The following is a 144,179-nucleotide window of genomic DNA, read 5'->3' on the forward strand; positions in this document are numbered from 1 at the left end:
CGAAAATTTTCAGATATGAAAGGGATAATAGGAGACCTAGGTGTCATGAAGATCACCCTAAAACCAAACATGAAACCTGTGAAGCAAATACCTTACCGCCTCAATCCGAAGTACAAAGAAAGGGTCCTCTTAGAGTTAGATAAGATGCTCGCGGCAGGTATTATTGAACCGGTGGAAGAATCTGATTGGGTGAGCCCAATAGTAGTTCAGGAAAATAAGCAGAAGGAAGAAATAAGGATATGTGTAGATCTCAGGAAGTTGAATGATGCCTGCGTGCATGATCCCTTCCCAACTCCATTCACTAATGAGGTCTTGGATAATGTTGGCAGCCAAGAAGCATATTCGTTCATTGATGGGTTCTATAGGTACCATCAGATAAAGATCAAGATAGAAGTATGATTACCTCCATGACTGAATGGGAATGCTTCCAGTATACGGTGATGCCTTTTGGGTCGAAGAACGCGCCGACGATCTTTTCGCGCATAGTCATCGTGTCATTCAAGGATTTCATTCACAAATTTTTGGAGGTATACTTTGACGAATGGATAGTGTTTGGATTGGTAAAGCGCCATGTGGCAAGTCTGCACTTGATCCTAGATACATGCCAGAGGTACCAGATCACACTCAATATGAAGAAATGTTTGTTCTGTGTCCCTTTTGGGATCTTGCTGGGTCATGTGGTATGTAGACAAGGCTTGACGGTAGACCCTGCGAAGATCACAGTCATAATAAATTTGGAGGCACCAAGGAGTGTGAAACAGATGTGTGCAACGTTGGGGCATATGGGATACTATAGGAAATCCATCAAGAGCTATGCCTAGATCACCACGCCGATGGAAAAACTGTTAAAGAAGGATGTTACGTTCTGTTGGAATGAATAATTCCAGAAGATATTGGATGTGCTAAAGGATAAAATGGTCACAACGCTGATCCTAGTCTTCCCGGATTGCAAGAAGGAATTTCATGTGCATGTGGATGTGTCATGTATTGTGCTGGGAGCAATACTAACACAGGCTAGTGAAGGGGACTTGGATCACCCTATAGCATTCGCAAGTAGGAAGCTGTCCAAAGCTGCGGAAAATTATTCCATGACAGAGCGTGAAGGATTAGCTATGGTGTACGCACTCTAGAAGTTTAGGAATTATCTGTTGGGCAAACATTTTAAGATGTATACAGACCATTCTACATTGAAATACCTGGTCAACAAGCATGTGTTGGGGGGGAAGATAAGCATGTGGTTGTTGTTGTTCCAGGAATATGATTTTGAAGTCATCGTGAAACCAGGATGATTGAATGCAGGACCAGATCATCTATCACGCATTGAAACTGGAGAAGATCATACTAATTTGGAGGAAGGACTGCTTGACACACATCTCTTTGAAGTGCACATCGCGGACAACCACTTTGAAGATATTATACACTTCCTGACAACACGAATGACTCCAGAAGGATATACAAGTCAACAGAAGAAGGAACTGGTGGTGCGTGTGGCAGACTGTTCTATCATTGCAGGGCACTTGTAAAAAATGGGATCAAATGAAATATGGCGACGTTATGTGCCAGATTTTGAACAAAACAGCATCCTCGATGAGACTCATGGCGGAGCTGCGAGAGGTCATTATGCAGGAAAAGCAATAGCGCCAAAGATTCTACGTGCTGGGTTGTGGTGGCTGACCTTGCATAAGGATTAAAAAGCGTATTGTAGGGCATGTGACGCATGCCAAAGGACTGGCAAACACTCAGGGATGACCTGCTGCTGTATCTGCAGATATTGTTACAACCCTTTGAGAAGGGGGTGATTGACTTTGTGGGACAAATCCAGCCTCCAGGAAAGAAGACGGGTGCACGGTACATCATCACCGCGACTGAGTACTTAACCAGATGGGCAGAGGCACAACCTGTGATAGAATATACAAGTGCAAAAACAACAAAATTCATCTTTGAGTACGTGCTGACAAGGTTTGGCTGTCCAAAAATTTTAATGAGCGATCGCGGTACACACTTTCTTAATGAGACGATCAACGCGATGATGTAGGAATTTCATGTTTACCATCAGAAGAGCATGCCATATCATCCACAGGCTAATGGGATGGTGGAAGCATTTAATAAAATATTGGATAGTGCACTAAAAAAGGTTTTCAATTCTCAAAGAAATGGCTGGGATGTGCACGTGCCTGCGGTGCTATGGGCTTATAGAATGACTTGCAAGAAGTTGACTGGACAAATGCCGTTCAGACTGGTTTATGGCATAGAAGCTGTGATGCCGATGGAGTACATTGTACCTAGTCTGTGCATAGCAACATTCACAGGAATGGTGGATTGTAGAGCCTTGGAGGAGAGGCTCGTGCAACTAACAAAGCTTGAAGAAGATATATTTCTAGCTGGATTCCATCAACAAGTTCAAAAGGAGCGCGAAAAGGCATGGCACGATCGACACATCAAACTGCGCACCTTCAAGGTAAATGATTTAGTTCTATTATATGACAACAAGTTTGATAAATTTCCAGGAAAATTTCGGATGCATTGGTTGGGGCCCTACGTCATCAAGGAGATTAAGGATGGTGGAGCAGTTCAGTTGGTAAAGTTGAATGGAGAGCCATTCGCAGGGAAGGTGAATGGTAGCCGATTGAAGCCATACATTGATGATCCAGCAAGATGACTACATGATGGAAGTAGAGTCTTAGCGCTCTAGGTAGCTGAAAGGAGGCGCGAGACTATAAACTACACTGCCCGGGTTGGAGAGCTGCACGATTGGGGAATTGTGTGGAATGTCACAGTGTTAGCAGAAACATGTAGGGAGCTGTGCTATCGAAGAACGGATTGTGCAGGGCAGCCGGAAAGTGACCGTTATGGTCACTGTTCATGACTTGACAATGGGAAAACGGCTAAATGGAGTGGGGGCCGACATTTAAGTCGGAATTTGAGGGCAAGATCTTTGAAAATCTGCTACCAATCTAACATTTATGAATGAGTTTTGGGGGGAACGGTCGGATTTGAATTCGAAAATGCCTATAAATTACAGGTGGCTGCCTAGCGAAAAACACTTGGCATTTTGAGAATTGAGGTGTTGAGCTCTCAGGCGCATATGAACCGTGAGTACTTTGAAGCTTTGATAGTGAGTTCAACGTTTGAGAAGTTGCTGAAGTAAACGCAGGATTTTTTGTCTAGTATCATGTCGGCGCCCGCATAAACTATGAGTGCTGGAGAGGTAATGGTAGCTGAGGGAGCTGCCTTAGAGGTAGCAATGGCAGCTGAGGAAGCTGCCCTAGAGATAGCAAGTGTTGAAGTAACTATTGAGGTACCCAAATCACCGAGGTCACCCAGGCCGAGGCCTATGCTGACCAAAGAGGGTTCGAAAATGAAGAAATATAAGTAGAAAGCAACACCGACGGTGCGAGCATCACCCAGAAAACACTCACAGAAGGAAAAGCCCACTGCATAGGAGAAGGGAAAGGTAGTTGACCTGGAACCTGAAGAAGACAATGAAGAAATCAATATGGGTGGGGACAACATTGACATGGGGGCTGAGGATGTTGATGTTGAAGGGTTTGACCCTATCTCTAAACTACCTGAATACATTCCTCTGCGCCAAGGAAAGGCAAAGGTCCCCAAGGACATTGATGAGAGAAAAGTCACCCTGCATACACCATTTCTGCCGGACAAGATCGCATTTCACGAACCGCGCCTGGTGCGTGTCCCCCTTTTAAAGCTAGAATATTGGGATTTGGATGATACAAAGCGCTTTCCCCACTTAGCGACTGATCAGTTCATGTGCCGTGTCTTCTATAAGGACACTAGTGTGACCGCATTGGAGCCAAGGAAATGGATAAAAGGGGTCGACAAGGCAGGCCTGCTAAACATGCTATGGGTGCCGCATTACAACCGCATGTCCATAACCATGATAGTGATGAAACAACTGCTATGCTTGGTGCACGATGGGTGCCTATGGTTATAAGAACCAATACCGATCACTAACATGTTGATCCATAGGATCACTCAGATGATGCATTCAGGTCTAAATTCGGACATGGAATTTGGCGGAAAGACAGGTGAGCGCGACCTTACCGAGAAAATGAAGGACAAATTTAATATCGTCAAGAAGCCACGTGGCTACTCCATTTCTAGTATAACTGACCCTACGGTCAGAGTAGCCACCCAGATCTTGGCGGGGAAAATTACGAGAAAGTGTCGCGCAGATGAAATGCTGACACTAGTCATATCATTAGCGGCCCAGTGCGCAAAGGGTGTACAATTAAAATGGGCACGCTACCTCTATAGCGAGTTCCTCGTGAACTGCAGAGTGGCGTAGGATCAAAGAAATTTTTTTCACTATGCATGGCTACTGCTATCCATAGTACTGGTTGCATGGGAGTTACCAGAGGATAGTCAGTTTCCTCCAGTCACGCAGGATTTACCGAAGGTAGCGAAGTTCGCTTCGCTCTAGGCCACCAAGGATCCCCAAAGGGTCAAGGATAACAAGATCTTTTGGATCTTGATGGAGATGAGTATCAACATGGCCATCAACCACAAACCGTGATTGTCACCAGCTGTCTTCGACCAGTTGGTAGAGTATGTGGAGTTCAAGGTGGAATTCCACTATGTTTCCATGCGAGCACGGAAGGACCCTGAGAAAAAGTGGTATGACCTTCCATACCTCACCACAGATGATGCGATCCCTGAAGTCCTCGACTACTGGCCAGCAGAGTGGCACACGCCTCAGACTTGACAGCTAGGTCTAACAAGTCTGCAGCGAAGTGTAGGAAAGAAGAGGCTAGACTAAACATGGAGCTGTTGGCTGAGAAGAGGAAGAAAGAGGTCGAGGACAAAGCCAAAGCAGAGCACACTGCCAAAAAGGAGACAAAAGGGTAGGAAGAAGAGAGGAACGTGCTTCTGACAAGAGTCAGAAATCTCCTTTCCCTAAGACATAAGAGGAAGAGCATCTATCTGATCAGGGAGGAGCAGACTCAGAGACTACTCTGTTTCGGGTTAAGTGTAACAGGGATTATGAGAAAGTAGGGCCGTGGAAGAAGTCCAAGGCCAACAAAACGTCCCTCGACCCAATCACCTTGACAGAGGGTGATTTGAATGACATTGGAAATGCAGTGAGGGATGTGACTGTGGAACTTCTGCAATAGTTTGAGAAGTAGCAGCAATAGGCCTTGGGTGCCATTCAAACGGGTCTACACGAGCTGCAGATCTAGGCGTCACAGGTACAGACCATTGTGGGGTGAAGCAATGCGGCGTCAACTAGTTTGGCGCCTGGAACATTGGAGGTAGAAGAAATGGTGCGCATGCTGGATCCCCAGGCCATAATGCTGCCAGATGGAGTGCTGAATGTAGAAGCAGAAGATGACAGGGCTATTGTTAGCACCCTCAAGAGGGTTGGGCTAAATTTGGCCACGCTTCCAAGTGAAGCCCTTCACACCTTGTAAGATGGTGTGATCACGGAACTTCGGGCTGAGAAATAGTGCACCCTGAATGTTATCAGTGAGCAGAAGGTGAACAACGTTTAGTTGGCTGCATAAAAGAATTCTACCATTGATCTTCTTAAGGTGACCACGGAAAAGAATGAGCACATGACCAAGGTGGTGGCTGAGGCATGCAAAACTGTTCTGGAGTTGGATATTCCTGAAGATGTTCCAATGGATGTGAGAATTCAGAAGCTCACTGCCGGAGTGCGCAAAGTCAGAATAGAGCTGGCTAAGGTTCAGTTCAACCTTAAAATTACAGAGCTCGAATTGAGGGCCCAACCTTCGACTCCACTAAAGGTTAAGGAACAACGTGCAGTTGCTGTGAAATATGCAGTAGCAGCTATAGATGTCGCCGTAAAGGAGTGCACTGCACTCTTTGAGCAGTCACTAGCCTACATAAGGATCCCAATGTGTAGAGTCTAGAAACAGAGGCACGAGAGTTGCAACAGATATATGATGAGGTTAAAGTGATGGCGTGCACCGTCGCCATTACACAAAGGTTAGCGAAGTTGCAGGAAGCAAAGGCGCTGAAAGAACAAATGGATGCAGCTCAGTGCAAGGAGATGGTACTGAAATTGGCTAGTCATCTGTTCTTTCAGTGCCTAGGCGACACAACATAAAATAAAGGAAGACAACACAGAGCCAACAACGGAGTAGCTGGTCGAGCAGGTGAAGCAGGTAGCAACACAGTGCACCGCTGAAGTCGTAGTGGTATAGGTGGAGCTAGGAGGTCTTCGCGACAAGATCTCTACGCTAGCAGAGTGACTCGGGGATGAGTCACCAGATTTATGTTGGGGGCCTATTGGGAACGGGTCCCCTGGGGTCAATTTTGGGGTTAAAAGCCCAAGTTTTGGGGCTAAAGGCCCAAGTTTTGTGTAAAGAATGTAAAGTCTCCACATTTTATGGCCGTGGAGCGTGAAGATGTAAGCAATCAAAAAGGGTTTCCTCCCTTAGTTTAGATAGTTTGTGTCGGGTTGATGAGATCTGCCCTTGGTTCGTAGACCATGGGATTGTATAAAAAGGGAGTCTTAGAAGAGTCTAAGGTAGTTCATAAGTTTTTGGTAGAGTTCTGAGTAAGTTTATGGGTCTGTGAGAGCTAAGAGCGAAGAGTCTTAGCGTAGGAAGAGGCTTTGTAGCTGAGTGCGTAAAGGCCTAAGGTAGAAGTTTGCAGCTGAGTGCATGGACGCTTGCAGCTGTGTGTGTAGGGTAGTTAGAGTCTGTACTGGAAATCTGGGCTATCAACAAAGGGAAGTATTCTGGAATTACCTGTGTATTTTACTTCTATTAATTGCATGCGATTATGTTACGTTGAACACTCAATTTTTGTTTTAATGCTATTCTGATGCGCGAATCTATATGTTTCTCTTTGTTATATGAATGCAAGTAAGAATATCTGTTTTACGCATGATAATTATAATTACCTGTTAAGACTGTACGAAACTAAGAGAGTCTGAGTAAATACAGAAGTGAGAGTAATTACAGAGGCGCGTAAGTGCCAAATATATCTATTTAGGGTACACGAAGGACTATCGAAGACTTTTGCAGAGGCTTCAAGGACGAATAAGAGAAATACTTTGATAAGAACTAAAGGGATTACTGGTCTGCGCGAAGGAAGGGTTAGGGCATATAATCGACATCACAACCATCTTAGCGTGCAAAAACTTGGTCCCTGCATCCCCCCATATTTCTTCGGGTGAGACTTCAGTCCGAACTCTGCGGATTGATGCCGAAAGGGCCAGTAGTGTAGGGATTTGCTTGGCTACTTAACGCTAAACCTGGGTCAGGGCCCATCAAGCTAACAAACGGTTCCGTTGCCGGGATCGGTGTTGGCTTATGGGGGCCTGACCCAGGTTCAGAGTTATTTAGCCAAACAAATCCCTACACTACTGGCCCTTTCAGCATTAGCCCGCAGAGCACGGACTGAAGTCTCACCTAAAGTAGTATGGGGGGATGCTGGAACCAAGTTTTCACACCCTTGAGATGTCTGAGATGTCGACTTAGTCCAACTAGGTTTTCCTTGCACAAGTCATTTCACACACTATTCTAACCTTCAATACCTTCACGATCTGTTATAATCGTCTTTCGAGCAACCTTAACCAGGGGCTGAGATGCTTTCACACTGCTATGGTAGAGACCTACACTATTTTCTCAAACTACACCATGTATCTTACTTATCTTCTTAACAAAACTTACTTATCTTCGCGCAAACAATTATTCTATCTTGCGTTCACTTAATCAAAGTTATACACATTGCGTATCATATAAGTATTAAAAGTGCAATTTATATCCAATGTAACATATGCATAAAACAAGAAATAAATACACATAAATGATATGAAACATCTCTTTATTAATACTTCCAATTGTTACAAACTCAACTCACCCTGCGCACTCAGCTGCAGGGGTCCGCGCACTCAGCTGTGGACTACTAGGCCTCTGTGTACTTAGCTGCAGAGCCTTCTCCTACTCTACGACCCAAAACTAGGCTTTACTCCATAGATATGACTCAACTCTTCATCCTTATCGTCATCAGATTGATGTCTTAACTACTTAGGGCCTCACTCTATTTATACAATCCCATGGTCCGTAGACCATGGGTTGATCTCTACAGCTGACATTACAATAACAAAATTAAGGGTGGAAAACCCTATGACTCTTTTACAAACTATGCGCCCACAAAATGCGGAGTCTTTACATCCGAATTACAATCTTTGACCTCCCAACTCTGACTGGATCGTTGCAAGTTCAGCAACGCACTGAGTGGCTGCCTACTGTACTTCCTTGACGCACTGTTCAGTGATCGTTGTGGTTGAAATGATGCCCTGGATACTTTCCTGCATTTCTTGCAGCTGCATGAGCTTTACTTCAATGGAGGCTATAATGGTGTATGCCTCATCAATCCACGACTGTAGGCGTGCCTTCAAAACAACTTCCTTATGTCGAGCAACATCCACTTGCTCCTTGAGCGCTTTAGCCTGCTGCATCCTTGTGAGCCTTTGTGTAAGGGAAACCATTTGCGCGGTCCCTTTTACTTCATCGTATCTCTGCTACAGCTCGCGCGCCTCTGTCTCTAGGTGCTGTATGTTCGGGTCCTCCTGCAGGATGGTGAGGACCTCGAACGACTGCTCGAACAACTTTGTGCAGTTAGTCACTGCACTGTTGACAGCCACTATTACTGTTGTGATCATGGTGGTGCATTGTTTCTTAACCTATGGTAGAGTTGAAGGCTTCCTCGGTAGTCATTACTCCGGTATCCATGGCTTCTTTAGGTGTTGCGATAGTGCGATTCCACAATTTTCTCAACATCTCGGGTAATTGCTCAAGCAACGAATTCGCCTTTAGAAGATTGAACAAGTCTGGGTTCATGAATGTCTGAGCACACAACAACTTAGTTCTAAAATTTCCAAGTGTTGTTTGCTGGATAGCCCTTTGTAATTTATAGTGCCTTTTGAATTTGAATTCGACTGTTCCCCCCACATTCGGTCCATTAATGCTCGATTGGCGGCAGATTTTCAAGAATCTAACCCATAAAGTTCACCTTAAATTCCTGCTGCTCGCTCCATTTGGTCTCAAACCAAGAATCACATCGTGAATAGTGACTATAACGGTCACTTTCTAGCTGACCTGCGTGGCAGCACAACTACCTTCGTGCTGTCGCTGACCCTGTGACACTTTGCTACTGCGCGCAGTCCCCGGGCAGAGTAGTTTATAGTTCCGCACCTCCTTTTAGCTGCCTGGAGTGCTAAGACTATCCTTTTATCGGCTAGTTAGATGGCTGAGCCCCCTATGTATGGCTTCAAATGACTTCCATTGACTTTTCCTGGGAAGAGTTCTCCATTTAACTTTACCAACTGCACCGCACCACCATCTGTGATCTCCTTAATAACATATGGCCCCAGCCAATGAATTCTGAGCTTCCCAGGGAATTTATCAAACTTACTATCATACAACAATACCAAATCATTCACCTTGAAGGTGCACAACTTAATATGTAAATCGTGCCAAGCCTTTTCGTGCTGCTTTTGGACCTGCTGGTGAAATCCAGCCAAAAATCATTCTTCCTCAAGCTCCTCCAACTGCGCGAGCCTCTCCTCCAGGGCTCTGCGATCTGTCATACCTATGAGCGCTGCTATCCACAGATTAGGCACAATGTATTCCATAGGAATTATGACTTGCACTCCATAGACAAGCCTTAAAGGTGTCTGTCCCATCAGTTTCTTTCATGTCGTCCTATAAGCCCATAATACTACAGGTATGTGTAGGTCCCAATCACTTAGCTGCACATTGCATACCTTGTTTAGCACGTTGCACACCTTGTTGAGCGCCTCTGCGTGTAGAATATTTTGTGTGATTACTCTTCCAGCATAATGTATTCCTAACATTAAGAGCCATCTGTAAGGTCGCCCCCCCAACACATGCTTATTGACCATGTATTTCAACGCGGAGTACATGTGCATTTGTGCAGGTTGGGGCTCTTTTCCATAGGCCTACATCCTCCTAGCCAGATGCACACACATACCATCCTGTCCATTGTACTTGTCTATCAGTCGCACTCTAGGCTTCCCAAATCATGTGCATATCATTCTCCTACATTTGCACCAGTTGTCAAGCTCCCTTTATGCGTACCCCACCATCTCGCGGGTGTAGCACGCAGTACCTAGTCCAAGGCCAGGAAGCGTTGCTTTTCTGGAACTTCTCTTTCAAATTTATCCAAGAAGGTATATACCTCACTTAAAACCATACTAAGTAGGTAGGTCTCTTACTTCTGTTGATACGCAGCGCAGTGACCTTGTCATCATATTACAATTCAGTGTAGTTACTTCGTGTAACCGATTTTGCCATCATTCTATCTCCTCATCAGAATCCAAAGTACAAGAGCTCTCACACTCCCATGAAATCTACCCATCCGCTGTGGGATTTACCCAGTCTTGCTCTGATGCTGTTATCTTGTAGATGTAGTCCAAATCATCATCACTTTAATAGTTGTGCACCGGCTTCGTATAGCGCGATCCTTCAGTAGGGTCCAAGGGTAAAATTATGCGCAGTGACTTCTTTTCAAAAATCATTTTGCGCTTCTTCAGATTAATTACCCCATTCATGTCAGTGGCCTAGTCAATTCCTAAGAGCGCAGGGTAGGGATTGCTATCATAAACAATCTATATGACTTCAAAATCCACCAACGCGTTCGTTCCCTCAATATCCACAGTTATTCCCTGCAATCGCCCCATGGGTATTATTTTCTACTAGTTCTCCATCCTCAGCTGAATTGGAGACCACTACAGCAAAGGTCGCCCCATTCGCTCCCATGTTTGCTTCGGTAGAACATTTGCATCTGATCCCAAATCCAGAATTACTTGGTCCATCTCATATTCTCTGATCTACGCGATTAGTCTCATCTCTCTTCCCATTCTTGTCTTATGCTTTCCGATCTTCTGGACTACGTGTAGTTCTCCTAGCATGGTCCTAGCGCATCTATTCATGAGTTGTTGTAACCCTTTCACCGCCTTACTATTGTACAATAACTTCATACATGTTTCCAAGAATGTTGTGAGCATAGATGGGTCCATCTCTGGCTCTGGTTTATCTTTGCTTCCTGAAGTGGAGGCATTGACGAAGCTCTTCTTAGCTTCCATGAAGGTTTCCCAAGCACGCTCCAAATCAAACTCCACTTATTTTGCCGGAGCCTTGCAAACCCAAGTATTATCTTCTGGCTGTTTTCCTTTGTCATCTCTCGTCGTGATTCCACTTCGGAGCACAATGTTCACATTCGGATCTTCCTTGCGTGGCTTAGACCTCATCATCTGCAGGTTCTGAGTTGGGGGAGGTGGTAGCGCTCCTTTGTCGCGTATCCTAGTTATCAGCGTAGGACAATCTTTTGTCTCATGATCAAACAAGGTGCAATACAAACATGATGGGCACGTTGGATTCATGCAATCGTGGGCATAATGTCCTGGCCCTCTGCAATTGTAGCATATCAACTGTCCGCAACCTCTTCCAGGTCCTCCTCCACCTCAGCCTCGTCCGCACCCCTGAAATCCTATTTGCGCCATTCCTGCATTTTGGTCAAGGGGCCGCGTTTCATCCTGAACTCTTTAGGTGGGAGTTCTATCCATCATCAACTCATAGCTTCTGAAAGTGTGCTCATCATGTCCCACTGACCTACAAAAGTTGTAGAACAACTGTTGTAGAACAACTGTTGCGAATTTTTCTTATACTTCTATAACAAGTGACAATTGTCCATGGCATGTTTTCCTACTATTTGACAAATCATGCACCACAAAGCAGGCGTCGCGTTAGGTCCTTCTTTCACTTTCGGCCTTAAGGGAATCACTCATCCTCCTACGAGGTAATTTTTGAAAACTAGGCAGTGGTCCTTGTCATGACCCTGACCCTTGCATTTTACGCACCATACCTCTTCACACACTTTTAGTTGAGTTGTCCTGTCCTGTTCCAGAATTTGCATCTCAAGGCATAAATTATTTAGCTATGCGTGGATCTGCTAAACTCCTAGGTTAGGATCCTGCATCGAGGTCTCATGTAGCCTCATAGCAATATCTAAGGCCTCTGCCCGAGTCGTTATCTTCTGCTGCAATAACACACTCGTTAAATGTGGTAGTAGCGAAGCTACAAACCACTCACGATGTTGTCCATCCATTAGATTCATATTAGCTTCACGAATCGTACATTTCAGCCTCTGATCCAGCTCCCAAGGAGTCTCACCTAGTAGCATCATGATCTCTTTGAATCTAATGATCAACTGTGCTTCAGACTTCGGCCTGCTAAATTCTCTATTTAGCGCTGCTTGGATATCTGTGATTCCTGCATTTGGATTATCATTGGAGTGCTTAATATACCAGGTCAGCGCGTGGTCCTGCAGGGCACTAACCAGTGTCACTTTCTTTATATTGTCATCTGTAACTCCTTGCGCTTCCCATACAGCCCTTACCATGAACCAAAATTTGTCTGAATCCTCATTTCCCAAACCTTTGAACACAAGCAACTTCACTGTGCTTTCCATATTGAGTCATGGTGGTGGTGGAGTGGGTACGGGTGAGGATGGAGGTGATGGTGGTGAAGCTGGTGGTGGTGTGGGTGGAGGTGGTATTCGCGGAATTCTTTGTCTTATCAGGTGGATCACACTTCGCGGTGAGACCTTCACAAGCTCTTCCTTGTCCCCTCGCGGAGGTGAAATCAAGGGGCTAGTTTCTAGTCCCTTATTTCCTTCATTCCTGTAAGCTTTTCCACTTTGTGTAGCCCTGAACATCAAGGTAACTACATAACCCTCTTTTCGCACAATAGCATTTTAATCCAAGTATTCAAAGACTTTACGTACTTACCTCGTGGTCCTTTGAGAAAGCGTCACTTTGCTTCGCTGTAGCTAACTGAGGTGTCAACCACGAACTTAGTAACGAATCCTCCTATAATACGATTGAGCCAATGATCAACGACGTGTGCGATCTTATCTTCCGATGCTTCCAACCTTCACACTAACTCTGGGGTCCATACAATAGGACTGTCAAGCTTCCACCTTCCTTGGCTATTTGCTAGCTTCGCGATCCACTCGTATAGCTCAGTAGGGAAGGACGTGAAAAAGATTTCATGGATCTTCGTATACAGGTAGTTGTCTAACCACTCTTCTTTTGACAGTCGCGGGTTTCTGTTCTCCTGCGCCGCGAACTCGTGAATTATTCTATTCAACTAGCCTTTAATTTCTTTCTTAGTTGGATTCCAATGATACGACGTCAGACATCTCTATGCAGATTCTAGTCCTGACAATGAAACCATTTGTTGGCTTATGGGGGCTTGACCCAGGTTCGGAGTTATTTAGCCAAACAGATCCCTACACTACTTGCTGTTTCGGCATTAGCCCACGGAGTGCGGACTGAAGTCTCATCTGAAGCAGTATGGAGGGATGCTGGAACCAAGTTTCTACACCCTTGAGATGTCTGAGATGTCGACTTAGTCTAACTATGTCTACCTTGCGCTGGTCGTTTTGCGCACTATTCTAACCTTCAATACCTTCACGATCTGTTATAATCATCTTTCGCACAGCTCTAACCAGGGGCTGAGATGCTTTCATACTGCTATGGCAGCAACCTGCGCTAGTTTCCCAAACTACATCACGTATCTTACTTATCTTCTTAACAAACCTTACTTATCTTCGCATAAAAAATTATTCTATATTGCGTTCACTTAATCAAGAAAGTTATACACATTGCGCATCATATAAGTATTAAAAGTGCAATTTATATCCAATGTAACAGATGCATAAAATAGGAAATAAATATGAAGAAATGATATGAAACTTCTCTTTATTAATACTTCCAACTGTTACAGACTCAACTCACCCTGCGCACTCAGCTGTAGGGATACGCGCACTCAGCTGTGGACTACTAGGCCTCTGCTCACTCAGCTGCAGAGCCTTCTCCTACTCTACGACCCAAAACTAGGCTTTACTCCACAAATATGACTCAAATCTTCATCCTTATCATCATTAGATTGATGTCTTAACTAGTTAGAGCCTCGCTCTATTTATACAATCCCATGGTCCACGAACCATGGGTATATCTGTACAACTGAAATTACAATAAAAAAATTAAGGGTGGAAAACCCTATGACTCTTTTACAAACTACGTGCTCCATGCCCACAAAATGTGAAGTATTTATATTGGAATTAAAATATTTGACCAAAATCTGGGCTCTAAGCCCCAAAATTCCCTTGGGGGATCCACGCCCAACAATCGGGATCTGCATAATGGGATGTGTGATGTTGCATCATTGGAATCCAACTATGAAAGAGGAGGCCTATGTACTCACTGCCTCCATTGAAGGGAAATTGGCTAGTCTGCAGGTGACACAACAGAAAATATAGGCAGGCAGCGCAGAGCCAGCGACAGAGTAGCTGGTCGAGTAAGTGAAGTAGGCGGTAACACATTGCACTGCTGAAGTCACAGTGGTACAGGTGGAGCTGGGAGGTCTTCGTGACAAGATCTACGTGCTAGCAGAGTGACTCGGGGGTGAGTCACCATATTTGTGTTGGGGGCCTGTTGGGAACACGTCCCTTGGGGTGAATTTGGTGTTAAAGGCCAAAGTTTTGAGTAAATAATGTAAAGTCTCCGCATTTTGTGGCCACGGAGCGCGAAGATGTAAGCAGTCAAAAGGGGTTTCCACCCTTAGTTTAGATAGTTTGTGTCGGCTTGATGAGATTCGCCCTTGGCCTGCAGACCATGGGATTGTATAAAAAGGGAGTCTTCGAAGAGTCTAAGGCAGTTGATAAGTTTTTGGTAGGGTTCTGAGTAAGTTTATGGTTCTAAGAGCTAAGAGTGAAGAGTCTTAGCGTAGGAAGAGGCTCTACAGCTAAGTGCACAGAGGCCTAGGGTAGAAGTCCACAGTTGAGTGCACAGACCCTTGCAGCTGTGTGCATAGGGTAGTCAGAGTCTGTACTAGAAATATGGGTTATCTATAAAGAGAAGTATTATGGAATTACCTATGTATTCTACTTCTGTTAATTGCATGTGATTATGTTACATTGAACACTGGGTTTATGTTTTAATGCTATTTTGATGTGCGAATCTATTTGTTTCTCTTTGTTATATGAACACAAGTAAGAATATCTATTTACGCACGATAATTATAATTACCTGTCAAGATTGTATGAAACTAAGATATAGATAACATGAATAGATGCTTTTATTAATGTGATCTTTGCAATAAATCAAGTACAATATATATATATATATATATATATATATATATATATATATATATCTCTAGAGCACCAACTTTGTCTTGTCAAGGCACCAACCTTGAATTTAGGAGGACCAACTCTCAGGACACCAATCCTTTCATTTCTGAGGCACCAACCTTAAGGGCTCCAACCCTCTACTATAAACTGTATGAATCTGTTTGGTTGTAATTCTCTGCTCCCAACCCTGCTGGACCTATGACTTACTTCTGTGCTCCTATTCATTCCACTTTTGCCAGAACTTCGACTTCCTTTTTTTCCTTACAGTTCACCAGCAACATTAAACTTTCCTTGTTCTCTATTTTATATTCCTGATACACCTGACCTTTGGCTTCCTCCTTGCTCGCTTGAGCTTAAGCTTCCTCAATGCTCGCTTGATCTTTCAGCTTCCTTTGCGCTCACTCTTCGGCTTCCTCTGTCTCTTCGAATTCATCATACTCATAGGGCCCGTTAATTAGGAAGAGAGGCCATCTTTATTATTATTTAAACAATAGACTTATTCTTTACAACAATCAAAACATTCATGAACACTCGGAGTTATTCCTTTAAACCCACAATCGCAATCGCAACATTCTAGAGGTCTTTATAAGTCATGCCCATAGTACAGCCAATGGCCGATAGCCGATTCCCCTGCTAGATGTGATATGATTATAAACTGTTTTTAATGAATCCATCAGGTCCACAGTAATATCGCAATCACAGTTTATAGTGTGTCATCCCTTTATAACTTGCGATACATATCTTCCGATGCGGCAGATGTGATATTACAATAGGGCGTATTACAATGGAGCAGCGGGTCCGCGGTATTATCGCAATCAGAGTTTTAACGTGACAAGGCCTTAAACACTGCGATACATAACTCCTGATACGGCGGACGCGATATACCATTAGGGCGCGATATAATAGGAGTCCTCGTTTCGCACCGTCGATTTCTTCTGTATTAGATCCGACGATCAACACTCGGTCCGATCAACACAATCCATCGGAAGCTTGCTACGCCGTAGATCTCTTATCTCCAAATCTAACGGTCCCGAATTATCCCGATCAACCCAAAACCGTCCGTTAATCCTTCGCCGTCGATCAACCCGTGATAGATCTAATGGCCTACATGCATTTTGGGTGGACTACTTGCACGAGAGTTACCCGCCCGAAATGAGCGCTTTTTCTCTCTCCTCTAGTTGCTACGTGTCAACCATTGAATGGAATCAAGCACTTTCCTATAAATACCACTTACCATTTTGTATCCGCTCGACAACCACTGCCACTATTACAAACCTGCCTTTTGGAATATAACCATGTGCATTAATCAATCACTTAAATAAAGTGCTTTTAACCACGAGATTAACTGTTAACTCCTCCGTTATGGCTCTTACTCTTAGCATATACAATACTTCCAATAGTTTTTCCTTTGGCTTTCGATAGCTCTACTCGTATGGATTCATTTTCCACTAGAACAAAAACTCATCTCTGCCGTTCATATTTTATATAATGCTCATGGTCTGAAAACTTCCAATATTCTCTATTCTGATATGTTCCTCTTTTCTTCTTTTGATGAATTCTTCCTCTCGGTTCTTCTTGGGCATACAGTACACGCGATACTACCGATATGGCTCCTCCGATGCGGCTCCTCCTCAATCTTATGCTCTTACACTTACTTGGATTTCCTTATTTTCTTTGATAGCTCTGCTCTGATAGCTCCTCAGCTTCATATTGCCATTATTGACAATCTAGATCAATGACAATCTAGATCAACAAGTGTTAGGGCATATAATTGACATCACAACCATCTCAGGGTGCGGAAACTTGGTTCCTGCATCCCCCCATACTGCTTTGGGTGAGACTTCAGTCCGCGCTTCGTGGATTGATACTGAAAGGGCCAATAGTGTAGGGATTTGCTTGGCTACTTAACGCTGATCCTAGGTCAGGGCCCATCAAGCCAACATGTCCACTCCTAACTTTAAACGATAAATGGTTCAAGCAGTAAAGGATACAATGATGGGAATCAGATAAGAAACACAAGAGGCCATACAAAGAGAGAAATGCAACCTGAAGCAGAGGCAATCATAGGGATGGGTGGTGGGCTCCAGTATTGTAGCAATAATGCTACAACTCCTGGAGCTTCCTTCTCTAATTTTATCAACCCGGTAGTTCGTAACAAACTTGGAAGCGACGGTGCTGTATGCACAAGTACTAGCTCTTGTCGCAGCTGTCACTTGGTCAGCTGGAACAAGTCCGCTAGGGCTCAAGCCAACTTCTATATGCTCTCAGAAGAAGCTTTATAAGTGATGAACGAAAGCTATCTCAAAGGAAATTAACCTACTTTGCAAGAATGTACGGAAAGCCAATCAAAACATGGAAACCCTAGTAAACCCTAATTTGACTAGCGTGACCCTTACGATGCAATGGTGGGAATGCAACTTCTAAAAATGATGCCATTACTTCTAATGAGTTGAGATGCATGAGTCTAAGCTACTTTCATCTGAAGAGAACTTGTTTTTGTATTTTTGCTCAAGTGGTTGGAGTTATTATGACAGTGCTGCTTACTAGGTCTTGACTGTGCAGGGGTAGTGAAAGAGGAGGAAGGCTTGGAAAAGGTCAGGAGGACTCTGAGAGGTTCCAGGGTGTTATCACAAAATCGTGTACTAAGGGCTGCTACCTAGCAAGATCTCATGTAACTATTTCAACCAGGCTTTAGACTAAGGCTTAGCCTCCTTAGTCAGAGAGGGCTCTCTCACTGATTTTTGATAGGAAATATTAACAAGAATAGATGGCTAACTCTTCAAATAGTTTATGAAAACAAGCTGGTTGGAACAACAAAATAACACTTCTTCCATTGGGCTCATGGAGTCAAACACTTCTGCAGTAAACTATTAACCACTCAATAATAGAAGCCAAGGCATATAATGTTTAACACTCAAAACATCTCTCAAAAGGGACCTCAACTCATAAATATACACAGGAAGTCTGAGCACTAGGTGAATTCAGAGTGATTGCATATTTAGTGAGCTGTAAAATACATAAAGGATAATAACAAAACCATACATATTCTGAGCATTGAACACATGATGAATCTTGGGAAGAAAAAGTACTGCTTGTATTACTGTCAAAGTCTTTTTTACAAAAGCCAATATGAAAGCTCTGTTTTTTTTATAAATCTCCCAACCTTGTTTACATCAGAGTTTCTCCTATATATAGGAAAACATACTTAACTACTTTGAGTCTCCTCCTCAAGCATGAGGGGAGCTCGATGAACTATCATTAACTATCCTTATCTACTTTAAACAAACTCATTAAGTACATAAAGTATTGAGCTGTAATTACAAAGAGTCCTAATCACACTAAAACTCTAACTTCATCTCCTCGTATGCCTGATTCCTTTCTTGATCTTTGACAGCTGTCTTTTGTTGGTTAGGCTCAAGATGACTGAGCTACAGGTGCAAGGAATGCTGACTTTGGATACCTGAAGGCGCTGATGGATCATTTATCATTAAGATCAAAATTCCTATTTTTATGGTGCCTGTCTCCTACCATCTTCAGAAAATCAAGCAACATGTCCCAGCTCCTTTAATATCCCAAAACTTACGAGCCTCACCATACTTCAAATGCGTTGGAAGCCTCATGGATAGCCAGGTGTATGAACCAAAAAGATATCCCTCGTATGCCATTCTGCTAAACCCTAATTTGTCATAAAGTAGCTTTTTCAAAAATTTAACTTGAGACAAAAACTTCACCTTTACCAAAAGGTCCACCTGTCATTCTCTAAATGGCTATGATAGCCTTGAGTGATATATCCTTCATTACTTTGGCGTTTCCTTCAAAAATCTGATGACCTCACCATTAAACTGCTCATTTTCCTTATAAATCAGCGCCTACAGCAGTTTCGCAGTTTCGTAGCGCAAGTTTAAACATAAATTCCGCCCACCTCAGAACGAATTTGAAGAAACTGAAAGAGGTTTTTGTAGTTTGGTATGTTAGGAATAAAAGCCTCTTTCAGTTTTCAAAATTAAGTTTTCAGCTGCTCAGAATCCCTTCTGGAAATTTGCTAGTAAACGCAGAAAACAGAGTTTTTTCTGCTGAAACAAGCTGCTACAGGGGTTTCGCAGCGCGCTGCGAAACTGCTGTGTAATTTCAAAAATCACAGCTTATTGCCAAAATCCGACTGTCTTGAGTTTCTTTACCTTGGAATGTGTTAAGGGAGTGACTTCATTTGGTTTTGAATTGCCATTTTCATCAGCTAAGGGATCCTTGACATCAGGATCATTTGACTCTGGCAAGGATGAAAAGAGATCAAACTCCCGTCTAGCATTTATGTTCTTAGTTTCCTGAATATCTCTGACCTTGTGTAATGATTCAACATTTTTAGATGCCTCCAAAGATGAAATTGAAGTCAGACTTTTCTGATAAACTAGAGATCTGAACTTTAAGAAGAAATGAGATACCTTTGATGGACAGTCCCTTTCAACCCCATAAAACGGATCCAATGCAAGGGATAGAAAATCATTCATACGTAGACAAAGAAGAGATTCATAATTTTCAGAATGCACTTCTCTACATAGGAACTCATTACCTTCAGATTAATCAGACAACATGGGGGCACATCCTTTATTGCACATAATTGTAACCAATTTTAGCATCCTCTGATAATATTGACTGAACTTGTACCAAACACTCAACACCATTAGCAAGGCCAGCAAACAGATTTAAATGCTCTATGTCAACAGTAAGAACAAGCTCCTTAGGATATCTTTCTGTTCTTCAAGACATTTTTCAAATTATAAACAAGAAACGGTGGCCAGAGCCCGTTCTTCCCGCTTTTGGTGTATTTCCCCAATTTCGTAGCGCAGTCAGTGCAAAATATGAACTATGCGCTACGAAACCACCTAAACATGCTGCGCTGCGAAACTGCCGAAAGGATCTATGTGCTTTTTTCCTCAAGCTAGTCTGAGAAATTTTGGCATTAGAATTTTCAGTGATAACACAGGGGATCCCTAACATCATTCCACAGAAGTTCACAACGTTCAGATGCCTGGCAACCGTGTTTGCACGCTTCTACAAGATGTCTACAGGGGATCCTACAGGAAGCTCGGGATTTCTACAGGAAGTCTGCTAGCTTCTACAGGATGTTCTGCAATTGGAATTTTGGGTGATGGAGGAGTGAATGAGCTGGGTGGGTGGATAGGTAGGATGAGAGGGGAGCTTTTGATGGCTTATGAACGGAGAGATGAGATGGAGAGGGGGTGTGTAAAGCCGGTTGGTCGATAGAAGGGTAGAGGCAATGGAAGGCCGAAAACGGTAAAACAACGTGGAGAACAGAAGAGTTGGTGGGCAAATGATCGAGCTGAGAAGTAAGGAGATGGCTTAGGCACGGCTGAGAAAGATAAGGGAGTGATAGAGTGATGCTGCGCAGTGTAAATGGAACAAATTACCTCTGTCTTGCACAAAACCGAGAATTCATCAACCTATTCTAACTATTTTATTGAAAACCAAAGAACAACAATGTAAGTCTAGAGAGAAATCATGCATGGTGCTGAAACAAGGAGTTATTGCTCAAGATCCGAATGCATGGACACTTCTACCAATGGAAATATTACGTTAAACTTGCATGAACATATGAAGCTGCGTTTTTTTGGTGGTTGGCACGGTCTACACTCCCAATCTCTAAACAGAGGTGGAAGTGAGTGTACAAGCAACCTTTTCTTGGAACTCTGATGAATGCTAATCCTTCTACTCTAATCTAAACTACTGAAAGCACTTCATCCATAAAACTAGCCTACTTAATCCCAACAAGAAATTCGAATCAGCAAACTGTATTTTTTCAGTGCATGTAACGAAAAAGAAATGAAATGCTGAAAGGAAAGACAAGTAACAGTACAAGGAAAGGAGGCCTATTGCTCTCAGGTTGGGCCCAAACCTGAGAGCTATAGCTCCTCTAAGAACTCAGGATTGGACTCAAATCTGTCTGCCTTTTATTAAAAGATCATAGTCAAAAATCTAACAGCATGCCAAAAATGGCTTACAAGAAGCAAAACAGAGCTATAGCTCGAAATCCAAAATCTGCAACAAAGGAAAAAAAGTTCCCATCGAAGGCTATAGCCTCAATACTTATACATTATGAGGGCCAAGCTGGCCTCCTAAATTAGTGGGGCTTGGCTGTCCAACTAAAAGTAAACTGCTGTTCCTATAGAATCCGTTGGCTGCCTTCTAGCTCGGTGGTGATAGCTGTTGGGGGCTCGGAGTTGGGGTGGAGATCACGAGGAAGGTCATTCAAGGCTGTGGACAACCTTCCTATAAACCTGCAATGCCACCTTGGCTGTCTCCTTGCCTCCATCTGCGTGGTTTTGCTCCATTTAATGCCAAAAAGTCCTGAAATAAACATGTATTAGCCACATAGGCATAATGACTGCCCTCCTTCCTACGAATAACACAAATATACTAAGAAATGATGCATAAGTGATAAAAAATGAAGGGTTGAGCAAGGTGAGTAGGCCAAATGAGCCCAAAATGTTACCAAAATTTGGGGCTCATCATCACCCCCCAGCTAAAATATTTGCTCATCCTTGAGCAATGTTGCTCCAGATCCTTGTCCTTGGCTGAGAACTAGGCCCCGGAATACGCTCTTTCTTTCCTACTCTTGGTGGCTCTGCCTCTTTTGCCCCTGGTGGTGATGAGGGTGGTGCTCCTTCCCTCTTCTCTGTTTCCTTGAGCCGGGCTTTTGAAGCCGATTGGCCTAACCTTCCTTTCCAAGTGGTTGTTTTTGGGCTCCCCCTCTCGTAGGTGACCGATATCTTCGAGGGGGACCTCTCACTGGGTGAAGTAGGGGCATCCCCGATAATGATTGGGCTGCTGGACGAAGGCTGTGGCTTGCCCGTCTTTATTCTCACACTCCTTCTAGCTTTAAAATATAGAGGGGTCTCCCTCTTTCTTTTCTCCTTTGGCTTAGGAGGTGTACTGAGGGCGGCCAGCACAGCTGCTGCCTCCCTTTCCAGAATGTCAGCCTTCTTCTCCTTGGGTTTTGCTTTTTCAGGGCTTCCTGTAGAAGGCCCTCTCCCAGCTGATTTCGGGTTTCCTGTAGAAGACCCTGTTTTAGTCAATTCCGGGCTTCCTGTAGAAGACGGCTTTGGTTTCCCTGTAGGAACAGGGGGCACCACTTTAGCTTGTTTTGCTGCATGTGTTTCACCTCGTGGCTTGGTTGAGGTTGCTGTCGAGGCACTTTTGCTGATGTGGACCTTCTTAGCCCTGTCCACTCTGCTTTGCAATCTTTCCTCCCTAGCTGTCAACATGGGTGTGGCACCCTCTTATTCTTGTTTCTTCTCTTGCTTTTTCTTCTGCTCCGTGGTCGTGGTCTTCTGGCCTTTGTCTTTCTTCCCCGCAGGCACGGACTCCTTCTCCTCACTGCTAGATGAACCGAGCTCTTCGGTCAGCATTTTTATATCCCCATCCTTGGTCAAATTTCTAAAGGCTTCCCATGAGAGAGGAACCTTGTATGTGTGGAGTGCATCCTCCACGAGGAGTTTGATGAGTCCATGGTGGGCTACCTGGTCTGGTGTGCCTTCTTTCAGCTTGGTGGCACACTCAATCAGAGACTGTAGTAGAAAGTAGGGGAGACTGAGTTTGTTTTCTACAGGCAGGTCCATCTGGTGCCTTAATTCCGTGAGTAACCGAAAATGGTACCCATAGACAATGCTAAAACGGCCTTCGCAGGTGATGTACTTCATAATCTGCAAGCTAACTTCATTCCACGGTGGCAGTAAACTGGTTCTAAGAACCCCATTTTTATCTTCTGAGAATTCCTCCTCTGGTGGAAAGAATTCTTTCTTAGCCTGTTGGCTCAATTTCCTTTCTTCTTTATCCCATGGTAATCCCATTGGGAGCTCAGTAACTCGGCTGATAAATTGTGGAGTGAGTCTGAGACTCAGACCCCTGAAGTTAACGATGGCTAATGTTTTGGATTTCGGCCTCAGAGCTTGCAAAAACTCCTTTGCCACCTCATCGTCATAGCCCTGCAATTTGTCACAGAATGATATCCATTGCGCTCGTGTGAAGAGCTCCACTACCTCAGGATTTTCTCTTAGCTTTGTGGAGTCGGTTGGTTCCCTTCTGATGAACCCACCCGTCATGATGAAAAATCTGCAACGTTAACTGGAGGTGGCGGGTGTGGAAGAAAATTGGCTAACTGGGACAGAGCATAGAATTACGCCTCTGTCATGCATACAACTCACGAAGCTTATCCCCCGAGGACCTTAACACCGCTTAATTATACTGACATCCTGTAGGACGACCATTCATGCAACAGCAGACAATATTTGCAAAAGATTTCTACGACCAGACTGTAGACGTCGATTCTGCCACCCTCAAAACCAATTGCATGGAAGGTTCAGGCTTACCTTTTGAATCTGCCACCTTTTGACGTGAGGAACCCGATTTCCTGTAGAAACAGCTTTCCTGTAGAAGCCGCTTTCTTGTAGAAGCAGCGCGCGAATTCCGGAAGATACTGCAGTGGGTCTGCGCTCTCTGTGCTGCTTAACAGGCGTTCGAATGGCCAAAGACTCGGAGTGTCGAGCTGCAGAGGGATCCGAATGATCACTCGAGTTTCAAACGGTGAATGATAAATGCATGGGGTGGCAATCTAGCCGATTAGATTTGAATTCGGCGGAATCCGTGGCGCGGGGGTGAGCTGTCCCTGCCGGACCGTTGGACGACGTCACTCCATCATTTTTCTGCAAGTTCCCTTACTGCCGCATCATTCCCCGCAGATCCGCCGCCGTCATTTCTGTTAAACCCGTTTCTCTGCGACTGGATGGCTCTCACGTGTGCACTGCCCGTTCCTTTTTGCCACGACCACCGTTCAAACATCCGACTAGACCACTGACTGGTCGACGTGGCCAGTCGAATGGCCATACAACCGCTCAACCCATTCACTTTTCACTTGCAAACATTTTCAAAGTAAAATTCATGCAATTCGACGGAAGAAAGGGTCAAGGCACTTACCTGTGCGGCCGCAACACGATTTTCAGGCTTTTGGACGACGATGAGTGGATTTATTTGCTGCTGGTGGATTTGCACAGGCTCGGAGGTTCATATTCACAGGTCGCTGGCGATGAATTTGAGGCTTCGGCTGCATGCGCCCACGCGATCTTTGCATGTTGCAGGCGGTGGAATGGTGTGCACTTTAGTGGGCTTAACTGTTACGGGACTTCTGCAGGATGTCCTGTAGCAGTTTCTCCTCCTTGAGTGCATGCTGCACGCCAAAGGCAGTGGCCTCACGATCACGCTCACAGAGCTCATGGCTGGCTGGGATGGATATGGTATGACATCTCAGCGTTTTCATTTCAAAAAAAATTACTTTCTCTTGATACTCAATGATCTGCTTTGATGGTGCAGGTATCTTCATTGCATGTTGACAGGGGTGGTAGAAAGAGGTGACAGCAGTGTGGAAGGGTGAAAATAGTAGTTTGCATGCGTCCAAACCGATCCTTGGTCGTTAGATCTCCTCATATAATCAGTTCTGGGCCGTCAAAACCTCTACAGGAAGTTTCCTGTAGAAATACAGAACTTTCCTGTAGAAAGTCTGTAACTTCCTGTAGAAGGTCTGTAACTTCCTGTAGAAGACTAGGCCGTGATGAAATCGTGCCCATACCTTGGAGAAGATGAGTATTCTTTGAGGAAGTGCTGGTGAGGTCTCCTGGCAGCATGATAAGGATCCTTGACTCTGAGTTGAGAGACCTCCTCTCCTTCATAGAACACCTGCAACCTGCATGCATTTCCATATTATAAACTTGCTGTCCCTATCTTCTTTTGCATATTGTTTTTTTTTTTTTTTTTGAAAGATAGCAGGGGCGCCTTAATAAGGTTTTCACCCTTGCCATCTGCCTTAAGCGCCTCAGGGAGGTTTTCACTCAAGGATCTTTTTTCAAATCTTTTTTTTTTTTGAAAGACAATAGGGGCGCCTCAATGAGGTTTTCACCCCTACCACCTGCCTTGGGAGCCTCAGAAAGGTTTTCACCCAAGGATCTTTATTATATTTTCTTTTTTTTTTTTTTTTTTTTTAGATCTTTCAGGGTATGCCCAAAGCAGAGGCAGAACCCTTCTCTATGACCAACACTGACTTCTCCATGGTTTTGATGAACTCTTGTCTTGAGAGAGGTTTCCTGTAGATCTTCAGTCGATGCCCATTGACAAGCATGGGGATGGCCTCCTCATCAATGGTCCGAATAAGAACAGATCCATTGTCATGACATTTTTCCACTGCATACGGTCCCAGCCATCTGGTTCTCAGCTTCCCTTTGAAATCTTTGTGCCTGGAGTCATACAACAATGCCCAATCTCCTGGCTGGAATTGCTTGTCATTGAGGTGTTGGTCATGCCACACCTTCCTCTGAAGTTGAACCACTTCTGAGTGAAGGAGGGCCTGCATTCGGTGCTCGTCCAGTCCATTCAGCTGCAATAACCTTTCTTGCTGTGCATGGCTGAGATCTAGGTCCAGCTGAGCTGCCATCCTCAAAGTGTTATATTCAAATTCAATGGACAGCAAAGCTTTCTTCCCATAGACCAGCTCATAAGGTGTGAAGCCGGTGGTGGTCTTCCAAGTGGTGTTGTAAGCCCAGGTGGCTTCAACCAGGCGATCTGCTCAATCTTTCCTACTGCTGTTCACCACCTTAGTCAAAATCCCTTCCAATGCTCTGTTGGTGACTTCCACTTGCCCATTTGCCTGTGGATGATAGGGGGTGGAAGTCCTATGCTTGATTTTGTGATGAGCTAGTAGGTCTTCAATTAAGTTGGATGTGAACTGGCTTCCTTGATCGGTGACCAGCTCTCTTGGGTAGCCAAATTTGTAGAAGATGTTCTCTCTTAAGAACTCAGCCACCTTTTCTTCTGTTGCTGCTTTGATTGCTTTAGTCTCTGCCCACTTTGTCAGGTAGTCGGTGCACACAATGATGTAAGACCTTTGCCTCGAAGGAGGGTTGATTGGACCCACAAAGTCCATACCCCACTTCTCAAATGGCTCAAGAGTCACTTGAGGTTGGAGAGGCATCTCATCCCTTTGAGTCGGTTTCCCCATTATTTGGCATCGGTCACATTGGCTGATATACCTTCTGACATCTTGATGAAGTGTGGGCCAATAGTAGCCTGCCTGCAGGATTTTGAAGGCAGTCCTCTTTGCTGCAAAATGTCCTCCACAAGGCCCATCATGACAGGTGAGGAGGATATCAAAGACTTCCTCCTCCCTTACACAACGCCTTAAGATCTAATCAGGGCCAAGCTTGAACAGGTTGCCCCCGATCCAAGTAAATGAGGCACTTTTTCTGATGATTATGCTCTTCTCTCTTGAAGAGAGGTGTAGAGGGAACTGTGCTGAAACAAGGTAGTTTGCTATATCAGCAAACCATGGAGAGAGTACTGAGATAGCAAACAGATGTTCATCGGGCATCTGGTCATCCACTGTTCCATCCTCATCTGCAGACAAATCCAATCTAGATAAAAAGTCAGCAACAACATTTTCTTTACCTGGTTTGTCAACAATGGTCAAATCAAACTGTTGCAACAAGAGTAACCATCTAATAATACGAGCATTCACATCTGGTTTATTCATTAAATATCTAATTGCAGCATGATCCGTATGTACAAAGGTTTGATAGCCAGTGATATAATGTCGGAACTTGTTTAGTGCATGGACCACAGCCAAGAATTCTTTCTCGGTTACAGTGTAATTCAGTTCAGCTTTGGATAAGTTTTTGCTAACAAAGTAAATGGCATATGGAAGTTTTTGTTCAACTTGTCCTAAAGCTGCCCCTATGGCTTTGTTTGAGGCATCAGTGTGGATGTGGAAAGGTAGGGCCCAGTTTGGACCTCTCAAGATTGGGGCAGACACTAACTTGTCCTTTAATTCGTTCAGAGCCCTCTGACAATCGTCAGTCCATTTAAACTCCACATCTTTTGCCAACAAGCCAAACAATGGTGAGGCTAGCTTGCTGAAGTCTTTAATGAATCTCTTGTAATGCCTGCTAATCCTAAGAAACTCCGAACATCCCTTACCTTTTGGGGAGGTGGAACCTTCTTGATGAGAGCAATTTTGTTAGGATCCACTTGTAACCCTTGGCAAGAAATGGTATGGCCTAGCACTGTCCCTTCAGTCATCAAGAATTCACATTTTTCAGGACTAAGGGACAGGTTCATCTCAATGCATTTGGTTAGGACTTTTCCCAGATTGGGCAATGCTTCCTGGAAGTTGGACCCATAAGGAGTGAAGTCATCCATATAGATTTCCACCGCATCATGGACCAGCTCAGAAAAGATGCTCAAGACGGCTCTCTGGAAGGTAGCAGGAGCATTGCATAGCCCAAAGGGAAGAACTCGGTAGGAAAAAGTACCCCAAGGACAAGTGAAGGTGGTCTTATCTTGGTCTTCTGGGCTGATTTGGATTTGGTTGTACCCGCTAAACCCATCTAGGAAAGAGAAGAACTTCTTTCCTGCCAGTCCATCCAACACTTGATCTATGAAAGGTAGAGGGAAATGGTCTTTCTTGGTAGCTTTGTTCAGTTCTCGGTAGTCCACACAGATTCTCCACTTCCCATTTTTCTTGGGAACCAACACCAGAGGGGACACCCACTCACTATCTGAGATGGGGTAAATGAATCTGGCATCCAACAGTTTTTGCAATTCTTCCTTGACAATGTCCTTAAGGGTTGGATTCATTCTCCTCTGGGGCTGCCTAACTGGTTTACAATCCTCTTTGATGTATATGTGATGGGTACAGACCGAAGGATGGACTCCTTTCATCTCCTTATAGCTCCAAGCAAAAGCATCTAGATGATTGGCCAACAGGTTACACAGCTCCTTTTCCTGGGAAGGAGATAGGGAGGAGCTGATCTTTAACGTTCTCTCAGGACCGAACTCTACATTCTTGACTCTGGGAGTGACAGGGTCAGTTGCACAAAGGTCCACTAAGGTGCTGGCTTGGGCATCCTCCACCAATTTCTCTAAGGATAGTGCACTAGGAGGTGGATTCTGGATCAAGGTCTCAATCAAGTCATCCTCGGTTGGGGGGTCTCTTCTAGTGGTGTCTAGGGTGCACAAAGGCGCTGAGTACACCTCATCTTCTTCTCCTTCCTCCAACCAAAGTGGTAAGTCATGCTCTAAGGAGGGTTGGGCAGGAGGGTATAGGACTAGCTGCTTAGACATAGGACCATTTTTGATGGTCATGTTTCCTGCACGGAAACTTATGTATGCATCTGCAGTGGCTAACCAAGGCCTTCCCAAAATAAGAGGGTATCCAATAAGCTTTGCCTTTGGTTGCAGAACCAAGAAATCTGCAGGGTATTCCCAAGAGTCGACAGAGACCAAGACATCCTCCACAATCCCTTCGGGAGTCACGGTGGAGCGATCTGCTAGTTGCAGGACTGTCGAGGTCTTCCTCAGGGAACCCTGAAGATTGAGTTTGAGCATGGTATCCCTGGTCATCACATTAATGGCAGCCCCCAGATCAATCAAGGTGTGAGGTATAATGGTGCCATTGATGTGGACATCTACTATAGGACTTCCAGGATCTAGGTACTTTGGGCAGATGATTTGTCCTAACATAAGGTCAGACAGTTGTCCTATGACATTGATGGTTGAAGCATCTCTCTTTCGCCTGCCTGGGTGTTTGAAACACTTTTCCTTAACCAATTTGTTGTATATTGGCACATCCTTGATGGCTTGAAGGAGTGGAATTTTCACACACAACTGCTTGAGCTCTCCCAGAAGCTCATCCTCCTCTGGGTTGGGTTGTGTGGTGGCTGCTAGTCTCTCAGGAAAGGGTGGAATAACCTTTGGTTCACTTTCCTGTTTGTATTCCTCGTCCTCTGGGGGAGGAGGTTGGCGATCCGGAAGAGTCTTTCCAGATCGAAGATTGATCTCCTGGATCTCCACAGCATAGGTAGGGCATGATGTTTCCCCAGTGTATACCTGCTGGGCCTGTCTATTGTTGGGGTTCGGGTTCGGTTGAGCAGGCATTTGAGGTTGCCTTGGAGGAGCAGGAGGTAATGGTTGTGGTTGAACTGGTGGTGGAGGCAAAATGGCGGGAGGAGTGTTGTACTGGGGCCTCCACCCCGACTGAGGTGCATTCCACTGAGGCTGTGGCTGGGCATGTGAGTGATATGAATGAGTAGTGGGCTGAGTAGGGTACTGAGGTGGATAAGACCATGGAGGGGGCATGGACCAGGAAGGATGAGCAGGGGGACCCCAGGGAGGCATAGGAGTAGATTGGTTGGGGCTGTAATAAGCTTGGGGTGCCCCTTGCATCCCCTGCTGATACGGTCTAGGTCCTTGTGGCCTCCTTTGGTTGAGGAAATAGAGAGGTTCAGTGGGGGCTTCTGTCCCTTGGTACATGGCTTTAAGCCCAGGTAAGGTTGGACATTGATTTGTGGGATGGTCCTCCTCACAAACGAAGCACACTTCAACCGAATGCAATGGGCATTCGTTCTTAGGGTGTCTCCTTGTGCACCTAGGGCAGAAGATAGCCAAGGCCCTCTCAGCTTCTTCCTTCTTCTGCTGGATCCTGAATGTGTCAAGTTGCATGGCAATGGTCTGTCTCACCTCACTCTTGAGATCTTCTAATTGATTTGCAAACTCATGTTTGGAAAAAGGAACACCAGCTGAGAGGAGGTTTCCTCTACCTCGTTTCCGGGCTGCCCTAGAATGGTTTCTAAACACAGTCTTTATGTCCTCATACGGCAGTTGGTAAATATCTCCTCCAGCTAACATGTGAAGGGTATCTAAGAGGTCTTCAGGGACTCCTCGGAGCAGGACCAACTTGAGGGATTCAGGGTCAAGTGTGCACCTGGCCCGTTTATAGCTAAGTTGGAACCTTTCCTCATAATCCTCTAAGGACTCATCAGCTCCCATGGTCATCCGAAAGATTTCTCCCTTGGTTTCCTTGGACCTACAGTAGTCCCGGTACTTGGTATTGAAAGCTTGCTGCATCTGAGCCCAAGTAGTGATACTGTTCCCAGGTAAGCCCATGAACCAGCGTAATGCTGCATCCTTAAGGGTTGAGGGGAAGAGTTTCAGCTTCTTCTCATCTTCAGTATAGTCATAGGTTCGGCAAAGGACAGCAAACTCAAACAGGAAGGTGTCAGGATCTTCGGTAGTCAGTCCATGGAAATGAGGTAAAGCGGAGGGGCTAATATTCTTCATTTTCATGTCTCCATTGGTTTCTCGGATAGGGAAAGCACCTTCTATTCTCTCATCTTCTTCCCTATTGTCAGCCATAGCTTCAGATGGAGTGGTCTCTAACTCTTCTTCTGCTATAGGATCTTCGTATATCTCAGGAGGTTCACCTATAGGTTCTTCTGGATCACTGTCACCAAAGAAGAGAGAAGGGTGACTTCGTGATGTGGTGGGGGTGTTGGGTAAGAATTTGCCTGTTTTATCACGGTTCCTACGAGGCATGAAATGGACAGACTTCTTTTTGATTGCTTTTGTTTTTTTCTTTGGTACCTGCAAAAACTGAAACAGATTGATCTACAACTAACTATCTTTGCTGAAATGAAAATGCAGAATTGAAATGAAAGCAGGAAAGAACTAGTCTACTTTGCTCAAATGGAATTGCAGGAATGGAAATGCTAGTTTACGCTTGCAAAATTGAAATGCTAATCTATGCTTGCAAAAATGAAATTGCAGAATTGAAATGTTAAGCTATGAAAGCAGGAAATGTCTATGCTACTTTTGCAGAATGGAAATGAAATAAACTACTTAGCAGAAGACAAGAGTAGGAAAATAGAAGAAAAGCAACAATTACTAATACTCTAACGCTTCCCCGGCAACGGCGCCAAAAAGATGGTGGGCTCCAGTATTGTAGCAATAATGCTACAACTCCTGGAGCTTCCTTCTCTAATTTTATCAACCCGGTAGTTCGTAACAAACTTGGAAGCGACGGTGCTGTATGCACAAGTACTAGCTCTTGTCGCAGCTGTCACTTGGTCAGCTGGCACAAGTCTGCTAGGGCTCAAGCCAACTTCTATATGCTCTCAGAAGAAGCTTTATAAGTGATGAACGAAAGCTATCTCAAAGGAAATTAACCTACTTTGCAAGAATGTACTGAAAGCCAACAAAACATGGAAACCCTAGTAAACCCTAATTTGACTAGCTTAACCCTTACGATGCAATGGTGGGAATGCAACTTCTAAAAATGATGCCATTACTTCTAGTGAGTTGAGATGCATGAGTCTAAGCTACTTTCATCTGAAAAGAACATGTTTTTGTATTTTTGCTCAAGTGGTTGGAGTTATTATGACTGTGCTGCTTACTAGGTCTTGACTGTGCAGGGGTAGTGAAAGGGGAGGAAGGCTTGGAAAAGGTCAGGAGGACTCTGAGAGGTTCCAGGGGATCCCTAACATCATTCCACAGAAGTTCACAACGTTCAGATGCCTAGCAACCGTGTTTGCACGCTTCTACAGGATGTCTGCAGGGGATCCTACAGGAAGCTCGGGATTTCTACAGGAAGTCTGCTAGCTTCTACAGGATGTTCTGCAATTGGAATTTTGGGTGATGGAGGAGTGAATGAGCTGGATGGGTGGATAGGTAGGATGAGAGGGGAGCTTTTGATGGCTTATGAATGGAGAGATGAGATGGAGAGGGGGTGTGTAAAGCCGATTGGTCGATAGAAGGGTAGAGGCAATGGAAGGCCGAAAACGGTAAAACAACGTGGAGAACAGAAGAGTTGGTGGGAAAATGATCGAGCTGAGAAGTAAGGAGATGGCTTAGGCACGGCTGAGAAAGATAAGGGAGTGATAGAGTGATGCTGCGCAGTGTAAATGGAACAAATTACCTCTGTCTTGCACAAAACCGAGAATTCATCAACCTATTCTAACTATTTTATTGAAAACCAAAGAACAACAATGTAAGTCTAGAGAGAAATCGTGCATGGTGCTGAAACAAGGAGTTATTGCTCAAGATCCGAATGCATGGACACTTCTACCAATGGAAATATTACGTTAAACTTGCATGAACATATGAAGCTGCGTTTTTTTGGTGGTTGGCACGGTCTACACTCCCAATCTCTAAACAGAGGTGGAAGTGAGTGTACAAGCAACCTTTTCTTGGAACTCTGATGAATGCTAATCCTTATACTCTAATCTAAACTACTGAAAGCACTTCATCCATAAAACTAGCCTACTTAATCCCAACAAGAAATTCGAATCAGCAAACTGTATTTTTTTAGTGCATGTAACGAAAAAGAAATGAAATGCTGAAAGGAAAGACAAGTAATAGTACAAGGAAAGGAGGCCTATTGCTCTCAGGTTGGGCCCAAACCTGAGAGCTATAGCTCCTCTAAGAACTCAGGATTGGACTCAAATCTGTCTGCCTTTTATTAAAAGATCATAGTCAAAAATCTAACAGCATGCCAAAAATGGCTTACAAGAAGCAAAACAGAGCTATAGCTCGAAATCCAAAATTTGCAACAAAGGAAAAAAAGTTCCCATCGAAGGCTACAGCCTCAATACTTATACATTATGAGGGCCAAGCTGGCCTCCTAAATTAGTGGGGCTTGGCTGTCCAACTAAAAGTAAACTGCTGTTCCTGTAGAATCCGTTGGCTACCTTCTAGCTCGGTGGTGATAGCTGTTGGGGGCTCGGAGTTGGGGTGGAGATCACGAGGAAGGTCATTCAAGGCTGTGGACAACCTTCCTATAAACCTGCAATGCCACCTTGGCTGTCTCCTTGCCTCCATCTACGTGGTTTTGCTCCATTCAATGCCAAAAAGTCCTGAAATAAACATGTATTAGCCACATAGGCATAATGACTGCCCTCCTTCCTACGAATAACACAAATATACTAAGAAATGATGCATAAGTGATAAAAAATGAAAGGTTGAGCAAGGTGAGTAGGCCAAATGAGCCCAAAATGTTACCAAAATTTGGGGCTCATCATCACCCCCCAGCTAAAATATTTGCTCATCCTTGAGCAATGTTGCTCCAGATCCTTGTCCTTGGCAGAGAACTAGGCCCCGGAATACGCTCTTTCTTTCCTACTCTTGGTGGCTCTGCCTCTTTTGCCCCTGGTGGTGATGAGGGTGGCGCTCCTTCCCTCTTCTCTGTTTCCTTGAGCCGGGCTTTTGAAGCCGATTGGCCTAACCTTCCTTTCCAAGTGGTTGTTTTTGGGCTCCCCCTCTCGTAGGTGACCGATATCTTCGAGGGGGACCTCTCACTGGGTGAAGTAGGGGCATCCCCGATAATGATTGGGCTGCTGGACGAAGGCTGTGGCTTGCCCGTATTTATTCTCACACTCCTTCTATCTTTAAAATATAGAGGGGTCTCCCTCTTTCTTTTCTCCTTTGGCTTAGGAGGTGTACTGAGGGCGGCCAACACAGCTGCTGCCTCCCTTTCCAGAATGTCAGCCTTCTTCTCCTTGGGTTTTGCTTTTTCAGGGCTTCCTGTAGAAGGCCCTTTCCCAGCTGATTTCGGGCTTCCTGTAGAAGACCCTGTTTTAGTCAATTCCGGGCTTCCTGTAGAAGACGGCTTTGGTTTCCCTGTAGGAACAGGGGGCACCACTTTAGCTTGTTTTGCTGCATGTGTTTCACCTCGTGGCTTGGTTGAGGTTGCTGTCGAGGCACTTTTGCTGATGTGGACCTTCTCAGCCTTGTCCACTCTGCTTTGCAATCTTTTCTCCCTAGCTGTCAACATGGGTGTGGCACCCTCTTTTTCTTGTTTCTTCTCTTGCTTTTTCTTCTGCTCCGTGGTCGTGGTCTTCTGGCCTTTGTCTTTCTTCCCCGCAGGCACGGACTCCTTCTCCTCACTGCTAGATGAACCGAGCTCTTCGGTCAGCATTTTTATATCCCCATCCTTGGTCAAATTTCTAAAGGCTTCCCATGAGAGAGGAACCTTGTATGTGTGGAGTGCATCCTCCACGAGGAGTTTGATGAGTCCATGGTGGGCTACCTGGTCTGGTGTGCCTTCTTTTAGCTTGGTGGCACACTCAATTAGAGACTGTAGTAGAAAGTAGGGGAGACTGAGTTTGTTTTCTACAGGCAGGTCCATCTGGTGCCTTAATTCCGTGAGTAACCGAAAATGGTACCCATAGACAATGCTAAAACGGCCTTCGCAGGTGATGTACTTCATAATCTGCAAGCTAACTTCATTCCATGGTGGCAGTAAACTGGTTCTACGAACCCCATTTTTATCTTCTGAGAATTCCTCCTCTGGTGGAAAGAATTCTTTCTTAGCCTGTTGGCTCAATTTCCTTTCTTCTTTATCCCATGGTAATCCCATTGGGAGCTCAGTAACTCGGCTGATAAATTGTGGAGTGAGTCTGAGACTCAGACCCCTGAAGTTAACGATGGCTAATGTTTTGGATTTCGGCCTCAGAGCTTGCAAAAACTCCTCTGCCACCTCATCGTCATAGCCCTGCAATTTGTCACAGAATGATATCCATTGCGCTCATGTGAAGAGCTCGTGTGAAGAGCTAGAGTATTGTTGGTATCTCCAGAGGGCAGCTTGATACCCCTCTCATTCAAGATGGAATTTGAGGCAACCAAAAATGTGGCGGAGTATGAAGCATTTCTCCTTGGGTTACATATGACAAATAATATGAATATTGAATTCCTAATAATCTATGGAGACTTTGATCTAGTCCTAAGGCAGATCAGAAATCAGTGCTATGCCAAACACCCCAGACTGAGGACTTACTGGAACAAAGTGTGGGATATAATTGATAACTTCTTCCTGGCCTTTAATATCAAATTTTTTCCCAGAGAAGGAAACCAAATGGTGGACTCCCTTTCTATAGCTGCAAGCAGTTTCAGGCCTCCTCAAAATCTGCTCCTCAGATATGAGGTAGAAGTTAGATACAAACCCTCAATACCTAATAATGTCGATAACTAATAGGTATTCGAGGATGAAGAGCAGGTGAAAATATTCATAGAAGTCATTTGGGAGTTCACCCACTCAACCATCGATCAAGAAGAAGAAGAAGCGGATCAAGAATCCATTTCATGGAAAGAAACAGTGGCTGGGCACAAAATTTTGCAACTAAAAGGGAATACCATCCCTCGCAAATTAGTCCCACTGGAAAGGCTTTTTAATAAGGATGAAGTAACCTCCAAACCCATGGCACCAGAGATAAACGATCAAGTGGAGGGTTGCAATATCAATTCAGAGGTGGAACCCCAGATGATCAGGCTATCGAAAGGAATCCCCTTGCAATACAAACATAGGTACTTAAATCTGCTCAAAATCGACAAAGATGTTTTTTCTTGGTCTTATGAAGATTTGAAAGCATTTGATACTAACATCATATAACATAAGATTCCTCTAAAGGATGGAATGAAACCATGCAAGCATAAACTTAGGCAGATAAATCCACTCTTTCTCCCCTCCATTAAAAAGAAGTGAGAAAGATGCTACATGCAAAGATCATAGTGCCTTTAAGGTACTTTGAGCGGGTGGCCAGATTAGTGCCTATCTAGAAAAAGAACGAAGAAATAAGGCTATGTGTAGATTTTCACAATCTAAATAGGGCGTCAGTAAAAGACAACTACCCGCTACCCAAGATGGATTATATACTGCAGAAGGTGGTGGGCTAAGCCATAATGTCCATGATGGATGGATTCTCTAGTTACAATCAGGTGGTAGTCCACCTTGATAATCAAAATAAAACTACTTTCACCACCCCGTAGGGAACATTCATGTACGCTTGCATGCCTTTCGGCCTTATTAATGTAGGGGCACATTTCAGAGAGCTATGGACAAAGCTTTCGTAGGGGAGCAAGACAAATTTGTGGTGGTTTATTTAGATGATATCACAATATTTTCTAAGACTGATGAATAGCACATCCTCCACTTGAATCTTACCTTTGAGAAATGCAGAAGGTATGGTATTTCTTTGAATCCTAAGCAATCTCAGTTCGCCCTGAGTGAGGGGAAGCTACTAGGACACATATTATCACATGAAGGTGTGAAGATTGATCCTAAAAGAGTCGAAGCCATCAATCATATTCCTTTGCCTAAGAATAAGAAAGAGGTCCAAATTTTTTTGGGGAGAATAAATTTCTTGAGGAGGTTCATACCCAACTATGCAGAAATAGTCAAAGGTATTACAGACATGCTTAAGAAGGAAAATGAAGTCAAGTGGAGCCCTTCCCCCCGAAATTCTTTCATTAGAATTAGAGAAGCTTTGGCTGAAGCCCTGGTGCTAGTCAACCCCGACTATTCAGCACCCTTCTATATCTTCTCTTTTTCTTCCCAAAATACTATTGCCGCAGTACTGCTACAGAAAAACAAAGATGGTTATGAACAACCCATCGCCTTCTTCAGTGAAGTCTTGAGGGATGCTGAGCTGAGATATAACATCTTGGATAAACAATCCTATGCAATAGTCAAGGCTTTGAAGGCATTTCGTATGTATGTGCTGCAATCAGAAATCACAACATTTGTCCCAACAATAGTAGTCAAGGACATCCTGGTGCAAGGAGACATCGAAGGAAAGAGGGGTAGGTGGATAGCAAAAATACAAGAATATGATCTAGACATGAAGCCTACTAAGCTCATAAAAGGCTAGGGGTTGGCCAAGGTTTTATCCAAATCAAATTGCCAGGATTTAAGGATAAATCTTATAACAGAGGAACGTAGAATAGAGGATCATCAGAGTGGGATTAAAATATATGAGCAAAAGATTTATGCTAAATATGAGGGATCACCCTGGTATAAGAGCATTGTTCAATATCTCTTATTCCTGAGGTTCTTGCTGGGGCTGGATAAATCCAAATACCAAACTCTGAGATTGGAAGCACAAAAATATATCATATCCAATGGCCTACTCTATTGGAAGGACTTGATAAGGGTATTGCTGTTATGTTTGGTGGAGGGCGAAACCCATAAAGTGATTGAGGATTTTCATGGAGGAGTTTGTGGAGGTCACTACAGCTGGAAGACCACAACACATAAAATCCTCAAGGAAGGATTCTACTGGCCTACACTATTTGGGAATGTTCATTCCCAGGTCAGGCCGTGCCAGAAGTGCCAAGTATTTTCTAAGAGGCAAAATCTTTCTTCTCTCACCTTGATTCCAGTACACGTGGAAGAACCTTTCAGATAGTGGAGAATAGATTTCATAGGAGAAATAAACCCACTGTCCAGTGGCGAACACAAGTGGATATTGACGGCCACGGATTATTTCACCAAGTGGGTAGAGGCCATCCATTTGGTTGTCCCTTCAAAATTATCACTGATAATTCTCGGGTCTTCAAATATTCCAAGTTCATCAGCTTCTCCCAAAAATTCAATATCGTCATCGGGCACTCCACTACCTACTATACTCAAGGTAATGGCTTGGCTGAGTCCTCGAATAAAACTATGGTGAGGGTGCTAAAGAATACCATTGTCGAGAATTAGAGGAACCAGGACTCCCAACTGAAATTTTTCCCTATGGGCCAACCGGGTAACTGCTAAATGATCCACAGGGAAATCACCTTTTGAGCTAGTGTATGGTAAGGCTACGGTCTTCCTGATCCAATTAGCGATTCCAGTGGAGAATTTACTACGAGAAGTTGAAGAAGAGCTGAGTGCCTTGACACGAAGGATAAATTAGCTGGTCGAGTTTCATGAAGACAAAGAATAGGTGGGCCCAAATTGTCAAATTACCAACAAAAGATGAAATCCCTATTTGATAAGAAGGCAAAGGATCGACCTCTTCAACCAGGATATTTAGTTCTCTGATGGGACGTCCGACAAGAAGACAAAGGAAAACATGGAAAATTCGATCCGCTTTGGTTTGACCCTTTCAAGGTTGCAGAAGAGAGAGGAAATAACACATACATGCTAGAAAATACGGATGATGAATCTATGGAACTTCCAGTAAATGGTCAGTTCCTTAATATTTATTTCCAGAACTAGAGGTACCTGTCTTACACTCATTGTAAATACTGGTGTGTGTATTGGAATTATTATATGAAACTTCCAGTTTATGTTGAAAAGTCTACTTTCACAGAATTATCGTTTGTTTAGAAATGACTCCATGCCCAAAGGAGAAGTTCACATCTTGCAGGTTCTCAACACCTTGCTAGCAAGGCACTGTCCCTAGGTGGAGCCAATGTTGTCACCTTCTAAAAAGAGAGTTCCATGTTGCGTAAAGGGTACCAAATAACATGGAAGTTTACAACCATCTTCCAATCCACAGAAATTCTCAAAGCTAAATCAGACCCTCTTCACTGGATAATGTTTGGAATAAAATTTCCAACAGTAGACGGAAGTCCAAGAATAGACTCTTGGATCATAAATTAGAGTAGAGTGAAGATACCCTTCCAAAGTCAGAAAACAAAGGAAAAATGGCTAAGGGTCAGGTTCATTGCAAATCACAATCGTGGCCTTACTAAAGTAGCGGAAATGGAAGATATCAGAGTCTGCGATTGGCCAGTCGCCGATATTGAAAATTGCAAGATGAAGGGCCATCGCAAATCACAAATCGAGGCTCTTCTAAGGCAACGACCAAGGTAGACAAAAAAATCTACGATCCACTGATATCGTGAATCACATATCGATAGGTCAAAGGCATGGCGCATCAGAAAATCAGTGATCGACGGAGCCCACACATATCGAAATCAACATTCGGCGTCTACAATAGATCACCCTTAAGGGAATCATGGGAGGAATACTCCGAGAGCGCAAAGATAGATGATATTCGACCTTGTAGTGTTAAATTGCCAGGGATGGCCGAAAACATTTAACAAAGGAAATCAATGCAAAAAGAGGGATGGGGGAGCCTTTTTTCTCTCTCCTCCAAGGGGCCACGTGGTGGAATATCATTGGTTGTTATAAATGACATGGTAGCTGACGTCGTCACGACATGGCAGTACGTAGATGACGTGGCAGTATGGAGGAGATGTGGCACACAAATTTGGCATTTTCAAGGGTCCTATGGGGCCATATTTGGGTGACACATGTCACCACTCACAGGATGACATGTGTAACCATTCACAGGGTGTCATGTGTCACCACTCACAATGTGACATGTGTCACCACTCATAGGGTGTCATGTGTCACCACTCACAGGGTGACACGTGGTAGTGATGACATCACCCATTGCAAATAAGTGATTGACGATCACGAAAGGGAAGGTCCCTCCTCCACCAAAGTCCCATCCAACTTATGATTGCGATTGTGATATGCGAAGATCCTCTTAGACGCAATATGTTATGTGTTATATCTCATGAGGATTTCGCATTCGGACTGTCAGCCAATGCTATGAAAGGCGGTAAAGGGTTCTCTCTCTCCTGTATTGTGATTATGATACCATTGGTGGGCCCAACCCCGCAGATCAATGATCACAAGGGTCCAGAGGAAATATCAATGACAAACATCAGAAATCGCCGAAGTGCGTGATTTCATGTATTAAAGGAAAGAGGCCTCCAGACAGGATTTTAAAGGCTTTAGCACCTTCAGGCTAAGCACCTGGTTCAAGACCCTGGTCATATGAAGAATATCATAGAAAGGGGCTAAAGAAAAGGCGCCTAAAGAGGATCAGGACTCACATGTTTCGTAATGTTTTAGTGATAAGGTCTAGCACCAGAAAGTCCTCCATATTACACCATAAGCACATCGCCAGGCATACCAGGGCATCGATAGTGCAGTGCAGGACTTTAAAGGCGTGATGGGTCGGCAGTTGTGGCTTTTAAGAAAATAGGTGGTGCATTCAAACCCGACATTGGATGATCCAGAAAGGCCCATTGTGACACGGAGCAAAGGTCGGCGTTGACGGGAGTAAAAAGGAACTTAGTAGCTCAGGAGGATTTAATTATCCAACATGGTGTCCCATATAGAGGGAAGACAATGTACCGCTGAGGGGTCCTTTGCTTCAGTACTATGGCATGAAATTGATGGTGCCCACTCCCAACTTTAAAGGATAAATGGTTCAAGCAGTAAAGGATGAAACGATAGGAGTCAACTGAGTAACACAGGAGGCCATACAAAGAGCGAAATGCAACCTGAAGTAGAGGCGATCACAGGGATGGACAAAAAGATATTTCATTTACTTTTCTGTCTTATTGTTTACTTATTTGTTATCCTGTAATGTGAATCCCTTCAATGAGGCAATTAATTCTGTAATGTTTTGGGGCCACAAAGCCATCCTTGGCGGAGACAACTAGTCAACCTGACAACTGAGACTTGGCTAAAGATATTTTGATGTAATTAATGTTCAGTTCTCACTCTCTCTAGATAAATAGGGGGAAGAAATAATTCACACAGGTTCAGAAACTCTAAATAAAATGCTATATGTTATTTTCAGACTGTATAACTTTACAATACAATTTTTTAAAAATATCAAGAAATGGTGGTGATTCCCCCTTCAAGTATTACAATATGTTATCCCTCTGTTAAAACCCATTATGTTCACGTCTCTTCTCTGAATTCATGCAATCATAGCTGCTAGAAATATTTCATACTTCCTCACAAATTCATTTGTATTGACTTATTAATGCATGTGCCTTTATGGATTAATGAAATTATTTCTTTAAATTTGCACTATATGAATCACAATATTCACTCTCCCTTTGTCCACTATTTCTACCTGTAACTCAAATAAGTGTATAAATCCTGAATGCTTCAAGCTCTACGTAATAAGTGTAGAAATATTGACATTTTAAGCTCTATATGATGAGTTACTCCTTCTCCCTATCCTCTCTCATAACTCTACAAAATATTATTAAACTGTAAGTCCTTGAAATACTCGGCCTCCACTGTTTTATGCATATATTTATGCGATTTGTATATGTGAAGAAATACCAGAAATCCATGGCTTAATCTTTTAGATGAATGAAACAACCCATTCCATTTTATATATACATATAGAATATATGTGAGGTCTCCCTTTTACTGAGAATCATTTGAGACACTCAAAATCTAGATGTGCCTAGGCACTAGTCTCGTAAGCAATCCGAGGCTGTCTCTAGGAGCGACAACATAGTCAATGTAGCCCTAACCAGAAAGTCAAGGGTGGTCAAAGTTTCCCCAAAACATCCTCCAAGAATCTCGGTCAACAATAGTCCAATTCGGCCTTCTAAGAGAGTCAAAGTCAGCGCAAAACAATTTTCTCAAACCTAGTCAAAGGAGAGAGAAACACTGTTGTAATTTTTTGCAGTCAAATATGAAGTCAACTTGAAGTCAATGCTAGTCAAAATATCCCAAAATCCTCTATTTTTGTGCCAATAGATGTGGCCTATTGAAACCATATTTTTGGCCCAAAAGATGAGGTCAACACTAGTCAAATCCCCCTTGGTCAACGCTCTAAAACTTCGGCCTACTTTGACCCAGAAAAACTCGGGTTCCTGCCACACGTGCAAAGAAGAGAAGATGCCTCCAAGAAGTATGTTGCGATGGGGTCCCCTGGGTTAGTTTTGGGGTTAAGATAACCCAAGTTTTGATGTATTTTTTGTAAAGAATGTAAAGTCTCCACATTTTGTGGATGCAGAGCGTGTAGATGATTAAGAGTCAAAGGGGTTTTAGCCCCTTGTTTATGTAAAGGTTGAGTCACCTTTGAGATCTACACATGGTCCGTGGACCATGGGATTGTATAAATAGGTGTGTGTTAGAAAGTCTAAGGGGGAGATCAAAGAACTGATGGATGTAATGGGTCAATATAACAGAGGATTTAACGCAAATAAGTGGGTCAGATAGGAGAGAAATGCTCTGCAGTTGAGTGCACAGAGGCTTAGGTAGAGTCCGTAGCTGAGTGCATGGACCCCTACAGCTAAGCGCGCAGGGTAGTTTTGAGTCTGTAAACCTGAATTGAAGATCAATAAAGAAGATTATTGAAGAACTCCAATGTTTATCTGTTTATTTATGCTTACTTCTGTTTACGATATATGCTGTGGATGAATAATGTGTTATGAAATATTGATATAATGATGCATGATTCACTTAAATAAGTATTAATATATGTACACAATGCATGTTAAGTACTTCTGCAAGACTGTGATGAATTCTGTTATGTTTTCTAAATAACTTAAGTAGATCTACATGAACTCTAATATAGGATTATTCTTTGATGTGCATAAGTAGATAAACTGATTGTTAAGGATCTGCAAAGACCAATCGTAGACCTTTGTGAAGGTCTAAAGTCTGTTTGAATAGAGTTGCAATACCAAGCCCTAGGGGCTTATAGATCTACGTGAAGGCAGATCTAGGGCACTAAAAGACATGACTCTGATCTTTGGATGTAGAAACTTGGTTCCAACATCCCCCCATACTGCTTCGAGTGAGACTGCAACCTGCGCTACGTGGGTTGTTGCTGAAAGGGCCAGTAGTGTAGGGTTTTGTTGGTTGGTGCAACTAACTCTGAACCTAGGTCAGGACCCCCTAAGCCAACAAATGGTTCCGTTGCTGGGTCTGGTATCTTCTTGAAGGATATGTGTGATGTCACATCACTGGAATCCGACCAAGAAAGTGATTGAAAAGTGGTTGGATAGGAAGATTCATGAGTTTGCAGCGCAAGAAAATAGGAATCCACACCTGTCAAAGGAACAGTGGTTGAACATGTACCTGTACATGGAGATACAAGAGATATTCTTCTGCACTTTTCCCATCGAATTGTACGAGTGGTTAGCCAAATTGACAACCAGTCAAGGAAGGTGGAAGCTTGATAATCCTATAGTGTGGAGTCCTGCGTTAGTGCGATGATTAGAAGCCTCTGAAAACCATATCGCACAGGCTGTTGATCACTGGCTCGATCGAATTATAGGAGGATTTGTTACATAGTTCACGTTTGATACCTCGGTCAGCTACAACGAAGCGGAGTGAAGGTTTTTCAAAGGACCGTGAGGTAAGTATCTAAGATATTTGAATACTTGGATTAAAATGCTGTTGTATGAAAAATAGGTGATGCCATTACCTTGATGTTTGGATGTATAAGAACTGGATGATTCTTTAGAGATCGAGAAAGAGTAGGACCAGAGTATAATCCTTTGATTGGACCTCCTGTAAGTGATGATGAAGGGGCGAAACAAACACCGATGTGAAGCACTGTTCAGCTGATAACAAATGGTTTTCCATGAACAAATTAGCCATCCACTCTGCCTCCACCTCCACCTCCACTGCATACACCTTCACCCATACCTCCACCTCCACCACCACCATCCGCCATGGCAAATTCGATGAAGCTGCTGATCTTCAAAGGCATTGGGAGTGAAGATACAAAGCAATTCTGGTTTGTTGCAGACGCTGTTTGGACTGTGAAACAGATTATTGATGATAATATAAAGAAAGCATAATTGGTTACAACTTTGCCGGATCATGCACTGACTTGGTATATCAAGTTTTTTTTGATTAGGCTCTCACATCGCTAGCATATACTAAGGATGCTTTAAACAAGGAGTTTAGTAAGCCTAAGTCTGACTCACAGTCACTAGTTGGATTTAAGGAAATCACGATGAGGGTCGATGAGACACCTTGGGAATTAGTTCAAAGGTTGAAATGTGTGATTCAAGAAGCTAAAATGTAGCTCACAGACGGTCAACACCACAAATGGTTTATAGCTTCGCTTCTGCCCCACCTGAGGATTGGCCTATCTCAACAGAAGATAGGAACTCAGGTAGAAGCCCTGGAAATTACGATGAGGTTGCATGCAATGCCCATTCAGGATGTGACCTTGGGGGTACAATAGATTCACTATCAGTTACAGAGCCTCTACTTAGAATTATAGAGCTTGAAGAAAGAAAAGGAGGCTAAACCAGAGGTGCGCGTGAAATTCTGGTGTCTAAAGTGTAAAAACCAGGGGCACGATAAAGACCACTGTCATGTATTCGTGCATTACATTACATGAGGGGGACCAATCCCCCTGAAGCCAGAAGCCCAAATAGGGTCGAGCATGGGGGCTGTGCTATGGTGCACTATTTTTCAGGTTGCTAGAAAACATGAAAAAGATAATTGTCATTCGCTTCAAAAGTTCGTTCAGACACCTTAGTAGTTGTTCTGTGACTTCTGTAAATCGGTGGGCCATGATGAGCGCCACTGTCATAGCTATGAGTTGATGATGGAAATAACACCTACATACTAGATGCAAGACAAAACTTGACCTCCAGATCAAGGCGCTAGAGGGGCACGCAGAGGTTATCAGGGACAAGGATGAGACCGTGGAGGAGGAGGAGCTGGTAGAGGTCTTGGACAGGTTATCTACTACAACTGTAGAACACCAGGGTACTATGCACAGGATTGTCAAAATCAGACACGCCCATCATGTCAGTACTGCAGTCAGTTTGAACATACCATAGAATAATGCCTGGTGCTAATAGATAATATGTAGGAAAAGGAGGCGCAACCTCAACAACCTACGTAAAACTTACAAATGATGAGAGTTGAGCCCTGGAAAGAGGATCAGAGTGCGAATATAGTGTTGAGGAGCGGAATAACGATTGGCGATGATAAGGGAAAATAACCTGAAGAGGACGGATGGGTCCACAAGGCCCCAGAAAAGGAAGTTGGTTTTGATCTAGAGCGCGCAAAGGAAACATTTATGGAGGCCAAGAAAAGCTTCGCTGAGGCATCCACCTTAGGAAGTCAGGACAATATGTAAGACACCAGCGCGCCTGTAGAGGTTGATCCCTCTGTGCTTACCACGTTCTTGGAGACCTGCATGAAACTACTACGTGAAAACAAAGATGTGAAAGACCTATAGGAATTAATAAACAGATGTGTTAGCAAAGAGAACACCCTTGTTGGACACCGCATGGTTAGAAAATTGGTAAATATAAGGCGCGAACAAGGTGTGAGATGAGGCTCATCACACAGATGGGAGACTATGAAATGGATTAGGTCATTTTGGATTTGGGATTTGATGCGAACGTGTTGCCGAAGCAAACACGGGAAATAATGGGGAGACCTGCATTGTAGTGGTCTCCAATTCAACTCAGAATGACAAACCAACAGAATATCATCCCTATGGGACGATTATATAGAGTCATAGTTGATATAGAAGGTGTAAGTGCGATGGCTGACTTTGAGGTGATAGAGATAGTTGATGACAATAATCCATATCCTATGCTTTTGGGAATTGACTGGGTCATTGACATGAATGGGGTCATCAACTTGAAAAAGAGGACTATGTTGTTTGAAAGGAAATCGCTCTGCCTTGTAGTACTGCTGGACCCGACAGAAGAAACGTGATATACTGAATGAGTCCATGATTATGAGGAGAGCGATGATGAACTAGATTAGATCTACAAAATAACGTGAGACTAGGACTGGATCAATCCGATGACAAATGGACAGAGTGCATGGGACCGGGAGAGTTCCTGCACCTGTGATTCATATGAAGAGTTGGAGCATTGGCAGAACTGACTGCATGAAGTATCTACACTGCACTGCAACATGATGACTAAATCGCTGCGTTGTGTTTCGTTGGAGGTAAGAAAATTACCTTATTATGATGGGTTAATTGACGTGGATAAGTTTTTGGATGCATTTGAGCATGAAGTCCCTAAATATCACCATTTCCAAGCATTAGATTTGGTAATGTGCGCTACGCCTGCATGATGGTGAGGTACGCACAAGGATAACTTTGATGGATGACAGGAGTACAAAAGAATGATGAGGTTATGGTTTGGGTGGCATAGAACTAGATTGGCTGAGAAATATAGTAGGAAGGATGATCCGCGTGATCATCTGGCGAAATGGACTAAAGATTATGGAACAGAGCCACAACCGAAGTGGAGAAAATACTGAAGAAGTATGCAAAATTCTGTTGGGATGAAGAATATTAGCACAGTTTAGATGTTTTGAAAGAAAAGATGGTCATCGTGCCGATCTTGGTATTCCCTGATTGGAAGAAGGAATTTTACATACACGTTGATGCCTCTTGCATTGCATTGGGTGCAGTGTTAACGCAAGCTAGTGAAGGAGAGATGGACCACCCTATAGCCTTCTTGAGTAGGAAATTATCAAAGGTTGAGAAGAATTACTTAATGACTGAGCGCGAAGGATTGGCCATGGTGTACACGCTGCAGAAGTTCAGGCACTATTTGTTAGGAGGGAATTTCAAGATGTGCACAGATCATTCTGGTTTGAAGTACCTGGTCAATAAGCCTGTGTTGGGGGGGAAGATCTGCCTATGGCTGCTACTATTCCAAGAGCATGACTTTGAAGTAATTGTGAAGTCGGGAAGGTTAAACACAAGACCTGACCATTTGTCGCGGATAGAAACATGAGAGGAGCTTAGTAATTTGGAGGAAGGGTTGCCAGATGCGCAACTCTTTGTGGTGCACGTAGCGGACAATCATTTTTTAGATATTATTCACTTTTTTACTATGGGGATGGCACTAGAAGGGTATACCAGTTAGCAGAAGAAGGAACTCGTAGTGTGCGACGAACTTTTCAGTGATTGCGGGACATTTGTATAAGATGGGTGCTGATGAAATATTGCGAAGATATGTGCTAAATTTTGAGAGAAATAACATTCTTGTTGAAGCTCATGGAGGGGCTACAGGAGGACATTATGCAGGAAAGGCGACTGTGCATAATATTTTGCGCGCAGGTCTATGGTGGCCAACTTTCCACAATGATTCCAAGGCGTATTGTAAAGCATGCGATGCGTGTCAAAAAATGGGCCGAGCATCACGGAGGGATGAGTTGCCACTACAACCTCAAGTGTTGTTGTAGCCATTTGAAAAACGGTCAATTGATTTTGTTGGGCCAATTTAGCCCCCAGGGAAGAAAACTGGTGCGCGCTATATCATCACTCCGATGAAATATCTAACCAAATGGGCAGAGGTACAGAAGAAGGAGGCCTTGCTAAAGGCCAGGCTGAAACCATGGTTGGAAGAAGCTTATCAAATCACAACAACCATTCAAGATAAGATAAAGGGCTTGTAGTAGATGCAATAGACAATGAGGCTGGTCGCAGAAGGACTTGCTACAGAAAAATTAGTCGAAGAGGTCAAGCAGGTAGCCATGTAGAGCGCTGCCGAGGGTCCAATAGTTCAGGTGGAGCTGGGGGATCTTTGTAGCAAGATCACAGCACCAGCTGAGTGACTTGAGGGTGAGTCATGACCTTTGTGTTGGGGGCTTCTTGGGATGGGGTCCCCTGGGTCATTTTTGGGGTTAAGATAACCCAAGTTTTGATGTATTTTTTGTAAAGAATGTAAAGTATCAGCGATTTGTGGATGCAGAGTGCGTAGATGATTAGGAGTCAAAGGGGTTTTAACCCATTGTTTATGTAAAGTTTGAGTTGGCTTTGAGATATGCCCATGGTCCGCAGACCATGGGATTGTATAAATAGGTGTGTCTTAGAGAGTCTAAGGGGGAGATCGAAGAATTGATGGACGTAATGGATTAATAGAAAAGAAGAGTTAACGCAGAGAAGTGGGTCAGATAGGAGAGAAAGGCTTTGCAGTTGAGTGCATAGACGCCTAGGTAGAGTCTGCAACTGAGTGCACGGACCCCTGCAACTAAGTGCACAGGGTAGTTTTATGTCTGTAAACCTAAACTGAAGATCAATAAAGAATATTATTGAAGAATTCCTGTGTTTATCTATCTATTTTTGCTTACTTCTATTTACGATATATGTTGTGGATGAATAATGTGTTATGAAATATTGATCTAATGATGCGTGATTCACTTAAATAAGTCTTAATAGATGTACATAATGCATGTTAAGTACTTCCACGAAGACTGTGATGAATTCTGTTATGTTTTCTAAATATCTTAAGTAGATATGCGCGAACACTAATATAGGATTATTCTCTAATGCACGTAAGTGGATAAATTGACTGTTAAGGATCCACAAAGACCAATCGTAGACCTTCGCAAAAGTCTAAAGGTTGTTTGAATAGAGTTGCAGTACCAAGCCCTAGGGGATTATAGATCTACACAAAGGTAGATCTAGGGCACTAAAATACATCACATTGATCTCTGGATGCAAAAACTTGGTTCCAGCATCCCCCCATACTGCTTTGGGTGAGACTGCAGCCTGCGCTACATGGGTTGTTTCCGAAAGGGCTAGTAGTGTAGGGATTTTTTGGTTGGCACAACTAACTTTGAACCTGGGTCAAGACCCCCTAGGCCAACAAAGTATGAACCAAACAAGAGAAGAGAGAGATGATGTGATGTGTGATGAGTGAGTGTCCAAATGAGGGACAGGTCACTCCTGTTTATACAATTCGTTGAGGGTGAGGAGACCCATATATTGGGATTCATGAGATTACATTTTAATGAGGCCGACCTTGACCATTTGTCCATAAGAAGAATAAATTCATAATTCCATTTATTCTTTTCAGAATGAGATGATATTTATAACAAAATTGTACCTCTCTGAAAGAGGAATCTAATGCAATAATCATCTCCATCATATGATATGTCCTAAGGTGGAAGTTGTACCTAGTTTATAATTTTAACACTCCCTCTCAACTAGGGAGAATTCCACCTACCAATCCATCATCATGCCAACCTGTCATCCTGAACCAACATGCCATCATTGCTCTGCTGAACCATGAAGTAAAAATGAAGAAGAAGTGATTGAGAGTGTATCATACCACTCTCCACTGACTAAAGTCAGTCCTTGATCCCAGATCAATTTGTTGAACACCATGCATCCTATTAATAGGGAGTATGACAATGCACAATGAATCCATCGATAGTGCTATGGTCGTTAACCAAATTTTCTCAAATCATTGAACAGATGAGAGGTACTTCCCATGAGTCCCGTACTCTAATGGGTAGGATGTGTGTCGGGGCATCAATAGGAGAAGGTGAACCACTCATCCTGCTCATCTGCCATAGGATAAGTTGAACTACTCATCCTATTCATATGTCAATCATAGGGGAAGGCAAACCACTCACCCTACATACGCGTGTCTGGGTAGGGAAAGGTGAACCACTCACCCTATACACATGCCAACCAAAATGGGGTATCACAGGGGGAGGTGAACCACTCACCATGTATCCAACTCACCCCTAGGGGAAGGTGAAGAAATCACCCTATGGTCACTCATAGCTAGCTCCAAGAAGTATCCCACGCCCCCAGGAGCTCCCAGAGCTTTGTGTACAAATCATACGGGACCCTCACAAGAGGGTCTCTCCATGACTCCAAGTCTCTCTCAGAAGGTTAAGAATTTGACCTTCCCGAGAGGCTTCATGAGAATGTCAGCAAATTTCTCATCTACACTGATGTATTAGATCCTAACTGCTCCCTGTTGTACCATATCCCGGATAAAGTGGTACCTAATATCAATGTGCTTAGAGCGGTCGTGGAACAAATTATTCTCTAATACACGAATCCCACTCTGGTTGTTGCAAAAGATCACGATGGTATCTATCACGTGATCAAATAACTCACTGAAGAGCTTACTCAACCAAACTGCTTCACAATAAGACATACTCACAATAGTGTATTCGGCCTCGGTGATGCTTAGTGCAATCAATTTCTGCTTCCTTCTCATCCAAGATATAGAAACAAACCCCAAAGAGAAGTAGCACCTAGAGATGCTCTTACGATAAACCACACTGCCAACCCAGTAGACATCTACATATCCATGTAGTTTCAAATCCCCAGTAGTGTATCTTAGTCCATAATGGTTTGTGCCCTAGAGACATCTTAAGATATTCTTGGCAACAATCCAATGAATGTGATCAGGGTTGACTCAACGTGTTCACAATGAAGCATATGTTAGGATGAGAGTTGACCAAGGACATCAATGCCCTCACAATTTGATGATACTCGGAAGGGTTTCCCAATCCAGGCCCAACAACACTTCCACATAGCTTCTTGAAGTTGAGTTCCATCAGAGTAGTCAGGAACTTTCATTCCACCATCCCACATATCTCAAGTAGCTTCACAATATATTTTCCTTAAGAAAGGAAAATATCACTTGGATTCTGCCAGAACTTCAACCCTAGGAAATAATGCATTAGTCCTAGGTCCTTCATTTCGAATTCAAAAGCTAACTCCCTCTTGCATTGATGAATGAGAGGGTCGTCACCCGTAAGAAAGAGATCATCCACATAAAGGACCAGAATGAGAGGTCTGTCCTTTTTAACCTTGAAATATAGGTTCGGGTTAGCATCACTTCTTATAAATCACAATTTAATAAGATATCTATCGATCCTTTCATACCAAGCCCTAGGATCTTGCTTCAACCCATAGAGGACTTTCTTCAACCTACATACATGTGTCTTACAATCTTGAACCTCGAACTCCTCGGGTTGTTTGACATACAGTTCCTCCTTAAGCGAACCATGCAAGAAGGAATTTTTGACATCCATTTGGTGTAGGTTCCATCCTTTCAAAGCAACAAGGTCTATGATCGAACAGATGGTGGTATATTGGGAAACTGGTGCAAATATCTCATCATAGTCTACTCATTCCTTTTGAGAGAAGCCTTGAGCTACAAATATTGATCCAAAATGGATCCAATTTTACCTCCAGATCAAAGTCTTAAAATGCATATGAAAGTAGGATCAAGTCGAAGTGCTTGTCGATACGATCCCAATAGTGTGAACGACGCGTAAATCCGAGTCTAGATGAAGAAGTTAGAGCCAGTCAAAGTTTTTGGGAAAATTAGGGCAAAAGTCAAAAAGTCAACAGCCAACGGTCAATGGTCAACATGATGATGTCAGTAGGACATGTGTCGTCCCGGGAATACACTACTTGTCCAGGATGATGTTAGAAGGTTGATGATGTGTCGCAATATGATTGGTTAATATGGGCCAATCCGGGGCTGACACATGGCAGCATAGGTTTTTCCCAATATTACCTAATTTAAAAATTTTTGGGGATCAAGGAGCATCAAACCCCTGACCTCTCGGAAGGTTGAGTTTTTGCTGGAAGGGCTGCACTGGATGAGCTATGGTGAGTCTTGTTAGGATTGGGGATGACATTTTATTTATGGTTGCAGATAAAAGGCGCCGGAAAAAAAGGGTCGACGGCCGGGGTCAACCCAATGGTCGCTAGACCCCTTAATTAAGTTTCAGAATTATCCCACATGCAACGGGATATGGTAAACAACATGCCATATATATCAAACCAAACCACATATATATCAATAACAGAGTGCATATATATGCCACCAAAGGTTCATGCGAATATATGTTACTATATATGAATGTCAATCCATATCAAAATTCCAGAGTGTGGGGCGGGGGTTTTGACCTGCCGACCTCCAACTTTAAATACCAATGCCTTCACACATTCGGGCTAACCACAATGCCAAGGGTGGAGCTTGGTAAACCAAGCAACCTAAAATTATTTTAAACTATTGCAGGTGCCGAACCAACCAAACCACCAGTGTGTAGACCAAGGTGGTTTTTTACAGACAAAAGTGGTTTTGTAGGGGTAGAGGTGGTTTTGGATTTCTCCAGGGGGTCTGGTGGTCACAGTGGCCAAACATGGGCAAGTTTATACTCATATGACTTGAAATTTCGAGCTGAATGCAATGGTGAGATCCTTTTTATCATTTGAGTCTCTGTTTTTGAGCTCATGTCTGTAAAAACATTTTGAAGACTAATAAAGCAGTCACACTGGAAGCTAAGGACCTGGAGAGGTAGCCAGGAAGTCTTGTGAACTCTGTTATCAAATTGTCACTGTGTTGATGCGTATGTTTATATTTCAATTTGCTTATGTGTTTATGTTATTTTCAATCTTTTCGATCCGTTTCACTAAGTAACATAAGCAAACTTCACATAAAGTGTATAATACCTTTTTCATTAATGGATCAAGTGGTATCAGAGCAGCAAGGTTTTCGAGGTCTAACAAGATTGTGTGAAGATTTGAATGCTTACTAGGTTAAGGCTCGAACGAGGTGAAGGTGAACTTATTGAGGTGAATCTAGAGATTGGAAGGGTCTTTTCACAAAGAAGGATGGCGGATGAAACTCCACTTGGGTCAGAATCTCAATTCTTGGATAGTTTCATGACGATACGTGCAATGGTGGAAGAGATGTATCGCGAGTTTAAGAAGAACAAAGATGAAGGCACTTCATCACCGAAAGACCAAGAAGATAAGGGAAAGGGAGAAATGCTTCTTCCACTATCTCCTCCATCATCACCATCATCATCATCATCATATTCTTCTTATAAGTCTGGTCCTTCTAAGAAGAAAAAGAAGAAATCCTCTTTGATCAAATTAGATGTAAAATTTGATTTGCCAATTTATGATGGAGAAATTAATGCTGAAAATCTTGATAATTGGATAAGACAAATTGAAATGTATTGCAGGGTGCAGAAAGTTCTTTCAGAAAGGAAGAAGATCCAACTTGCTAGCCTTCGACTTGGAGGAACTGCACTTGTATGGGAAGTATGGTGGGAAGGCAAGACACAAGCAGATCTCAAAAAGAATGGTAAAATAATTTCAACTTGGAATGAATTTGTTTCTGCTATTAAAAAGAAATTTTATTCTTTGGCTTATATGCAACAAGCAATGATGAGTTGGAAAACACTACATCAATTAAAAGGTCAAAGTGTACAAAGTTATACTAAGGAATTCCGTAAGAGAGCTTTAACATTAGGCATATCATTGGACTCACCAGAGACATTGTTGAAATACATAGGTGGCCTTCATAGTTATTTGAGGCATACTATACTTATGTTTAATCCAACTAGCTTAGATGATGTATTGGTCCAAGCAACTCATCTAGAAGCTAGAGGTAAAAATGTAATCCAAGATGTTGGGAATCATCCAAACCTATTGAAAGCAAGAATAAAGACAAGAAGAAACTTAAATGGAAGGAGAAGAAAACAAACACTGTGAAGAAAGATAAACCTTCATGCACTCATTGTAATAAGGAAGGCCGCGATTAGGCACACTGCTGGTCATTGCATCCAGAATTGAAGCCTAAGAAGTTTGGGAGTAAGGAGCGAAAGAATGTTGCTACTATTCAAAAGGACTCGGGATCAGATTCAGGGGATGAGACAATGGTTACAACTACAGGTATAAAAGGTAAAGATTCTAAAGCGTCTACAACTACTTCTTCGCATTCTGTTGATAATGATAATGATGAGAGGAAAAAAAATGAGCTATTTCACATTAGAGTCATTTCCAAGCATACTAAAATTGATACTTTATTTGATAGTGGATCACAAGTTAATTTGATTTTTGAAGAAATTGTAAAGAAGCTGGGTCTAGAAACAAAACCTCATAAAAGGCCATATCCATTAGGTTGGGTGTGAGATAAAACTAAGCTACAAGTTACGAAACAATGTAAACTTCATTTTGCTATTGGGTCAAATTTTGTAGATGAGGTTGAGTTAGACATAGTCCCATTGGACATATGTGGAATTGTATTAGGAAGTCCATACTGTATGATAGAAATGCTATATTCTATTGAACTGAAAATATGTGTCAACTCATTGAGGATGGAATTGAATATATTGTAAGGGCTCATAAACTCAAAGATAACTTCTCTCTCATAAATTCAGGACAAATGAAAAGAATTGTAAATTCAAGTAAGCAATTTTTACTTATGATTGTAAAAGCAAAGGATATTGATAAATCTGATGCTTTCCAAGGCTGTAATCCTATACAGAAAGCATATCTAGTTAAATTTGTTTTCGATTATGATATTTTGTTTCAAGAGTCTAAAGGGCTTCCACCCAAGCGAGAGATAGAACATGAGATTTATTTGAAGCAAGATGATCCACTACCTAACATTGGAATGTATAGGTTATCATCTCTAGAGAATGTAGAGATAAAGAAGCAGGTACAGGAATTGCTCGATCAAGGTTTATTTGACCAAGCACGTCACCATGCGGATCACCTATTGTGTTAGTGCGAAAGAAAGACGGTTTGTGGAGAATGTGTATTGATTTTAGAGCATTAAATAAAATCACAATAAAGAATTTTTATCCTCTTCCTCGTATTGATGATTTGTTAGATCAGTTAAAATATGCAGTTTACTTCTCTAAGTTGGACGTGCGAAGCGGCTACCATCATATCAGAGTTGTAGAACAAGATGTATGGAAGACTGCTTTTAAAACAAAGCAAGGACTCTATGAATGGATGGTTATGCCTTTTGGCTTAACTAACGCTCCAAATACATTCATGCGAGTCATGAATGGTGTATTTAGACCATTCATTGATGAATTTGTAATAGTCTATTTAGATGATATTCTTGTTTTCAGTAGAACACGGGATGAACATGTAAATCATGTAAAGCAAGTTTTATATGTTTTGAAAAGAGAAAATCTCTATGTAAAACTATCAAAATGTGAATTTGGCAAAACGTATTTGAATTGTTTGGGTTATATTCTAGGGGGTGGTGAATTGAAGATAGATCCCTCTAAGGTCGAAGTCACTGTAAATTGGCCTAAGCCCAATACTGCTACATAAGTTAGAATTTTCTTAGGGGCAGCACAATATTGGAGAAAGTTTATTGCTAAATTTTCTTTGATTGCAGCTCCTTTACATGCTTTGACAAGTGTGAAACATGTGTTTTAGTGGGGAGGCAAACAACAAAAAGCCTTCGACACATTCAAAGAAAGGATTGGTACAACGCCAGTACTAGCACTGCTAGATCTTCAACATCCATTTGGGATCGAGGCAGATGCAAGTGAATATGCCATGGGGGTAGTGTTGATGCAGCACAAGAAACCTATATGCTTTCATTCCGAGACATTCACATCAGCAGTAGTTAACTATCCTACATATGATAAGGAATTATATGCATTAGTTCAGAGTGTTAAAAAGTGGAAACATTACATAATGGGTAAAGAAACAATCATACACACAGATCATCAACCACTTCAATATTTACACTCACAAACTAAAGTGCAACAATCAAGACACTATCGATGGATGGGATTTCTACAAAAAATTCATCTTGTTATCAGATATAAGAAGGGCATACATAATAAGGTTGTAGACATGTTATCAAGACCAATTATAAATGCATCCACAATACTTAAGCATAATTCAGTAACTCAAGAAAGTGACATTGAACAATATGCTCAAGACACAGATTTTAAGGATGTATATGCAACTTTAAGTCATGGCAAGCAGGTAGAAGAATTGGATTATTTCATGAAGGACAAACTCTTATATCATTTGGGAAAGTTATGCATTCCACAAAGAGTTAATATAATTCGAGAAGCACATACTTCTCTCATATCAGGTCATTTTGGTGTAAGTAAAACAGTTGCACAATTACAAAGATTCTGCTATTGGCCACGAATGAATGAGACAGTTTCTAGATATATTAAAGGATGTAATATGTGTGCTACAAGCAAGGCAACTAATAGAAAATTAGGCTTGTATACTCCACTTCCAATTCCTTCTCGTCCTTGGGAAAGTGTTTCCATGGATTTTGTTGGGGGATTGCCAAAGTCTAGAAAGGGTCATGATTATTTGTATGTAGTTGTGGATAGGTTTAGTAAGATGTGTATTTTGACACCATGTAATAAACAGGTCACAGTTGAACAAATTGCAAAGTTTTTCTTTCAAAATGTATGGGTTCATTTTGGGTTACCCACTTCTATTGTATCCGATCGAGATTCTCGATTTGTCGGGAAATTTTGGTCAAGTCTATGGGAGTTAATGGACACAAAGTTAAAGAAGAGCACGACATTTCATCTGCAAACAGATGGTCAAACAGAAGTGGTCAACAGGAAAATGATACAGTTGCTTCGAGGATATTGCAGCAAGCATCCCAAACTTTGGGATGAGAATTTGTGTTATGTGCAGCATGCTTACAACCATGCAAAACATTCTTCTACTCAGAGATCTCCTTTTGAGACTTGTTTTGGTTTTATACCAAAGTCTCCCTTGGATTTTGTCTTTGGTAAAGACATAGCAGTTTATGGACACAATGATGTGGACAAAGCAAACAAGTTCATTGAACAAATCCAGGAAATTCACCAGGCAGTACAGGAACAACTAGAAAGAAGCCAAGCAAAGTATAAGGCACGGCATGACAGGCATCGAGTTGAGCATAGTTTTCAAGTTGGTGATCAAGCCTAGTTGTACATTAGCAAAGAAAGACTGCAAGGGGAAGGTAAAAAGTTGAAACCAATTAGATATGGCCCTTTCAAAATACTTGACAAAATTGGTGAAAATGATTCCCGCCTAGATCTACCAGCTTATATGCAGATCTATTCCATCGTAAATGTTGAAAACTTGTGATTGTATGAGCCTTCATTGATTGAATATCCCAAAGATAAAGGTAAATTACCTTCCATTAAAGATCTTTTGCTCGAGTATCTCAATGAGCTACAGGAGGACACAATTCTTGGCAGGAGGATAAGGACTTTACGATGGGGAAATGTTGAGTATCTTCGAGTTGGACTCAAAGGTACAAATCTGAGTAAATCACAATGGATCAAGATTGGAAAAGTGAAGGAAATTTATCCTCACTTACTCGACAGCTAAAACCAACTTTTGGTGGTCCAAAAGCTTCCAGTGGGGAGGAGTGATCCAAAATGGATCCAGTTTTTTCTCCAGATCAAAGTATTCAAATTCATATGAAAGTAGGATCAAGTCAAAATTCTCGTCGATACGATTCCAACGGTGTGAACAACACATAAATCCGAGTTTGGATGAAGAAGTTAGAGCCAGTCAAAGTTTTTGGGAAAATTAGGGCAAAAAGTAAAAAAGTCAACAATCAATAGTCAACGATCAACTAGGTCAATAGGATGATGTCAGAAGGACATGTGTCGTCCTGGGAATAGACCACTTATCCAAGATGATGTCAGCAGGTTGATAACGTGTCACAATATGATTGGTTAATATGGGCCAATTCGAGGTTGACACGTGGCAGCCCGGATTTTGCCCAATATTACCTAATTTCCAAAATTTTGGGGATCAGGGAGGATCAAACCCCTGACCTCTCGAAAGGTTGAGTTTTCGCTGGAAGGGCTGCATTGGACGGTTAACAGGCAGGCTTGTTAGGATTGGGGATGAAATTGTATATATGGTTGCAGATAAAAGGCGTCGAAAATAAGGGCCGACAGTCGGGGTCAACCCCACGACTGCCGGAACCCTTAATTAAGTTTCAAAATTATCCCACATGCAATGGGATATGGTAAAAAACATCCCATATATATCAAACCAAACCACACATATATATCAACAACGGAGAGCAGAGATATGCCACCAAAGGTTCATGCGAATATATGTTACTATATATGAATGTCAATCCATATCAAAACGCTGGACTGTTGGGGGGGGGGGGGGTTTCGACCTGCCGACCTCCTACTTTAAATACCAACACCTTCACACATTTGGGCTAACCAAAATGCCAAGGGCAGAGCTTGGTAAACCAAGTGACCCAAAATTCTTTTAAACTATTGCAGTTTCCGAACCAGCCAAACCACTAGCACGCAGACTGAGGCAGTTTTGTACAAACATAAGTGGTTTTACAGGGGCAGAGGCAGTTTTGGATTTCTCCAGGGGGTCTGGAGGTCACAGTGGCCAAATATGGGCAAGTTTATACTCGTTTGACTTGAAATTTTGAGCTGAACGCAATGGTGAGATCCTTTTTCTCATTTGAGTCTCTCTTTTTGAGCTCATGTCTGTAAAATCATTTTGAAGACTAATAAAGTGGTCACACTGGAAGCTAAGGACTCGGAGAGGTAGCCAGGAAGTCTGGTGAACTCCATTATCAAATTGTCACTGTTTTGATGCGTATTTTTATATTTCAATTTGATTAGGTGTTTATGTTATTTGTTATCTTTTCGATCCGTTGCACTAAGTAACATAAGCAAACTTCACATAAAGTCTATAATACCTTTTTCATTAACGGATCAAATATGGCCTTGAATTTCTCACCACTCCCATCAAATGTATGTTTGATCTTATAGAGCCATTTCAAAGTGACCATAGAATTATCCTTGGGTTTAGGAACCACATCCCATAAATCATTCTTCATGATTGATTCATACTCTTCATTCATCGCATCCTTCCAAACCTGTTTCTTCACAACTTCTTCGAATGTACAAGGCTTAGATTGTATAATGGTATTCATGACAACAAAGTACCCTTGGTACATATTGAACTTCTTACTTTCACGAAATGTCCCCCTCAGTGCAATGCGTTTCTAAGCATCTTCATGAGTATCTTTGAGCCACGAATGCCTCTTCCTTGTCGTAGATGGATCACTAGGAGGTGTATCACTAGGATCCACCGAGCGTTCAACATCAGGCATCGGTTCATTGGACGGAGGTTCATCCTGCTTTCCTACATCATCATCATCAGTGTTCTTCTTATGAATAGGAAGATCTCAAATCTTTCTAAGTGCATAATCTTCATCAAAAGTGACATCGTGATTTAATTCCAGTTCCCTTTGACCAGACACGTAGATTCTATATGCCTTCAAAGCTTCACTGTAGCCCACAAACGTTCCTTTCTTCCCAGATGCATCTAGTTTTTTTGTTTTCTCTTTCTACACATGAAAGTATACGGGACAACCAAAAATTATAAAATTACAAACATTAGGTTTCTTACTAATGAATACTTATTAAGGTGTCTTGAAGTCCAAATCTTGATGTGGGCATCGGTTTTGTACATACACAACGGTGTTGGGAAATTATCCCCATAATAAGTTCAGAAGAACTTGATCATGAAGCATAACCCAAATGGATTCAATGATAGTACGATTCTTCCTTTTGAAAACACCATTTTGTTTAGGAGTATATGTGGCGTTAGTCTGCATGTTAATGCCTGCTTCTCTATAATAGTATTTGAATTCATTAAAGTCATATTCGGTCCCATTATTGGTCCTTAGTATTTTTATCTTCTTCCCTGTTTGATTCTCGACCAAGGCTTTGAAGGAACGAAACCAATTGAATATTTCATCCTTCTTCTTTAAGAAATAGATCCATGTCTTGCGAGAGAATTCATCCAAAAAAATAACATAGTATAAATATCCACCCAAAGATGTCACGAGCAACATACCTGATAGATCAGAATGGACCAATTGAATAATATCGATGGTTTGCGTCTCACTTGAGGGGAATGTTCCCCTTGTATGTTTTCCAACTTCACATCCCCAACAAACACCTTCATGATTCAAGTTGAATTTGGGCATCCCTGTGAAAATCTTCCTTACATCGGGTAAGGATTTGAAATGAAGGTGAGAAAATCTCCAGTGTCATAATTCAGATTGAATAGAAGTTTCACAAGTCATTTCTCCCAATAGAATTACTCCAACCTGATAAACACCTTCAACCCTGAATCCTAGAGTGAATGCATCTCTTGGATTCCTTTTCCAAAGATGAAACTTCCCATCAATGAATGACACCTTAAGACCTTTGTCTTCCATCATATAAATAGAAACCAAGTTCTTTTTCAAGTCATGTACATATAACACTTCTTGTAAGTGAAGGTTTTGACCTTGGTTTAAGTGAAGAGTAACAATCCCAATTTCTTTCACGAGATAAGTGGCATTATCCCCAAGTACAATCTCCATATTTGTCTTCTTTTCAACCAAGTTAGAGAGGGTCTCCTTGTACCTAGTGAAGTGCCTTGAGGAACCACTATCAATCAACCAATGGTCCAATGTATTTGGAGGAGAGGAGATGGAGAGGGAAAAAATAAGATAAAAATATTTTTGCTTTACAACATTAACTTCATCATACCTGGAGTTTCTAGACTTCTTGGGAGGATGAACACCTCCATTTCGAGTATCATGAGAATTCCTCTTTCCTTTGTTATTGACCTGTTGTTCCTTTGATTGCCATTGCCCTTGAAGTTGTTGTTGTTATTATTTTCATCATCTCTTGGAGCATCCTTCTTGTGAGGACACTCTCTAGCGAACTGGCCAAACCTGTTATAATTGAAGCACCTTCCTTTTCTTCCTTCTTTGAGTCCCAACTTGAATTCTTGTCCTTGATTCCTTGGAGAAGCATTGTTACTTCTTGTAGAATGAGAAGTGAAGGCAGTAGGATTGTTTCCATTTGAGGGCTTTTATCTTTCCATCATCCTTATTTCTTCTTGAGTGCATTTGGCCAATAGTTCATCAAATCCCAGAATCTTTTCATTGTTGAGAATGTTAGCGTTGAACACATCCCAATATATTGTAATGCCCCCAAGTGCAATAAGAGAGAGTTCCCGGTCACTAGTGATTCCACCAATAGATAAGAGATCATTATTGATATTCGTAATCCTCATAAAGTAGGATTGAATGGATTCTCCTCTATCCATCTTGATATCTTTCACCTTGTTCTTGAGAAAGAGAATTTCATTTGCATTGTTCACTTTGAACATTCCAACCAAATTTTCATACATCTCCTTAGATGTTTCCAAATCAGAAATATATGCAACCAAAGGCTTATGAATGGAATCAACAATAATCTTCTTAGCTTTTACCTCACCTTTCTTGTACTTGGTTTGAGTAGCAACAAATGAATTTGAAGGAGGATCTGTTATTCTTCCTTTGACATAGTCCATGGCATCATTCTCTTCCAAAGTCAAATCCAAAGTCATCTTCCATGCATGATAGTCAAACTTTTCCTTAAGCTTATCCTTGTATTTTAAGAAAGAGGTAGTCGTCATTGGGACTAGTTCCAAGTACTTATCCAACAACTTCTCTTAGTGATTGATTTACTTCACTCTTGCTTGGGCTTTGCCTTCACCTGAGATATGATATGGTATTTTCTATACCATGTTTACTTCTCTTAGTGATTAATTTTTGATAACAATGGTATGTTCTATGCTTAAACACAATGTACTTCAATGTTCCTTTAGCAACCCAATGACAATTTCCAATTATATCCAGTAGCAATCACATTAATTTATAAACATTGACCATAAATGCAGATAGAAACTAAAATCACATGTAGAAGATAAGCTAAGGAAAGAGGACACAAGATGTGGCGGATGCCAAGGACAAAAACCAATGTGGGGAAACCCTTTGATAAAATCTTCTTATTATTCTTCAACAATTCAACAAAGAGAGAGAGAGAGTACAAATATCATAAATGCAAGCTGAAAACATATCTGCCAAAACAACAGTCAAACTAGCATTCAATGCAACAATAACTAGAAATTCATTGGTGGTCAAATCTGCCCCAAAACATCCTCCAAGCAGCTCAGTCAACAACATTCCAATTCGGCCTTCTAAGAGAGTCAAAGTCAGCCCAAAACAATTCAGTCAAACCCAGTCAAAGGAGAGAGAAGCACTGCTGTAATTTTTTGCAGTCAAATCTGAGGTCAACCTAAAGTTAACACTGGTCAAACTATCCCAAAATCCTCGATTTATGTGCCAATAAATGTGTCGTAGATAAATAAGATTTCTGGCCCAAAAACTGAGGTCAACGCTTTGAAACTTTGGCCTGATTTGACCCAACAAAACTCGACCTCCTGCCACATGTGTGAAGAAGAGAAGCTACCTCCAAGAAGTATGAACCAAACAAGAGAAGAGAGAGATGATGTGATGTGTGTTGAGTGAGTGTCCAAATGAGGGAAGGGCCAATTCTATTTATACGATTCGTTGAGGGTGATGAGACCCATCTATTAGGCTTCATGAACCTACATTTGAGTGAGGCCGACCTTGACCATTTGTCCATAAGAAGAATAAATTCATAATTCCATTTCTGCTTGTGAGAATGAGATGTTATTTACATCAAAATTGTACCTCTCTGAAAGAGGAATCCAATGCAATAATCATCTCCATCTTATGAGCTGTCCTAAGGTGGAAGTTGGCCCTAGTTGCCAATTTTAACAATTTGTCTCCAAAGTAATATTATTAAAGATCATGCATGTCAATAGGATGACAGTTTGACACCAAATATTAACCATTTCTCAATAATAGTTTAAGTATAGTGTTAGAAACTTTTACTCTTCTAATATTAAATTGTGGGGTTTATTGTATAGAAGGATCTTACAATTAACCTTGTTTTATTTATGTTATATTGTTAATGGCCAGTCCCGTTGCAATATTCATGACATTACCCATCATTTCTTACCATGATATTTATATGTATAACTTCTAGTGTATCTCTCATTATAAATATAGTTTTTATTGAAACTATTAATGATTTAAACTTTACTCTATGATGTATTCATTTTACATACATGGGTTCTAACCTAACTATGCCTTTGTTTACATAATGCTACCCTTTATATAATTTGCGGCCTGAATTTTAAGATACCACATGTACTCACATAGTTTATAATGGAGTATTGCGTAAGCCCTACGATCTATGATGGAAATAATACTTGGCATGATTGACAATTGTTGATGCTAGGGTTCTCTTTCAAATTGTAATGACCTCATTCTGCCACACTCATTTGGCATTTTCACTCTTGGGTTTTCAGATAGATCTCTACTCTGTTCTGTAAACCCTCCCTGAACTTCGTAATTCTTGATTAGTTGGAGCCATTAAATTCCATTCTTACTTCAGTTTAGTCTGAACATCTTTGGGAAAGAGGTATACATTGTGTTTTTTAGTGGTGGATTGTAAATGTAAATATATGAAATAACTTTTTGAAGTTTTTCAGTTATTTCTTTCGTTTAGTCACAAAATATTCATTATCTTTTCTTATCAGTTTTCTTCGATGGATTTAAAAATTTTGTGGCATTACTTTTGTTCTCTTCGCTCTTATCCAGAATTTGAAATGGATTTGTTCAAGGGTTTGAGCAGTCATGTTGGTGTATTTAGGCAAGGATTCCAATCTTTATTTTAGAATTATCATTGTTAATTTTTATATTTGAATGATTATCTCCTATATTATTGCAGGTATAGAGGGGGTATTTTCCTTAGGTTTACTGAAATTCCTTCTCTGACTTACAACACCAAAATGGGGTTCTTTACCAATATGTTTTGTTTCAGTCTCATCCAGGCGAAGTAGTAACTTTTTTATGCTCTCTATAGGTAAACTTTGTATAAAATACAAATTTCCAGTTTGCTTTAATTACAACACTTTAAATAATGGTTTTTGGCACCAAGATTCTATTTTTCCTTCATGTATATGAACATTGTGAAGTCACAAAATAATTTTCCAATATCCATCTTTAGCCAAAGTCATTCTTTGGTATAGGTTACTCCTAGAACAAGGTAATTGTTTTTTGGTTTAATAATTCACTTCTTCCCTACTATGTTCATAGCTCACATTACCATAAGGTTGATTTATGACTAAGGGTTTTCACTTCAAATCATATTTAATTATGAAAGTCATGTATTATTGAATTTGGCACAATTATATTATGCTAGAGAGGTAACATCCTCTACATAATTTCTCATATTGTTTCTGTAGAAACCCATGGACGTACTTAGGGTTAATATATAAAACCCTTGTTTTTTTAGGGTAAATTCTTAAATCATTTGTTACCCTTTTATTTTGTTTATCTGAACAGTTTTGGGTTTCCATTTCTAACATACCCAATATTCCATAATCTTTTGAACCACTGGAATAATTCGAGATAATATTTTTTTCTTCATATTTTTCATTTACAAGTTTAAACCCTTACCTTTAAAGTTTACTATAGTAACACTTTGTTTATTATTTGTACTAACATGGGAAATCATGTGATTGGGACCCTCCAGTTTCTCCCACAACAAGGCATGTGTGTGACTGGGGATTTTTCCAGGTAGTTCTGTGCCAACGAATCTAGATTCTGTATCACTTTTTTCAGGGCTAGGACTCAGGCCACTACCCAAAACTCCATGAAACTTCCAGAAATGAAAATTAACATAAAAGAAATGATACAAATGTAAATACTTGAACAAGGAATTGAATGGACCCCTACTAGCCATGACAGACGTTTCATCAAACATGTCACAAATATGCATTCTACAGGTTTAAACAACAAATCTGAGCATATGGGTCTCACACTTATCTGATAATCACTATGAACCATTGTTGCCTTATCATAATAACTACATTACCATCTATTAAGCCATATATTCATTGTAAATTTAGTGATTAACCAAAACAGGATGAGAGCCATACATTATCACTGTCATAAAACTCACTCATAACCAACATAAATATCAAGGATATAACAACCATATAAACTGCATATAAACAAGTATTATTACCCATAAAATATGAAGGAGAAAGATAACTCTTATTGATGAGTTCATAGGTTGACTAGGTATGGGGCTTCCACGAATCACTCGACCATAGACTAGGTTGAACCAAATCTTTCTTTCAGCCAGTCACCCCTGTGCCATATTCCAAGCATGAATGTGGGATCTCATAAAACACATCAATCAAAACCAAACCAGGGCTTCCATAGGCCGTGCCACCTCAACCCTCAACCAGTGATTCCACCTCACGGTCGAACATCACTAACCATCACCATATTGGTTTCTACCCAAGCTGTCCAGGGCTCCAGAGTGTTTTTCTATCTATGGCTTCCAGGATTAGTAACTCAACCCACAATTTCCATTGAGATTCCAGAGTGTTTGTCCAACCAGGGCTTCCAAAACTAGTAGCTCAACCCACCAAGGGCTTCCAAAGCATTTGTCCAACCAAGGATTTTAGGACTAGTAACTCAGCCCAAGCTGTTACAGGGCTTCTAGAGCATTTGTCCAACCAAGGCTTCCAGGAACTAATAACTCAACCCGCAACCAAAGGAACAAGAAAACCAACCAGAAAAAAATAAAACCCACAACACCATGACTATCCAGGAAATGTAAAGGCTAGGAAAAACCACTGTCCATCTAGGAAATCCTCATGCTAATGACAGATCATGACCAAATAACCGCATGCATAAGCCATGCATGCCAAAACTAGCAAGGAAATCATACATGCAACTTGGTACCTGCAAGCAAAATCCATTGTAGTTGCTAATCCCAATGTCCTGTTGCTCTTTCCTGCTTTTCCTTTGCATTCTTGCTCTAAATCCCATGTACGCCACACTCCTCCAAGAGTGCTCCAAGAAAAATATAAGCATCCAAGAGTATGAGAGAGAAATAGAAAAATGAGGGCTCCAAAACTGAAATGATAAAAAGGCCATGAACTGATCCTCATAAGCCTTTTTATCAATGAAGCCTCTATTTTCTTCCATTTTCCATTATTTTCCTTCATTTTCCTCCTCACATGCAACCTATGACCTTTCATCATCCTTTTCTCCTAATTTCCATTATTTTCATAAATAAATGCCATTTTCCCTTCCCAAAGCCTTAGCCATTGCATTTTCCAATTTCCATAGCCATTAATTAATCACAAGTGATCCCCATCGCTATGTTTCTGCCCAAAATTTAGCTTAGAATACGTATCCTATGACCAAGGTCTTATTTTTCCTTTATTAACTTTATTACATGGAAGTTTCAACAGGGCCGTCACAATTTTCTCCTGCAAACATTGACCTTCTAATACTAATGGCATGCGACAACCATTGAGGAACTGCGATGTGAAAGAGATAGAGTGTAAGAGCCTCAAACGATGTTGGTAAGGACAATGCAGAGGAAATTATTTTGAACGCAGTGTTTAGTGGAAGTGTTAGGTCACCCACAACACGACTTTCTAAAGCGGTTTTTGGGAAAAAAGAGATGTGTTGAACCGCTCTCGTTGATTCACATAAACTGAACGATTGCGGTATATAATTATTAGATATGTGTTACTTAGAATTTTCTAATTAATGTTTATAAAATATAATGAAAGTAAAATTGAAATTAATTGGACAATTACTACTTACATCACTTTTTACCCCCAACCTCAATCACTTTATGTTCTAATCACTCTGGAATTTACACCTTTAAATCGGAGCCCTTTATGCTTTGGCAACACTGTCAACAATACAACAAAAATACTCTGAACTTATTGTCTCCATCGCTAATCACTTTGGAATTCAAGTTTTTGAATATCAACATATGAACATGGAATCTTAAGAGATCAATGCTTTGGAAATGCTGTTGAAGTATAGACTTGTGGAGAATGCGCTGGTGGCCATGGCTAGCATTCCTCATGAGGAGTAGAACAATGCTAAGTGCGCCAACGTAATGTTTTCATTTCAGTTGCATGGTGTAATCTGGTCCATCGATTCAAGCTGGAAGTAGATTTTAGAGTTTTAGAAGTTAATTTAAAATAGTTTTAGAAACTAATTAAAATGACAACATCATAATCAACATTTTCATTGAAGCTATGTCATTGAATCGGAGGTGAAATTTTGTCTATCAATTCAAATTCCTCCGCACATGACATGACACAAGGTTATTTCCTCCACATCCACATTGCAATTGTGTGGAAGTTCATATCATTGTGTGAACCTCCACAAATTGAACTTTCTTAGGTATTCCACACAATGAACTTTTGCACAATTGTTGAACCAACCACCAATGCTCCCTATCACCCACATGGCACATGCCCATTCATTCATCAATCTCGATATAAAAGGCCATGATCCACTGTGTAATCACTATAACATACCTAATCGTAACTAATTTTAACACACACAATAAAAATGCAAAGCACATGAAGAAATGACATGAGCACATTGCAGGTCAGAAGTGGTAGTCTGACAACATCAATAATAATGAATATAAATATGTGCGAATATGACAATGTGTGTATATATATATCATCAATATAGTGTGGAGGAATCTCATTGTGCAGGAGTGCAGATTGCCGTAGCATACTTAATCATAACTAATTCTAACGCACACAATAGCAATGCAAATCACACAAAGAAATGACATGAACACATTACATAAGTGGCAGTCTGACATCATCAATAATAATGAATATAAAAATGTGCGAATATGGAGGTTTATATATATATAGTTTGTCAATATAGTGCAGAGGAACTTGATTGTGGATGAGTGCAGAGCTTTTTTACTCCTGCACAATGAGCTTCCTTAGCACAATGAGCTTCCTGAATGCGTTAGTGGCACTCCCACATAATGAAATAACTTCTCCTTTTTGCGTCTCCTCCTTGCAGGATCTTTCTCGTGAGCACCTTTTCAACAAGGCCATCACGCTTAACGATGTGCGTAAAATGAATTTCCAGGTGATCCCATTTTCCTTTATACTTACACAACCCTTTAAAATATCAATCTCAGGACTGCAACCCAACACTGAAATGCTAAAACACAATGAATTTCCTACACTCGACCCACTATTGTACAACCTCTAACAATGACAATCAACATGTTAGTGTTAACCATTAAATTAATTCAAGCGTTCAACCCATGTTGTTGGACACAGTTGGATGTCATTTGATATCCAATGGAATCATTGGAATCTCTGAGTTGAAATAAATAACATATTATATAAGACGTTTCAATATATGCATATAAATTTATTAACAATGCTATCACATAATACAAAGAAACATGTATTATATTTTCACTAAGATCTTCCCAAAAAACTAGTCCTGATATTTACTGGCAAATAGTTTTCATAAACAGGGACTCCACTAATATTTACCAACAAATGGTTTACATAAACAAGGACCCCAATAATAGCAACAAAAAGTTTTTATAAGCTTTAAATAGTTGTTAAAAAAATAGTTGATGGCCAAAGTGTCAACTGCCGAGAATAAATCACCATGTAATTCCACACGATATTGTTGGCACTGACGTTTATTACGAGAACAACATTTGACAAAAAATATTTTGCTGGATAATCAGAGTAATTCCCCAGTATATGAAATATATTTCATAAATCCTTCAATTGGCGGTCAAGCAAAATAATGTTATTGTAGAAATCTATCAAGACTTCAAATAATAAAAAAAAAACACCATTATGAAAACCCAATGTCAAAATAACTGAATTTTTACCTCATGTTGAAGAGTGGTGTCAATCTTATTCATAATTAAATTTATATGGAAAAATTACAAGACTCCATGGACTTACATCTGTTGATTGATGATTGATTTGAAATTAGAATTAACCACTGTTCATTGTGCGGGAGCGTAGAGCTCTGCACAATGAGCTATGTTCATTGCGCAAGGCTCTGTACTCCTGCACAATGAGACAAATTACATGCATATGAATATCGATTATTATTACCTATAAACCTATTAACCTATCCTATTTAGGTGGACATGTTATTAGCCTATGAGAATGTGTGTCAATTAAACTGGGAGTGTAGAGCTCTGCACAATGAAATAGGAATGCAAAGCTCCACACAATGAGTCAAAGTACATGCATATTAATATCAATTATTATTACCTATGATCCTTTTAACCAATGCCACCAAGACGAACATGTTATTAACCTATGAGTAAGCGTGTCAATTAAACTATTGTTGAAGCTTGTGCATAGAGCTTTGTGTGGAGAGATTTTTGCTTTCATTGTGCAGAGTTTTCTCCGCACTCTGCACACCTTTAATCAATTAATTAGCGATAGAAGTATAAGAAGGCACTTCGCTGCATGGAAACTATTAATATTATTTAAAAATTCATTTTTGAATATATAAATGAATTCAATACCCTAAAAATCTCTTAAGGTTCTTTGATTATGTAAATTTCATAAACTATATTTTTGGATACATAGAAGAATTAAATACATTAAAATATTCTTGAAGCATTTTGATCATGTAAATTTTATAATTCAAATATGCAATTTACATGTAACAAACCCCTTAAAACACACCTATTTTTTTTTAACATAATATTAATACACTTCCAGTATCTCTTTAATAACTTATTAATATTTCCTGTTCTCTCTTGTTCTATGTATTTATGTAGTGCACAATTTATAAATGTAATCTAACTGTAACCGTAAGAGTTCTTTCTCATATTTACCTTTTAATATAATCATTGCATATTCATGTTTGTGGCTTTGAAAAAGCTCATTTGAATAGCTAAGCCTTGTAATTTTTCTAGGTTTACTATGTCAGAATTGTTATGGACTCAACAATGGTATGTTCTATGATTAAGCACAATTTACTTCAATGTTCCTTTAGCAGCCCAATGACAATTTCCAATTATATCCAGTAGCAATCACATTAACTTATAAACATTGAAATTAAATGTAGATATAACATAAAATCATATGTAGAAGATGAGCCAAGACAAGAGGACACAAGATTTGGCAGATTCTAGGGACAAACCCTAATGTGGGGAACCCTTTGGTCAAATTTTCTTATTATTCTTCAATAGTTAAGCAGATAGAGAGTAAATATATCATAAATGCAAGCCAAAATAGATTTTCCAAACCAACGGTGATACCAGTAATCAATGCAACCCTAACCATAAAGTCAACGATGGTTAAACCTACCCCAAAATGCCCTCCAAACAGCTTGGTCAACAATAGTCCAATTCGGCCCTCTAAGAGAGTCAATTTCAGCCCAAAACAATTTGGTCAAACCCAGTCAAAGGAGAGAGAAACATTGATTTAATTTTCTACAGTCAAATATGAATTCAACCTGAAGTTAATGCTGGTCAAACTATCCCAAAATCATCAATTTCTGTGCCAATAAATGCAGACTAGAGAAATCAGATTTATGGCCCAAAACCTGAGGTCAACATTGGTCAAATCCCCCTGGGTCAACGCTCTGAAAATTTGGCTTGATTTGACACAGAAAAACTCGACCTCCTGCCACACGTGTGAAGAAGAGAAGATGCTTCCAAGAAGTAAGAACCCAACTAGAGAAGAGAGAGATGTTATTATGTGTGATGAGTGAGTGTACAAATGAGGGAAGGGTCACTCCTATTTATACAATTCATTGAGGGTGAAGAGACCCATCTATTGGGTTTCATGAGCCTACATTTGACTGAGGTTGACCTTGACCATTTGTCCATAAGAAGAATAAATTCATAATTCCATTTCTGCTTCTGAGAATGAGATGATCTTTATATCAAAATTGTACCTCTTCGAAAAAGGAATCCAATGCAATAATCATCTCCATCATATGAGATGTCCTAAGGTGGAAGTTGGCCCTAGTTTCTAATTTTAACAATCCCTTTCAACAAGGGAGAATTCCACCTACCAATCCATCATCATGCCAACCTGTCATCCTGAACCATCGTGCCATCATTGCTCCGCTGAACCATGAAGTAATAATGAAGAAGAAGTGATCGAGAGTGTATCATACTACTCTCCACTGACTAAAGTAAGTCCTTGATCCCAAATCAAGTTGTTAAACACCATGCATCCTATTCATAGGGAGTACGAAAGTACACGATTCATCCATCAGTAGTGCTATGGTCCATAACCAACTTTCCCAACTCATTGACCAGATAAGATGTACTTCCCATGAGTCCCAGACTCTATGGGTAGGATGTGTGTTGGGCATAAGTAGGAGAAGATGAACCACTCATGCTGCTCACATGCCATAGGAGAAGGTGAACCACTCATGTTGCTCATATGCCATAGGAGAAGGTGAACCACTCATCCTATGCATATGTCAATCGTAGGGGGAGGTGAATCACTCACCCTACATACATGTGTCCAGGTAGGGGAAGGTGAACCACTCACCCTACAGACATGTCAACCATAATGGGGTATGACAGGGGAAGGTGAACCACTCACCCTACATACATGTGTCTGGGTAGGGGAAGGTGAACCACTCACCCTACACACATGTCAACCATAATGGGGTATCACAGGGGAAGGTGAACCACTCACCCTGTATCCAACACACCACTAGGAGAAGATGAACCACTCACTCTATGGTCACTCAGAGCTAGCTCCATGAATTACCCCATGCCCTTAGGAGCTCTAAGAGCTTTGTTTCCAAATTATACGGGACCCTCATAAGAGGGTTGTTCCATGACTCCAAATCTCTCTCCGAAGGTTAAGAATTTGACCTCCCCGAGAGGCTTCATGAGGATGTCAGCAACCTTCTCATCTATCCTGATGTGTTGGAGCCTAAATGCTCCTCATTTTACCATATTCTGGATAAAGTGGTACCTAATATCAATGTGCTTAGTTCAGAGCAGTCGTGGAACACGAGATTCTTTGATAGATGAATCCTACTCTGGTTGTTGCAGAAGGTCATGGTGGTATCTAACACATGCTCAAATAGCTCACTGAAGAGCTTCCTCAACCAAACTGCTTCACAACATGCCATACTCGTAGTAATGTATTCGGCCTTGGAGGTGCTTAGTGAAATCGATTTCTGCTTCCTTCTCATCCAAGATATAGAAGCAGATCCCAAAGAGAAGTAGACCCAGACGTGCTCTTACGATCCACCACACTTCCATCCCAGTCAACATATGTATATCCATGTAGCTTCAAATCCTCGACAATATATCTCAGTCCATAGTGGATTGTGCCCCAGAGATATCTTAAGAGATTCTTGGCAACAATTCAATGAATGTGATGAGGCTCGACCATACATTGACTCAATGTGTTCACAACGAAGAATATGTCAGGATGAGAGTTGACCAAGAACATCAATGCCCCCACAAGTTGATGATACTCGGAAGGGTTTCCCAATCCGGACCCAACAACACTTCGACATAGTTTCTTGAAGTTGATTTCCATCGGAGTAGTCATGAACTTGCAATACACCATCCCACATCTCTCAAGTAGCTTCACAATATATTTTCCTTGAGAAAGGAAAATCTCACCTGGATTCTGCCAAACCTCCAACCCTAGGAAATAATGCATCAGTCCTAGGTCCTTCATCTCAAACTCGGAAGCTAACTCCCTCTTGCATTGATGAATGAGAGGGTTGTCACCTGTAAGAAAGAGGTCATCCACATAAAGGACCAGAATGAGAGGTCTGTCCTTTTCAACCTTGAAATATAGGTTCGCGTCAGCATCGCTTCTTGTAAATCACAACTTCATAAGATAGCTATTGATCCTCTCATACCAATCCCTAAGACTTGCTTCAACCCATAGAGGGATTTCTTCAACCAACATACATGTGTCTTACGATCTCGAACCTCGAATCCCTCAGGTTGATCCACATACACTTCCTCCTTAAGAGAACAATGCAAGAAGGAAGTTTTGACATCGATTTGGTGTAAGTTCCATCCTTGCGAAGCAGCAAGGGCTATGATCAAACATATGGTGGTATGTCAGGAAACCAGTGCAAATTTCTCATCGTAGTCTATTCCTTCCTTTTGAGAGAAGCCTTGAGCTACAAATCTGGCCTTGAATTTCTCACCACTCCCATCAACTCCATGTTTGATCTTGTAGAGCCATTTCGAGGTGACCCCAAACTTATCCTTGGGTCTAGGAACCACATCCTAGAAATCATTCTTCATGATTGATTCATACTCTTCATTCATCGCATCCTTCCAAACCTGTTGCTTCACGACTTCTTCAAATGTACAAGGCTCAGATTGTACAATGGTATTCATGGAAGCTAATTACCCTTGGTACCTATTCGGCTTCTTGCTTTCACGAAATGTCCCCCTTGGTGCAATGTGTTTCTCAGCATCTTCAAGAGTATCTTTGAGCCACAAAGGCCTATTCCTTGTAGTAAAGTTCTCACTAGGAGGTGGATCAATAGGATCCATCGAACCTTCAACATCAGACATCGGTTCATCAGAGTGAGGTTCATCCTGCGTTCCTACATCATCATCATCATTGTTCTTCCTGGGAATAGGAAGGTGTCAGATCTTTCTAAGTGCATAATCTTCATCAAAAGTGACATCGTGACTTAATTCCACTTCCCTTTGACCATACACATAGATTCTATATGCTTTCAAAGTTTCACTATAGCCCACAAACGTTCCTTTCTTCCAAGATGCATCTAGTTAGTTTATTTTCTCTTTCGGCACACGAAATTATAGGGACAACCAAAAATTATAAAATGAGAAACATCAAGTTTCTTACCAGTGAATACTTCTTCAAGTGTCTTGAAGTCCAAATCTTGATGTGGGCATTAGTTTTCGACATACACAACAGTGTTGGTAGCTTCTCCCCATAAGAACTTCAGAAGAACTTGATCATGAAGCATAGCATGGGTGGCTTCAATAATAGTACGATTCTTCATTTCGGAAACACCATTTTGTTCAAGAGTATATGCGGTGGTAGTCCCCCTCTTATTGCCTACTTCTCTACAATAGTATTTGAATTCATGAAACTCATATTCGGTCCCATTATCGGTCCTCAGTATTTTTATCTTCTTCCCTGTTTGATTTTCAACCAAGGCTTTGAAGGAACAAAACCATTTGAATATTTCATCCTTCTTCTTTAAGAAATAGATCCATGTTTTTAGAGAGAATTCATCCAAAAAGAAAGCATAATACAAATATCTACCCAAAGATGTCATGCCCAACATACCTAATAGATCATAATGGATCAATTGAATAATATCAGTGGTTTGCGTCTCACTTTAGGGGAATGGTCCCCTTGTATGTTTTCCAACTTCACATCCCTGACAAACACCTTCATGATTCAAGATGAATTCGGGCATCCCTGTGACCATCTTCCTTACATCGGGTAAGGCTTGGAAATGAAGGTGAGAAAATATCTAGTGCCATAATTCGGATTTAATAGAATTTTCACAAGTCATTTATCCCAACATAATTCCTCCATCCTGATAAACACCTTCAACCCTGGATCCTAGAGTGAATGCATCTCTTGGATTCTTTTGCCAAAGATGAACCTTCCCATCAATGAGTGATGCCTTAAAACCTTTGTCTTCCATCGCAGAAATAGAAACCCAGTTATTTTTCAATTCAGGTACATATAGAACTTCTTGTAAGTGAAGGTTTTGACCTTGGTTTAAGTGAAGAGTAAAAGTCCCAATTCCTTTCATGGGATAAGTGGCATTATCCCCAAGTATAATCTCCATATTTTTACTTCTTTTCAACCAAGTTAGAGAGGGTCTCCTTGTACATAGTGAAGTGCCTTGAGGCACCATTTGTAGGTTTTAACCCCGTACAAAAATTACTTGCATACGAATTCGAAGGCCCTTCTCTCCAATATGTCCAAGCCTTTGATGCCACAGCATGGTATTCTCTCCAGAGACCACTAGATTTTCTAATCCATTTTTAGGAACCACAGAACTATTGCACCCATCAACAACAGTGCTACCTTGCAGCTTGTATAGAGTTCCAGTTTGAACTCCCCGCATCAATACCAGTGCCCCCCAAACCATCTTGCAGGTATCTTTCTCGAACACTGTTTTTACACCTGCATCATCCAGCGTGCTTACAAAAATCAGGTTTCTGGCTAATGTAGGAATATGCAGAACAACTGGAAGTGTTCTAACTCTTCCACCTTGCAACTTCAACTTTACTTTTCCACGACCAACGATTCTAGCCTTCCTATCATCCCCCTAGAAGACATCACCACCATCGTATTTCTCATACTTGCAGAACCACTCAGGGTTGGTAAGGGCACACCTCAAACAGTGTCTCTCTCGATCAATCAGCCTCCATTCAATATCCCTCCATCAAAGGCAATCTCTTCCCAGTGCTGTGATTGCTATGGTCGCCCCCACAGACGACTCACTCCCGGTTACACCTCAAACAGTGTCTCTCTCAATCAATCTCGCTCCATTAATCTATCTCCTTCTTCCCTCGATCCCTCCATCCTGGGCGAAATAGAACGACTAGAATGGTGGGTTTGGGCAGGTCTTTAGTAACGTGAGAAGGGTAGAGCAAAGAATCAGGTGTGATAATAGGTAGAGCAGTATTAGACGACGTATGGGTTTATATCTGAGTCGTATGGCTTATCTTGGTTGCAAGAAGTAAAAGGTTAGAGAGGGTCAAAGCAAGAAAAGGTCACACGAAGCCGAGCTAACCCCCATTTAGCTAAGAGTCGGGGGTTAAGCGTAGTCTGGGGAGTGAAGTGAAAGGATGCACCTGAGTCAATCAACCATGCCTCATGATCTACATGTGTACTTGAAGAAGCCAAGTACACATCCCCACCTTCATCTGAGGTGGTTTTCAGCTCTGCAGAATGAGCATCATCAGATCCTTTCCTTTATTAGGAGCTTTAGATTTACTGTCCCTTTTGTAGTGCCCTTCCTTTCCGCATTTCCAACACACCACCTTTACAGGTTTTCCTAGAGATTTAGATCTCCCTCTAGATTTAGATCTCCCACTCGATGAATTATTTTTGTTTCTGTTCTGGGACCATCCTCGTACAGACAAGGAATCACCATTTTGGCTCTCCATATTTTTCCGTCTCATCTCCTTCGTCAGCAAGGATGAGACTATTTCATCAAACTGCAAGGCAGTTGCATTGCTACCTATTGCAATAACTAGACTATCCCACGAATCTGGTAGAGAACGCAACAAACTAATGCACTTATCTTCATCTGAAATTTTGATATCAACAGATGATAACTAACTTACCATAGTATTCAACGCATTTAGATGCTCTATCACCGAGTCTCCATCTTTCATCCTCAAGTTATACAACTTTTTCCATAGGAATAATTTATTCACCAGAGACTTAGATTGGTACAAAGTCCCTAACTTGTCCCACAAAGCCTTCGCCGTAGCTTCCCCTAAAACATTCAGTAATACTGAATCTGAGACACACAATCATATTGTGCTCTTTGCCTTCCGATCCAACTTCTTCCATTCTTCATCGGTCACTCCCGTTGGTTTAGTACCCGGATCTACCGCGATCCACTAATATTTATCCACCAATAGATCCTCGATCTTGAGTTTCCACAACTCAAAAATCTGACCATTAAATTTCTCGATCTCTATCTTTCCATTGCTTTCCATCTTCTTTTACCACTAGAATCAATCTCGCAGATCTCCCACTGAACAGGGTCTACCATAGGCCCGAGCGAAACCCCTCAGCAACAAAGGCATTCGGCTTTGATACCAAATGTAGGTTTTAACCCCGTAAAGAAATTACCTGCATACAAATTCTAAAACACAGAAAATAAACAATGCGAGAGCATAACACATAAAACACATACACAGAGATTTTCCCCTAGATCCCAAAACTGGGACTACCAGCTTGATTTTTCATTATATTCCTTTCAATGTTACAATACATATTTATACATGCTGAAACATCCAATACCATGGACTGAAAGCCATCGCGTCCAAAACCATGGACCGAAAGCCATAGGTAGGTTCACCCAACCTAATATAGGGTCCAATTTTTTTTTTTTCCTAGGGCGCTGCCCCGGACCCCATAGAGGGGGGCTACCCACCCCCCTCAAACCCCCCCAGACAGGGGGGGCTACTGCTCCCCCTGTGACCCCCCCGCTGCACAATCGACACAACAAAGGGGGGATTTGCCCCCCTCTAACCCCCCGGTTCACTACGTAGGTTAGTTGTGGAAAGAATATAACACAACCCAACACCATTATCAATAAACCAATGGTCCAATGTATCTGGAGGAGAGGCGGTGGAGAGGGAAAAAATAAGATAAAACGGTTTTTGCTTTACAACATTAACTTCATCATACCTAGAGTTTCTAGACATCTTGGGAGGACGAACACCTCCATTTCGAGCAGCAGGAGCACTCCTCTTTCCTTTTTTATTGAGCCTGTTGTTCCTTCGATTTCCATTGCCCTTGAAGTTTTTGTTGTTAGTTTTTTCATCATCTCTTGGAGTATGATTCTTGTGAGGACACTCTCTAGCAAAGTGGACAAACCTGTTACAATTGAAGCACCTTCCTTTTCTTCCTTTTTTAAATCCCTACTTGAACCCTTGTCCTTGATTCCTTGGACCAACATTGTTCCTCCTCTTCGAATGACTAGAGAAGGTAGTAGGATTGTTTCCATTTGAGGGCTTGTGTATTTCTATCATCCTTATTTCTTCTTGAGTGCATTTGGCCAATAGTTCATCAAAGCCCATAATCTTTTCATTGTTGAGAATCGTAGCACTGAACATATCCCAATCTCTTGTAAGGCCCCCAAGTGCTATAAGAGAGAGTTCTCAGTCACCAGTGATTTCACCAATGGATACGAGATCATTATTGATCTCAGTAATCCTCATGAAGTAGGATTGAATGGATTCCCCTCTATCCATCTTGATATATTTCAACTTGTTCTTGAGAAATGGAATTTGATTTTCATTGTTCACTTTGAACATTCCAACCGAATTTTCATACATCTCCTTAGATGTTTCCAAATCAGAAATATATGCAACCAAAGGCTTATGAATGGAATCAACAATAATCTTCGTAGCTTTTACCTCACCTTTCTTGTACTTGGTTTGAGCAACAACAAATGCATTTGAAGGAGGCTCTGCTATTATTCCTTTGACATAGTCCATGGCATCATTCTCTTCCAAAGTCAAATCCAAAGTCATCTTCCATGCACGATAGTCAGACTTGTCCTTAAGATTGTCCTCAGATTTTAAGAAAGATGTAGTCGTCATTGGGACTAGTTCCAAGTCCTTGTCTAACAACTTCACTCTTAGTGATTTCTTTACTTCACTCTTTCTTGCGCTTTTTCTTCACCTGATAACATGTTAATTTTGATAACAATGGTATGTTCTATGCTTAAGCACAATTTACTTCAATGTTCCTTTAGTAGCCCAATGACAATTTTCAATTATATCCAGTAGCAATCACATTAACTTATAAACATTGACAGTAAATGCAGATAGAACATAAAATCATATGCAAAAGACAAGCCAAGACAAGAGGACACTAGAAGTGGCATATATCAGGGACAAACCCCAATGTGGGGAAACCATTTGATGAAATCTTCTTATTATTCTTCAATAGTTCAACGAAGAGCGAGAGAGTAAAAATATCATAAGTGGAAGCCCAAAACAGATCTGCTAAAACAAAAGTCAAACCAACAGTCAATGTATCCCTAACCAGAAAGTCAATGGTGGTCAAATCTGCCTCACAACGTCCTCCAAGAAGCTTAGTCAATGACAATCCAATTCAGACTTGTTGGGTAGTGAAGGCCCCGCGTAACGGTTTTGGGGATCAAAGTCCACAATTTTGGGTAAAGGTATGGTAAAGACTCTGCGAGATGTGCAAAGCACGAAGTATAATGAGTCAAGTCAAAGGTTGTCCGCCCAAAGATAATGTAAAATGAGTCAGCCTGTCCATGGTCCGCGGACCATGGAAACGTATAAATAGAGCAAGGCTCTATGGTTAGAAGTTAGTTTTTTGGCAAGAAAATTTGATCTGAAATGTAATGGGTTTGTAAAGAAGGAAGTCTTGGAGCGTCTATAAGTCTGAGTCAAGGGTGTTGGTAGAGAGATAGAGGCTCTGCAACTATGTGCGCAGAGGCCTAGTAGAGTCTGCAGTTGTGTGCGTGGACCCCTGCAGCTGAGTGCATAGGGCAGATCTGGTTGTACTGAAGAGAATATCAATAAAGATAAGAATTTCTGAATCATTGTGTGGTTTCTTGCGGATCTATCTGTGGCTTATGTTTTGAATTTATGCATGATTTGTTATATGGGTTTATATATTTCTTTATAATTGCACGCACAGGGTTTTAAGTTTAAATGTTTGCTTAAAGACTGTAAAGAGTAGATCTGATCTATAACAAACTCATAAATAATAACTCTTAAAGAAGTGCCTTGTTCTGGATCTACGCGGAAGTAAAGTAGCATGAAGCCACAGAATGGTTTGCAAACCCTCCAGACCACATCAAGACATCCCAAGGGTGCGGAAACTTGGTTCCACCACCCTCCCCTGCTACCTCGGGTGAGACCTCAGTCTGCGCTTCGCGGACTATTGCCAAAAGGGCTGGTAGCTGCGGGATTTGTTTGGCTAATAACTCTTCCAAACCTAGTTCAGGGCCCAATAAGCCAACAAATGGTTCCGTTGTCGGGACCGAGATCTGCCTAAGGGATGTCTGATGTCGGAACACTAGAACCCTACAAAGAAAGAGCTTGAAGATTGGTTGGATCAGAAGCTTCATGAGTTCGTGGTTCAGGAAAACAAAAATCCACGGATATCAGAAGAAAGGTGGTTGGATCGTTACATATACACAGAGATCCACAAGAAACACATATTTCATTAAATTTGGAATTAAATAGTGAATCTAGAATTTCAAAATAACCAAAAATATCAATTCCAGTGATGTCTTTGTAATAAAAAAATTCCAATTTTAATTAAATATGTGTTAAGATCTTCTTTGCGTCATTCTTGATAGAGTTGTATGAGTGGATCGCGAGGCTAGCTGATAGCATGGGAAGGTGTAGACTAGATCAAACCATTGTGTGGACTCCAGAATTGGTGTGCAGGCTAGAAGCATCTGAAGATAAAATCGCACGCGCAATAGATCACTGGTTGGATCGAATAATAGGAGGGTTCATCACTGAGTTCGCGATAGACACAACTATGAGTTATAGTGAAGCAGAAAGGCGTTTTCTCCAAGGACCGTGGGGTAAGTACATCAAATCGTTGAATACTTGGATTAAAATGCTATTATGTGAAAAATGGATTATGCACATTTATTGATGTCTGGCGTAACGCGGAGTGGAAGAGGCTACCGAGGAACCAAAGGATTAGAGAACAGTCCTTTGATTTCTATTTCGCGAGAAAGCGAGGAAGAACTCGCAGGGTTCTCTCCAAGAAGCGCAGTCCAGTTGATTAAGCAGCGCATTCCACTAATACCACCACTGCCTATGCCATCACCTACTTCACCTACATCAAATCCATCTTCACCAACCCCACCTCTGCCACCACCAAAGGTTGGGATGGTGAGTGCAGTCAAGTTGCCGGTATTTAAAGGTGTAGGAAATGAGGAACCAGGTCAGTTCTGGTTTGTGGTAAAGGCTGTATGGGAAGCCCAAGGCATAATGGATGATAACATCAAAAAGGATACTCTGGTTAGTGTGCTGCAGGACCGCACGTTGACGTGGTATATAAAGTACTCAAACGATCATCTGAATGCAGGAATAGCAGCGATCCAGGATGCATTGAACAGAGAATTTGGTCAACCAAAATCAGAGACGCAGTTGGTCATTGGGTTCAAGGAAATGGCGATGTTACCTGGTGAAACCCCGTGGGATCTGGATCAGAGATTGAAAAGCACAATCTGCGAGGCTAACATGACATTGACGGATGCGCAACACTATGCGTGGTTTGTGGCGTCTTTGACACCACATCTAAGGATGGCGCTATTGATGAGCCCCAATTTTTGGTACAATTTGGGCTCATTTGGCCTACTCACCTTGCTCAACCCTTCATCTTTTATCACTTATGCATTCATTTCTTGGTATATTCGTGTTATTTGTAGGAAGAAGGGCAGGCATTATATCTATGTGGCTAATACATGATGATTTCAGGTTTTTGGCATTAAAGAGAGCAAAAGACCACGCAAATGGAGACAAGGAGACAACAAAGGTGACATTGCGGGTTCATAGGGAGGTTGTCCACAGTCTTGATGACCTTCCTCGTGATTTTCACCTTAACTCCGAGCTCCAACAGCTCTCCCCACCGAGCTTAAAGGCAGCCAACAGATTCTACAGGATTAGCAGTTTAACTTTCAGTTGGATAGCCAAGCTCCACGAATGGAGGAAGCCAGCTTGATCTTCATTGTGTATAAATATGAAGGCCGTAGCCTTTGATAGGAGCTTTTTGAACTTTTGAATTACTATTGTAATTTCTGAGCACGAGTTACAGCTCGGTGTTTGTTTTTGTAAGCCAGTTTTGGCATGACATTAGACTCTTGATTATGAATAAAGGCAAGCAGATTTGGATCTAATTCTGAGTTTTTAAGGGAGCTATAGCTCTCAGGTTAGGGCCCAACCTGAGAGCAATAGACCTCCTCTTCCTTGTATTGTTACTTGTTTCCTTGCAGCACTTTATTTCCTCTGTTTTGACATGCATTTAGAATTTACAGTCTACTGATTCGATTTCTTTTGTGTGATTGAGTAGGATTAGTTTACAGTTCAAGTGTTTTTAGTTGTTTAGATTAGAATAGGAGGATTGTAATTCATTGGAGCTCCAAGAAAAGGTTGATAGTGCCTTCACTGCCATCTCTGTTTAGAGATTGGGGTGCAGTCTGTACCAACCACCAAAAAAACACAGTCTTTTTACTTTCATGCAAGCTGCAACACAGTCATTTTAATTGTAGATCCATCCATGCACTTTGATCTTGAGCCATACTTCTTCATTCCAACTCCGTGCATGACTTCTCTTCACGATTTACATTGCTGTTCATTGGTTTAATAGCACAGGTAGCACAGGTTAATGAATTCTCGTTTTTGGTGCAAGACATAAGCAATTTGTTTTATTTACACTGCTCAGTATCATTCCATTTCCTTCTTCTTCTTCTTAACCACGCCTAAAGCCACCTACTCGACCTCTGTTCAGCTCGTTTACCTTCCAACTCTTCCATTGCCCACTGTTAACACCCAGGTTGTTCCCTTTGACTCCCAAGGGAATACGGCTGGGGTAACCACTAACCAATCTTTGGATTATAGCTTCTGGCCAAGATACAATCAGAGAGGGCTCTCTCTTTAATGTTTGTCTCTGTTTTGTGAAGATTGTAGGCCAGTTATGAGTTTCAGGGTTTGGTTTATGTTTTGGTTGAGGGATGTCTTTCTGTACCTAAAGTGGAAATCTTCAGATAATTTTAGTCCATTGGGCAATGGAGTCTGTGGCTACAGGTTGTCCTCGATATTAAATTGAGTTGCTAAAATTACAGGGCCATTTAAATACATCATGAAACAAAATTTAAATTGTGATTATGGACTGTGAATAACCAGTGAAAAGCAATTAAGAATTTTTCACTAAGCTGGTGGTGTAAGAAAGAGATATATTGCACAAGAGCAGACTTGAGTTCCTGTAACAACAATCACTGTGAAAGATATAGTTTGGGGGTGCAGCAATTAAGAATCACACCTTATGACTATAACTGAAGATAAACACTTATAACAGCATAGATTGAGTTCAGGGTATTGTGTGAATAAATCCTGGAACTATTCTTTTTCTTTGCCATTAACTATAACACAGAAACATGAATGAGTTATGAAAAGATAACAAAACACATAAGAAAAGTTTTAAGGAAGACTTATTGTGCCATGAAGTACGCAGGAATCCTGTAACATTCAGCAAAACACCATAATGACTCAGATAACGCAGAGCTTTTGAAATTCCATCAGCCTTTGTATTAATACTCTGGAAATTTACAGCATAAGAAACTGTAGAAGAGAAATCAACAACAACCCCTGCAAACTTATGCGAGGGGGAATATATACAAACGTTTCATACAAAATATCTGAGGCATTGAGTCATCTGAGAAATAAATATGTTCACCAACTTGTACAGAATAGCAGATAAGAAGTTATTACAGCTTTCAATACAACATAAATGCTCTTTAATTCTGTCAGAAGACTTTTTGACCTTTGGAGGCCATTGAGTCGGTTGAACGTTCTGTTATAAATGATGAATGACGTGTCTTTGTAGCTCTGTCCTCCTGTAGCTTTTCGGCCCTGTCACCTGTGACTGTCAGTGCTGCTTTGGTGGCCGAATAGTTTTGCTGAGTTGGCTCAGCCCATTATTCTTCATACATGTTGATTTTATCAAAATTTTCCTGTGCATGACAACTTATATATTTCAATGAACAAAAACTTGATTACAGGCTCTGGTTTCACAATATTAATTGTATCAATTTAGTCCAGACTTCCTGTGTGGGCAATTGATGTCTTAGAATTGCCTCTAGAGTCTCATCTGCCTCTGTGTATTTATAGAAATTTGGAGGCACGTCAAACAAATGTTTGATTTCATCCATGATGAAAAATAAGTTCTCTACCCTGTTGTAGAGATTCTGCCCTGATGCTGGCCCTGATTCTTCTGAAGTGCTGGGCTTTTCTGTAATCTGATTTGTAGCAAAGGTGTTGACCCTCTTGGCATAATTTTCATGGGAAAGTAGTCTTCCTGCGCTGTTCAGTAAGCTAGGAAGACCTCTGTTCTGCAATGCTACAAATTTGTCCATGAATTTATTAACCTCTGTCTGCATATCCTGGCTTCTTCTCTCTAGTGTTTGTACCAGGCTTCTTAGTGTCAGGACCCTTTTGATTATCAAAATGGTCTCAGTCCTGTTGGAAATTCCCATTGTGGCCAGCTGAGAACTTGTTCTGTTATTAAGCACATTGATCATTCTGTTGGCAACCTTAGGCATATTGCCTAGAGATGCCCTTGCTCTTTGGATTTCCCTATGTGCTTTTCCAATGAGCTCCATCTGCTCATGAATAGTCTCAATGTATTGCCACTGGTCAGTGATGGATTGGCCAATGTTGGCCCATAGGACTGTCTTGAGCTCAGCCACCACTTTATCAAGTGTGAGCTCTTTCTCCAGCTCCTTTATCCTTTCTTTGAGAGCCTTTATCTCTCTTCCTTTCTCAGCAACACTTTGCTTTGATTTGTCATATTTTTCATTCAATTTGACCAAATTCTCCCTGGCCTCATTTAATTCTGCCATTTGGGCTTCCAGGGCTTGGATTTCATTTCTCAGCTTCTGCATGTCCAGGCTTGGAGCCTGCTCTGTTGTTGGCGCTGGTGCTGATGTGGAAGGCGCTGCCTGTTCTGTCTGCTGAATGGGAGGGGCAGTAGTTTGAGGAGGCTCCTCAAGATTAATTATTTCTGGAGGAGGCTGAGATGTTTGACCTCCTTCCCTTTGCTGTAATGCAGCCTGCAATGCTGCCTGTGCAGCTTCTGATTCTCCCAATTTTTCTTGTGTTAGGATCAGCTGTTTATATAATGAGACCAGCATAGATGCTGCATCCTGGTCATGTCTCAGCTGGGCAACTTCTTCAGTTTGTGGGTGAATAGTTGCTGGGACTTTGACCATTTTTCTTAATGCTGCCATGTATGCATCCCTCAATTTTAATAATGCTTGTACAACCTTAATGTCTTTGGGATCATGCCCAAGCTCTATTATTATCTCTTCTAGGGCCTTAATTCTGTTGTCTTTTGCTTGAGAGGATGCTCTTTCCAACTCAAGTTGGGCAGTAGTATTATTTAGGCTATTTTCTAGCCTGTAGTTCACCAATGTCTTATCTGCCAAACTAGCATACACCATCTCACCCGTTTGCTTATGTAATTCGATCTGATCCATCGGGTGGATGTCCTTGGCAAGGACCTCAAGGTTGGTCCTGATGTAATCTGCAGCTGACTGTGGCTGCATCACGGCTGGCATGAAGTGGCTCATGATCATCTTTCCCTCCTGGACATCATAGGCAAACATTAGTCTTTGCTGGTTGGTGGGAGCCATTTTTAACAGATGATTGTACAGTTGTATCTTTATTGGCTCATTCCTCTTCTTTATGTCAATGAACTGTTGCTTGATGCCCAGTTCACCTCCTCTTTGTTGGCTTGAGGAGCTAACTTCTCCTCCCACTGTCCTCTCTTGTTCCTGCTGGAAGGAACTTGCAGAGGCCTCCATGCTAGGTGGGCCCATGCCCAAAGATTGCCCTATAGGCATCTCTTCCTCTGAGAGGGGATTCATTCTGTGCCTCTTCTCTCCTTGATTGGTGGATGTTGTGAGGGGAGTCTCTCTGTCCCTCTTTCTACTTATGTCCTCCTTTTGTGGGGTTTGAAGGACTGAAGCTTCAGCTCTTGTTTCTTGCCTAGGAGGCACAATTTGTGGTGGCTGCTGCTCAGTGAAAATTGGGGCCTCTGATGTGTGCTCTTCTTGCACTGGCTGTTCCTTTTCTTGCTGCCCCTCTTGTTGCTGTTGTACCTGTTGTTGTTGCTACATTTCCTGCTGCTGTACCTCTTCATGAGGTGGCTGCTCTGGCTCCATCTCTTTCTCTTTGCCCTTGCTAGAGGTTTGACCAGTAGCTTTGGCTGCTTGCTGATGTGCTGTGGAGGATGAGGCAGCTGCTCCCACTTGAGTGCTTGGAAGAGCAAATACCTGTGAACAAAGCTCCAAGTCAGCCATCTTTTGGAGATTTTTAACTGCTCTTTGATTTAATTCTTCTTGTGTGGCAGCCTCCTCTAAGGTTCCTCTCCTCCACTTAATTTGATTTTCATACTTTTCTATGTGAGGCAACCTTACATGGTCATAACCGGACAACCTATATTTGACCCTTCTTAAAGTTATGAAGTGATTGGGGTCATAAGGTTTCCAAAGGAAACTGGTCTGAAGGCCAAGGGATTCAAGCATTCTGTCTGCTTCTTGCCAACCTTCCTCCCTTTTGTTATAAATAAAGTGGCCTAATTGGTTCCTGACCTTGAGCTGTGCTTTCTTACCTTTGCCTGAAAAATGGAGTATATCAGCATTGCCAAATTGCCTGAAGTATTCAAGGGCAAACAATCTCATGGGCACATATTTGGGCAATCTGTATGGGGGCAACTCACACCCATATATCCTGATGACTGTGTGGTTTTGGTAATAGTACCAATCCCCAATGCTGTATGCCTTAGATAATTGAAGAATTCTCTGCATATCATCAGTCAGTCTTGGAGGAGGTGAGCTCATAAGCAGGGACATGGCTGGATGTATGAAGAGGTCTATGAACTCACAATAAGTGTATGGAGAACAAGATCTGTAGTGGAAGGCAGAGGACCAATAAACCACTGACCTTGGATTTCCTTGTGCATCCATTCTCTTCATAGCAAAGTGAAATTTCTCATGTTGATAATACAAAATTAAGTGGTAGATGTAGGAGGTGTATCTGAACACCCTTTCTCTTGACAAGTTCATTAGTTGCTCATGTATTTTGTCAGATATATAGGTGGCATAGTCATAGCAGATTGGAGACTTGCCAGGGGCAAACATGAGCATCATCACCAGCACAGTTTCATCAACAAACTCAATTGAATTATAACCCAGAATGGGACTGATCATATCTACAAGGTCCCTGCCCAATTGGTTGAGGTAAACATGAGAAATGGGAGGGTACTTCACAGTGTCAGAGTCAATATACAATTGGTTCAGCTTGGTGATCTGAGCATCTGTCATCTTAGCTCCTTGCTTTATCAAATCAATCAGTGATAAAGGAACCAATTTCTTCTCAGTTTTGAATTGCAGCATCTCTCTGATGGCTTCAGGGGTGACATAGAAAACAACTGAGCCTGAAGGGTCAATCACAGCCCTCTGAGTGGCATCATAACAGTCAGCACACAGGTGGATTAGGTCAGGAAACTGATTGACCTGAGGAAGCTTGAAGATAGGGAGAAAAGAGTCCCAAATACCCAATACATCTGTTCCACATTCATGTTTAATCTTCAATTCATTTAACAAGTGGATGTGGTACTTGCTGTGCATTAGTATTTCTTCTGATATCTGATAATCCAGGTCTGCTAATGGTTGCCATTCCAATTCTCTCTGAGGGGCATTTAAAGGGGCAACATTCAAGGCTACAGGTGCTACTGGTGTATCCATAGTTAGTTTAGGATTCTGCTTGTATAAGAACTGGTGTTACTGTGCAGAGCAACACAAAGGAGTATTTCTTGGAGAGAGAGGTGATTTACTTAGGAACAGGGGATAAAATGGCAATGGCAGCAATTGAAATACTGCACAAAGCACTAATAGGGCAAATACTTGTCCTTAAAAACTCTCCTTACGGTGAATTGGTGCAGCTTGGGTTCCCTGTTCACGACTGCGCGAACAGAATGCAGGTTTTGTGAAAAAACTCGGGTAAACAAGGCTCAGCAGGTGAATTTCGACCTTACAGTTGCAAATGGAGACTAGGCACAGGGGATTTGCCGGTAAATTATGTGTTTTTTCAGTGTTTTACGATATCCTTGGAGAATTATGGACAAACTTAGGCGCAGGGAGGATAATTCGGATAAATACCTGGTACACTGTCAGCACTGGTCTCAAATGCAGGTGGATTTGGCGCGCCAACGGTCTCCAGGTCGAATTCAGCAGGTTGGCGACAGTTTGGACGTAAATTACATGCAGAGGAAACAACAGTTGTTTTTGCGAAAAGTGCAAAAAACACGGTTTTTTGGCCAAAATATGGATTTTTTGGAACATTGGCGCTTTTTTTGGATGACGTCAGCATGACGTCATCAGGTGGGGTCAAGGTCGGATGACGTCAGCATGACGTCATCGGGTGACGTGGCGGCCTGTGAGTGGTCCACGGGGATGGTGAGGTGGCAGGCAGGTCGGAGCAATGGCGGACGGGGGCGCTGACGCGGCGATGATGTAGCAGTGACGTGGTAGTGACGTTGGCAAGGCGGGTTGGCAGAAACCGGAAACAGTAAGCGGTATAATATCGCACCGCTTATTATACGGAGGCGGAATTGTCAGAGGGGGCTCCGATACGATTTGGGGGTGACGCGTGGCGGAGGCCTGACGTCACCCTCTGACAGATTTCGGAAGGTAAATTACGGACGTCGGGCCCGGTCCGATATGCATGAGAACCGTCGGATGAAAAGGGCCAGATCCAACGGTCGACGGATTGTTGAAGTGCCAGGTCGATATGGAATCGGGCGGGGATTAAAATAATATATTTTTTGGAAGATGCGCCCGGCGGGGACCTTTGAAAATTTGCGGATTTGCATGGTTTTTCAATGTTTTTTTATAAAATCGCGCATAGCGCCCAGAACTTTGGATAAAGCGGAAAAGTGGGTTTTTAGGTATATTTTGCAAATGAAGCAGGTTAGGGGTGAAAATGGGGTTTTTTACAAGGTTTTTTAGCAAATGAAGGGGTTAAATGGCTTGGATAACTTCTGAAGGGGGGAAGAGGGGTAAGGCTTAGGGTTCTTAAACTGACCTGATGTCAATTTAATCCCTGACAGTGAACATATGGCTATAATGCCAAGGGGAAGGGATATTTATAGAATGCTTGGGGTTTATACACCATAGTGTTTATAATAATAGGGAAAGGGTAACATAGGGGATTTAGATAATAAAAGTTAGGGATTAATATGAATGGAAGAAGTGAATGAGGAGTGATATCCCTAAGTTTATATGAAAACAACTTAGCTTAGGGAGTAGATCAAAATGAAAAGAATTTTAGACAAGAAATGTGGCTTTTAAAGGAATAAGAACCAACATGAAACCTTGAATTCTTTCATGAACATAACTGATGAAGGGATGTTAGTAATGAATGTGAAAAGGGGGAAAAGGAAGTTAGTCATGCTCCTTTGCTTTGCTGCAACATGATGGAGAAGAAGATCTTCTCTATCCACTGATGTTCCTTTGTGTTAGACCAGCAAAACTCATTTGAAAGTAATAACATTTCTGCAACCCCAACTGCCTACCCATCTACTTGCCTAGCATTTTTTGTTTCTTCATGGAGGGTGCACTTAGACTTGCAGACCCTTATGTGCCTTTTCTTTTCTTTTGGCTTTTTCTTTTGATTTTCTATCTATGGCTACCCTTATTGCTTCCAAGGTCCCAAATTAAACAGTTGGGAACCTTACTTCTCTACCTAACTACTGGTCTGCCAAGATTAAACAGTTTGGACAGACTTCTTTCTCTATTCTACAACAAAAAATTGAAACATGGCATGATCCAGATTAGGCTGTTGGACCATCCATCAAAATTGAATCAACATCAAGCTATGTACACACCTTGTTCTCTTTTGGAAATATGGGATCTTTGTATCACCAAAGCAGAGCATATTTGGAACTTTCATTGCCAATCATGAAATATGAAACCTATTGGTATAGGTAGCTAACACCCACGTAGCTCCATTTTCTTGACCTTTCGTTGCTTCCATCCTTCTATCCACCAACCAACTTCATGCACTCTTTCTCCATCTTATTTCTCTGCCCTGAGCCATCACAAGCTCCATCTCCATCTTACCTATCCACCCATACCGCTCCATCACTTCACCATCACCCAAAACTCCCACGGTAGAGCATCCTGTAGAAGTTAGCAGACTTCCTGTAGAATTCCTGAGTTTCCTGTAGGATCCCCTGCAGACATCCTGTAGAAGCCTGCAAACTCGGTTGCCGAGCACCTAAACGTTGTGGACTTCTATGGACTGATGCTAGGGATCCCCTGAGACCTCTCCTAGCCCCCCTGACCTTTCCCAAGCTTTCCTTCCCTTCGCACCACCTCTGCACAGCCAAACCCTAATAAGAAACAAAATCATAATCACTCCAACCACTTAAGCAAAAATACAAAAACAATGTTCTTTTCAATGGAGGTAGTTTAAGTTCATGCATTTCATATCACTAGCAGTAATGGCATCATTTCTAGAAGTTTTCACTCTCACCATTGCATCATAGAGATTAAGCTAGTCAGATTAGGGTTTACTAGGGTTTCCATGTTTTGGTTGGCTTTCAGTTCATTTTTGCAAAGTAGATTAATTTCCTTTGAGATAGCCTTCGTCCATCACTTAGAAAGCTTCTTCTGAGAGCATATAGAAGTTGGCTTGAGCCCTAGCGGACTTGTGCCAGCTGACCAAGTGACAGCTGCGACAAGAGCTAGTACTTGTGCATACAACACCGTCGCTTCCAAGTTTGTACGAACTACCGGGTTGATAAAATTAGAGATAGGAAGCCCCAGGAGTTGTAGCATTATTGCTACAATACTGGAGCCCACCATCTTTTTGGTGCCATTGCCGGGGACGCGTCAGAGTATTAGTAATTGTTGCTTTTCTTCTATTTTCTTACTCTTGCCTTCTGCTCAGTGGTTTATTTCATTTCCATTCTGCAAAAGTAGCATAGACATTTCCTGCTTTCATAGATTAGCATTTCCTGCTTTCATAGATTAGCCTTTCAATTCCGCAATTTCAATTCTGCAAGCGTAGATTAGAATTTCCATTCCTGCAATTTCATTTGAACAAAGTAGACTAGTTCTTTCCTGCTTTCAATTCAATTCTGCATCTTCATTTCAGTAAGATAGTTAGTTGTAGATCAATCTGTTTCAGTTTTGCAGGTACCAAGGAAAAAAAAGCAAAAGCAATCAAAAAGAAGTTTTTTTTTCATTTCATGCCTCGTAGGAACCGAGATAAATCAGGCAAATTCCTACCCAACACCCCCACTACATCACTGAGTCACCCTTCTCTCTTCTTTGGTGACAGTGACCCAGAAGAACCTATAGGTGAACATCTTGAGATATACAAAGATCCTATAGAAGAAGAAGAGTTAGAGACCACTCCATCTGAAGCTATGGCTGACAATAGAGGAGAAGATGAGAGAATAGAAGGTGCCTTCCCCATCCGAGAGACCAATGGAGAGATGAAAATGAAGAACATTAGCCCCTCCGCTTTACCTCACTTCCATGGACTGACCACTGAAGATCCTGATACCTTCCTGTTTGAGTTTGCTGTCCTTTGTAGAACCTATGACTATACTGAAGATGAGCAAAAGCTGAAACTCTTCCCTTCAACTCTTAAGGATGCAGCATTACGCTGGTTCATGGGCTTACCTGGAAATAGTATCACTACTTGGGCTCAGATGCAGCAAGCTTTCAATACCAAGTACCGGGATTACTGTAGGTCCAAGGAAACCAAGGGAGAAATCTTTCGGATGACCATGGGAAATGATGAGTCCTTAGAGGATTATGAGGAGAGGTTCCAACTTAGCTATAAGCGGGCCAGGTGCACACTTGACCCTGAATCCCTCAAGTTGGTCCTTCTCCGAGGAGTCCCTGAGGACCTCCTACATACCCTTCACATGTTAGCTGGGGGGGACATTTACCAACTGCCTTATGAGGACATCAAGACTGTGTTTAGAAACCACTCCAGGGCAGCTTGGAAACAAGGAAGAGGAAACCTCCCCTCAGCTGGTATTCCTTTTTCCAAACATGAGTTTGCAAATCAATTAGAAGATCTTAAGAGTGAGGTGAGACAGACCATTGCCATGCAACTGGACACATTCAGGATCCAGCAGAAGAAAGAAGAAGCTGAGAGAGCCTTGGCTGTCTTCTGCCCTAGGTGCACAAGGAGACACCCTAAGAATGAATGCCCATTGCATTCGGTTGAAGTGTGTTTCATTTGTGAGGAGGACCATCCCACAAATCAGTGTCCAACCTTACCTGGGTTTAAAGCCACGTACCAAGGGACAGAAGCCCCCACTGAACCTCTCTATTTCATCAACCAAAGGAGGCCACAAGGATCTAGACCTTATCAGCAGGGAATGCAAGGGGCACCTCAAGCTTATTACAGCCCCAACCAATCGACTCCTATGCCTTCTTGGGGTCCCCCTGCTCATCCTTCCTGGTCCATGCCTCCTCCATGGTCTTATCCACCTCAGTACCCTACTCAACCTACTTCTCATTCATATCATTCACATGCCCAGCCACAGCCTCAGTGGAATGCACCTCAGTCGGGGTGGAGGCCCCAATACAACACTCCTCCTGCCATTTTGCCTCCACCACCTGTTCAACCTCAACCCTTACCTCCTGCTCCTCTAAGGCAACCTCAAATACCTGCTCAACCGAACCTGAACCCCAACAATAGACAGGCCCAACAGGTATACACTGGGGAAACATCATGCCCTACTTATGCTGTGGAGATCCAGGAGATCAATCTTCGATCTGGAAAGACTCTACCAGATCGCCAACCTCCTCCCCCAGAGGATGAGGAAGATAAACATGAAAGTGAACCAAAGGCTATTCCACCCTTTCCTGAGAGACTAACAGCCACCACACAACCCAACCCAGAGGAGGATGAGCTTCTGGGTGAGCTCAAGCAGTTGTGTGTGAAAATACCACTTCTCCAAGCCATCAAGGATGTGCCAATATACAACAAACTGGTTAAGGAAAAGTGTTTTAAACACCCAGGCAGGCGAAAGAAAGATGCTTCAACCATCAATGTCTTAGGACAACTGTCTGACCTTATGTTATGACAAGTCATCTGCCCGAAGTATCTAGATCCTGGGAGTCCTGTAGTAGATGTCCACATCAATGGCACCATCATACCTCACACCTTGATTGATCTGGGGGCTGCCATTAATGTGATGACCAGGGATACCATGCTCAAACTCAATCTTCAGGGTTCCTTGAGGAAGACCTCGACAGTACTGCAACTAGCAGATCACTCCACTGTGACTCCCGAAGGGATTGTGGAGGATGTCTTGGTCTCTATCGACTCTTGGGAATACCCTGCAGATTTCTTGGTTCTGCAACCCAAGGCAAAGCTTACTAGATATCCTCTCATTTTGGGAAGGCCTTGGTTAGCCACTGCAGATGCTTACATAAGTTGTCGTGCAGGAAACATGACCATCAAAAATGGTCCTATGTCCAAGCAGCTAGTCCTCTACCCTCCTGCCCAACCCTCCTTAGAGCATGACTTACCATTGTGGTTGGAGGAAGGAGAAGAGGATGAGGTGTACTCAGCACCTCTGTGCACCCTAGATACCACTAGAAGAGACCCCCTAACCGAGGATGACTTGATTGAGACCTTGATCCAGAATCCACCTTCCAGTGCACTATCCTTAGAGAAATTGGTGGAGGATGCCCAAGCTAGCACCTTAGTGGATCTTTGTACAACCAACCCTGTCACTCCCAGAGTCAAGAATGTGGAGTTCGGCCCTGAGAGAGCATTAAAGATCAGCTCCTCCCTATCTCCTTCCCAGGAAAAGGAGCTGTGTAGCCTGTTGGCCAGCCACCTAGATGCTTTTGCTTGGAGCTATAAGGAGATGAAAGGAGTCCATCCTTCGGTCTGTACCCATCATATATACATCAAAGAGGATTGTAAACCGGTTAGGCAACCCCAGAGGAGAATGAATCCAGCCCTTAAGGACATTGTCAAGGAAGAATTGCAAAAACTGTTGGATGCCGGATTCATCTACCCCATCTCAGATAGTGAATGGGTGTCCCCTCTGGTGTTGGTTCCCAAGAAAAATGGGAAATGGAGAATCTGTGTGGACTACCGAGAACTGAACAAAGCTACCAAGAAAGACCATTTCCCTCTACCTTTCATAGATCAAGTGTTGGATAGACTGGCAGGAAAGAAGTTCTTCTCTTTCCTGGATGGGTTTAGCGGGTACAACCAGATCCAAATAAGCCCGGAAGACCAAGATAAGACCACCTTCACTTGTCCTTGGGGTACCTTTGCCTACCGTGTCCTTCCCTTTGGGCTATGCAATGCTCCTGCTACCTTCCAGAGAGCTGTCTTGAGCATCTTCTCGGAGCTGGTCCATGATGCAGTGGAAATCTATATGGATGACTTCACTCCTTATGGGACCAACTTCCAGGAAGCATTGTCCAATCTGGGAAAAGTCCTAACCAAATGCATCGAGATGAACTTGTCCCTTAGTCCTGAAAAATGTGAATTCCTAATGACTGAAGGGACCGTGCTAGGCCATACCATTTCTTGCCAAGGGTTACAGGTGGATCCTAACAAAATTGCTCTCATCAAGAAGGTTCCACCTCCTCAAAAGGTAAGGGATGTTCGGAGTTTCTTGGGATTAGCAGGATATTACCGGAGATTCATTAAAGACTTCAGCAAGCTAGCCTCGCCATTGTTTGGCCTGTTGGCAAAAGATGTGGAGTTTAAATGGACTGACGATTGTCAGAGGGCTTTGAATGAATTGAAGGACAAGTTGGTGTCAGCCCCAATCCTGAGAGGTCCAAACTGGGCCCTACCTTTCCACATCCACACTGATGCCTCGAACAAAGCCATAGGTGCAGCTTTAGGACAAGTTGAGCAAAAACTTCCATATGCCATTTACTTTGTTAGCAAAAACTTGTCCAAAGCTGAGCTGAATTACACTGTAACCGAGAAAGAATTCTTGGCTGTGGTCCATGCATTGAACAAGTTCCGACATTATATCACTGGCTATCAAACCTTTGTACATACAGACCATGCTGCAATTAGATATTTAATGAATAAACCAGATGTGAATTCTCGTATTATTAGATGGTTACTTTTATTGCAGCAGTTTGATTTGACCATTGTTGACAAACCAGTTAGAGAAAATGTTGTTGCTGACTTTTTATCTAGATTGGATTTGTCTGCAGATGAGGATGGAACAGTGGATGACCAGATGCCCGATGAACATCTGTTTGCTATTTCAGTACTCTCTCCATGGTTTGCTGATATAGCAAACTACCTTGTTTCAGCACAGTTCCCTCCGCACCTATCTTCAAGAGAGAAGAGCAGAATCATCAGAAAAAGTGCCTCATTTACTTGGATCGGGGGCAATCTGTTCAAGCTTGGCCCCGATCAGATCTTAAGGCGTTGTGTAAGGGAGGAGGAAGTCTTTGATATCCTCCTCACCTGTCATGATGGGCCTTGTGGAGGACATTTTGCAGCAAAGAGAACTGCCTTCAAAATCCTGCAGGCAGGCTACTATTGGCCCACACTTCATCAAGATGTCAGAAGATATGTCAGCCAGTGTGACCAATGCCAAAGAATGGGGAAACCGACCCAAAGGGATGAGATGCCTCTCCAACCTCAGGTGACTCTTGAGCCATTTGAGAAGTGGGGTATGGACTTCATGGGCCCAATCAACCCTCCTTCGAGGCAAAGGTCTTACATCATTGTGTGTACTGACTACTTGACAAAGTGGGCAGAGACTAAAGCAATCAAAGCAGCAACAGAAGAAAAGGTGGTCGAGCTCTTAAGAGAAAACATCTTCTATAAGTTTGGCTATCCAAGAGAGCTGGTCAACGATCAAGGGAGCCAGTTCACCTCCAACCTGGTTGAAGATCTACTAGCTCATCACAAGATCAAGCATAGGACTTCCACCCCCTATCACCCTCAAGCAAATGGGCAGGTGGAAGTCACCAATAGAGCATTAGAAGGGATCTTGACTAAGGTGGTGAGCAGCAGCAGAAAGGACTGGGCAGATCGCCTGGTTGAAGCCACATGGGCTTACAATACCACTTGGAAGACCACCACCGGCTTCATACCTTATGAGCTGGTCTATGGGAAGAAAGCTTTGCTGTCCATTGAATTTGAATACAACACTTTGAGGATGGCAGCTCAGCTGGACCTAGATCTCAGCCATGCACAACAAGAAAGGTTATTGCAGCTGAATGGACTGGATGAGCACCGAATGCAGGCCCTCCTTCACTCAGAAGTGGTTCAACTTCAGAGAAAGGTGTGGCATGACCAACATCTCCATGACAAGCAATTTCAGCCAGGAGATTGGGCTTTGTTGTATGACTCCAGATACAAAGATTTCAAGGGGAAGCTGAGAACCAGATGGATAGGGCCATATTCAGTGGAAAAATGTCATGAAAATGGATCTGTTCTTATTCGGACCATTGATGAGGAAGCCATCCCCATGCTTGTCAATGGGCATCGATTGAAGATCTACAGGAAGCCTCTCTCAAGACAAGAGTTCATCAAAACTATGGAGAAGGCAGTGTTGGTCATAGAGAAGGGTTCTGCCTCTGCTTTGGGCATACCCTGAAGAATATAAAAATAAAAAAAATAAAATAAAAAAAATAAATAATAAAGATCCTTGGGTGAAAACCTTTCTGAGGCGCCCAAGGCAGGTGGTAGGGGTGAAAACCTCATTGAGGCGCCCCTATTGTCTTTCAAAAAAAAAAGAGAAAAATTTGGAAAAGATCCTTGAGTGAAAACCTTTCTGAGGCGCTCAGGGCAGATGGCAAGGGTGAAAACCTCATTGAGGCGCCCCTGTTATCTTTCAAAAAAAAAAAAAAAAAAAAAAAAAAAAAAGAAGAAAAAAAAAACAAGAAAGACAAAGACAACAAGTTTATCATGTGAAATTGCATGCAGATTGCAGGTGTTCTATGGAGGAGAGGAAGCCTCTCAACTCAAAGCCAAGGGTCCTTATCATGCAGTCAGGACACCTCACCAGCACCTCCTCCAAGAATACTCATTTTCTCCAAGGTATGTGCAATTTTATTACAGCTTGAGTCTTCTACAGGAAGACGCAGATTTTCTACAGGAGGATGCAGATTTTCTACAGGAAGGTGCAGACTCTCTACAGGAAACGCAGCCTTTCTACAGGAAGCTCTGTATTTCTACAGGAAACTTCCTGTAGAAGCTCAGAATGGCCCAGAATCCATTTTGTGAGGAGATCTAACGACTAAGGATCGGTTTGGATGCATGCAAGCTATTGTTATCTCCCTTGCACATTGTTGTCACCTCGTCCCGCCATCCTTGTCGACATGCAACGAAGTTACCTGCACCAGCAAAGCAGATCGATGAGTTCTCAAGAAAAAGCAAATTTTAAATGAAAAAACGCTGGAGATCTCACACCATATTCATCCCAGTCATCTAGAAGCTCCGGGAGCATGATCGGGAGGCCAGATCCTTCGTCGTGCAGCATGCACCTAAGGAGGAAGAACTGTTACAAGACATCCCGCGGGAGTCCTATAACAGTTAAGCCCGCTAGAGTGGATACCATTCACAGCGCTGGCCATATGCAATGAAACGCGGGCGCATGCAGCCAAAGCATCCAATCCATCGTCGGCAGCCTGTAAACATGAACCTCCAGGCCTGTGTAAGTTCGCTAGTAGCAGGTAGATCCACTCATCATCGTCCAAAAACCGAAACATCGTGTGCAGCCGCGCAGGTAAGTGTCTCGACCCTTCCTTCCATCAGATTGCATGAATTTTACTTTGAATTGATTGCAAAGTGTAAAGGTGAATGGGTTGAGCGGCCGTATGGCCATTTGGCTGGCCACGTCAGCCAGTTAATGGTCTAGTTGGATGTTTGGGTGGCGGCCATGAATGGGCAGCACGCACGTGAGAGCAATCCCGTCGAAAAAAACGAGTTTAACAGAAGAGGCGGCGGCATATCTGCGGGAATTGATGCGGCAGCAAGGGAACTCGCAGGCAAATGATGGGATGACGTCGCCCAACGGTCTGGCGGGGACAGCTCACCCCCGCGCCACGGATTCCGCCGATTCAAAATCTAATCGGCTAGATTGCCCTCATGCATTTATCAACCACCGTTTTGAACTCGAGTGGCTATCCTGATCTTTCTGCAGTTCGATACGCCGAGCCTTTGGCTATCAGAACGCTTGTGAAGCACACCCAGAGCGCAGACCAACTGCAGTCTTTCCCGAAAATCGCGCGCTGCTCCTACAGGAACGATGTTTCTACAGGAACACAGTTTCTATAGGAAGGCGGGTGCCTCACGTAAAAAGGTGGCAGATTAAAAAGGTAACCCTAAACTCTTCATGCAATTGGTTTTTAAAGGTGGCAGAATCGTCGTCCACAGTCTGGTCATAGAAAATTGGTGAAATTGTTGTCTGCTGTGCCTATACTGTCATTCTACAGGATGTCAGGGTAATTAAACTGTGTTAAGTTCCTCAGGGATAAGTTTTGTGGATTATGTGCATGACAGAAGCGTAATTCTACGCTCTGTCTCAGTAGACCAAATTTCTTCCACAATCACCACCTCTGGTTAAGGAAACTGTTTTATCATGCCGGGTGGGTTTATTAGACGAGAACCCACTGATTCAACCAAGTTAAGGGAAAACCAGGAGGTGGTGGAGCTCTTCACACGGGTTCAATGGATATCTTTTTGTGACAAATTGCAGGGTTACGACGATGAAGTGGCAGAAGAATTTTTGCAGGCTCTGAGGCCGAAATCCAAGACACTGGCCACAGTGAACTTCAGGGGCCTAAGCCTCAAGCTCACCCCGCAATATATCAGTCGAATTACTGAACTTCCAATGGGTTTGCCGTGGGATAAGGAAGAAAGGAAGTTGAGCCAGCAGGCCAAGAAAGAATTCTTTCCACCTGAGGAGGAATTCTCGGAGGACAAAAATGGGGTGCGTAGAACAAGTTTGTTGCCACCATGGAATGAAGTTAGCTTGCAAATCATGAAGTATATAACTTGTGAAGGCCGTTATAGCATCGTGTACGGGTATCACTTTCGGTTGCTCACTGAATTGAGGCACCGGATTGATCTTCTTGTAGAAAAGAAACTGAGCATCCCTTATTTCCTGCTACAGTCTCTAATTGAGTGTGCCACAAAGCTAAAAGAAGGCATACCAGATCAGGTAGCCCACCATGGGTTAATCAAAATTCTTGTGGAGGATGCACTTCATTCATATAAGGTTCCCCTCTCATGGGAATCATTCAGGAATTTGACAAAAGATGGAGACATAAGGATGCTGACTGAAGAAAGTGGTTCCTCCAGCAGTAAGGAAAAAGAATCAGTGGCCGAGGGAAAGAAGGAAACAGGCCAGAAGACCCTGACCACAGTGCAGAAGAAAGAACAAAAGAAGAAGCATGAGAAAAAGGACGACAAAGAAAAAGGTGACACACCCATCTTGTCAGCAAGAGAGAAGAGGTTGCAGAGCAGAACGGACAAAGCTGAGATGGTCCACATCAGCCCAAGTACCTCATCAGCACCCGCAACCAAACCAAAAAGCAAAACCCATGCAGCAAAGCAAGCCAAGGTGGCGACACCTGTGTCTACAGGAAAGCAGAAACAGGCTTCTACAGGAAGCCCGAAAACAGAGAAAGGGTCTTCTACAGGAAGCCCGAAAATTATTGGAAAGGGGTCTTCTACAGGAAGCCCTGACAAAGTGAAACCCAAGGAGAAGAAGGCTGACATTCTCGAAAAGGAGGCAGCAGCTGCGCTGGCCGCCCTCAGTACACCTCCAAAGCCAAAGGAGAAGAGAGAGAGGGAGATCCCTCTACCTTTTGAAGCTAGGAGAAGTAAGAGAATAAAAACGGGCAAGCTGCAGCCTCCACCCAGCAGCCAAACCATTTTAGGGGGTGTCCCTACTTCACCCAGTGAGAGATCCCCCTCTAAAACATCGGCCACCCCCGAGAGGGGAAGCCCGAAAATAACTACCTGGACACGAAGGATAGGCCAATCGGCTTTCGAAGCCTGGCTCAAGGAAACAGAAAAGAGGGAAGAAGCGCCACCCTCGTCACCGCCAGGGGCAGAAGAGGCAGGGCCACCAAGAACAGGAAAGGAAGAGCATGTTCCGGGCCCTAGTTCTCGGCCAAGGACAAGGAGCTGGAGAAAAGTTGCTCAAGGATGAGCAAATATTTTAGCTGGGGGGTGATGATGAGCCCCAATTTTTGGTACAATTTGGGCTCATTTGGCCTACTCACCTTGCTCAACCCTTCATCTTTTATCACTTATGCATTCATTTCTTGGTATATTCGTGTTATTTGTAGGAAGAAGGGCAGGCATTATATCTATGTCACAAATACATGATGATTTCAGGTTTTTGGCATTAAAGAGAGCAAAAGACCACGCAAATGGAGACAAGGAGACAACAAAGGTGACATTGCGGGTTCATAGGGAGGTTGTCCACAGTCTTGATGACCTTCCTCGTAATTTTCACCTTAACTCCGAGCTCCAACAGCTCTCCCCACCGAGCTTAAAGGCAGCCAACAGATTCTACAGGATCAGCAGTTTAACTTTCAGTTGGACAACCAAGCTCCACGAATGGAGGAAGCCAGCTTGATCTTCATTGTGTATAAATATGAAGGCCGTAGCCTTTGATAGGAGCTTTTTGAACTTTTGAATTACTATTGTAATTTCTGAGCACGAGTTACAGCTCGGTGTTTGTTTTTGTAAGCCAGTTTTGGCATGACATTAGACTCTTGATTATGAATAAAGGCAAGCAGATTTGGATCTAATTCTGAGTTTTTAAGGGAGCTATAGCTCTCAGGTTAGGGCCCAACCTGAGAGCAATAGACCTCCTCTTCCTTGTATTGTTACTTGTTTCCTTGCAGCACTTTATTTCCTCTGTTTTGACATGCATTTAGAATTTATAGTCTGCTGATTCGATTTCTTTTGTGTGATTGAGTAGGATTAGTTTACAGTTCAAGTGTTTTTAGTTGTTTAGATTAGAATAGGAGGATTGTAATTCATTGGAGCTCCAAGAAAAGGTTGATAGTGCCTTCACTGCCATCTCTGTTTAGAGATTGGGGTGCAGTCTGTACCAACCACCAAAAAAACGCAGTCTTTTTACTTTCATGCAAGCTGCAACACAGTCATTTTAATTGTAGATCCATCCATGCACTTTGATCTTGAGCCATACTTCTTCATTCCAACTCCATGCACGACTTCTCTTCACGATTTACATTGCTGTTCATTGGTTTAATAGCACAGGTAGCACAGGTTAATGAATTCTCGTTTTTGGTGCAAGACATAAGCAATTTGTTTTATTTACACTGCTCAGTATCATTCCATTTCCTTCTTCTTCTTCTTAACCACGCCTAAAGCCACCTACTCGACCTCTGTTCAACTCGTTTACCTTCCAACTCTTCCATTGCCCACGTAGGTCCATTTTCTTAACCTTTCGTTGCTTCCATCCTTCTATCCACCAACCAACTTCATGCACTCTTTCTCCATCTTATTTCTCTGCCCTGAGCCATCACAAGCTCCATCTCCATCTCACCTATCCACCCATACCGCTCCATCACTTCACCATCACCCAAAACTCCCACGGTAGAACATCCTGTAGAAGTTAGCAGACTTCTTGTAGAATTCCTGAGTTTCCTGTAGGATCCCTTGCAGACATCCTGTAGAAGCCTGCAAACTCGGTTGCCGAGCACCTGAACGTTGTGGACTTCTGTGGACTGATGCTAGGGATCCCCTGAGACCTCTCCTAGCCCCCCTGACCTTTCCCAAGCTTTCCTTCCCTTCGCACCACCTCTGCACAGCCAAACCCTAATAAGAAACAAAATCATAATCACTCCAACCACTTAAGCAAAAATACAAAAACAATGTTCTTTTCAATGGAGGTAGTTTAAGTTCATGCATTTCATATCACTAGTAGTAATGCCATCATTTCTAGAAGTTTGCACTCTCACCATTGCATCATAGAGATTAAGCTAGTCAGATTAGGGTTTACTAGGGTTTCCATGTTTTGGTTGGCTTTCAGTTCATTTTTGCAAAGTAGATTAATTTCCTTTGAGATAGCCTTCGTCCATCATTTAGAAAGCTTCTTCTGAGAGCATATAGAAGTTGGCTTGAGCCTTAGCGGACTTGTGCAAGCTGACCAAGTGACAGTTGCGACAAGAGCTAGTACTTGTGCATACAGCACCGTCGCTTCCAAGTTTGTACGAACTACCGGGTTGATAAAATTAGAGATAGGAAGCCCCAGGAGTTGTAGCATTATTGCTACAATACTGGAGCCCACCAGCTATCACAACAAAAGATATCAACCCAAGCTGAAGCATTAGAGACTGCAATGAGGTTGCACGAAACCCCAATACAGGATCCGAGGTTGGGAGTTCAGCAAATCCATGCGCAAATACAAAACCTATGTTTAGAGATGCAAAGTTTGAAACAAGGACAAGTGCCTCGGTCAGAAGTGCGCGAAGAGGTGTGGTGTATCAAATGTAAGGGCCAGGGCCACGATAAGGATCACTATTCGGTCTTTACAAACTATGTGGCAACGAGGGGACCAATACCATTGCGACCAGAGGTACAAGCAGGGCCAAGCGCGACACCCACACTCTGGTGTGTGATCTATCAGGTGGGAGGAAAGCATGCCATAGACAACTGTCATCTATTGCAGAACTTGAGACAACCCCCTCCCAGCAGTTATTTTGCAACTTTTGTAGGATGATGGGCCACGATGAAAGAAATTGCCGAAGTTATGAGTTGTTGATGGATCGAACACCTGCTTACAGGATGCAGATGGAGGTGCGTGGGCAGGATCCCACCGTAGCAATAGCATGGGGCGGATTCCAAGGACGCAGACGGGGGCGAGGGGGAATGGGACTCGGATGCGGACGGGGACAATTAATCTGCTATAATTGTGGAGGACCGGGGCACTACGCACGTGATTGCACGAACCCGACCAGAGCCTGTTGCCCATACTGTTACCAATTTGACCATGAAGTAGTCGATTGCCCCACGCTAATTGCTCAGATGCAGGAAAAAGGGGTGCTTCCGGCTACTCCCACTCAGAACGTCCAAATGATGAAGGCTGAACCGCACGAGGAAGATCCTAATGTGAATATGATGCTCAGAAGTGGTGCAACTACAGGAGAAGATAAGGGGAAGAAACTAGAGGAGGATGCATGGATTCGTAAGGCCCCTACAAAACAAACAGAATTTGATTTGGAGCGTGCGAAGGAAACCTTTATGGAAGCTAAGAAGAGCTTTGTGGAAGCTTCTACTTCGGGTAGAAAGGATCAAACGAAGTTGGAGAGGGATACTTCTATGCTAACTACCTTCTTAGAGACATGCATGAAGCTACTACGGGATACTAAAGCGGTGAAGGGATTGCAAGAGTTGATAACTAGGTGCGCAGGATTGGATGAACCTCGAATGGTCCGGAAGCTAGGAAAGCATGCATTGCGCACTGGGCGGGAAATGCGGTTGACTGCCTAGATTGGGGACTATGAGATGGATCAGGTCATTATGGACTTGGGGTCAAATGCGAATGTCCTACCTAAACAGACCTAGGAGTGCATGGGCAGGCCCACACTATAATGGTCTCCTATCCAATTACGGATGGTGAACCAATAGAATATCTTGCCTATGGGAAGACTGCAAGGAGTTATAGTAGACATCGACGGTGAAAGCACATAAACCAATTTGTGAGGTCATAGAAATTGTGGATGACAGTAACATATATCCTGCATTGTTAGGGATAGACTGGGAAACAGATATTGTTGAAAATGCAACAAGATGATGGAGCTTAGTGGAAAGGAGTCACCTTCACTAAGTGGGCCCGTAGGCTATTTTTGTCGCAAAGTCTATTTTTAGACATATGGATCATGGTCTATGAGTTGCAGGATGCTATTTGTGGATGATTGGTAATGTTGGTAAAAATAGATTGACTTCTATTTTTAGACATATGGGCAGAGTCTATTTTTAGACTACCTGTCTAAATATAGAATAGTCGAATATTATTAGCTCTTAATAATATTTGGACTATAAACATTATCTTATCCTCTTGGAGCACTTAAGTTCGAGCTACGGATGTGGCACATGCAGCTGTCAGAAGGAAATACGCTTTTCTTATGGGTTAGTTGAGCTATTGCATGATGGACTTCAGTTAGAACTCAAGTGGTTGAGTTTGGTGGAGTTGATTGAGGAGTTGATGGAGTTGTGTTCAGTTTGACTTAGTTGAACTAGTTGTATTTAGTCTAACTGCAGAATACACTAGTGATGAGTGATGTGAATTAATTATTAATTAATTCACTAATTATTAACTCATAAATAAACTAAAGAATACATCAGCTAACTCAGTGCATGGACAGTTCAATGGAGACAAGTGTTAGAGGTGAGTGAAAGGGCAAGGCGGCTGTTAGTTGTGACTATAGTTGTGCATGAGATTTGCACAATCAATGGATTGAGTATTGCCTATGAGGATTGCGTGGTTCAGCCAAAGGAAATACGAGTTTGGATCAGCCATACTCATCTATTCTCATGCAGGATTGCGTAGTGGAGGCAGGCAAGCAGTGGAGGAGATTTGAACCTGTGATTGATTCAGATCTAAGCTAGTTTGTGTGTAACAGGTGGAGATAGTACTGAGTACTTGTGAGGAGTATTGTACTATGTATTGTTACATGTTCTCAATCATTATAATATACATATAGTGTGGGGTTTTCAGCTGTATGCTTTTCCCGGGTTACATACTGTGTTAATGTGCGCATGCAATTGATGTTTCATTGTTTTTAATCCCGCAAAATTGATGATCAACGTAGAGGAGGTTATGTATTATGCATGTATTTTGCAATAGTGTATAATCAGGATAATCTCTGTGAATAAGTTTCATATTATTCAAAATTTCTACATGGTATCAGAGCAGAGTTGATCATCAGATCTATTATTCAGAAAGTGATTACGTTTTATTTCTTCAGGCAGAGTCTGTAATCGGGCCAGGTAGCCTCTGGATTCATCCTTCTTTTGGAAGGTGAGATATCCAATAAAATCCCATACAGTCAATCTCTGTATGAGAAATAATTTGTTCTCACAAATTTAAGATTAGAAGCGGTTGAGTTTTTAGCTAGTGGAATTCGAATTTGCAGCAGTATTTTCTTGGTGTCAAAGTTGAAATGTCTTTCAAAGGATTACGATTGGAGTATGCTCTTGAGGGCAGATCGAATTATATTGCATGGAAAGATAGGATGGAGGCGGTGTTAGATGACAATGGGTTGAAGGAGTTCATAGAGGCTGAGGTCCCAAAGCCTACTGATACTGCTCAAGTTGAGGCTTGGCAAAAGAAGACAGCAAAGTGTCAAAGGATTCTGTTGGAGGGCGTGAAGGATCACATTGTGTCCAGCCTGCATGGAAAGGCTTCTCCATACTTGATGTGGAAAGCATTGATAGATTTATTCCAAAGCAAGAGTGACCAGAGGAAGTTGGCGCTCAAGGATAAACTCAAAAACATTAAGTGTGAGAATGGAGGCAATATGCCCAAGTATCTCACGAAGTTCACCCAATGCCAGGATGAGCTGGGAAGTGTGGGGGTAATTGTCGATGATGAGGACTTGGTGAGCTTGGCTCTCCTTGGTCTTCCGAAGAGTTGGCATTCCTATCAGGACTCTGTCAATGGTAGGGAGAAATTGCCAGGATGGGAGAGACTTTGGTCGGATCTTGTGCAAGAGGAGATCAGGCGGAATACCAGGGACGGATCTTCATCAAAGGCATCTGATGAAGAAAATTGCGCTTTGGCTGCCAAAGCAAAGAAGGGGAAGGAGAAGGGTTCTCTTTCCAAATCCAGTTCTTCCAATAATGGGAAGAAGGTTGACAAATCAAAAGTGCGATGCTTTTGTTGTCATGAGGTGGGCCATTATGCTGTAAATTGTCCACGGAGGAAACCCAAGAAGGGATCCGGGGAAGGATCTGAAGGTGAGGCACTTGCTTCACAGTTTGAGTTGGATTTCACACTCTTCGCATGCATGGTTTCATCCATGATGGGAAGTGGTTGGTTTCTTGGCTGTGGAGCTTCTTTTCACATGACCGGTGACAAAAGTTTGTTCAGTACTTTGGAGGAGAAAGATCTCCAGATACTCATAGAGATGGGTAATGATGAGAAGTATAGTGTCTCAGGTGTAGGCACGACTATTTTTCAGAGGGAGCATGGAGCTTGCCTTACCTTGACCGATGTCAAGTATGTACCAGGACTGAAGAGAAACTTGGTGTCGATCGCGATGCTGGAAGACAGAGGTTGTGATGTGATGTAATCTTTAGTAAGGGAAAGATTTTACTTAGACACATCATCACTAGACAGGTGAAGCAGATTGGTTCACGGGTCAAGAACCAGTGCTCTTGAGGTTCAAGATGCATGCAAAGCCTTGAGCACCGAGGCAACTGATGGAGACTTGGTGGTTGAGAGGGAGAGTATATTACCTCTCAACATGTAGAGCCAGAAGAAGTCTTAGACGATTGTGGAGGAGCCACGATTGGTGCAGCAGCTTCAGGAGGTTGTGGAGCAACCACAACAAGGGAAGCTGAGAGGAGATCGAGTAGAGACATCTACTCATGCAGAGACTTCCAGTAGGGGGAAACTTCGAGCCAGGTGGGCTGAGGGATCACATGCAGCCATACCTCCAGGTAGGAGGTGGGGCGATATAGAGTGATCATCCCAAGGAGGAGGGGCAGGATCCTTGAGGTACCCAACCTCTTGGATAAGACCTTGCTACAGGAGCCCCGATGTGGAGTAGTAAGAACTGACTGATTGGGTAGAGACAGATGCGGATGGAGCGACAGTGTAGGGAATCCTAGGACAGCGCATAGCTAGCAGGCTGCAGCAATGCGAGAGGCACAAGTGTTTTGCACAATGCTATGTGGCACAGAGAAGTGTGCAATGGTGTGAGATGCATGGAGATGTTGCAGTAGCGCAGATGTCAGAGAGGGAGCACTTGTCAGTAGCAGGTAGAGCTTCAGCATCAGACTATGTTCCTAGCCCAACAGAGTGGTCAGTTGGGAGTGTTTTTTTTCCAAGTGTTGTTGGAGCAAAGTGGACCGGGAAAATGTGTTGCATGCAGAACATTCCAGAGTTTCAATATAGGGGTTGCAGATAATCCATATCTTGTTGAGAGGGAGTGTTGAAAATGCAACAAGATGATGGAGCTTAGTGGAAAGGAGTCGTCTTCACTAAGTGGGCCCACAGGCTATTTTTGGTGCAAAGTCTATTTTTAGACTATGTCTATTTTTAGACATATGGATCATGGTCTATGAGTTGTAGGATGCTATTTGTGGATGATTGGTCATTTTGGTAAAAATAGATGGACTTCTATTTTTAGACATATGGGCAGAGTCTATTTTTAGACTGCCAGTCTAAATATAGAACAGTCGAATATTATTAGCTCTTAATAAGATTTGGACTATAAACATTATCTTATCCTCTTGGAGCACTTCAGTTCGAGCTACGGATGTGGCACATGCAGTGATCAGAAGGAAATACACTTTTCTTATGGGTCAGTTGAGCTATTGCATGATGGACTTCAGTTAGAACTCAAGTGGTTGAGTTTGGTGGAGTTGATTGAGGAGTTGATGGAGTTGTGTTCAGTTTGACTTAGTTGAACTAGTTGTATTTAGTCTAACTGTAGAATACACTGGTGATGAGTGATGTGAATTAATTATTAATTAATTCACTAATTATTAACTCAGAAATCAACTAAATAATACATCAGTTAACTCAGTGCATGGACAGTTCAGTGGAGACAAGTGTTAGAGGTGAGTGAAAGGGCAAGACAGCCGTTAGTTGTGACTATAGTTGTGCATGAGATTTGCCCAATCAATGGATTGAGTATTGCCAATGAGGATTTCATGGTTCAGCCAAAGGAAATATGAGTTTGGATCAGCCATACTCATCTATTCTCATGCAGGATTGCATAGTGGAGGCAGGCAAGCAGTGGAGGAGATTTGAACCTGTGATTGATTCAGATCTGAGCTAGTTTGTGTGTAACAGGTGGAGATAGTACTGAGTACTTGTGAGGAGTATTGTACTATGTATTGTTCCATGTTATCAATCATTATACTATACAGATAGTGTGGGGTTTTCATCTGTATGCTTTACCTGGGTTACATATTGTGTTAATGTGCGCATGCGATTGATGTTTCATTGTTTTTAATTCTGCAAAATTGATGATCAACGTAGAGGAGGTTATGTATTATGCATGTATTCCATAATAGTGTATAATCGGGATAATCTCTGTGAATAAGTTTCATATTATTCAAAATTTCTATAGATATGAATGGAGTCATCAATCTAAAGAAACGAAAAATGATATTCGAGAAAAAATCTCTCCACGTAGTGGTCCCGCTGGACCCAGCTGAAGGGGCGCGCTATACTGAGCCAGTGTGCAACGAGGATAGTGATGATGAACTGGAATGTATCTACCAGATCACAACGCAAGATCAGGACCGAGTGAATCTGACATCAGACAGATGAATCTCATGGGATCGTGACAGTTCTTGCACATCGGACTCAGTTGAAGAGATTGAGCGCTAGCAGAATCGATTGCATGAGGTAACGACACTAAATTGTAATATGATGGTTAGATCACTACGACGTGTAATGATAGAGGCAAGGGAGTGGCCAACTGATGAGGATGCCACGAAGGCAGAGGAACCAGTCGACCAATGCAAAATGACAAATCTGAGATAAAAGCCATAGGATGCCCTTACGAAGGCATTGTGTGCAACAATTGCTCACGAATGGAGTACATGCCCAAAGATTCGGTGAAAGTGGCGCGAATGTTGAAGGCAGGTGCGCGCATAGGTTGGAGGGAAAAACGGGGTAAGCATCCATCGCTAGCGTAGGCTGCAGGTACCCAACCACATCAGAATCACAAGTTCGAATTCACCACAACAATCCAGTTCGCTAGCAGCCCGTGACAAAGTTAGGAGGGGAACAGGGGGAAGCACGTATAGCATCCGCTTGATAAAACGACCCACTGGGAAGTTGCAGATACCACGGGTTTGATGGGCCTATAATAGAAGGGAGGCGAAGATGAAATTGTCAATAATAAGACAAAAGGGAGCCCAAAATAAGTGGGGTAGCAGCAGGCCTCGCGAAATCAATGAACTATGGGTGTGGCTAAGAAAGAAAAGCGTGATAGTCGGGGAGGGAATCATTAAGATGGAAAGTAGCGATGCCCACGAAGGCCGTGTGAGTCTGTACATAAGGGAATCAGGCCCGACCGGGTCTCCCGTAGAATAAGAACGAGCTGCGACTTTGCTATCATGGCTGCGCCCGCACCTACGGAAGGATACACCCCACACAACAACGCATGAAGAGATAATGGCTACAGAGGCACTCGAAAGGTGCTCGCAGCCCGGGCTAGTAGGAAAGCTGAGACATCGCACCGGGGGTGTGACCACCTGACTAGCTATAGAAAGCACAGTCTCAATGCCCCAAGCAGTTGAAAGAAGGCGTGGGACTATAAACAAGTCTGCGGGAAGCTAGCACAGAAAACAGGTTTGGAACAGAGTTATTCGGTTCGCCAAATCGCGGTTGTGCCACAAGGGTTGCGCTGCTGGGCGGAAAGGTCAAAAGGTGACCGTTAACACCACTATTCCTAACAAGAAATTCAAGTTACGACAGGGGGGAGCAGGCAACGGGCCATTAAGACAGAAGTTCTGAGCTAGATACGAAAAGATCTGCAGCCTAGCCACTATTAATGAACTGAAAGTGGAGGGAAGGGATCCATTCAAAAATCTGTCACCAACACTGGGTTATTCAAGATTTGAACCAGTAAAGACCAGTAAACACTCGGTTACCAGGCATCCCATGAGAACCATGGCGAGAACCCGAGCACGGTTTGTGGAAGAGATATACACAACCCAGGAGGAGCCAGACGAAGCAGCTGCGACCCCCGAAGTTCCAAAATCCCCACGCACACTGCGGCCTAGGAAAAACAAGCAGATGATGGGGCCAGTCAGGGTATCACCAAGATTTAGTAAGTTATCAGTCACTGAAAGAGGAAAGCAATCACCACCGAACTCGAGGAGGACGATGAAGATTTATAAGATTTGATCGCTTAGATTGAAGCACAAGATGAGGATGACAAGGATGTTTTCCAAATCCCTTCACGAGGCCCATATAGCTCCCCATGGAATGGGATGGCCAAGATACTGAAGGACCTGGACGCTGCAAAGAATACGCTCCAAACCCCGGTTCTTCCAAATGAGATAAGGTTCAAGGGTTTACCACTGGGACGAGTTCCGAGCATTAAGTTCGAAGATTGGGACCTTGCGGACAGCGACAAGTTCCCCGAATTGGCTGAAGACAAATTACTACCGCGGAAGTGGTTACTAGGTGTGGAGAAGGCGATATTAATTAATCTAAGGTGGATACCCCACTATCACCACGTGGCCATTACCATTTTTGTTATCCAGCAGTTACTATGTCTAGTACATGATGGGTATCTTTGGTTGGAGGATCCGATTCCTATCACAGCTGATTTAGTACACCGGATTACCCACTTGCCTGTCAAAGGGAACGACCCCACAAACATAACTAGAATGAGTAGGGATGTGGGTCTCGCAGAAACAATGAAGGCTAAATACAAGTTGGAGAAGCGGGAGCGGGGGTATGTAATAGCAAGCATCAAAGACCAAGGGGTACGAATCGCCACCCAGATGCTAGCCAAAAAATTAATGAGGAAATGCCATGCAGATGAGGTGCTAGCTCTTATCATTGCGCTTGCAGAGTAGTGCGCGGCAGGGGTTCAGTTCAACTGGGTGCAATTTTTATGCAACGAATTTTTGACAAATTGTCAGGAAGCACGGGACAAAGGTAAGACATTTCATTATGCATGGTTGCTACTATCAATCCTTCTGGTTGTAGGAGAACTGCCGCAGGGTAGCCAGTTTCCCAGCATTGAGGACAGCCTACCTGAAGCAGTGCGGTATACTTCGCTCTGGGCTACAAAGGACGCAGCAAGGGTTTCTGAAATCAAGGTTTTTTGGACCTTCATGGAGGGGAGTATCCGGACACGGATCGCGCGCAAACCACGGATGTCTCCAACGATATACAACAATTTTCAAAGCACGGCCGAGTTCAAAGCAGACATGCATAACTTATATATCTGGGCGTGGAAGGATCCAAAGAGAGCATGGGTCACGCTCCCATTCATTGCAACGGACGATGCCATTTATGAGGTATTGGTAGCATGGCCTCCAGAGTGGTGCGCCCCAGACAAGGCCATACTAGAACAAATGAAAGCACATCAACGAAAAAAGGAAATCTAGCTGCGACTCACTCAATTGGTAGAAAAAACACATTAGGGACAAAAGGCAGCTTCGCAGTAGGAGGCAACCAAGGAAGTGATAGTCGAAGAAATCATGGAAGATCAAGAAATGTCCTCGAAATAGGACATGCAAAGGGAAAAGGAGACACAGGAACGCACAGACCATCTTATAGAATCGACCCAAGTCAAGAGGCCGTGCAACAAGGAATCGCCGCATACACGCAAAAAGTCAAAAACAACAAAGGATTTGGAGAAAGAGTTTATTGACAGTAGCAAACCAGCGAGCATTGCCCCTACAGGTGCGTTGGCGGAACTGATGACAGAACAGACAATTATGTTGGGGGAGATCAGAGCACAGTTGCAGGCATTACAAGTGTGACCCCTGGGCGGGGTGATCCTAAATCCAGCAGAGGACACAGCCGCAGCCGAGCAGATGGCGCACACCCACACAATGAACACCTTAGCATTGCCAGCAGGCGCTGTCCTAGCAGAAGTTGAGGATGACGTGCGTAGTTGGGGGTTGAATTTGGCCACTCTTATTAGGGAAACCCTATACCAACTATAGGATGGGGTAACCACTGAGCTTCGTGCCTAGGAAGGCTGCGCCCTCCAAACCTTGACGGAGCACAAGGAAAATCTGGAGCAGGTCAGTCTCCAGTGTGATGATTTGGTCGCACACAACCAGGAAGTGGAACAGGCCGTCACAGAAGCTTGCGGTAAGGTACCAAAGCTAGCTATCCCAGCCGAATTTCCAGCAACGGAAAAGATTCATCACATGGCTGCAAGATTCCGTACGGCCCAAGAGGAGGCCGCGAAGGCTCAGTGGGAATTAAATTTACAAATTGTAGAGCTAAGACTGAAGGCACAACCGCCCACACCTCCAAAAGTTCGAGAATAGTGCTGTGGCGGAATTCAAGCAGGATTGGAAATGATAAAGCGCGCGGTCCAAGATTGCTCGGGACTATTAGATCAATCCCTCCTTACACTCACCTCTCTCCAGGAAGACCCAACCATACAACAAGTGGAAACAGAAGTGCGAGAGTTGCAGCAGGCTTATGACACAGTCCGAGGGACTGTGCAGATAGTCGCTATCACGCAACGGTTGGCTAAAATGAAGGAGGCCCAGGCTCTCAAGGCACAAGTGGACGCCGCTCGGCAAAAAGAGGCAGTGCTTAAAGATCACATCTAGCCCTGGCTTGATGAAGCATTCGTAGTCTCCACCACCATCGAGGGAAAGTTAGCGCACATGCAGGCAGCATATGTTCCCGAACAGGTTACTGCAACTGATATTGATGCATCGACAGCTCGCATAGAATAGGTACAGAGGATGGCAGAAGAGTTTGTTGCAAGTAAAAGCAAAGCACAGAAGTTGTTGACCAACCTCCGCGCAAAGATTGCCGCACCAACCATGTGACTCGGGATGAGTCATGATGATTGTGTTGGGGGACTGTTGGGTAGCGAAGGCCCCACGTAATGGTTTTGGGGCTCAAAGCCCGCAATTTTGGGTAAAGGTATGGTAAAGACTCTGCGAGATGCGCGGAGCACGAAGTATAATGAGTCAAGTCAAAGGGTTGTCCACCCAAAAATAATGTAAAATGAGTCGGCGCAGACCATGGAAATGTATAAATAAAGCAAGGTTCTATGGTTAAAAGCCAGTCTTTTTGGCAAGAAAATTTAATCTGAAATATAATGGGTTTGTAAAGAAGGAAGTCTTGGAGCGTCTGTAAGTCCGATTCAAGGGTGTTGGTAGAGAGATAGAGGCTCTGCAGCTGTGTGCGCAGAGGCCTGGTAGAGTTCATAGCTATGTATACAGACCCCTGCAGCTGAATGTGCAGGGCAGATCTGGTTGTACTGAAGAGAAGATCAATAAAGATAAGAATTTCTAAATCATTGTGTGGTTTCTTTCGGATATGTCTATGGATTATGTTCTGAATTTATGCATGATCTGTTATATGGGTTTATATCTTTCTTTATAATTGTGTGGACGAGGTTTTAAGTTTAAATGTTTGCTTGAAGACTGTAAAGAGTAGATCTGATCTATAACAAACTCATAAATAATAAATCTTAAAGAAGTTCCTTATTCCAGATCTACGTGGAAGTAAAGTAGCGTGAAGCCACAAAATAGTTTGCAAACCCTCCAGACCACATCAAGACATCCCAAGGGTGCGAAAACCTGGTTCCAGCACCCTCCCCTGCTACCTTGGGTGAGACCTTAGTCCGCTCTCCGCGGGTTGTTGTTGAAAGGGCTAGTAGCTGCGGGATTTATTTGGCTAATAAATCTTCCGAACCTGGGTCAGGACCCAATAAGCCAACAGGACTTCCATGAGAGTCAAAGTCAGACCCAAAAAATTCGGTCAAACCCATTCAAAGGAGAGAGAAACACTACTATAATTTTTTGCAGTCAAATCTGAAGTAAACCCGAAGTCAACACTGGTCAAAATTTCCCAAACTCCTCGATTTATGTGCCAATAAATGTGGATTTATGGCCCAAAAACTAAGGTCAATGCTCTGAAACTTTGGCCTGATTTGACCCAAAAAAACTCGGCCTCTTGCCACTTGTGCGAAGAAGAGAAGCTACTCCAAGAAGTATTAACCAAACAAGAGAGGAGAGAGATGATGTGATGTGTGATGAGTGAGTGTCCAAATGAGGGAATGGTCACTCCTATTTATTCAATTCATTGAGGGTGAGGAGACCTATCTATTAGGCTTCATGAGCCTACATTTGACTAAGGCCAACCTTGACCATTTGTCCATAAGAAGAATAAATTCATAATTCCATTTCTTCTTATCAGAATGAAATGATATTTATATCAAAATTGTACCTCTTCAAAAGAGGAATCCAATGAAATAATCATCTCTATCATATGTGCTATCCTAAAGTGGAAGTTGGCCCTAGTTTCCAATTTTAACAATTTGTCTCCAAAGTAATATTATTAAAGATCATGCATTTTAATATGATAATAGTTTGACAACAAATGTTAACTCTTTCTCGTATATTGTTAGAAACTTATTACTCTTCCAATATTAACTTTTGGGGTTTCTTGTATAGAAGGAATTTACAATTAACCTTGTTTTATTTATGTTGTATTGTTAATGGCAAGTCCCGTTGCAATATTCATGCCATTACCCATCATGTCTTACCATGATATTTATATGTATAACTTCTAGTGTATCTCTCATTATACATATAGTTTTTATGGAAACTACTAACAATTTAAACTTTACTCTATGATGTATTCATTTAACTTACATGAGTCCTAGCCTAGCTATGCCTTTGTTTACATAATGCGACCCTTTATATAATTTGTGACCTTAATTTTAAGATGCCACATGTACTCACATAGTTTATAATGGAGTATTGTGTAAGCCTTATGATCTATGATGGAAATAGTTCTTGGCTTGATTAACAATTGTTGATGTTAGTGTTCTCTTTCAAATTGTAATGACCTCATTTTGTCACTCTCATTTGGCATTTTTTACTCTAGGGTTTTCAGATAGAGCTCTATTCTGTTCTGTAAACCCTCCTCGAACTTCATCATTCTTTATTATTTGGAGCCATTAAATTCCATTCTTACTTCAGTTTAGTTGGAACATCTTTGGGAAAGAGGTATACATTGTATTTTTTAGTGGCGGATTATACATGTACATATATGAATTTTTTTTTGTTGAAGTTTTTCAGTTATTTATTTCGTTTAGTCACAAAATATTCATTATCTTTTCTTATCAGTTTTATTCGGTGGATTTCAACCGTTTGTGGCATTAATTTTGTTCTCTTCGCTCTTATCGAGACTTGGAAATGGATTTGTTCAAGGGTTTGAAAGGTCGTGTTGGTGTATTCAGGCAAGGATTTCGATCTTTATTTTATAATTACCTATTTCCCCATTTCCAATATTATCATTGTTATTTTTTCTATTTGAATGATTATCTCCTATATTATTGCAAGTATAGAAGGGGTATTTTCTTCAGGGTTACCGAAATTCCTTCTTTGACTTACAACATCGAAATGGAGTTCTTTACTAGTATGTTTTGTTTCAGTCTCATCCAGGCGAAGCAGTAAATTTCCTCATGCTCTCTACAGGTAAACTTTGTATAAACTACAAATTTCTAGTTTGTTTTAATTACAACACTTTAAATAATGGTTTTTGGCACCAAGATTCTATTTTTCCTTCATGTATATGAACATTGTGAAGTCACAAAATAATTTTCTAGTATTTATATTTAGCCAAAGTCATTCTTTGGTATAGGCTACTCCTGGAACAAGGTAATTGTTTTTTGGTTTAATAAATCACTTCTTCCCTACTAAATTTTTAATGTTCTTGGCTCACATTACCATTAGGTCGATTTATCAGTTAAGGTTTTCACTTCAAATCATATTTAATTATGAAAGTCATGTACTATTGAATTTTGCACAATTATATTAAGTTAGAGAGGTAACATCCTCTACATAATTTCTCATCTTGTTTCTGTAGAAACCCATGGCCGTACTCAGGGTTAGTATATAAAAACCCTTGTTTTTTAAGGGTAAATTCTTAAATCATTTGTTACCCTTTTATTTTGTTTATCTGAACAATTTTGGGTTTCCATTTCTAACATACCCAATATTCCATAATATTTTGAATCATTGAAATAATTCGAGATACTTTTTTTTTCATATGTTTCATTTACAAGTTTAACCCTTACCTTTAAAGTTTACTATAGTAACACTCTGTTTATTATTTGTACTGATAAGGCTTATTTTTCTATTATAGAATGTACCAACATGTGATCCCAAATCAAAAGCTTTCCTTCAAGCAATTATCTTCACTTAACCCATTTCTCTTCAGTGAATAGAATTATCATCATTCCACACACACACAGACACACATACACACATTCCTATGAAACTTATGTTTTAATGCTTTTGTAATTTTTTTTTCAAAGTATAGTTCCAATGTTGATTAATTTTGAAGCGTTTTGCTTCTAGTGGGTTACAAAAGATTTTTGACACCTAATAGACATGGCCTTCTATCCACACAGATCGACAAACTCACTTCTTTAGTTATTTCTTTTGTAAGAAATATATTCTTTGTTGTTTGTGTTCTGAGGCATGGAAGCTGCTATGGTCTACTTGTTATTAAAGGAGAATATGTTAAATTACAGACTTTTCTTATTGTGTCCTATTTAAGACTAAGGCTAGAAGCTTATTGTCCAAAAATTCTTTTCATTGTAATTTTCCTATGTGGTTTGTTTGACTTCTTAATTTATCAAGCTCTTATTAAAGCTTGTAATTAAGTTGAATTTTCGGTTATTGATTTTCAGATGATTGAATTTATATTTTCCATATATATATATATATATATATATATATATATATACTATCTTAAATTTATTTCACATCTTCTTGTATTATGTTAGTAATTTTCGTTATAGTTGTTAGTTATTTTGCTAATTTTCCTCTATAACAAGCCATATGATTTGGATATATTTTGTAGTTAATCCTATCTCTGTAACACAATATATTATTGCTTGAAGTCTACTAGATATAATTCAGGTTTATTCTACTATTACATTAAATTTATCTTAAACCATTACTTAAGTGATGGTTATACTCTTGTACAAACATACCTATTGATGAACATATCTAAGTTATGTTATCTTAGTATCGTGTACACCACTTGACCTTCGATACACAAATTTTCTATTTAGACCTATTTACAAATTTATTTTCTTAAATTTTCTATTCTCTTTTCTTTTTAAATTTTCCATGGAAAATCAAGGTAGGTCCACCCCAAGGGACCACATCCCCTAGCCAAAGTAATCCGAGCCTAACCTCGGGGGCATCAAGGAGAATTGAACCAGTGACCATCTAATGGAAAGGTGCTTTAACAACAAGACCTCAACCAATTGAGCTAACCCTCAGGGCTACATTTTCTGTACTCATTTAAGTTTTGTATAGAAAACATTAAAATATTCATAGGCTAATCATAGGATAACTTTAAGAAAACAAATCATAATAAACAAATTACTATTACTACTTTGTATATGAAATAATTCATATTTTCACTACTCTATTTGTATCAATATCTTTACCATAACTTTTATTCAATGCAAAGATTTTGATGCTCTATTATTTTAAATTACATAAATACACAAACATATTTCTTCTATAAAACACTTACATGAATTTGTGTAGTAATTAACAAGCAATGAAAAACTAGAAAGTTAAGATACCAATTTGTTGATTTTTCCATTTTTTGGAAATTAATTCTAGAGCTACCAAACTCCACCCAACCTTGACCCTTTTATCCAAAAAGGGTCCCACTGAGCTTCCTGGTTTGCAAGTCAATTCACTTTCTTTTCCTGTTCTATTCCTCTGCCTATCAATCAGTTCTGCACTATGTGAATCATTGGGCCAACAAAAGAAATAACATCCCCCCTTTTCCAAAGTAGTTGGTAGTTGGAAACTATCTCCACCTCATCCACCAGGTGGTAGGTGGTTACTTGATCATTAATGAGCTCCACTTCCCCAACTCCCAAAAACAACATCTCCCCTTTTTGGGCAATTTGTTGATCAATAATTTCCATAATAATTAATAATCTAATTCTCAAATTAAATGCCTAGGTCTTAATCAATAGGGGTAATTACTTTCCATCATTAACTTGCAACCTTATCTCTTTCAACCAAGTGTAGCTTCAACATTAATTTCCAGATTCTTTTATTTTTATTAACAACATAATAACACATATCTACATTTAATATTTATCAATGATACAACATTGATAAACCAATTTCAAATAGGTATTTAAAGTCACAACAATAAAAACACTTAACATATACAAATTTACAATATAAACTCCAGGTTAGGGGATATCACATTACACACATCTGTGTGGAATTCCAAATAAATTTAAAAATATATAATGCATTTTTTTTTAAACAGAACGAGTAGCTTTTGTATTAAAATATCTGGTTGCATGCCCATAACCATTTACATGCTTCAATGACTTCTATTACTTCGATGTTACAATATATCCACAACAAAATTTTCTTGCCTGTACGGGCTTTCTAAACTATAATTTTACATTGAGATCTCCCATATATTATACAAAATTTCTCCCAAAAAATTTCGTACTTGCAGTACCTAAAAAGACATATTACTTAGAGAGACCTGGAGGGACTAGCTACTGTTGCGAGTTTTAGAATCCCAACCTTACCACAAGATGAACTATCCTCTGATGCAGTGACACCTGCTTCCACCACCTAGAGATTGATGCCAAGTTCAGAAGAGCCATGCATGGGACCAGGATCACCTGCATTCAAAGCATCTCCACTGGCTTGCAACTTCAACATAAGCAATTTAGACTATAGGATTGCCATCTTCCTGTCCATGCGTATCTGTAACCACTTGAATTTATTTTCCAAAAGATTAAACCTTGCCTCCTCACTTTCAACAAGCTCCAACATTTTGGTTGAGATTTGAACCATTCCCATCAAGACTTTGAATAAAATTTCAACAAACTGCTTCCATCGGTCCAACTCTATAACAAGGACTTGACTCTCAGAGGCAACCATATTCACACATCCCAAACTCAAACTACGAAACCACAGATCAATACACAATGCAAGAGGGAACAATGAGCAATTACCCAAGAACTCCTATGCATTTAACAGTTCTTCTCCACACCAATCAAAAGGAAACCTGAGGAGAGGCATTAATTCTAGGTTGACTCAGATCCAAAGATTTGCCACAGGAAAGAATTCTGCCATATGAATTAAATCCAGACCAGGAGAATGTTGTAGAGCATTAAAAACTAACTCCATGGAGAACTTTGGTCGGATCAACAAAATTAAACTACACATCGATTCCCATTTAAAACAAGTCCTTGAGCTTATCCATCTGTCTGGACTACAATACTAAGGAACATAGAGGGAAACGTGGAGTACGCTTCACTTCCATGTGGGAAAGGCCCCTTGTTGTCTATGATAAGTGTTAGAGACATTATATTCCATATAGCACTTAAAACAATGCGTTTACGATCCAAGCTTCTCCAGTGGGTCGATGAATGACAAGGATAATCTGTCATTTCAATATAAAACATATGGAATTGAATCATGGATTGGGGGAAAAACCCCTTGACCATAGTTTAATTTTAGTATCCCTTGCCCAAACTCTATCCCACTATTGGCAAGTTTGCCCGCTTCTTCATTAAAGTGTCTAAGAGTGTGGAAGAAAGAGATCTCCTCAAAATTCTTAATTTGCAAGTCTATCCTGTTCACAATTACGAAGATAAGAGGACTTCTTTCAAGTTTCGATTTGGAGATTTGCCTTATAATTATTATTGAATCTCCAAGGACCTTTAGTTTCCTTATACTTTGCTTATGGCAATATCTATACCTTTCCATAATGCTAAAAATTCAGCCTAATTATTTGTTGTTGTACCTAAGTCCCAAGCGAATCTCAACACTGATTGTTCCTCGAGGCAAAAGATCACCCCTCCCGCTCCTGCCACCCCTAAAAATATATAAATACAATGTAAAAAGAAAACTAAGGTAAAAAACATAAAACGTTTAGAATGAGTACCAAAAAAAAGGCGTGGCATAATTGATAAAGCTGCACAAACCCATCCGTGCATACCCGTGGATTTAGTAAACTATTGTAATCGTTGAAAAAATGTAAAGAGGTGAAATACAATGGGCGGGACTACATTGAGTACATTATAAGGAAACCTTATTCAATTTTAGTACGCTTACGTTAAAAGAATTATAAACCAAATTGGAAAGTTAAATAAAAATAGGGTATCTAGGTACACAATTGTGACATAACTTTTTGACTATTATAACTTTAGAGAATACCTCTTAATGCTTCTAGAAATTGTACATTTGATAGGGATGTTTGACGTTAGATTTGACGTCTCACATGTTACATGTTACGTTAGAATTTGCACCCATTGTACCATAAAAGAAAGTGTCACATTGAAAAGTATATAATTTAATTTATTAAATTATATTTGGTTATACAATTGTGAGGGGAAGTGTGCTTCTTAGATCATGTGACTAAAAGAAAGTGTCATATTGAAAAAGTATCTAATTTTATTTATTAATAGTTTACAAGTTGTTATATTTGGTTATACAAATGAGGGGAAGTGTGCTTCTTAGGTCATGTGACTAGGAGAATGACTAGGAAAATGAACGTGTCAAGTTGAAAAGTATTGAATTTAATTTAATAATATATTACAAGTTGTAATATTTGGTTATACAATTGTGAGGGGAAGTGTGCTTCTTATTAGATCATGTGACTAGGAAGTGAAGATATTTAGTCAGCACGTGTTATATCTATAGTTATTTTTAATATGCAAGTTGAGATTGATAGATGAATGTCGAAATGAGTGTCATATAGTATATATATATATATATATATATGATAGACAAGTTATTCTTTATTTAATATTTAATATTAGAAGAACATAGAATAAGATTACCATCTTTATTGTTTTTTCAAATGATCTATCATTCCAAGAATGATTTGTTTTGATGGTATCTATTTCTCTTTTGTGCTGCATTGTAAATACCAATTATCTTATACTTTATTTGCTGCATTTTATTTTTTTTAAGTTATTAATTAAATTTATTTAAATTATTATCATAAGTTATATTGCTTTCAATTTTATCTTTGTTTGGGGTATTATTACAGGGTGTTAGAACATTAATACAGGTCAAGGTGGGGGGCATATCGTCGTTTTCAACCCAAACGTGAGCAAGGGGAGTTGTGGCAACCTTGCCTCACACTTGCCCAGAACTTGCAACCAAGATTGTGCCACACTGCCCAACTCAAGAGAAGATTTACCAGATAGGCACTACATCATGCAATCAATAATGATTCATATTGTGATGGGAATCGAGAAATGAAAAATTAAGTAAGGAAATATGCCCGAGCTTTCAAGCTATTTGCATTATAAGCTACCAAAAAAAAGGAAAACTTGCTAATTTGGTCCTCATTGTGCCAGGTCTTATTACTACTTTTTTCTTGTTGCCAGGGGAAGGTCTAGGACCTCCTGACTTGGCCTCCCCCTTGAATCATCCCCTAGAATTGGTTTGCCACGTTTTGTCTCAACACACTACTTTGGGTAGGTCATAGGAAAGGGTCACATTGATTGAAGCTTGTTGGCCTCGGCAAAACCAAGTGAAAGGAAGCTCTGGGGGTGCAGCTCAGTGGGTCGCTTCTCAACTTCATCTTTCTCAGATAATTGCAAAGTTCATGATAACTAAATCTGACTCTCTGCTCAACTCTTAATTCAATTTCTCATTGCATGTTGTTGGGAGCATTGGCTTGGATTGGAATTGGGCCTTCATCTGCCTCCTAAAACGCTCTCCCTACCTTGAAACTCTAGGTTTATCTCTAGTGGGTGCATCTTTATTCATAGTCCTTGATCTACCTCTAGTACACACTTCCCGATCATCTCCAGTGGATGCATCCATACCCCATCGTAGGTGTTGTTCTCAACCACTCAATCCTTCATATATTGCCTCTACGCCTGCATTGTCTCTATGCTTTGGCTTTTGATAACACTACTCACTTGTTTTGACCCACACCTCTTCCTTGCATATTATTTCCCTTCTTTTGAATATAATTCCTCAACAATGGGCTAGGTGTCGACATGGATCGTCCTCTCAGGGAGAAGGTAGTTCACATGGGCGCCAATGAGCTCATGACACTGCCCAACGATATCGGGATTCCTCTCCAAACTGGATCTAATTAGAAATTCACCAAGCCTCTTCAAAAGCCTAGGCATAAAGGGAGGAACACTCAAATTTAGAGGTTTTGGAATTTGCAGCTAATTGGTTTCCTGTCCAAGGCATACGCATGGGAGGAAGAATCTTTACATATGTATGGTAGAGCTTTACCATCATATGAAGACTTTAATTGGAAAAATTCTTTTGGAAAGGAATGAAGCCAAGAAAGATCTATCACACCAGATGGACCACATACAAGAGGAGCACAAAGCCATGTTTCTAGAATATCAGGACATGACACTCATACTTGTAAGAATTGAAGCATTGCTGACTAGAGGAAGGGGACCAACCTCCCCTAGCACTCTTGTTGCACCCATGGATGTCTCAATATAGAATTGATGGCTTTCACGATTTTAGTTTTTGATCATAGTTTCTCAACTTTGAGATTTTATATGTTATTTGTTATGTTTTATGCCTCTTTGTTTAAACAACAACATAAACATTGCATAATGTTTGTAAAATTTTGGACAAAAACTTTTCTCTTTCACTACTGGTTTGGTTTCCCCAGTGGAAAACTGTGGCAAAAGAGCTCTTGATATGGTTGTACATGACGTAATTTCTTAACTTAGTAATATAATCTGAAGCTTGGCATGTTTTATTTTTTAATTTAAATTTTTAATGTCATATGCACAATATTGATTAATTATATATGCATATTATTGATTAACTATATATACGCAGTATTGATTAATTACAATATTGATTGATTATATATATATAGAAAGTATTTATTTTACGAATTAAGTTTTTATATGTTCTTAGATTGGATGCTTCTGTGATTCATGATTTAAGCCAAGATCTTTCGGAGAAATCACATAGAAATTTTAGGGTCAACGCGTTCCGAACCTCTATCAAGGTTCATTTAAATATGAAAATTTGAAATATAATGATTATGAAGCATATCATCTCTCAAAAGAGGGAGTGATAATGGAAGAATGTCCTTGGGAAATAATGGAACACTGAGATGGTTCTTCTTCCTTTGCCTTCTATCACAAGCCATATAGGGATGTTTTTACAGGGGAAGCAAGGTAAAAAATTCTAGAACACTGATTTTTCTATTTGAACAACCTCTTTCATGCCTCACAGTATACCAGACAACACCTATCTGCAGGAGGGACATTGAAATTACTCTCTATTCATGTTGAAATTTATGATATATGTTTTTTGTCATTTTTGGTCAAGAGATGAATCTAGTTTCCACAGCATTTTTCTATACTCAAAACTCTCAACGAATAATCTCAAAGTATGCATATACAAAATGTGATTTATCATTTCTTCAAATGAATGAAATTACAATTCTTTTCCTTTGAAAAGAAGAAGAAGAATATTAGGAATATAAGAATTATGAATATAATCATTATTTTAGTTTATATGGTAAACTGGATCTTGCTTTATATGTGTGTGTATGTGTGTTAATTAACTAATTTTATTAACTTTTCATATCTTTATAAATTTTATGTTTTAAATCCCAGATTTGGGTGCATATCTAGTGGGGCGACCTCCTTGCACTAACATGATTGCCATATATTTAATATGGGTGGTGTTATCACTGAAAATATTTCAAAGGAAAAGGAGAGCAGAAATCTTCATCAAATTCAAGCAAGGCAGCTCCTCAATTAAGCAAGGTATTTTCTTCCAAGTTGTTTTGTCTAAAGAAATTTCAAAGGAGAAAATGTCAAAAGAAAGGAAAATATCATCATCAGTACAACCATCACCAATGTACAAGAATGACAGAAACAAGGCAGCCAACAGTCAAGAAGAAAGACAGAGCTTTGAGGAGGATAAGGAGAAATTTTGAAACTAGCTACGAATCCACGTTTTCGTAGCGCAGACAGTGTAAAAATCCTATTTTGCGCTACGAAATCAGTGTTTTCGCAGCGCGCTGCGAAACCCCTGTAGCAGCCTGTTTCAGCTGAAGAAACTCTGTTTTCTGCTTTTACTAGTCAATTTCTAAAAGCTTTCCTGAGCAGCTGAGAAATTAATTTTGCAAACTGAAAGAGGCTTTTCTTCCTAACATGCTGCACTACAAAAACCTCTTTTCGTTTCTTCAAATTCGTTCTGAGGTGGGAGTAATTTATGGTTAAACTTGCGCTACGAAACTGCAGAAAGTCAAGCTTTGTCTACTGGTTTTAGTAGTGTTTTTCAAAATCAGTTTCTGGTCACATGAAAGGCTATCTTGGAATTCTGAAGGAGGTTTCTCTTCATAACATGTCCAGCTACAATAACCTATCTCACTTTATTCGTATGTGTTTTCAGTTGGGAGATAAGAAGCTTTCATTGAGACCCTAATTTCAGAAAACGGATTTTTCCCTGTTTGCCACGTGTTTTTCAAGGACAGGTTCTGGACAGCTGGAGAAATATTTTAAAAAACCAGGAGAGGTTTTTGTTCTAGAAATCATGGGCTACAAAAACCTCCTTCAGTTTCGTAAAATGTGTCATGGATGAAGAGATAAAGGCTCTGCAATTTTCAAGGATCTAACCCTAAAAACAGGGAAACATGTTCCCTAAATTCTAGGGTTTCTCATCAGCAGTTGGGTGACCACGTGGGAGGCTTCTTCAAATTCGACCTAATGGAGTATTAGGTGTCAAAGAATGCTTTAAATGTTTAGATAAGTTTGTTGTAATCATAATAAGGAGTTACACTCCTAGTTGTATTAGGTCTCTAGGACTACTAGTTAGGTGTCAAATACATTTAATGGTTTGTTTTATGGTTAGAATAGGTGTCACTGATGGCAAATTCGAATTCTCTTGAGGAGGGATGATGGAATCCTAATTGTAAATGCTTTATATAGAGCAAGAGGTCGAATTAGCAAGGGGTTGGAGACTTTTTGGCTCAATTGCTGCTCTATGTGCAGACTGTGTATATTTTTAACCTAATGCAGAATTTCTACTTAGACAACTCAAGATTCATGAAGAGTTCTTGTATGTTCTTGTTTTGATGGCATCTTCCAATACTTACATTGCAGTGAGGTTTACTTATGATACTCAGAATTCATCAATGATGCTCTGACTTCCTTCATAGATAAACTAATTGTGTTTCACTGTTTTATATTTGCATTTCTGCACTTGAACTCTATAATGCCTTGACTTCCATGCTAGGTAGAATGTTTTGGCTTCACTACTCAGGATTCAAAGAGGGTTTTTAATGTCCTATTGTCTCATGGCTTTCCTCTTTCACTTACTTGCAGTGGTATGAATACATGTTACTTAGAATTCATCAATGATGCTCTAACTTCCTTCATGTATTTATAAACTGTGTTTCCTTGCATTGTATCTTTGTTTTGTTGATGTATAAAAACTCTCTATGCCCTGACTTCATGTTAAAGCTGATCTTGCTGTGGTACTGAACATACTTTGACTCCATAGCCCAATGGTAGCCAACCTTCATCTTTCAACCTATAAACATATACAATCACAACTATAGAGTTAGCCATCTATCTTATTCTTTAATCAAAATCTTTAACCCTTTGAGAGAGCCCTCTCAGGCTGAGGAGGCTAAGCCTCAGCCAAAAGTTTGGTTTGAAATAGTTACTCAAAGTCTTCCTGATCAACAGCCTATCAGGGGCATGATTTTGTGATAACATTTTGGTGCGTCTGCCGGGAGCCTGAAGTCTATTCATTCCCAAAATCAATGGTTGAACTTCTGAAGGTAGCAGGAGCTCAGACATCTTTGAGGCTGCAAAACTACCTTGACGACTCCACACATTGAATAAGAAATTGTAAGGTGACTCCACTGCTAGAAGATCAGTAGCTTGATGAAGTTTCAAAATGAGTTCCACTGCAAGAATGAATGCCAGGTATGCTCCTATGAATCGGTCTCATATCCCTGGTTTTCCAAATCCTATGCCAAAGGTTGATTGGTTAGAGGATCTTCCGATATTCAAAGATGAAAAGAAAGACAATGCTGCTCTTCATTTGGTTAGGTTTCATATGCATGTACGCAGTCTTAAGGTTCACTTTCCTGAGGATTGTCTCATGAGGATGTTTATGGCCACTTTAGAAGGAAAAGCATGGTCTTGGTATAAAAGTTTGGAAAATGGTTCATTATCTTCTCTTGCTGATTTCCATGATGTCTTCTATGACATGTATAAAGAGTGTCATCCTTCCTTATTGTTGCTCAAAGATTGTTGTAGACATTCTTTAAGTCTTATTCAGTACTTGGAGGATTGTTATGATGATGATGAATTTATGGATGAAGAAATTTTAGAGGCTCTTCATAACAATGCATTTCAGCACCAAGAAGAAAGTACAACATCTCATGAAATGCAGCATGAAGATCAGCAGGGGTTTACTTATGAAAATCATATTACATCCTCTGAGATTGATGTAGAGATGCAGCGGACTTCTCAGTCTTCGAATCATAATGAAGATGAAAATGATTACGCACAGCAAGAAGAAATGTTGGAAGAAATTTTTTATGACCCTCAGGCAGAGGAAAAGGTTGTTCATTTTTGTGATTCCTTGCAGCAGCTTGCATCAAAGAATGATCTTTATAATGAGGAAAATTCCATTGTTTGTGGGCATCATGCAGAAAGGCAGTTGGATAGCACATCAAAGGAATTTTGTGTGGTTGAGGATAAGTTGTTAGAAGATATAAAATGTTATGAGAATCATCAAACTAACCATGTGTTTTTTGACCCTATAGCTGAATACATGGAAAAGATTTATTGTTCAGGCTTCCAATTATATGTTCATCTTGAAGAACAGTTGCACCTCATGCTTCCTTGGTTATTTCAGTATCTGGTTTATTTATGCTTCAAGCACAGTAAGGAGATCCAAGTTTCAGATCAGATTGATGACTGGATTTATTGGAAGTTTCATGTTCCTTGAGCTACAAGTGGAGCTTGCAGCTGATAGGGTAGGTAGGTAGGAAAGTGCAAATAAGCTCAAGGTGACTGAGCATTTTTATTTTTCAGTAGATATAGACTTCTTTCTCCTACAGTGATCATCAAGCTTAAGCCTGAGGTGAAGGCCCAAGGAACTTAAAGAAGATGTTTGTCAAATAAATTTTTGTTCATGATAAGAGGATAAGGCACTGGAACTGCAGGTTCTTAGTGTACCACAAGGGCACACTATCCCAAGTGGAGCCACTGTTATCACTGAAAATATTTCAAAGGAAAAGGAGAGCAGAAATCTTCATCAAATTCAAGCAAGGCAGCTCCTCAATTAAGCAAGGTATTTTCTTCCAAGTTGTTTTGTCTAAAGAAATTTCAAAGGAGAAAATGTCAAAAGAAAGGAAAATATCATCATCAGTACAACCATCACCAATGTACAAGAATGACAGAAACAAGGCAGCCAGCAGTCAAGAAGAAAGACAGAGCTTTGAGGAGGATAAGGAGAAATTTTGAAACTAGCTACGAATCCACGTTTTCGTAGCGCAGACAGTGTAAAAATCCTGTTTTGCGCTACGAAATCAGTGTTTTCGCAGCGCGCTGCGAAACCCCTGTAGCAGCCTGTTTCAGCTGAAGAAACTCTGTTTTCTGCTTTTACTAGTCAATTTCTAAAAGCTTTCCTGAGCAGCTGAGAACTTAATTTTGCAAACTGAAAGAGGCTTTTCTTCCTAACATGCTGCACTACAAAAATCTCTTTTCGTTTCTTCAAATTCGTTCTGAGGTGGGAGTAATTTATGGTTAAACTTGCGCTACGAAACTGCAGAAAGTCAAGCTTTGTCAATTGGTTTTAGTAGTGTTTTTCAAAATCAGTTTCTGGTCACATGAAAGGCTATCTTGGAATTCTGAAGGAGGTTTCTCTTCATAACATGTCCAGCTACAATAACCTATCTCACTTTATTCGTATGTGTTTTCAGTTGGGAGATAAGAAGCTTTCATTGAGATCCTAATTTCAGAAAACGGATTTTTCCCTGTTTGCCACGTGTTTTTCAAGGACAGGTTCTGGACAGCTGGAGAAATATTTTAAAAAACCAGGAGAGGTTTTTGTTCTAGACATCATGGGCTACAAAAACCTCCTTCAGTTTCGTAAAATGTGTCATGGATGAAGATATAAAGGCTCTGCAATTTTCAAGGATCTAACCCTAAAAACAGGGAAACATGTTCCCTAAATTATAGGGTTTCTCATCAGCAGTTGGGTGACCACGTGGGAGGCTTCATCAAATTCGACCTAATGGAGTATTAGGTGTCAAAGAATGCTTTAAATGTTTAGATAAGTTTGTTGTAATCATAATAAGGAGTTACACTCCTAGTTGTATTAGGTCTCTAGGACTACTAGTTAGGTGTCAAATACATTTAATGGTTTGTTTTATGGTTAGAATAGGTGTCACTGATGGCAAATTCGAATTCTCTTGAGGAGGGATGATGGAATCCTAATTGTAAATGCTTTATATAGAGCAAGAGGTCGAATTAGCAAGGGGTTGGAGACTTTTTGGCTCAATTGCTGCTCTATGTGCAGACTGTGTATATTTTTAACCTAATGCAGAATTTCTACTTAGACAACTCAAGATTCATGAAGAGTTCTTGTATGTTCTTGTTTTGATGGCATCTTCCAATACTTACATTGCAGTGAGGTTTACTTATGATACTCAGAATTCATCAATGATGCTCTGACTTCCTTCATAGATAAACTAATTGTGTTTCACTGTTTTATATTTGCATTTCTGCACTTGAACTCTATAATGCCTTGACTTCCATGCTAGGTAGAATGTTTTGGCTTCACTACTCAGGATTCAAAGAGGGTTTTTAATGTCCTATTGTCTCATGGCTTTCCTCTTTCACTTACTTGCAGTGGTATGAATACATGTTACTTAGAATTCATCAATGATGCTCTAACTTCCTTCATGTATTTATAAACTGTGTTTCCTTGCATTGTATCTTTGTTTTGTTGATGTATAAAAACTCTCTATGCCCTGACTTCATGTTAAAGCTGATCTTGCTGTGGTACTGAACATACTTTGACTCCATAGCCCAATGGTAGCCAACCTTCATCTTTCAACCTATAAACATATACAATCACAACTATAGAGTTAGCCATCTATCTTATTCTTTAATCAAAATCTTTAACCCTTTGAGAGAGCCCTCTCAGGCTGAGGAGGCTAAGCCTCAGCCAAAAGTTTGGTTTGAAATAGTTACTCAAAGTCTTCCTGATCAACAGCCTATCAGGGGCATGATTTTGTGATAACAGGTGGCATGGTCTAGTATGCAATTACACCTGCCTAGTAATCTAGTTCATTCATGGGAGGACATTGTAGTGATGGCCCTCATTGCATGCGACTTTGGAGAAAGGAAATCCATCCTACACTAAAAATGTAAGAGCATACAAGAGGAAATTATGGTGACTAATAAGAGAGTGATAACATATCATGACATGGGATGGAGTAATGGAGATAAAGGAGGGAGGGTTGAAGCTCTTGTTCATGCAACCATTTTTGGTTGGCACTCTTAGCCTTTTACGTACCTACTATTTTTAGAAATGAATGGTTTAAAAGGAAGGAAATCCAATGTCAATATTGTGTTGGATCTGCCACTACATGTAGGCTTGATGATAGTTTGTAGCTGGAAAGTACTCAGTCCAAGGTGCACTACCTTTGATTCATTGCGAAATTGGCAAATGAATCTCATATTTGTTGTAATTGTAATTTTTTTTATCAACAACGCTTAAATCATAGAATTTTTTCTATCAATGTTTTGCAGGAGTTATGGATTAATTATCTTCTAGCTATTTAACCCCCAAGGCTTCTAATTCTAGGAGGTGTGTTTTTTATGACTTCCAATTGAACTATTTTCCCCTATGCCCCCCCTACCTCACCTGTTTCTCTTTGTTAGGAGAGCCATGTTCATAATTAAGTTGGTTTATCCTTCCTTGGTATCCTCCTCATCGTGGAGGTAGAAGAGGGCGATTGATATGTTCCCTTGTCCCTACTCTTTCTTCCCTATCAATTGGCGAGGCCCGAGGCCAAAAAAAAACTCTCACATCTATGACCCAATACAAAGAAATTATACCTAAAGTAGTCCAAAGAGTAATATCTAATGTGAAAGAACTAGTTCAACAAGCTAAAAGCTTTATCCCATATAGACAAGTGGCATGAGAAACCAATGAATGGATACCTAACGTGGGTAGCTCTACTAGAGCATGCACCTCATCTTACATGAAACTATTAATCTCTACTGGCATATTAAAACTCTCATGGGAATAGTTCTTACTGACATAGAAAACTCTTAACATGAAATGATCATTTGGATGGCGAAATCAATGGACGAGGTGGATAGAATAAAAAAGAAGGCCTTGATTCTAGCCAAGAAAATCACAAACTATGAAGTCTCCTGTTCGAACAATGACAATGAGCCACAACCATCAAAACGTGGACTCTCCAAATGAATGATGATCAAGAAAGCTTGATATTTCAAGAAGAACATCTATCATAATGTAGTCATGGTCATCTTTTGGTCTTACTTTCATTTTAAAAGTTAATTTGGTAGTCTATAGAATATACAATAGCAAAATTTAGAACTTATACTAATAGTCTGCTTTCCTAAGTAGCAAACAAATATTTAGCAATGACTATCTATGTATGCATTTTTTATCATAATATAAAAGGCCCAATCTTACAAATTTTTTTATATGTTTTGAAATATGATAGTTACGAATGTAAATCATTATTATTTAAATTTTTTTACGTGATAAAAAATGTTTCTTATTTTATTTAAAAGGAAAATTACATTACAATAAATTGAATTGAATATATTTATTATTTTTATTATTTTTAATTGAGTCAATGTTATTATTATTATTATTTGATATAACACCTCATCATGTACCACTACAACATCTCATTTACATTGGGATTTACAACATCCCTAAATACAATAAAAATCTTATTATAAATATTGATATTCTCATCCATAAATGCGTAAGTATCATCCGATTAAAATTTTTTATTTTAACATTAAAAATATTTCATTATCATTATTACCATCACAACTGGGTGTTGACCAAGACTATCATTGATTTTCTTAGGATCATATTCATTTCCATGACTCTCAATCTTGGCACAAAATATTAGGAGCCTCAAAGCATTAACGATACACATGCTTATCTTTCTAATTAAAAGCACTAAAGTACAGTTTTATATAGAAAATATAGAGCAAAATCATGTACAAATCATATTACCAAATGGAAAAACACATTTCTCTCTCAAAGGGAAATAATCTTCGTGATGCTTTTAGAGGTTGATTTTAAATTCTTCCTCTCATTAATACAATGCATCTTTTGAATACACAATAACATTTATTCTCTTTGTGATATATCCTAACTTGAAGTTTATGTTGTAAATTCATATATATGTGGTTAGGAGTGATTGTGTTTTAACTTTAAAGATTTAGTTTATTAGTGCAATAAATATGATAAAGGTTAAATGTAAATTTGTATTTATGATGTTGTTAATAAAATAAAATAACTGGAAATTGATGCTAAAGTTACACCTCGCTGAATGAGTTATGTTTGCAAGTTAATTATTGATATCAATTACTACTCATTAAGTCCTAGGCATCTAATATAAATGATTAGATTATTAATGGCCATGGAAATAATTTATCATTATGTTGGCAACAAATTTTCAACAGTTAATGACCCAAGTTCAGCCTGAGTTGCCAACAAAGGAGGCTGTCACAGTCTATCTCTTCAATGACATTTTCATTCCCTTTTGCAAAGGAATGTCTCACCCGAGGAAATGAGATATAATTTATCAATGATTCCATTACATAACATGCTTAAAGCCTTTAATTAACATACTTCCCAACAAAAAGTAACTTTGGAAAAAAAACAAGTTTAACTAATATATAATCATCACTGAAAAACCTAGTTCTTACTCTCGAACATAACAATCACCCTTAAGCATAAGAGGAGTCCAAGGGTTTGGGCCACTTGACCTGGTAAATGATAGTCGAAACTTCCATAAGCTAGAAGAAGACTTTAAACTTCATCAGAGAAGTATAAACTTTCAAAAACTCTTTAAATAAATGTTAATACCTGTAAGTAATTTCCACACACACACACATAAATATGAACAAGAAAATGTTAAAAGAGTTACAAGGAAATTATGAAAAATTGGGGAAATAATTTTAATGTTTTTTACCTAAAAAGATCCCAAGATACATAACACTTATTCATATGCTTGTATCATAACAATAGCTAAATGATTAAGTGTTATGTACAAAGAAAAATGATAACCCTATTTTATTAAAAATATTTCCGTGTCTATTAAAAACTAAACAATGGGTATAAATGTAAATCCTGTGGATCAATGGTTGAAACCTATGTACATGTCTAAATTCATTAGAAGAAATATAATATGAAAACATACACTAAGGGTTAGTTAGGTTAGGGTTATAACTAGAAACCCTAAAATTTAACAATGACAAAACCAAAATAATAAATGAATGAATGCCATGAAAAATCCAGAGTTATAGTAAACTCTAGCCACAAAGAAAAGATTAATACAAAATAATGATTTAAAAAATATATGTGTATACCTAAAAATAGATGGGCTACTACAGAAAGATCTGAGGACACGAATCCCCGGAGCTTCAAAGGATTAGCCGACAAATATGACAACTCAATAATCCTGTAAACACTTAAAAATAAAACTTGGAGGTTAAAAACTTGGAAATTTTAACCCAGAGAAATATTAATAATAGAAAAAAATTAATGAATATCATCACAGGGATTACCATTGGATAAATTGGATGGTGGAAACATTGTGACTACACCCACGACAAATAAATTCCCAGAGTGAAAATGAAAAACCCCATAGTTTCTCACATGGTCAAACGTTTAAGTTAAAGAAAAATGGAACCTATACAAATTCAAGGAAATACCCTTGAATGTACCTGCAAAAAACATAATAAACAAGGTGAGTAAATTTGGGAACAAACCCTAGTAAAGTACATAAATAAAAATACAAAAACATTTAATTACTGGTAATGAGAAATAATTACATCTACGAGAAGGACGGATGTAATGTTTAACTTACATGTCGACTTGAATACTTCTGACCACGACCTGCATAGTCAAAGCAATTACTATTTTGTTATCTTTTTATATTGTCTAAATTTTATTCAAAATGAGATTGTTTAACTATCGATAGTCAGTTTCATCCACGGTTGTTTTTGTAAAGATCAACCAGTTAGTTACAACATTTTTCCTTATTCTTTAGACTAGATTGGTCGATAGTGCTTTATATATTCTAATGTAACTAGCTGAATAAAGTTAGCCATAATGTTATTGTGAGACCACTGAAGCAACTGAACTAAGTTATAGAATTGTATTACCTTTTTGATGAATTTATAATATAATTCACATTGTTGCTGATTAATTCGTTGGAGTAGCAAGTTCCTTTACTTGTAGTGCTTCCATCCAGGTAGGCCCCCCTAGTTTCAAATGCAATTGCATCGTTTCTGTGCATGTGTTTAATAGATTGAATGTGGTGCTTTACAATTTCCATAGACTTGTAATGTTAATGATGTAAATCATTATTTCATGTTTCCTCCATTACAATCATCTAATGATGTAAATCATTATTTCATATTTCCTCCATTCCTTTCTGAGCATCTCATTTCAATTTGAAAAAAATGGATTGTTACTATGTGTTGAGGGCCCTGATTGTGTGAGTTAAGAGACTACTAACCTAAGGATCCACGAAAGGGTTGAAAGATACCCCTAGGAATTAGACCTATAGTCCTCTTAACTTGCGTGGTTTTGTTTGTTCTTTTCAACATGTGTGTGAATTGATTGATCAACTATTATTGGACTTTGTTGAACATTGATGAATGCAAATTTCTTTTGAGATTAATGTATATTGAATATTTGTTAACTGAGAGAAGCATGAATCATGTCCAGTGGAACATAATTATTAATTGAATTCTGCAACATGTGATAGGATTTTCCAACTAGATCTAATCTTGCATATATTGTGTGGGTGCCTCATCAACTTATGAGCCCCAATTAATAATTTAATGAAATCACAATTTAAGCAATTAAATTTCCCATCATTTTTGGCATTGTTGGGGAGGCGCCAAGGGAATAAGTTTTGATTGGATTTCCTCATTTGCAGTATATGAGCATCCTAGAACACAAAGTGGCGAGAGAAGTAAGATGAGAGGTAAGAACCTATGCGTCCACATTAAATGGGTTGCCGATCATGCTAATGTCCAAAAAGAAAAGGTATATTTTGGTATGCATGGATTACATTATGAAATGGTTTGACGACAAGGCACTAGCTTGAGAAAATGAATAGGAAGTTGAAAATTTTCTTTATGAGGAAAGTTTTACTTGGTTTGGGGTGCTAAAGGAGATCGTTACAGACTAAGGGACACAGTTTACATCCAAGCTGATTAAATATATTATGGAAAAATATCATATTAGTCATAAGAATTCAACACTGTACCACCCTCAGGTGAATAGGAAAGTGGAATCCATGAATAAGGTGTTGGAGGCCATTCTTACTAAGATTATTTAGACACACCATAAAGATTTGGCAGGCCAATTAATTGAAGATATCCAGGCATATAAAACAATGTGGAGGAGTACTTGGGATGCACACCATATGAGTTAGTATACAAGAAATAAGTCCTCTTATTGATTGAGTTCCAAATTCATACCTTTTAGGCTACTGCTTAGTTGAGATTGGATTTAAGTGAAGCACATGAACACAAATTGTTGCAGTTAAATCAACTTGATGAAATTAGGTTGGATGCAGTCCATTAGATAGTACTAGTACAGGATCATCGAAAGAAGTGGCATGATAAATTTATTTGGAAGAAACAATTCCCATAGGGAGGTTGGGTTCTCCCTTTTTATTCCAGATTCAAAGATTTTAAAGGAAAATTCACAGCCTACTGGTTAGGGCCATATGAAGTGGACACTATTTTTGAAAATGGGCCAGTTTGAATGAAAATCATTGATGAACAACATATGTATTTTCTTGTCAATGGACATATGCTGAAGTTCTATTGGAAGCCGATGCCCATGGAGGAGTTTGTAGTTGAAATTTGCAAGGATAATTAGATGGAAGTGGTGGAGTTGGGAGATCCTATTCCTATTGTTATTTCTTAATTCTTCTATTTTTGTCTCATTTAACAAATAAAAAAAGAATAATAAAGAAAAAAAATAAACGTTAAAAAAATGGGGCCTAATTATGAAAACTACCTTGTGGCATGATTAGGTTGTTAGGATATTGTTGCCATTTTCTTTTATTTTCTAATCATGAAACTTCCAAGTCTCTTTTATTATCTTGCGTTAGTTGATGAGGCATTCCTTAAGGAATACCTTCTAACGGTTCTTCCCCTATCGAATTCAACACATCATCTGGGGAGGGGAACTAGGAATTATTACAATACCTTGAGACTTGCATGCATCAATGGAAGGTTCTCTCACAGAAAATAAGTGGGAATCCATTAATGTCTCCTAGTGACCAGATCTTGCAGGTGACTCAAATTCAACTCATTTATTCGTACCTCGCAAAATTTACTGAGGTGCCTTGGCTTCCATTGGCATTAAAGGTGGATAACCTCATAATGGTTAACAACATACATCAATGGATGGTAATCCAACTATTCTCCCACATGCTCAACTCCAACTCCTTCATTTGCATGTTGGGGAATTGTATCTAAAGCGGTGGAATGTGTGAATAATTGTGATATTGTTCAAGATGACAACTACTGGATTCAGGACTAGTCAGAGTAGTTATCAGGATTCATGGTGAGAATTGTGACTAGATCCTCTACCTGTAACAAAATTTCATCCTGTAGAATTTACTAGTGACAACCAAAATAAAAAGAGAAAAGCAGAGTCACAGGCTGAGGTCCAACATAGTGCTAAGTTAATCTTCAAATTCATCAAGTCTAGAATTTTTTTTTTCTCTACTGTTGTTGGGAAAAGTATCCAATACGGAATGACCCTATCCCACTCTAAGGGTGATAGTACCTCAGCAACAATCAAAGCAAAGCTATTTGAGATTACTTCTTTATGAGATGTAAAAGAGGGGAGAAAGAGATCCACTAACCGATGTCTTTCGCTAATGATTGATCCAATCTTCTCTCTTTGCTGCTTGCTCCCAGCTCCTTGCTCTTTCACTGGCCCAGCTACAACAAGATCCTGCAAAATGGCAAGAGAGGGAAACTACAAGAAGCATACATTCATAATTGATTCAAGGATTAGAATAAATCAAATACACAAGTATAGCAACACATCATTGAGACACATGTATATAGAAGAACCTCAAATGCTTTATTAATGGAAGAAGTAAAGTTCAGGAAGTGATACAACCATAAGAGGCCCAATCTAGCATCACCTCCCAGCAGAAAGAAATCTCCTCTTCACCTCCTTCAAAGCAAATCACCCGATAGTTCTATACTCAAACCAACAGCACTTCCTTACATTCACAAGATTCCAGCCTCCTTTAGACCTCATGAGAGAGCTCTATATATAGGAGTTTTGGAGAAAGGATGAGTCAGCTTGAAGCTGGCATGAAGCTGACTAGTGTCCTCTCTCACTTCAGTTATTCTTCAGTTCTTGAGTCCACTTGGAGGTTCTTGCTTCCACTTGGAGATCTAGACCCTCTTACTCATCACCAGTCGAATTCCCTGATCCAAGTGTCATTTTGGAAGCTTCCTGGGCATTGACACCTTGAGGAATGACTGTGCCACATGTCCCAACTCGCCCAGCGCAGGTAGCCTTCTTTGCAGTTGACATTCAGCACAGGTAGACAGTGGAGCAGTTGACATTCAGCGCAGATGCTCAGTGGAGCAGTTGACATGATCCAGAATTGCCTTGTTTTTGAGTGTTTTCAGGTGGAGAACTGATACTCAGTGCTGTGGTTCGCTGACCTTGTTCCTCTAGGGGTAGGAACAACATGTTTAGGGACTTTGGATCCCTTAGATTATGGACATTTCATGCTTCATGCTGTAAGGCACAAAAATGTCTATAACAGTTGCCCCCTAAAGTATGAGGTCGTTTATCGGGTGAAATGCTTTATCAGGAGGATCCGAAGTTCATTCAATCGCTGAGAGGTGACCTGTAATAAAATACAATACAATACATTATTTTTCATTCTGCTTTCATGATCTAGCTGAGGTGGGCATTCCCATGCTCAGCTTTATAAATTCATTTTGGTACATAGAACAGACGATCGTCTGAAGGTAGACTGATAATTCTCTGCTGAAATTATCATCCTTTGAGTAGGATGATCATCTGCTGCAATGATGTACATGTCAAATGTCTTTATATTTCCTGAATATATATCGCAGCCCGGATGGATGAAACTAGATCCGGGGTCTTCAAACTCATTCGATCTTCACTCTAAGTACAAGTCGATCCATGTGAGAATTACACTGAAGTCGAACATGGAAAGACATCGCTTGATTACCGGTCAATGATGTAAACCGTTAACAAGCGCGAGAGGAATCACCGATAATGATAATGACCCTCAAGGTACTGCAGTACAATTCACGTGGTGTGAATAAAGGACTTGGCGTCGAACACCACGCAAAATCTTTCGGTCGAAGGTCATTGATGTATACTTGTCGCCGGAAGTGAGAAACTTGCCATTGAGGCATGCAAGCTTCAAAGTACTGAGGGGGTTGTTCCTAGATCAACTTCTTGGATAATGAGCTGAAGTCGACAAGAAGCGATCCGTCAAAGGAGGGCCTTAATGAATCCCACATCAGTGACACGGAACGGAGCTAATGATTTTAATGGAGGTGAAAACAATCTGTGAAATATGATTCAGGGTGGCGATCATGGATGGATGAAGGATAATGTATGGCAGTGGATGGGACACGGTTGACTCTTTCTGAACAACATCTCTTGAACATATAACGACACTGATGCGATGGATCGGTAGCATTACCCCAAATGTGGATGGTTTGGCGAGACCATGGTGATGAGACCGGTGAATGAAACAACCCAACCCGATGTGATACGGAGGAAAAGTGTCATGTTCAAGAGCGACTTGCTACCATTAAAGCTTTGAGGTTCTCCCAGTTTTTCCCCAGTCATTTCTGACCAGTACCTCTTTATTTTTGTCAAGCTTGAGGAGGATAACATATGCTTGTTCTATAACCTGCCCTTCGGGCAAGCCCATCGCTATGTTTTAACGAGCCTAGCGATAGGGAAACTCGTTCTCGTCTAAAGACAAGTTTGTCGCTATTTAATCATTTTAACGAGTCTAACGACAAGGAAAACTCGGTCCTTTTCATTTTTAGAGAGTCTGAAAAGGTACAGAAAGTTAACTCCAAAATTCCTTTTTCGTCATCTAATCCCTTAAGTCCGAAAAAGTATAAAACAATACAAAAGGGATGAATTTTCGATAACTTTAACGAGCCGAATAAAACAAGCGCTCGACCTTTTTGTGCAATAATCCCTCAGGTCCAAAAAGATTAAAATCTAGAGGAGGGATAGCTCTTCCGGTCCTTTTAACGAGCTGGAAGGCCAAAACTCGGCAAACTTTTCATATTTTACGAGTCAGTTGAAAAGAGCTCAAAGAAGACTCGTCTTTTGAGGAACGAGTGATAAACAGGGATAGCAGCAGATTCCAGGTACAGGTTGGAATTTTCCAATCACGGCAGTGTCACAAGGATGGCTAGGTGAAATCACTCTTCGCAGCTGTTCCTCAAAATGGGTAAACAATCATATGGAGGTGAATGATCGGCCAAATGATGGTGGAGGTGGCAGGTGCAAAACACGACCAAGGCTTTTATGGCTGATAAATTTACGATCACAGTGGTTATTTACCGGTACTGGGTTCATTTTTTAAAGAGCTCGAATGCGCCAAAACATTGCTCAATCTTATGTTTATTTTTTAACGAGCATGAACTATGTGCTAAAACTGCTCGGATCTTCGCTTTTCTATTTTTTAACGAGCATAAATTCCGCGGTAAAACAAATACTTTAGCGAAAACAAAATACAACAAAAGCATGCAGGTTACTATTTAAGCATAGTAATGCTTGAGGTACAACCCGTTACGGGGCTGCGCCAGTGGAATTCCGTCATAATCCATTAACTCGTAGGCTCCTTTTGCTAACACCCTTTTAACAATATAGGGGCCCATCCATAAGGATTTGAATTTACCTGCTCCCAATTTATCGGATTCTTGGTCATAAAGCAAGACCAAATCACCTTCTGAGAAGACACGGGGTTTGACACTTTTGTCGAACTGAGCCTTGACTCGTTTCTTATGGGCTTCGTTAGCCAAAGCGGCATCACGACGGGTTTCATCCAATTGGATTAATTCCAAGAAACGAGCCTCTTCTTCTAAAGTTCCGGGGAGGAGATCAATTGCGAGTTTAAGTGACGAAATTTCACACTCGATTGGCAAGACTGCTTCCAGGCCATACACCAATTGAAAAGGTGTGAACCCGGTCGCGTTCTTTACCGATGTTTGGTAAGCCCACAAGGCTGAGTACAGGATTAGGTGCCATCTTCTTTTATGAACCTAAGGTGTTCGCGTTCTTTTATTTGTTGGGAAAAGTATCCAATACGGAATGACCCTATCCCACTCTAAGGGTGATAGTACCTCAGCAACAATCAAAGCAAAGCTATTTGAGATTACTTCTTTATGAGATGTAAAAGAGGGGAGAAAGAGATCCACTAACCGATGTCTTTCGCTAATGATTGATCCAATCTTCTCTCTTTGCTGCTTGCTCCCAGTTCCTTGCTCTTTCACTGGCCCAGCTACAACAAGATCCTGCAAAATGGCAAGAGAGGGAAACTACAAGAAGCATACATTCATAATTGATTCAAGGATTAGAATAAATCAAATACATAATTATAGCAACACATCATTGAGACACATGTATATAGAAGAACTTCAAATGCTTTATTAATGGAAGAAGTAAAGTTCAGGAAGTGATACAACCATAAGAGGCCCAATCCAGCATCACCTCCCAGCAGAAAGAAATCTCCTCTTCACCTCCTTCAAAGCAAATCACCCAATAGTTCTATACTCAAACCAACAGCACTTCCTTACATTCACAAGATTCCAGCCTCCCTAGACCTCATGAGAGAGCTCTATATATAAGAGTTTTGGAGAAAGGATGAGTCAGCTTGAAGCTGGCATGAAGCTGACTAGTGTCCTCTCTCACTTCAGTTATTCTTCAGTTCTTGAGTCCACTTGGAGGTTCTTGCTTCCACTTGGAGATCTAGACCCTCTTACTCATCACCAGTCGAATTCCCTGATCCAAGTGTCATTTTGGAAGCTTCCTGGGCATTGACACCTTGAGGAATGACTGTGCCACATGTCCCAACTCGCCCAGCGCAGGTAGCCTTCTTTGCAGTTGACATTAAGCGCAGGTAGACAGTGGAGCAGTTGACATTCAGCGCAGATGCTCAGTGGAGCAGTTGACATGATCCAGAATTGCCTTGTTTTTGAGTGTTTTCAGGTGGAGAACTGATATTCAGTGCTGTGGTTTGCTGACCTTGTTCCTCTAGGGGTAGGAACAACATGTTTAGGGACTTTGGATCCCTTAGATTATGGACATTTCATGCTTCATGCTGTAAGGCACAAAAATGTCTATAACAGTTGCCCCCTAAAGTATGAGGTCGTTTATCGGGTGAAATGCTTTATCAGGAGGATCCGAAGTTCATTCAATCGCTGAGAGGTGACCTGTAATAAAATACAATACAATACATTATTTTTCATTCTGCTTTCATGATCTAGCTGAGGCGGGCATTCCCATGCTCAGCTTTATAAATTCATTTTGGTACATAGAACAGACGATCGTCTGATGGTAGACTGATAATTCTCTGCTGAAATTATCATCCTTTGAGTAGGATGATCATCTGCTGCAATGATGTACATGTCAAATGTCTTTATATTTCCTGAATATATATCGCAGCCCGGATGGATGAAACTAGATCCGGGGTCTTCAAACTCGTTCGATCTTCACTCTAAGTACAAGTCGATCCATGTGAGAATTGCGCTGAAGTCGAACATGGAAAGACATCGCTTGATTACCGGTCAATGATGTAAACCGTTAACAAGCGCGAGAGGAATCACCGATAATGATAATGACCCTCAAGGTACTGCAGTACAATTCACGTGGTGTGAATAAAGGACTTGGCGTCGAACACCACGCAAAATCTTTCGGTCGAAGGTCATTGATGTATACCTGTCGCCGGAAGTGAGAAACTTGCCATTGAGGCATGCAAGCTTCAAAGTACTGAGGGGGTTGTTCCTAGATCAACTTCTTGGATAATGAGCTGAAGTCGACAAGAAGCGATCCGTCAAAGGAGGGCCTTAATGAATCCCACATCAGTGACACGGAACGGAGCTAATGATTTTAATGGAGGTGAAAACAATCTGTGAAATATGATTCAGGGTGGCGATCATGGATGGATGAAGGATAATGTATGGCAGTGGATGGGACACGGTTGACTCTTTCTGAACAACATCTCTTGAACATATAACGACACTGATGCGATGGATCGGTAGCATTACCCCAAATGTGGATGGTTTGGCGAGACCATGGTGATGAGACCGGTGAATGAAACAACCCAACCCGATGTGATACGGAGGAAAAGTGTCATGTTCAAGAGCGACTTGCTACCATTAAAGCTTTGAGGTTCTCCCAATTTTTCCCCAGTCATTTCTGACCAGTACCTCTTTATTTTTGTCAAGCTTGAGGAGGATAACATATGCTTGTTCTATAACCTGCCCTTCGGGCAAGCCCATCGCTATGTTTTAACGAGCCTAGCGATAGGGAAACTCGTTCTCGTCTAAAGACAAGTTTGTCGCTATTTAATCATTTTAACGAGTCTAACGACAAGGAAAACTCGGTCCTTTTCATTTTTAGAGAGTCTGAAAAGGTACAGAAAGTTAACTCCAAAATTCCTTTTTCGTCATCTAATCCCTTAAGTCCGAAAAAGTATAAAACAATACAGAAGGGATGAGTTTTCGATAACTTTAACGAGCCGAATAAAACAAGCGCTCGACCTTTTTGTGCAATAATCCCTCAGGTCCAAAAAGATTAAAATCTAGAGGAGGGATAGCTCTTCCGGTCCTTTTAACGAGCTGGAAGGCCAAAACTCGGCAAACTTTTCATATTTTACGAGTCAGTTGAAAAGAGCTCAAAGAAGACTCGTCTTTTGAGGAACGAGTGATAAACAGGGATAGCAGCAGATTCCAGGTACAGGTTGGAATTTTCCAATCACGGCAGTGTCACAAGGATGGCTAGGTGAAATCACTCTTCGCAGCTGTTCCTCAAAATGGGTAAACAATCATATGGAGGTGAACGATCGGCCAAATGACGGTGGAGGTGGCAGGTGCAAAACACGACCAAGGCTTTTATGGCTGATAAATTTACGATCACAGTGGTTATTTACCGGTACTGGGTTCATTTTTTAAAGAGCTCAAATGCGCCAAAACATTGCTCAATCTTATGTTTATTTTTTAACGAGCATGAACTATGTGCTAAAACTGCTCGGATCTTCGCTTTTCTATTTTTTAACGAGCATAAATTCCGCGGTAAAACTGCTCGAATCTTATGTTTATTTTTTAACGAGCATGAACTATGTGCTAAAACTGCTCGATTATATGGTCAAATTTTGATTTTTTACCATTACTAGCTTTTCTCTTTTCAAGGATAGTACTGCATTTTCAATTGCTGCAACAAACTTTGTTAGAAATGAATAATATTTGCATGAAAATGAGATTATAACCCTAATATTTCGCTTTGAACTACGTAAAAAGCCATTAAAAGGTGTTTTTACCTCTCATTTTACCATTTCATTTGCATTTGGTTTGTTGGAGCTCTGGAGGTGCCTCTTTCCCCTTGATTTTCACCAGCTGATTCCGGGAGATTCTGCGGACGATTTTCGGCACCGTCTGGACCAGGTAGGAGCTAAACCCTAGCTCTTTCTTTTCATGGTTTCCTTTTTCAGTTTTATGCCTGTTTTTCAGTCTTTCTGAGCCTCAGGGGTTTTGCCAGGGCGCCCTAACTTCAGCGCAGGTTCCCCATTCGAAACCTGCGCTGAATGTCAAGCTGCCTTAAGGCAGCCTGACCTTCAGCGCAGGTGGGACACTCTCTGCCTGCGTTGGGCTCAGAAAACTGAGTTTCCAGCTCATTTTTTGATGAATTTTCGCCAGTTTTTCATCAAAATTAGGAACTTACTCCTTCTCTTGTTTGTTTTGCAGGGAACTTTGAACAAAATGTCCCTTACATGGCGAGAACGAGAACATGAAGAGGAGGACATGATTGCCCTCCATGACCCTGTCACGGTGAACGCGCTGCGGAACTGTGGCCTGCTGAAGTTTTTCCGTATCTCTAGCATGAGAGCACAGATCACTTTGCTGCAGTATATGCTTGATGCTTGGGATCCTATTAACCAAGTATTCCAGATTAGGGGAAAGTCCATCCCCTTGACCATAGAGGACATGTACTTCTTGACTGGATTGTCAAGGCGAGGTGCCCCCATTTCCTTGTCAGGTACGGCCCGGGGGACTGATTCCGTGAGAGATTATGTCCGCCAGTATTGCAGGGAAGGTTCTCAGCCGAGCAGAGACGGCAAGATTGTTATCCGTGAGATTACTGACAGGTCTCTCAGGTCCATTCTGTATACCATTGGTAGGATGGCCGGTAGCGCAGCTCTACATGTTGCCAACAGATCTTATATGCAGCACGCCTTGGAGTGTCTCCAACCGAAAGTATTCAACTGGTGTGATGCAGTACTTGTTCAGATGAAAAGTCAGTTGACCAAGGTGAAGGACGGGAAGCTGAAGAACTTTGGATTTGGTTCTATTCTGACTGCCTTCGCCTTGGAGAAAATCCCACTGATGCAGCCTCAGTACATTATACTCGACTTGCCTTCTCCGACCGAGCCACGCATGCAGAGGTGGGTTGATCACATGTCTAGGCATGCTGGTCAACCTCAGATTACTTTTACTGATGCCTTCTTCAGGTGGTTCGAGCGCCAGGAGATGGTCTTCTCCGAGTATCCATATGTGGGTATGGATTTCCGAGGTGATCCGGATTTGGTGTTACCGGATGGCGAACAGTGGGGTGCTATTGGTAAATTCTTTGACCATATCACTGTTTACTGTTCTTATTCATAATGTTGCTGTGCTTTATTCTATCAAGACTTTTAATCATACTCTTGTGTGCATGCAGATGTTGGTCCTGTCCGTCCAGCAGTTCGTCCGAGACCGCCAGTTGCTGCCCCGGCAGTGGAGCCTGCTAGGAGAGCTATCCTCCGCGACCTTGACGATACTGAGACCCTTACAGCTGTGCAGGAGCAGGTTGAGAGCCTTACTCTCGGCATTCCCGATGTGAGGATTGATGAGTTACCTTTACAGCTGCAGCGACACACTACTGGTGTGCCTAGACGATGGACTCGTCTCTTGCGCATGATTGCACAGGCCGTGACGTGCTATCATGAGCACCACTAGGCTAGGGTGCCCCCTAGCATCTTTTTGAGTTTTAGGTCATATGACCAATTTTGTCTTGGTTACAGAACATTATGTATGAACTATAAACAGCTTATATATATTTTGATTTTCGAGTTTTATTCTGGTTGAGTTATATGATCCATATGTACAATCATTGATGATGTGTCTCTTTTATAAATGTCGCAAATGTCTATCTAACACATAGTTTGCTAATGAGTCGGTTAATGTGTTTAAGTTTTTGGAAATATGTTGATATTGAATTGAATCAAATTGTCTTTCCAAAATCTTAACCCTTAGGAACATGCGATAAATAGCTGGATTGCGAACGGAATATATACCATTGAGTTGTAGTATTACGAGCTGTGAGTCTAGCCTGACAATTAGTCGGCATATGCCACGTGTGATGGCATCAGAGAGTAGTTCTATCAACGCGCTATACTCAGCGATGTTATTCGTTGATTGCCCAATACACACACCTCTGAAACTTACTAACTCGCCGCTTGGATCAAAAATGGCCCAGGCTGCGGAGGATAGGTTCCGCGAACTACGACTCGCTCCGTCGGCATATCCAACACATGTCTCCAGAAGGTTTGACATCTGCAACAAATGAAAAAGGTGGATCACTCGACCAGAACAAATACTTTAGCGAAAACAAAATACAACAAAAGCATGCAGGTTACTATTTAAGCATAGTAACGCTTGAGGTACAGCCCGTTACGGGGCTGCGCCAGTGGAATTCCATCATAATCCATTAACTCGTAGGCTCCTTTTGCTAACACCCTTTTAACAATATAGGGGCCCATCCATAAGGATTTGAATTTACCTGCTCCCAATTTATCGGATTCTTGGTCATAAAGCAAGACCAAATCACCTTCTGAGAAGACACGGGGTTTGACACTTTTGTCGAACTGAGCCTTGACTCGTTTCTTATGGGCTTCGTTAGCCAAAGCGGCATCACGACGGGTTTCATCCAATTGGATTAATTCCAAGAAACGAGCCTCTTCTTCTGAAGTTCCGGGGAGGAGATCAATTGCGAGTTTAAGCGACGAAATTTCACACTGGATTGGCAAGACTGCTTCCAGGCCATACACCAGTTGAAAAGGTGTGAACCCGGTCGCGTTCTTTACCGATGTTCGGTAAGCCCACAAGGCTGAGTACAGGATTAGGTGCCATCTTCTTTTATGAACCCCGATCATCCTTTGCAACATACGCTTCAGGACCTTGTTGATTGCTTCAACTTGTCCGTTGGCTTG

The sequence above is a fragment of the Pinus tabuliformis genome, chromosome 5_1, assembly GCF_031772625.1.
Source record: "Pinus tabuliformis cultivar Carrire ecotype Pingquan chromosome 5_1, CPIR1, whole genome shotgun sequence".
NCBI lineage: Eukaryota > Viridiplantae > Streptophyta > Pinopsida > Pinales > Pinaceae > Pinus > Pinus tabuliformis.